The sequence below is a fragment of the Phycodurus eques genome, chromosome 12, assembly GCF_024500275.1.
Source record: "Phycodurus eques isolate BA_2022a chromosome 12, UOR_Pequ_1.1, whole genome shotgun sequence".
Taxonomy (NCBI): Eukaryota; Metazoa; Chordata; class Actinopteri; order Syngnathiformes; family Syngnathidae; genus Phycodurus; species Phycodurus eques.
The window spans coordinates 20,823,776-20,967,346 of record NC_084536.1 but is presented as its reverse complement, the minus strand read 5'-3'; the positions used below and the strand labels follow the sequence as shown (position 1 = coordinate 20,967,346).

The following is a 143,571-nucleotide window of genomic DNA, read 5'->3' as shown; positions in this document are numbered from 1 at the left end:
CAGAAGCTACTGCGCTTCTCAAAAACAACGAGGCACGTAACACAATGTCACAAGTGTGAGAGGGCAGCGTACGCTCTTCGACACCTCCTGTGTGTTTTGCACCGACAGCCGGCCACATTAAGCGCTGGACGAAGGTCGCAGCCCTGAAGAGCCTTTCATCATATTCTAAAATGCCAGCGCCTGAAAGCAACACAATCACAAGGGGGGGATGATGAAAGGCATTGTGGGGGATGTAGGAGATGTAAACGAGGCCGGTCGGCACATGAAAAACGGGGAAATTACGGCTCCTCATTACAAAAATCTAATCACGATGCAGGATGCATAAAAGGTAAGGAGGTGACTCGTTCCCGAGGTAATGAACCTTGTCAGTGGGGAGGAAAAAGCAAACAAAGATATGACAACAAAAAGACACAAGATAATTACGATATTTATGAGGCGGCTCAGATTCATCCATTATTTTGTGTATTTACAGGCGAGTATGGGACGAGGATTTGGCAAAAAATTAAAAATGTATGTCGAAAATGAGCAATCATTGACTGTTCTGAACTCTTCTCCCCTTTCCTCAATTGTTATATAACAATTATTTTTGCAATCAATTCCACACAACTGACTCAATTCTTAAAGAAGTCACAGCATCAAGGAGAACATTTTCCAGCATCGGCGTGTAGATGGGGGGGGGGGGAAATGTGTTTTTTATTTTTTTTATTTAGTTTTTGTCCTTTAAATAATGTCTCAGTAATCATCTTACCGTGTCAACATTAAACAGCAGAATTTCAGTGTAACTTCTTACATCATACTTCTCCCTGTACACAGAAATTAGTCGAAGCAAAAATGTCTGCCTCGCGGCAATAAAAAATGTTAATAAAAGCATTTTTGCAGCGCCCGGAACCATGTTGACCGCACGGACATTTGTTGCAGAAAGTTGCAGTGTTGGGCCAGTGAAAAACATTGGCAAAAATGACAGAAGAGCATCTGTAAGTGATTTTTACGACATTATTAGATCTGTAATGTACACACAACATGATGTATGAGTTAGATGAATGGTAGTTACCGTTTTTTTTGTTTGTTTTTGTTTTGTTTTTTTACCTAAAGTCTAGTGCGCCAATGCTAATCATGAATGCCAATTGTTTAGCAAAGGCTGATTTTGTTGTCTCAAATTCTGTACAGCGTTTATACGTGACTCAGTAACGACAGAGGTCCAGCCCTCACAAATGAGAATAAAATGCATGTTAGGAAAATTATTATTATTATTATTTTTTTTTTGTGGGGGTGCAGTGATTACACAACAAATTATCTATAGGGTAATCGAGTCTAAAACGATTTGATAGTGACAGCCCTAATTCTTAGTACGGATAATGAGGCTGATGGGAAGGTGAAAGAAGGCAACCCCTTCCTGAGCGTTGAAGACAGCTTCTTCCTCTCGCATGCTTTGCCTGCTCTCTCCTGAGCGCTGGCAGAGTATTAAATGGCGAAGCGCCTCTGTGAATAACACGTACACCCTCTTTCATCTCGCAGAGCTTCATGCCGCCCATGTTTGTGCTCGCCCGAAAAAAATGCAGCCGGACGGAGAACGTGCCTAGCTCGACGAGCTCAGATTGTCCTTTCAATGTTGGCTTGCTTTGAAGTAAAAAAAAAAAAAAAAAATCTTTAGCAAAGCAGACTGCGTGAGAAGAAACAAATATTTCACCGGATGATGTTATGTTTCACAGTAAAGTGCTGGTCTCTGCTCATTCTGTCTTGCAGCTGGGCAGAGAACACAGAGGTTCAGATTTCACAAAAAGGGGAAGGTCTGTGAAAGGACTTGTTTCCTGTCTCATGATTCCACGCAGCCCTGCAAGTTCACCACATGTCGACACAATAGGCGCATGGATTGAGTAAACGTTCCTTCTGACCGGGAAGACGTCACCCCCCCTACGCTGAACGAGAGCAACAACGGGCCTTTGTCACTTTGAACAAAAGGAGAACAAAAATATAGCTTGGGTGTTGATGGTCTGCTGATCTGCAAATCTTTTTTTTTTTTTTTTTGACTTGAAATAGCAGGAAAACCATTGGCAGGACAGAGTAATAACATGAGCGGTAGCTTTTGCCTTGTTCCAGCGTCTGGACCACTATGATAAATTAAGAAACGGCTAGAATTAGTGCCACATTAATGGAACTTTGCTTTTTCAAATTAGGGCAATAACAGATATTTCAACATAATTTTTGCGCACTTCACAAAGCAACATTAGTCAGAGTCCTACTGTACTGTATTGATCTTTTAATAGCGGCCGCAGCCCTGTGGTGCTTCTGGAAAGATCAATCAAAGAAGTCTCTCTTTGGATTTATTCACAACTATGAGGGTAACACGCCAGACTGCTGCTCACAACCACAGACGTGCATATCACATATCATCGCTGTCTGCTAAAAAGCCCGCATAATTACAGTAAACATATCGAGGAGAGAAAAAAAAAAAAAAAAGACTTCCAGGCCATAAATATAAACTAATCAAATGAAAAAGAGTATGTCAGTAACTGAACATGAAGATGTATTCTTACACCACTGCGGGCCGTCCTTAACCTCAGAAAGTCGTAAGCGGGTACCGTCGTAAACTGACTGACTGACGTCACTTTGACGACCACCGCACGTTTTTCCTCATTTTGTTCTCTCACCCCCATCCCCCACCGCCCCCACGATACATTGTGATACGTTTTCCGGTTCCTCCTCTCCAACAGTGTTTGATATGTGAGCGTAAAAGACGGGATGCGGTGGTATCGGAATACTTGTCGTGCAGTGTTGCCGCTGTCTGAGCGAGATACGGCAAGATTTTATGGCAGTAGTCTGACCTCCGTGGCTCTCGTCTTTTGCGGCTCGCGTGACGACATGGTTGAACAGGCGAGCCAGCTGCCCATTAGTGCATCAATGTGTGTGTGGAGATGAAACGCTATATAAGTGGAGTCCAAAAACATTGTGACTAAAACTAGAATAAAATTGAATTGAATTTTCGTCAACTAAACCTGGACTAAATATGTATTCTTTCTGCCACTGTGCAGACTAGATAAATGTAATGACTGAAATGTGACTAAACGTAATAAGCAATTCCGTCGACAAGACTCAAATTGACACTAAAATTAAAATGGCTGCCAAAAACAACTGTTACAGACACCCATTATTACATGAACGTGGTCATGAATCCACTTTAACTTCACAATATAAATGGCAATATTCCATTCACTCATATTACTATGCAGGCTTGTTCAGGGAAGCCTATCCCTATTTGCCACAATGGGATTTTGCCACTAAATGCTATGTTTTGCCATTATGTCAATCAGTTATAAAGTTAGAGTGGAATACGTTCCTAAATTCACAGACAAAAAACATTTTCAGGTGACGAGAGAATGATTTTTAAGTAATTACAGTGCTTTACTTTTCATATTAAAAAAAAAAATCAATTCTTGTTAGAAGACGCTGACGTGCACATTATGAGTTAGATCGAGCTTAATCGGAATACTTATTACTTTGTGGCAGTTGAGTATCAAGCAGCTTAATGATGCATTGACACAAGTTCATGCTAATCAAATGCACATCTGGGCATTTCAAATTATCTCTTCAGTTTCACAAAAGTACAAAAATTGGAGATGAAGGAGCTTACTGAGCAGACTCATTAGGACTTTGATTTTCGGCTTTATGAGTAATTACCTTGCCTGGTGATTGTAATCGGTTAGCAGAGGGGGGAAAAAGGCCTTCGGAGCCGCTGGTTTTATTGTGGCTGTGAGCAACATTTCTCATCAGACATGACATATTGACGGGGACACGAAGCACACCTAATTATGACTAACGAGAGGCTCGGACTGATGTTGTCAGCGGCTGCTGAACGGCCGCGTTCACCTCTGTCCGATTTGACTCTACCTCATTTTCTCAGTGTAATGCTACAGCATGGCGACAGCTGCGTGCAAATCGGCGAAAGGTACCACACACAATCCCCTGCTGTTTGCATGAAAAGTGTCTTTGCAGAATGCAAATCCTTGCAGTGCAGTGCCAGTTTACCATAAACTCTGTACTGCCCCCAAAAAGCGTGACAATTTCAATATTTGGCGTTTGATCAAGTGCTGAGTGAAGTCTATCCTATTTACACGCACTGTATATAAATTGACCTTTTCTGATTTGTTTGTCTGGAAATGTTTTTTTTTTTTTTTTTTTTTTTTTTATACAGAGATTGTCATATCCATGCAGGATTATCTACAGTTTAAGTAGATTCAGTCCAAAACACATAGTAGGGAAGATGAAGCCCTTTATCTCTTTTCAACTCTGTATTATTACACGACACAGGGAAGGTAGTGTATGCAGCTCTACTTTTCTCTCCGGGTGTCCTGGTTCTGCCTGATACAATCGTCTAAGCGGGTTTAGTCCGACTGTAGTGCATGATTTTGCTGAAAGACAGAAATCCATTAGGTACATTATGTTACGGCTGGCTGGTTCCTTTTATTTTGTTATACCGGAAACAAGCCCAAATTAAATGATGGCTACAAGGCACTTTTTGGGTTATCCAGCAGCACCAGGTTAGCAACCGATTAATATTTTAAAGCGAAAAGGAGGAGCAAGACGATGTTGAACAGACATGGGTGGGAATAATTCATTCCGGGCGTGGCTTGCGATTATCACAGGAAAATGATTCGTAACTCTTATGTCCTGATCAGATCATTTCAAATCACAAGGCAGGCACATCCTGTACCTCGCAATCCGGAAGATTACATTGTGCACACTTTAAACCCTGACTAGCGGCTGCCGATCGAATAGTGATTGTGCTCTGCGCTGATCTGTGCATTTCCGGAGCAGCCGCAGACGGGATAAACCGAGGAGACGGACAGCCTGTCAGGTTGAGGCTAAGCCGTGAAGATTCGGGCAGCGGTGTCAAAGTGTCAGGACGAGAGTGAAGAAAGAGTCTGAGGAATGAGGGGAGTGAAAATTCCCCTGGCATTTCTATGTGAGCGAGAGAAAAATGCTGACCTTTAAGCGGAGCACTGCACGCCGTCAATAAAAGATATCGCGTGACTCCGCTGCTTGTCAGGAAAAGTCAATGCATCTTACTGCCGTCTGAAAAACTCATGATAGATGGAAGCACAACCTAATACTAGTTTTCCTCAAATCGTGGCCTCCACTTTAATAGATGCCATGCCCCAGTTAATGGCTTGCTGTGTTGTCCATTTGAATCATCCATCCATCCATTTTCTGAGCCGCTTCTCCTCACTTGGGTCGCGGGCGTGCTGGAGCCTATCCCAGCTGTCATCGGGCAGGAGGCGGGGTACACCCTGAACTGGTTGCCAGCCAATCGCAGGGCGCATACAAACAAACAACCATGCGCACTCACATTCACACCTACGGGCAATTTAGAGTCTCCAATGAATGCATGTTTTTGGGATGTGGGAGGAAACCGGAGTGCCCGGAGAAACCCCACGCAGGCACGGGGAGAACATGCCAACTCCACACAGGCGGGGCCGGGGATTGAACCCCAGTCCTCAGAACTGTGAGGCTGACGCTCTAACCAGTCGGCCACCGAGCCGCCCCATTTGAATCAAATAACTTAAAATAGACGCCTGCAATTCTCCCCTCTGGAAAATAAATATAGGGTGACTACAGACCTTTACTATGACTAATGCTTCCGATGACCACAATGTAGGGTGTCCCAAAAGTCACTGCACACTTCCTATTTTTCTATTTCATTTCAGGTACTATATCATTTGGACAGACGTGAGGTCATCAGCATTTGACAGCTCAAGCTTTGCAGTTTTTGCAATCATAAGCCCATGGCTCGTCAATTGACATTGGAGCAGTGTTGCCAAATTGCCATTGGGCGAGACGTTTTTCTGTCCTCGACTGCAGTTTAAAGCCAGTTTGAGAAACTTTATGGCCACCACACTGCTCCAATACCTAGTACAATTTAAGCTATCTGTGGCAAGTTTCTCCAAACAGGATCTGTTCTTGACAAACCACGCAGTCGGCTACTACCACCACTGTTGAAAACATTGAACTCTAAGAGCAGGCGTTCACGCAAAGCCAGGGAAAGTCTATCGAGAAGGCTTCACAGGAGCGCAACATCAACAAAAGCTCGCGTTAGCTTTGGAGAGTCACGAAGCTTTACCTGTACCTACTTCAGTTTGTTCAAAGGCTTCAATCGGAACATTCTGATGCTCAACAATGTGAAGTCAGTCTGGGTGAAGCTTTAAATCGCTCTCCGAAAGATCTGCGGAATGGAGCTTTTGCTGATGCTGAGTTCCAGTGCAGTCATCCAGATAGCCTTCCTGGCTTTGCGGGAACGCCTGCTCTAGAGGTTTGCTGTTTTCATCATTAGTGGTAGTAGCAGGCCTACCGATGCTTGGTTTGTAAAGAACAGATCCGGTTTTGAGAGAAAAAAAAAAAGTGGCTTGCATAGTATTTTTCATGGAACAGCGCTGACATTAACATTATAGATGATTAGAGTAAGTCATTTACTTACATTTTTTTTTTTTTTTTTTAAATCACTGACGGTAGAGGTCCACTCAACTGACTTCTAAGCAGGCGAGTGTGGGTTCATTTTGCACTCAGTGTGAATGTGGGTGTGAATAGCTTGTCTATATGTGCCCTGTGATTGACTGCTGACCAGTCCAGGCTGTAGTCTGCTTGGTACTGTTTGAAGCTGAGTAGATAAACATCCCCCCAGCCACAATACAAGGAAATGAGGTACCGGTACTGACCCTAACCCTAGTTCTATTCAAGTGCAATAACTTGTCTGCGCACGCAGTGAGACTCATTCATCCCAAGCACTATAAAAACAAGTCAAATGGAGTTTAAGTAGGATGCAAAGCCTAAAATAGCTCGAGTAAACTCTACTCAAACAGAGGAACTAGCCGCCCTTGTCAAGGACTACTTTAGACTGCGTAATGATACACATTTTGCTTTGTTATTCTGCCGAGTGTCTGCAGGGGCAAAATGGTGTAGGTGGGACTGACTCAAGCTGCAGCGAAATGAGAGAATGAGTTGTGACTGAGAGGCTCAGGGAATCGCGCATTCACATTCATTTTTTAAAAAATATTTCCGTGATGAAAAATCTAATGATTTGTGGCGAAAATTTCTTCCAATTAACCTGCAGCAAATATTCGCAGGGAATTCATTTTCAATGTGTGCAGTTGTGTTACCAAGCACTTTTAGAGTATTGGTTATTCATTCATTCAGTCATTCATGCATGAAATATAAACCAATCAGTCCAAAGATCGCTCACAGGATTCACACCTATGGACGATTTCGAGTCTCCCATGGCCCTAACATGCATGATTTTGGAATGTAGGAGGTAGTCAGAGTATCAGGAGAAAACCCACACAAGCCCGGGGAGAACACGCCAGAGGCGGTATACACATCCAATCGCAACCTGTGTGCCCACAGAGGATTTGAAAAGTTACAGTTTCTTATTTGAAATAAAGCAATAAAGTAGTGATTAGATTTGGAATGTGGAACGAAGGCAGAATACCCGGAGAAAACCCACACGCACGGGGAGCCGCGATTTGAACCGCTCGACTGTGAGGCAATCTAATGAGATTAGATGTTTGACACTGTCAGAGCGTAATCAATAAGAATGTATGTAAAGGAATTATTTTAGATACAAACCATTTTACAATGGCACGTAGTTACAGTATATGAATAGCTCCGTGGCAGTATGAAAAGCCACACGAATGTCAGGGGTTGCCATGTTCTACGTGCACTATCGAAAGAGATTACATGCTTGACTACACCGTCATAGAGGTATTATTATAAAAATGGATTATTGTGCGTGTGCAAAAAAATCATAGAGAAGGGACGGAGCAGAGATTCGTACCGTGGACCTCTCGACTGTGAGGAGACGTGCCTGATCACTGTGCTACCTGATGATTGAAATATTAATGGTATTTTATGGGTCATCTCAGTTTACTTTGAGAAGTGCAACCTGATTGTTTTCTGGAACTTTTCCAGTACATACTGTCTGTCCAACAATACAATACAATACAAAATTGGAGGACAGCCTGTGGGACAGATATGGTCATAAACTACCAAGCATTTCTAGTTGCAAAGGCATCCTTTTTGTTACCTTTTCACTGACTCGCTTCCCAAAACACAGTGGTACCTCGACTTACAAGAAACCCGATTTACGAGCTTTTCTAGATATGAGCTGTCGCTCGGTCGATTTTCTTTTTTAGTCATGAGTTACAAGCGCTAGATTATGGCAGCGAACTTCATAACAAGCAGCAGTTTGGCAGCTAGTGAACGATTCTTAAAAAAAAAAAATAATGTTCAAGCTGTTTATTGCCACTCCCAGCTGACGTTTACTGTATAACTAAACTTGAAACAGAGAATGACATGTTTCATATTGAACCAAATTGCATAACTTTGCCTTATGAAAATATTGTAACTTAATGCTAATACACAATGCAAAATGCCATAGATGGGCTAATGAAACTAGCAATGATGTTGTAGTAGTCCTACAACCCACCAGCAACACATGTAGACAGATGATATAACAATACTCACAGGCATATTTACTTACTCTGCAAAAAAAAATGAAAATATTGACTGCAGTTTACTTGCGACAGTCTCTGTGTTACACCATCTAAGCTAAGTTTATTATATCTGTCTGTATTATAGTGCTCCCATTTTCTAGAGCTCTAACTACGCTCATAGGGTCGAGCGTGTGCTGGAGCCTATCCCAGCTGACTTTGGATAAGAATCGGGGTGCGCCCTGAACTGGTCGCCAGTCAACAGCAATCCAGAGAGACAAACATAAACAAACACACAATTCCACTCACCTCAGGACAATTTATAGTCTTCAATGAACCTAGCTTGCATGTTTTGGGAAACGTGGAAGGAAGCCATACTACGCAGAGAAAAGCCGCACAAGCATGGGGCCTCAACCTCAGAACTGCACGCCGCCCACCCATTGAACTAAAGCTTGAACTCATGATGGAAAAACTGCTTATTCAAGTTTTGTCATTACTGTATGTTTTATAACGTGCAATATGTAGAGTGCTACTATATTTGTGTAATCAAAAAACATGCTATATATATATAATTTTTTTTTTTAGCTGTTGTTTTAGGGGGCTAGCATTACTATTGGCATTTCCATTCATTTCATGGTTTGAGTTGCGAGCGTGGCCACTGAACGAATGGCACTCTTAAGTCGAGACACCACAGTAAATTCCCGGAGCTCCCTTGGCATCGCCAAATGAAACGCACAAGTATTATCGTTCGTAAAAGCCTCACGAATCTCAACGGTTGCCGTGTTCGTGAAACCGAATGAAGCGAAGAAGAACTCACAGTGGCACCATCCCAGGTGGCAGCACCAGTGCAGCTTGAAGCACTTTCCGTGGGTGTGCGTGGCGCAGATGGAGAGTCCGTCACACGGCAAGAAGTCGGGTCTCCCCGCGCAGCTTTTGGCCAAAGCCTGCGCCTCGTCCAACTTCTCACTCCTCGGACACTTTGGAGCTCCGGAGGCGGCCATAACAGCATCGCCCGAACTTCACTTCCCGCCCCCTCGCCCCCCCCCCCCCAAAAATATAAAGAACACAACACTTTTGGGGAGACAACAACTATAACATGACCGCGACGGAGCACCGCGGTGGGCGGTCGAGGTCCACTTGGGAAGCCTGCCCGGGGAGGAGGCTCCTCAGCCGGGGGTGGGGTGGGGTGGTGGTAGTGAAGCCGACGACGGCGACTCGCTAAGGAGGACCGGTCCGCCTTCACTTAAAGGCGGCGGGCGACATAAAAACACACAAAAAAACGGGCGAAGCTCGACGGGCGAAGGGTGTTGTGTTCCTCAAAGGCTCCCAGGGTGGCGTTCCCTCGCGGTGCTTGTGTGTGCGAGGAGCTCGTCGTCACTCGTACCGGCTCAACTTCGTCACGCGGCGGGGAAACAAACCACACACAAAAAGATAAAAAAAATAAAAACCACCGCCACGGCTAAAAAGGGAAAAGAATGGAGAGAGGCGCCCTCCCACTCGAGCGGCTGCTTACACAACGAACACGCTCGTGGGGCGTTTGGAGCCGTGGAATATGAAGTCGTAAGGCGGTCGCTTGCGGAGGATGTGGCCGGCCGCTCGGTGGCAGCACCCCACGGCTGCTCCTCCGCGGTGGGCGTGGGATTGGGAACGCTCAGGCATGTAAAAAAAAAAAAAAAAAAAAAAAAAAAGGGGGGAGTTCCTGTTCGGCTGAGTCAGCACAAGCAGAGGGTTTGTATTCCGAACACTGGGATTACTGCTCTAAACTGCATTCGTACGAATGAGTTCATAAATCCATCAGCAGTGGTTCAACATGTGTGCCTCACAGTCCTGAGAGTCGGGGTTCGAATCTCGTGGCATTTGCTTGTTCGCCCCATTCTTGCGGACTGAAGTGGTGCCTTTAAAGTGGTTGAAATGCACAGTCAAAAATTATTCCCCCCATAATGATGTATTATGTTCCATTAAAGTTTCACCTTTCTGGCTTGAAACAAGAAAACATTTTTTGTCCAATATTTGCAAACAGAAATATGCCGACATCAGTCTTATAAACCATGGCGAAAGCTAAGCGTGGTCAATCTGAAATCTCATTGGTTAAAAAAAACAAAAAACACCCCTTTGTAATAGTGGGAACATGTCATGGGCCAGCACGCCTGATACTGAAGGCCCTGGGCAGATGACACTGGAAGATGGACAGCCAAGAGAATGGCTATGAAATGAGGATAATAGACTGCTGAAAGTAAATTACTATAATGAATGATGAATGAGCTTTCATCACCATGGCAACCGGCCGCGCTAGGGCTCATGATAATGAGTAATAAGAATAAGTGATAATGTTCAATCGAATTTTCAGTAAAGCTCTTATGTTGCGCAAATGTGTGTACAGCTAGGAATATGGCATCGGATGTACATTCAATACAAAGTGATTTATCATGAAAAATGAAGTTGGCTATCTCAGCGCGGGGAATCTGGGAAATGGTTACAGATGTTGAGCGGTTCGTGCAATTCAAGATTAAACACCAGATTGTGTCCTGAGGGGTTATTACAGGCCACAGTTGCACTCCTTTTTTTTCCTTTTTACTTCAGTGCATGTGAGTTTTACATTTTTAATCAACTCAGACTCACGAGCTGAGACTCAACTTGACAGGATGTCCGCCTTTTTGTGCTGCTCTCTTTCATCCCTTACATTGCATGCCGCTCAAATCGGCATCCAACCCTGCGCCAGTCAGATGAGGCTTACGGTGCGCCAACTGCACAAGTTACATTGTAATCTTTGCGGTGTAATCGTCGGATTTAGATGCCCGCCTCCATCCCCAAAGAGATAAAAGTCAAAGAACCACCATTTACAATGATATAAAACATGCAAAGGCCCTAAATCCTCACGATTAGGAGAGAGAGAAAAAACGAGGATTCATTTCTGCAAGAAAAAAATGTGCCTAAAGTAATAAATGGGATGTAGCTACAAAATAGTCTTTTGGGGCAACCAATTTTGAACTGAAGCCATGTTCAAGGTGTATAGTGGATTAAGGAACACTAGACTAAAATTTCCCCCTTTCGGCCAATAAAAGCTAGCTCAGCGGCAGTTCTTCAATAAAATACGGTATTTCTTCAAATAGTGGCTTTCGGGCTAATGGATTCCGGTGTGTTGAATGAATAAGCACCGCACTTAAAATAATAGGTGGTGCCAATAGGTGGCTGTAATTACCTTTACTGTGATTGATTCCACCATACGGGTAATTTGCATCAGTTACCACAATACACCGCCTGCAGATGTGGCATCTGTAACGCTGACATTTGCAATGGAGTTTAAAGAGAAAGTGTTTATGTGTGTGTGCGAGAAATCCTGGTGAAAAAGCAGCTAAACGGTTTGCGAAGGACCTGAAAAGATTTTGGATAGGGGAAAAAAACAAAAACAAAAAACATGCATTGTAGGAGCCTAAATACAGAAAAGTAAGTGTATTTACTTTCCTTGGTTAAGTCTTTAGAGATTCAATAACATTAGTTTACAGTGAGAACAGTTCTCTGATCTACAATATAAGAGCTAAACGGAAAAGCTTACTTTGACCCACTAAATGACTTCTGAACTTCCATCTAAATGGTTGTTCAAATCCTACTCTGCCCCCCCCCCCCCAAACATTTTTTAATTACATGGAGTCATTGGTCTAACACCATTGAGATGGAACTTCAGAAGTCACGGTGTCAAATTAACCTTTTACCCACAGTAAAGTGGGTACCATTTACCACAGTATCATTATTTGTGGATTTAAATTTTTTATTTTTTTTCAAACTATACACAAATGAACCTACTCACATTTTTATTTCTTTGGAACCCATCCTTAGTTATTCGCTTAAAAACTATTTGGGTTTTCTGTGTTTTATTCTAATGCCTTAAGATGCCAGATGATGGAGTCAAAGCCCTGGCGAGTGGTAAAGCTTTAATTGGTGTCAAGGAAGTATGATGAATTGATTCCTCTCGATTGAGGGACTAACATCTTTGTATGTCGAGGAAGAGCATAGTTTAGCCGGGGTTGTTAGCGGAAGTTACGGAGAGTTTTTGCCACGTGTGTTTCTGCTCTGTTGAGTAGCTATTAAAATGGCCAAGCATATGTAAGTCATTTATTTTTAAGGTTAATTATAGTCTGTGGTATATTTACAGCAAAAGCTATTAATATAGGCACCTATAAAAAAAATAATAATAATTAAGTGAGGGATCAATTACCTGTGGTTTTTCACCATTCGCAGTAAGGCCTGATTCCCCCCCTCCCAAAAAAAATAGCAGGATTTACTGTCTGATTTATTCAATATTGGTATAAAAATAATTTGTACAAATAAATGCCTCCCCCGATAAATGCCTTATCCCTAATATGCTTATGTATAATATGTGAGGAAATACGATTATTGAAACACATCCCAACATTGCCCGTGATGAAGTCTATTTGGAACATGATAACCATATAAGAAATCAGTCCTCAATATGCCGAAAGGTGCCATTTTAGAGGGGATTATGAAATCTTGCAGATTTAAAGGTGGCTGTGAGTTTTCTTGATGATTTCCCTCCACTTGTGGACAGGCGGGCTGCCGCTGGCCACCAGCCTACGGAGCAGACCGCTGGGCTGCAGATAAAGCACATCTGGGTGGGCCTGCTGGTAGTGCTCCAGCCTCCCCAGGATTTTGGTCAGGCCCACCATGCCCGCGTAGAACATAGGACCTCCGCGGTGCTTGGGCCAGCCGTAGCCGAACACGTAGATGACGTCGATGTCTTCGGGTCCGGCCGCTATTCCTTCCTCTAGGATGCGGAAGCCTTCGTTGATTAGGGTGTAGAGGCAGCGCTCCAGCACCTCCTGGCGATCTATGCGGCGTGCCACAAGGCCGCGTCGGGCTCGGTACTCCTCCAGAAAGCGGTGCAACCATGGGTCAGGCCTAGCTTCCCGACTGTTGTCGTACCGATACCATCCACGGCCTGTTTTCTGTCCAAACCGCCCTTGCTCATAGAGAAGATCTCCGAGGGGACTGTATCGGTGGCCTTGTCGGACTCTACTTGCCGTGCCAGGCTGCGCCAGACCTTCTCCCTTCCTAACTCTCCAGCCTACGTCGATCCCGGAGAGGTCCGACATTCTGAAGAGCCCCATGGCGAAACCAAACTCCTCCAGCGCTTCATCGACCAACTTGGGTGTGGCTCCCTCTTCCAACAAGAACAAGCCTTGCTCCAAGTATGGCTTCAGCATGCGGTTCCCCACAAACCCGCGGCAGTTACCGACAGCCACGCCGACTTTGCCCATTTTCTTTCCCAGATTCATGGCGGTGGCCACAGCTTCAGGAGAGGAGCGCGACCCATACACCACCTCCAGTAGCTTCATGACGTGTGCTGGGGCGAAGAAATGCATCCCGACCACCAGCTCTGGGTGGCGGCTCTGCGAGGCCAGGAGGTCGATGTCTAACGCGGACGTGTTGGTGCACAAGAACGCATCTGGTTTACAAACGGCGGACAGCTGCTGGAAGAGTTGCTTTTTCAGGTCCACGTCTTCAAACACGGCCTCGATGACCAGGTCAACATCCGCTACCGCCCGAAGGTTTTGGCTGTAGGTAATCAGGTCAAGGGCAGGGGCCACGCCTCGTCTCTTGGCCCCGCGCCTTAACATGCCCGATATTGCCTGCTTTGCCTCCTTCAGTGGCTTCTCCTGGACCTCCACGGCAACCACAGACAACCCCGCCTGAGCAAGCGAGACCGTTATACCTCTTCCCATTGTACCAAGACCTAAAAAGACCAAACAAATACATTACGAGATGATTTAAGTGACTTCTACTGTAGAAAATTGGTTTTGTCTACATTAACAGAAGTGGTTGTCTACTTCAATCTAGTACATAATAATAATAATAATAATAATAATAATAATAAGAGCTTGGATTTATATAGCGCCTTTCAAGGAACCCAAAGCCGCTTTACACAATAAACAGATAAGAGCAGAGAACAAAGGACAATAAACATAAAAATAAAATAAAAAAACACATACAGACCTCTTTTTGTGTGACATTTACAACTCTAAAAAACATTTTTTTTGCCTCGAAGCGGACAGTGCGGTTGCTTCCAAGCCTGCAATTTTAATGCGCAAGCTGCTGGGCTTCACATATCCAGAATGCTCGACAAGCAACACTCTCTGCAGGGAGGAGACTTTGATTTGTACCAGGAGGACTGAAAAAGCTTCGTATCAACAATGATAATACTGCAATGTCCAGAGCTAAGGCACAGCAGCAGAGTAAGTTCATGTTAGCATGTGTGATTATCTTACGTCTTTTTAGCCATGTAGAACGGTCGTTGGTTGACAATTTTCTCGACCTACGAAGTTTCATGGTTACGAACGGTTTGCAATTAACTAGTTTGCATCCCTTCCACTTTGCAAGGAAATCTCAGGAGAAAGGATGAAGAATTTTTTTTGAGTGTGTTCCTGTTTTTCATTTGATTATTTTGTCCTGGAAGTGTTTTTCATGCAAATATTTTTACTGTAATTATGACAATTATAATTAGGACCAATTTACATACAAAAACTGGTTACTCCTGTGTCGTAGGAACGGAATTGTGAACCAAAGACCCACTGTACAGTATACTCAAAAGATACAAGGATGTGGCGAAATGCAGGGAAATATAATCGGGGCATGAGACAAAGTTTAATGAGGGGCCATTTTTTATAAATGAAAAACTTTCAGACATTTTAAGCCACAGGCTGTGCTGCTTTCTTTTTTTGTTTCAACAAGGCAGCTACTGTTAGTTTTGAAAAGGACTGCTTAAACATGGAAATACAAAACGTCATGATGGATAGTTGTATATCATTGCTAATTGTCATGGTTAGTCCATGTCAATATATTGGTGTTCCAGTCTTACCAATGACCGCCGTTTTACAGATGGGCTTGGGCCTGCTGCTGTCCCAGCGAGCTCCACCAGGCATGCTCCACCTGGCCACAGCTCTCTGAGCAAAGAAGTTGTACTGCAGAGCTCGAGCCTGGCCAGAGGTGAACAGCGTGGCCATCAGTTCCTTCTCCCGCTCCATGCCCTGGGCGTAGGGCAGGGTGGCGGCCGCCTGCAGCGCCTGGACGCAAGCCACCGGCGCTATGGCTCCACGGGCCTTTTGGCGCACCTTCTGCATCGCCGCCACAAACAGGGCATCCACATCGGGAGGGCAAGGGCACGGGCGAGTGCTGATACGGCAGGCATCCAGAGACTGTTCTGAAAGTGACGAAAGCTGACTCAGAGGAAAGGACTTTTGCTGGCAAACATGTGCATTACTCTGCAAAACTCCAAAAAGCTCGCCATTAGATTTGTTGTTTTAGCAATGCTATCATGACCATTTACAGGTCAGGGAAAAAAGCACAGCCCCCTACCCCGTAATTTGCGAGGGATAGCGAAAATCCGTAAATAATTGACGACATTAAAATTGCATTGAAACATTTTTTTTTAACCTCCAAAAATTCTTGACTAAGCGGGGATATACCGCCCACTATGCGTTTTTCACGAAAGAAAATAAGAATTTGCGGGTGTCAAACCACGAATATGCAGGGGTCCACTGTATGCATCTTATTGCACTCACAGTGATTTATAACAATTATATTTACTGAACATATTCTAATCTCCTTAATGCTCAAAATGTCCTCCTCCAACATTGCAACAATTCTCAAACCTTTCCAGAATACTGACTTACATAGCACGACAATTTCGATATGCATCCATTTCAAGAAAGGTTTCCGAGATGAACTCTTGTACACCACCATGTGAGTTTTGGGAATTATGAGACATCTCTTGGCCATTTTTTTTTCTTTGTGTTGAGAGCCAAAATTTGAGGGACAGCCAAGCTTCAGATACAGTTAGCGTTTCATCTTATTCAGCGGACACGCCCACAGCTTTTGCCAGCTGAAACAACGATTTGATTTGACACGATTTTGAAGCCTCGTTTTTGAATCATTCAAATTCAGCATGGTTGTTAACAACCCTCTTCTCTCTGGTGTGTTGGATTTACAAAATGTTTATTTTGAAGTTACGGCTTACAATTTTTTCTTTGTGTCTTTACTATCAGAACTACCTCACAATTCCCATTGTCTGCCTTCTCCACTGGGGATTCACCGTGTGTACTCGCCAGCGGTCTTTTAACTTGGAAGTCAATTTCCTGGTGAGACGCTGCAGGAGGACTCGATATTACAAAGAGATCGGGTGTCTGCGCTGATTTCAATTTGGGGCAAATGGGGGGAAAAAAAAATCAACTCAATTCCCCATTCCTGTCTCTTGTGACATGATTACACGAGACACCGCTGAATTACACCGGGCTCCAGAAAATGGGTCACCGTGGCAAAGATTAAACGGTGGCTCACAATCCACTGTCTACAATTTGATCCAATAAACAAATCGAATCAGTATCATGAATAAAGAATGAATGGAAGGAGGTCATTTTAGGCCTTAACACATACCTCCAGCCTAGAGTTAAACTCAACATTTAGGTGACGTGGCAGTGGATGACCACAAGGGATCTTTACTGCATTCAGCCATTAATCTCTAAATGGTCGCACAGTTTTCGACGGATTTATTGTGCGCAGAGAGGGTCGTCCCGACAGATGTGATGGGCAGATGTCGCAACCGCTGCGCTAAAACACTTAATCCCGTCAGCGTGCGCGTGTGCGGGCTGTGTCAGGAACACGTGCGACCATTCAAATGCACACGCTTGTACTTTGACGCATGCATGCTGGTTGGCTCACATGCTCACTCGCTCGATGGTGGCTTTGTGATGTGAACCCGTGTCCCCGTTCTTTTAGCAACCCTGGCAATTTAATCAAGACGGGAACATCCGTCCGAATAATCAAAGATTTCAGTTTGATCGACTCTCATCTTCGTTGTGCTTTGTCTCCTCCCTTTCTGCCTGACTTGCTCGCGTCCTCAAACAATCAAACAACCCTGCTCAAAGTCATGTCGGCTGGCGTAGCGGAGAAGAAAAGGGGAACGTCTAAGATCCACGATTCAAACAAGCATCCCTCTGTTCACTGCCAACCAGCCCAAACCCCTCTCTTAATCGCGTAAAACAAAAACAAGTATTACTTACTACCAAACACAACATTCTGAATTGAGTTATCTTAGCATGAAGTGGGCTAGCCTAGCTTGATTATCCAGCTCATCCCAATGTTTCTAACTGGACAATATTAGTCGTTCTTCGCAAAGGATGAAGAATATACGCCTGTGGGTACTGTTATATGGTCGGTCTACATGTGTTCTAGCAACGTTTGTGTTCAGATAGCCGTTCTTAAAGGGTAACAACACCGCCACATAGATGATAATTGTTAGCACGTGTGCCTACACTGTTTCTCACTCAATGTTAGCAGTCAGGTCGCTAAGGCGATATGGTTGTTTAAAGTACACAATATGAAATTATTTTTGCTTTACGTTTAGTTTGATAGTAACTTTCAACTGAGAGTCGCAACCAGCTTGAAGCCTCTATTTTAAATATTTATTAATGATACATCTACCAAATTGCCGTTTGTTGTGAAATGAGTTGAGTCACCTGCCACCATCCCGCGCTCTTATCTCAAGTTTAAGCTCGCAAGTCAAAGCAAAAAATAAATAAATCATCTGATCTACGACTCATATCTAAAAAAAAAACTCATAATTCGGGTCACTCGTATCTCAAGGCACCACTGTACTGTAATGCGTTTTAAAAAAAATGTCTTTCCAAAAATAATTCTCAGTTTTGATTGGAGGTATTCTTTTAACAATACTATGTTTATTCGTTTTCATTAATGACTCAAAATATACCCACCACTGAGTTAATTTGACGTTTTTATCTACGAGGTGGAGAAAGTGAAGTGTTTATTTGAGGTGAGGCATTTGCTTATTCAATAGGAGAAACAATGCATGATGGAGAAATATGGTATTATCATCGAATTTGAAGATGCACCAAAAGTCAATCTTAGTATTCCAAATGCCAGAGTTTTTTTATGTGCGTGGAGAACAGCACAAACACTTAGCCATTCATGAGTCTGATTGAAAAACTAATGTCAACATAAAACCAATTAAAACACACTGCCAAGGACTCATTATGAATGTTCTGAAAATGCTTGTCTCTTTTGCCCTTTCTGAATAATAGACCAAAGGCGGCGGAGACATCAGAGTACGGTCAACCATCAAACATTCATGGCCACAGCTGCGTATTCTCATCCCCTTCACGACAATTGTAGAAGTCAGCTTCCTCACAAATATACTGTCTTTTGTAGAAAATGCCACTTCCCACCAGAGAGCGGATATCATGTGTGCTGTCTGTGCTTTGCTTTTTGTCTCACCTGCAACACTCACGGCAAACTCGACAGCAGCGTCCACGGCGCTGTGATCTGTAAGCCGATCCACTATTGAGAGTTCCAGCGCTTCGGCGGCGGTGATGTGACGACCTGTGAGACAAACATGACAGCCGGTGCTTGAAAAAGATCACTGGCTGAGAAAAAGAAGCAGTGTTTCCAGATTTTCAGATGTTACCACCCCCCAATGTTTCCTCCACCCAAATGTATGCTTAATTGAAAAAATAAAAAACATGCATGTTATGTTTTTTGAAGACTTTAAATTTTCCATTGGTGTGAATGTGACTATGAATGCTTGTTTGTCTACATGTACTTGCGGCCAGTTCACTATGTAACACACCTCTCGCCCAAAGTGAGCTGGGATAGGCTCCAGCTCACCTGCAACGCTAATGTGGTCAAATGCTACAGAAAATGGATGGAACGATGAGTTTGAAATGAGTTTTTTTTTTTTTTTTTTTTTTAAACAAAAGATGCTTAAAATGGTTCCAAAAAAATCTTCAGCAATCGCACAAACAGAAAACCATGATACATACTGACCTCTGCTGGCCATTTATTTACACATGGAGACTGCATGCAAAAATGCGGTTGCAAAAGCATGTATTAGATTTTAAAAAAAAAAAACAACAACAAACGAAAACACTCCATTTCAAAGGATAAATTCAGGCATATCAAGTAAAAGGTGTGGTTGTTACCTGTGGTGATAAGCTCTAAAGCTGCCGGTAGTCCAGTGAGCCTCGGCAAACGTTGGGTTCCACCTGCAGCAGGTAGCAGACCCAGAGTCACCTCCGGAAGCCCCACTTTAGCCTGAAATTGAGCCCAGAGATGAAGATGAATGGAAAGAACTAGTAAGTGCGGGTTGCAGTAGTACACATTTCCTCAATGAGTTGCCGGGAAATTGTATTTACTCAACTGAGCACAAGGCATTTATTTGAAATAGGTGTCTATTTGAGAGGATGCTATTATTGGAACAAATGTTCTGTGCTTTGCAATGATTGGTCGACGGAGAATTGTTACGCTTTTTTCTTTTTCCCAAGCGGTAAGGCATTTATATAAGTAACAGACAATCCAGGCTTATATTGACACAATGAAGGAAAACTGATTTCCAAGAGGCAGCATAGTCTCATTCCAAAGAGACTTGCTCGTTTAGATTTTTCTGTATTGATTCTTTATTTTAAGCATTCTCTGTGACAAGTGCTTCATAAATGAAATGTTTTACTTATTTACAGCCTGAAAATTGAACAAACCTTGGAATGCGCTACTCGATAGTGACAGCCGAGCGCCAACTCCAGGCCTCCGCCCAGAGCGATCCCCTCTATGGCCGCCACCACCGGCTTGTTCGCAGCCTCTATGGCGTGGATCATCGGCACCAGCGGAGGCCCGGTCATCGGGCTCCCAAACTCTCTGATGTCTGCTCCTGTTAATCAAGACAAACAAATCGAGTGCCTTAAGTTTTGTAAGTAATGATGACTGTGTAGCTGCCTGAAAGCGGCTCTGGATCTTCAGCCAACCTACCTACTGATGTCATGGGCGGAGAAAGTCAGAGTGCCGCAGTTAGTATGTAAATTAGCCCTACTGTTAGATCACAGTGAGGGGGAAGTGTAGAACGGCTTGCTCACAGAAACATTTTCAAAAACAGAATTTAAAAAGATTTACTTGTGTTGTGTCATTTCTAACGTGATGGAAGTTAGGTGGGCAGGCACACAAGAGACTCAACAATTTTCCAACAAGCCATTTTCCATAACATGTCCCCTTTAATATGATTGACAGAAAAACGTTGTAGTGTACAGTAATTTACCTCCACAAAACACTCCATTCTGTCCACATATGACAACACACTTCACCTCAGGATCACCGAGGGCTCTCTTCACAGTGTCCACAATGCCCTGACGTACTGCTGCACTGGAGACAAAAAAAAAAAAAAAACATTTTACTGTTATGTCATTGTCAAATTATCTCAGTCTTCGGGAGAAAAGGATGAGTAAACCCGTACAGGGACGAATAAGTGGAACCGGTGAATGCACAATCTAATTCGATGTATATAACACATTTCATTGTGCAGCTTGAAGTCATGATGTGGAGGAAGAAAAAGTCAAACACAAATGCTGCATAACTCACCTTAGTGCATTTACAGGTGGGTTTTGGAGGGTAATCAAGCCGACAATTCCCGAAACACGTAAATATCGAGCCATTTTTCCACACGAGCGATAGCACACTATTTTTTTATTGCGTGCGGTGAACTTTGGCACTTCATTGTTTTTGTTGGTGGAACTACTTGAACTTTACCACACTCTCTTTGCGCCTTGTGGCCGTGACAGCGTCAACAGATTTGTTCGTTGATCACTTCAATGCCGCTCAACTCGTGGCGTTGAGGGACATTACCGCCTCCTATAGGCCTGGAGGACACGTGTAATATTGTTACTGTTGTTACTGTTATTACATTATTATTGTTATTAGTCATAGACGTCCATTATTAACCTTTAAGTTAATCTATATACAGATAAATATTCTTCACTCAAATATTCCAACTGTCAAAAAAGACCATTCCACGGGGAAGTGACGTCATTACACGGGCGGCTCTCTTGGCTTACACGTGATTCAGTTTATTTATTTTTTTCCCCGTTAAATTATACGTAACATATGCTCACAAACACACTGATCACTACTAATTTTTACACTCAATTATTGTTAATAAATAAATATGTTGGACATCGTTTCGTCATAGTGTTGGCGGTTCGCTCTTTTCTGTTTCTGTCTGTAACGTGGACCCAACTGCTTTAGAATATGCGTTCACGCGTCCTTTTTTATCGTAATAGTACAAAATTATTGGCCACCCTAAAAATTGTAATCCAATAATCAAACGCTAGTGTTTTTTTAATTTTATTTATATATTTTTAGTTTTTTAGTTAGGGTCAAATGACAACCAGAAAGTGTTGTTGGAAAAGACGTCACGAAGTAGATGGTTCGCGCTGTCAACTTTCAGCCTGTCACGTGACCTGGCTGTTTTGGAATGTACGTTTACCCGACCTTTTTTTTTGTCATAATAGTACACATTTATTGATCACCCTCAAATTTTCGTGACAATACTTAAAAGCAGGTATTAAAAAAATAAGGGTCAAATGGCAACTGTGAACGAGGCGTGATTAGGATTTCCACATAGTTTCCAGGAAGGACACGCCCCACTGCAACATGATTGGCCCCTGCAACGTGGGAAGGGAAGGCTGCGCTGCTGGAACGAGATGAACATTCCAAACATGTATCACCTTAGTACGAAATAAAAACAAAAACGTTTGTTATGGTTTGATTTAAGGGCTAAGGTTGGGTCTTACGGCGGTTTAGGATGGGTTAGGTGAGGATTTGGGTGGGTTAGGGTTAGTGGGAAAGATATTAACGCCGCCATACTTAAGCCACACCTTTGGAAACAACAGCCAATCATAGTACAGCGACGCATGTCCTGGAGCCAGTAATATTGGAGCAGGGCGTGTGCTGCCTAGAAACTGTGTGGGAATCATAATGACGCGAACGTTTTTTTCTTTTTTTTGGGGGGGGGGGATATTTTAGGGGGAAGTGACGTCATAGGCTGTGTCTGCCACATGACCCGGCTGTTTTTGTTGAGTCCCTGGCTAAAAACAAACCAACAAATCAAAGCACGCGAGTGAATGGGGAACATGCGCTCACTCGTCGGGCTTGTCGCCGTGGTCGTCGCCGCTACCGTGTACCTTTATTCGCTGTCTCTGTACTTGCCCCCCGGCCCGCCGAGACCCGCTCCCACCGCTACCGGGACCCAGCATGGCGCCGGCGGAGCAGAAGGGTCCTCCGGGGCGTCCGCTGCTGAGAGCGCCGAGGACACAAGCAGCAGGTCGGAACGGTTGTCCAATAGTCTCAGTTGGAGCATGCTAAGCTAACCACTGTTAGCACGGTTACTGTCACATGACTTAAAACGCTTTAGTTATCAGCTCGACCTTTAGTCGGCACGTTTGTGATAGAAAAAAAGTTATACTTTTATTGGAATATCTTTTTGTAAAAGCATTTTATGATAATTCATGTTTAACATTTAGCATTTTACATTAACTTGTTAAAATGCAAAAAAATACAACTTTTATTGAGGTGATGTTCCAATTGAATTAAATGAGCTAATTAAAAATATACATATTCATTTATTCAAACAAGATGACCATTTTTTTCCATTTTTGTAATGAAATGTCAATTTTCATAATATTCATACTATACTATCCTACTATAATGTATTTATTATGCTTTTTTTTCTCCTAAAATACATATACTGAAAATGTGTATTTTTTGTTTAATATATTTCCTCTTTTGTTAAGCACATTTTCTCTCAATTTAAGACTTTTTGATCATCACGGTGTTCCCCTAAAAAGTTGCAACATTATTCTTGCAACATTACAACTTTATTAATGTGAAAAAAATATTACCTTTTTCTTGTACTATTAAAAAATATCTTGAGTATTCTCTATTCCTTTTCCTCTTATACATTTACTTTTTTTCCTCATAAAATTAAATTTCTTAAAAACAACACTTTACTGCGACTTTATTGTTGCAATATTACAACTTTAATCTTAAAAGATTATTTATCTAAAAAAATACTAATAATGTAGCAATAGTACTGGTATAGTAGTATAGTAATATTATGCCTATGCCTAAAATGCCTTTTTCTCCTAATATTACATCTTTACTCTCATATTACAGCTTTATTGAAGTAATTTTCTAATTATTTTCTCAAAAAAGAAAACACAATTATTGCAATATTACTACTTTTTTTTTCTTGTAATCTTAACACTTGGTCATATCAAGCTATACCAAAACTGGAATAGCTTTTTGGTTTTTAAAATGTATTTTAAAGGGGAAAAAAATAAAATTACAATTTCGTGTTATCATATGTTAGTACTAATAAGTAACTGGGTATTTTTAATGAACATCTGTATTGGCCTGTACAGGCGATTTCTCTGCCCCAATTTAGAGCAAAATGATATTTGGTATATTGTGTATGCATTCTTCCCTGGCCTGTCTTCTACAGCAAGAACATGCTTTGACCACACACTTTTTTCTTTTCTTTTTTTTTTTGCATCAGGTTGAAGTTCCCGTCCGACTTGGAGGAACTGCGAGAGCTGTCCGAGCTTCTTCAATTCTACAAGACGGAGCACACGGCCTACGTGCTGCTGCTCTTCTGCAGCGCTTACCTCTACAAGCAGTCCTTCGCCATCCCCGGATCCTCTTTCCTGGTAAGATCAGAAGACAATCGGCTGTGTTTTCCCGACACTCGCGGACAATTCCGAGCCTTTTTTGGTTTGTGTTAGAACATCTTAGCGGGAGCCATATTTGGCCTGCACCAGGGTCTGCTGCTGGCCTGCGTGCTCACCACGGTGGGCTCCACCGCCTGCTACCTCCTGTCGCAGGCCTTTGGGAAACGCTACATTGTCAGCCTCTTCCCTGATAAGGTGGCCATGCTCCAGAGGAAGGTGAGTACACACACAGTATCCAGTATACACTGGCGCCTTGAGAAAGTGTGTCAAGATACGAGCCGTCAGTCGGATCATTTTTTTTGCTTTGACTTGCGAGCAAAAATGTGAGATACTGCGCTGTATGGTGCCCACGTCGGCAACCCACTCGGCAAATCATTTTTGGAGGCGGCCCAGAATCTGTTGCTACGTCTCTGTTCTTGACTGATTGCGCGTGACGCCGCTGCGTCCTTGCTGCCCAGGTGGAGGACAACAAGGACTGCCTGTTGTTCTTCCTTCTCTTCTTGAGGTTCTTCCCCATGACGCCCAACTGGTTCCTCAACATGTCGGCCCCCGTCGTCAACATCCCCGTCACCTTCTTCTTCTGCTCCGTCTTCATCGGTAAGCTGCTCGTGGAGGACTGGGACGACATCACGTACAATTGCGTCGTGCTTATGAGTCGCAGATGAGCTACGATCTACGCCATCAGTTTTTATTATTGAGCTCGTTGTAGTTTGATGTTTCTAATATTTATTAACTACACAGAACTACGCTATTAGAATATTAACATGACTTCTAAAACGCCTTAATGCCCTCAGGTTTTAAATCTATGTACTATTGTATTTTATTTGCTTATAACTATAGAAATATTTCAGACACCTCAATGTTATGCTTGTAAGTGTGAATTTCAACTTTTAAAATTAGCAGGCAGTTCTCATAGAATTACACCTTAATTGGAAAATATCAACTTATTCTCATAAAATTCCAATTTGAGGCTCATACATTTGCCAAAAATGTAAACTTTTGCTTGTAAAATATAAACTAAACTGTTCTCTCTTTATTTCAAATACATTCTCGTGAAGTTACAATGTTACTGCAATATTGAAAGTGTGTCATAGAATTTCCATTTATTCAAGTAAAATTTCAAAATTTTCTGACTTATTTCACATAAAATTTAAATTCTCTGAAAGTGTCGTTGTAAAATTGAAATTTGTTCTTTCTGTACTGACTTTTTTTGTGAAATATCCATTTATTTTCATAAGTTAGTGCTTGTTTTCTCATAAAGTTTTTTTTATTTTTTATAGTTACAGTACTCACAATAGTTCAACTTAGTGCTTTAATTTTCATAACTACAAATTTCTCAACTTTTTTCCCCCAGAATGACAAATTTTCCACATAAAATTGCAACTTCTCTTTATAATATGACACATTTTATATTCACAATATTTCAACTTACTTGTATAGAGACTTGTAGTAGTTATATATTTTTAGCCCTATTATTTCCGTTGTAGACTTGAATTTAATTACATTTCATTTTAAAATAATTTTTATTACATATTACCTTTGAATTTGTTTTAATATTTAATGAACATAAAAGTTGTGATATAGTTTTTACATAACTATCCTTTTTTAATAATAATAAAATATATATATATATATATAATTTCCTTCCAGTTAAAATCCTCCCAAAGGAAACTAAGAGCCAGAATGCCAGTTAAATGACAAATACCGTACCTGTGTTTGAGTGCAGCGTGTCCACTCGTCTCGCAGGTTTGCTGCCCTACAACTTTATCTGCGTACAGACGGGCGTCGTGCTGGCGGAGGTGTCGTCACTGGACCACTTGTTCTCCTGGCAGCGTCTGGCCCAGCTTCTCGCCATAGCGTGCACGGCGCTGCTGCCCGGCGCTCTCGTCCGCCGCTACGGCCAGCAGCGCCTCAAGGTGACGGCCGTGCACGAGCGCAACGGACTCCGCGAAAACAAGAAGGTCCAGTGACTGGCCGTGTGGATTGTTTATTTGGACTACTGGAGCCGCCTGATGACAGAACGCCTATCCAGGACATATTCAGAGAGGGGGAGGCACTTGTGCCTGTTAAACAATTTGAGATTGTTCTGAACGTGTACCTCACGGCAGTCTTCAAACTCTCCTGCTTTGACGACACAGACTTCAAAAGGAAGCGCTTTATTTGTAACCAAAATACAAAATAGCGTTTTATATATTATAAATAGAATTTTAAAAGTTGTATTGACTCGTCCAGGGTGTTAACCCGCCTCTCGCTAATTGTCAGCTGGGATAGGTCCAGCTCACCCGCTAGCCGATGGATGTTCTTCTTCATTTTTAGCGAACGTACGTATACTTCGCCCAGGCAGCAGAAAGCCTTTAAATTATTCATACTATGAAAATCAGTTCATGATGAAAGCTGGAAGAGATTGCCAAGACAGTGTTTTGATCAAGACTAGAAAGGCCACAATATTAGGCACAACTGCACAAGCCAAATACAAGAACTACATTACGCATTCGGATTTTATGAAGATAATAATGATGTGTTTTGATTGACACTGTCAGAGGTGTTCAGTTCAAAATGTGTTCATGTCATTTTATGACACCAAAAATCTGTATATAAGAATAAAGTATTTTTGTTCTTAATATTGCAGCTTTTTCTTTGTTAAAAAATGACGGTGCTAAGACTTTGTATGCCTTTATTATCATCATTGTGCAGTGGAAAACTGGGCATAATAATGTTATAATGCCCGATTTCGATTGTCACCGTCAAAGAAGTATTCATTTGAAAACCTGATTGCCTGTTTTGGCTTTCTTGTCAACAAAACATACCAACTCTCAGTGAAATGAAAAATTACTATGGATGGACATAATGAAACAAAAAAAAGTAAAATGACAAAAATGCAATAAATATTTTTTCAAAATACAAACAATTTAAGATGGCTGTGGACTGTTGAAGAAATATGTTTTGAATTTCTTAACGGTCAATTGATATTTGACAGAGTGGACATGCTAAGCTCGACAACATCCAACTAACTACACGCATGATGAAAAATACAAAGTGTAAGTGTAAATATTGAGTGCAACCAGCTGTTTTTTCTGCCTCCATTGAAAGACTAAATGCCGATAGTAATGTCACGGAAAACATCCGAGGGTTTCTTAAAGAGAACGATATCCCATAAAACAGGGTTGACAGCAATTTCGGTGACACATTCAAAATGTTCAGTATGGCCATGAACATAGAATATACATCGTCAAATGACTCGTTTTATCAACTAATTTGTTGTGGAGGGTAAGACCAGGTAAAAAAAATAAAACACATTTTTAGTATCAGTTAAGCACTTTTTATACACACTGTAGTTAGCAGAGCATTGTGCGGGATATAAGATTATCACTGTACTGGTATGTGTGCAAACGTTTGGGCTCTTATATCAAAACGTAAGCATTGAATTGTTCTGCTCCCTTTTTATTTGAGATATGTAAGACACCAAAGGCAACGTTCCAGCTAATGCTAGAAAATGTATTACCAAAAAAAAAGAGCAGAGCAAAGGATCATCTTTCAAATGGTGTTTATTGCTCAGATCCAGGTTTTGCTCAGCAATACAGTTCACTCACAAGTCAAACAACAGTACGCTCGGGGACCGGAAAGGCACGGATCCGGCCGGCGCAACAGCGTCGAAACGCGGATCCCACGTCAGTCCGGCGCACATCATCCGTGACCTTGTGACGTGTTTGAGACCCTTCGGCCCGTGGGACATTGGAGGGGTTTCGCTTATCGAACACACGCGTACACGCACTCACACACGAGGAATCTCCCAAATGGCGAGATGTGTAAAACCACTAGTAGAAGTTTAGTGCTATATGAGGCGTCTGGCATCCAAACGTCATTGAACAAAAATACTGCTGGAGTTGTACTCGTCCATTGCCCTTTGCGCTACCGTGTCCTAATGTTCTATTCTTACACACCTGGATCCTCTTGTCAATCTCCTTTTGTTTCTTCATTACCTCCGCCAAGGAAAATAATGCTGTCTTTGTCAGTCACCAGGTTTACACACAAAAATGACACCAACCACTATTAAGGCCACGCTGAAGAGAAAAAAAATTACAATTAGAAAAAGACTATGTATGACAAAAGAATCCTAATGGGTTGATGTCCTCACTTATGAGTTTAATTAATTTTGTGACTATGCTCGCATAAATGTTTATAACTACCGCGACATTGATGCTGGTTTTGTTAGCCCATCTGTGGCATTTTGTATTGTGTGTTTGCATTAGGCAAGCAGACTTTCCTAAGCCAAAGTTATGCGGATGTTTAAAATACACAAAGTGTCATTCTCTATTATTTTATGTTGAGTTCGACAGTAAACCAGACTTTAATCTCATAATTGTTTTTTTTCCGCATTTTATGACTTTTTCGTCTACAAGCACTACTATATTGTTGAACTATTTCAACTTAATTGCCATAATTGTATTCCTTTTTGATCTTCTGTCTGCTCCTAAGTACCTAAGACAATTCTTGTAGTTGTTTTTTTTCTGGTGTTGTTGAAACCTTTTTTTCTCTTGTAAGATTTCATTCTAATAATTTGTTTTCACTTTATTTTACGGTATTCTTGTTATACTATTTTAACAGGAGTAGTATGTTTTGGACACTGATGGTGTAGCGGTACACTCGCCTGACTTTGGTGCGGGCAGCGTGGGTTCAGTTCCCACTCAGTGACGGTGTGAATGGGAGTGCGAATGGTCGTCCGTGTCTATATGTGCCCTGCGACTGACTGGCGACCAGTTCAGGGGGTAGTCCGCCTTTCGCCCAAAGTCAGCTGGGATAGGCTCCAGCGTCCCGCGACCCTAACCAGGATAAGCGGTGTTGAAAATGGATGGATAGTATGTTTTGTCTTGCCCCTAATCGTCATGAAAAATCTTTATTTTTCATTGCATTTTAACTCATAAAATTGCAATATTACTCTCATAGTCACATAAAATAGCATTTTCTCATAATATTCTGACTTTTGTCACATAACATCAAATGTATCCTCGTAATTCAATAGCTTTTATCTCTTTCTTTTTAGTATGACCATAAATCTCCTTCGTAGAATGTATTTTTCGTAATACAGTATTACAACTTTTATACGTGTAATATTATGACTTGTAAAATTCCAACTTTATTCTGTGACTTACGAACGTAAGTCTCATAGTAGTCTTTTTTTCTTTTTAGTTTGGCCTTAATACTCCTTTGCAGAAGATATTTTTGTGTTTTGTACTTTATTCTTGTAATTAAAAAAATGTATTCTCATATTATTATTTTCTCTCGAGTGTGGCCCGAACACTCCTTCGTATTTAGGAAGGCGATAATTCTTTGCAGAAGTCTATAATGCTTTTTTTTTTTTTTTTTTTTGGCTTGATAATGCTGCGAATTATTGTTTGGGGCTTGGCGGAGGTCTGCCCTCAACGGAGTGCCGTTCGCCGTTTTTGACTTTAAACCCACGGTGGCGCAGCTAAGTATCGGCAGCAGTCTAAACCGAAATGAAACTTAAAGCTAAGAATCATCAAAACAGTGTCGGTGACGAGAAAACCGGATCAACAGAAGACAAAATAACCCTAGAAAAAAAAGAAACGACAACTACTCAACCACCATTGTGATATGACTAAACATCGCTAATAATACATCCTCAGTGACGTGTATTAAGTGTGGTTTTCAGGTACTGAATAGTAAATCTAGCAACACCCCCAAAAACTTTAGAAAACACCACAATCCTCGCTAAAGGAAGCGCGCCACCTCGCAGCAAGGTCGAAGTGCATCCAACCTTGGAGAGGGAACGCTGCACTTAAAAGAGTTCCAAAGAGTAGAGGGCAAGAAAACAGACAGTCCTCTGCAAAGTCAAAACAAAAAAGGTCAACTACCAGAGCACCCTCGGGTGGGGGTGCTGCGCTCAGCAGCTAAGATTGGGAGAAGGAGGCAGGGAGGCTGGCTAGGAGCAGCCTCAGGCTTATGTGTGAGGTGACTGTTACTGTGTGTGTTCAGCGGGACTCCAACATCATCGAAAAAAATAAAGGTCAGCCTTTGATTATGAGAGGTAATTCTCTAATATACACAGCACCAAAAAAAACGGATGAGGCCAAAACGGCGGTGACGCTCTGGTCACAACAGGAAACAGGATATGCGTTTGCGTGAGACGCTGTTGTACACGTTTTACACTTCTGTTGTCTCACATCCACTAGTGTCACCAGCTAAAAGTTCTACATTCTACACTTTTTTTTTTTTCCAAGAGTCAGTGTATTTTTGCAGCTCTGTGTTTCTTTTTGTCTTAAAAAAATAAAAATAAAATGAAAATCACCAACGGAGAATTACACAGTTGGTGTGTTACAAAATTCATTTTTTCACAGGTCAATTTATTTATTTTTTTTCCCTGGAGGTACAGTTAGGGAAAAAAAAGCTAAAAGAAAAAATTGGGGAAAATGGGTTGGGTAGATTATTTCTCGGTTGCAACAATGCTACTTGTACCATTGGAAAGCCTGCTTAATTCCCTTTTAAATGGGTTAAGGAAGTCACCAGAGTGGACGAGTTGTTAGCACATGTGCCTCACAGTTCTCAGGTTGTGGCCTTGACTCTCAGCTCTTGCGTCCTCCCACATTCCCAAAACATGCACGTTAGGTTCATTTAAGACTAAATTGTCCTTAGCGGGACACTTCAAATACTGCGCCGGCTTAAATCTTCTCCTTTTAGGAAAGTGCAACATCAATAGTTTGTCTTCAGACTAGGACATGAAGGATGCACTGCAACAGTAACAGTTTGAACCATGTGAGTTATGACGCTAAAGAAACACTAACGACTGCATTTGGTATTACTTTGGCTGCTACTTGGGATCTTAGTAAATCGGGGCCTTTGCGTCTGGCTAAAGCGCGAGACAGTTACACTTTTTTGTCCCTTACCTAATATGTTCTATGTGGTAATCCCTAATAATCACATCAGCATATTGCATAATTGCCCCTGCATTTGGTTATTTAACTAGTTTTGAACAGAAGTCAAGGTGGCAAGCTTAGCTCATCTACAACCTGAATGAGGACAAGCGCTATAGAAAATGAATGCATTGATATTCAGTTGTGCAGCACGTCCCACACATGCATATTCCTCACAAATGTGGCATTGTTTAAAGGGGAATTACACAGGTTTTTCAATGGTACAAGAAGGTGGATGGTATAATCAGCCCAACACAAATTTCCTTAACTTTTTGTTTTATTTTTAGGAGGTACAGTTGGTTAAGTTTCTATCGTCTGATTTGCATTTGTTTTCTTCCCCCCCATGTTTTTTGTTTCTTTTTCAGCAATGATGTAATCATTACACGACATTGCCAATCGGACCCCCATTCCATAATGCTCTTGCACAAACCATTTTGGAACTCACGTGTCAGCAAAGAAGTCGCACGACAAAGACTACGCGTTACAGGAGATCATCATCATGTTCTTCTTGTTTTTTTTGTTTGTTTTGTAAATTCATTAAAAAAGAAAAGGGATCAAAATGATCGCTTAACAAGGCATACAAAATGTGGGAAAAAAACGGGGGGGTTGAGGGGAAATGAAAGATTGGACTGAGGTACCCTGAAGCCTGAGGTAGATCACAATACTGACATGCGTGCTGTTTACATCCTGTGGTGGTTCATTTTTACTGTTCTCCCATATATATATATATATATTTTTTTTTCCAGCTTTTTCTCCTTATATTCATTTTCAAGAAAATAAACACTTCCCTTCAAAACAATATGGCAGTGTCCCACTAAGGGCAAAAAAAGAAAACGAACAGGACTTAATGTTTTCTTTTGTTTCATAACAATAGCTCTCATCACAAAATAGGAAAAAATAGATTCATAAATATTACTCTTTATATATATATATATATATATATATATATATATATATATATATATATATATATATATATATATATATATATATATATACTTACACACGCGTGCGCACACACACACAAACACATGGAGGAAGGTGTGGCAATAACCTTTGCGATGTAGAGTGATAAAATAAGGCTTTAGAGGGACCCGCATGGCCAGCATAGGAAACAAAACTCAAGGGTGAAAATCACTGTCTGGCCTGCTGGACAAGGCGAGGGCTGCTTTGTTATCTTTGTTTAGGATAAAAGTGAAAAAAGAATAAAAAGGCTGCGTTTGATACATTCACAGCTGTCACGGCCCTTTTTTAACAAAGCTTCCCGGACCCTGAGAGGGTTAACACCAGCCTGCTTACTTTGTGCCATTGAGGGGGGGCCTACGAGCACCACCCCTGCCTTCACATTTGCCTCCATGCAAAAACCACACAGCCATCCTCACACGACACGCCCCCTTAAGGCCGAGTGTGCGCACATTCAAAGACGCAGAAACTTTTCGCTGTGACGTCACACCGCTTCCCAGATTTAGCTTCGCTTTTACTCCCGTACTGTGCTAATAGATAATGACATAAAACCTTCACATTTCAAACAATGGAAAGTAAGCAATGCCCAGTGCTTGCTATTTGAAAAACTGTCGTCTGACAGCCAGCGTGTGGACCACCGGGGCTGCAGGGCTAGCGTGCTGCTTTAGAGCGCCTCGTTGTCACCTGTGAGTGCATGCACGTCACAGAGGAAAGGCAGAAGAGCAAAGTAAGAAAAAAAAATTTAAGTCCAATATGAACATTCAGAGATAAAAAAAGTTTTCCCTAAAGTCAATCACGGAAATGTAGTTTAAATGGCCATCCTATTTTTTGTGATGATTTTAGCTAATCATTTGTTCACGTTAAGATAATGGGTAGCGGAAGTGACATCACATGAAAATATTCTACTGACTAGTAGGACATAGAAGTAGTCCATTTTTTTTTGTTCTGCTTTAAATCTGAATATTTATCATTAGCACTGCGAAATTTGTCATTATTTAACCGTTGCGCATATAGATGCATCTCAATAAATTGGAATATCGTGGAAAGCTTCAATTCAGTAGTTTAATTCAAAAAGTGAAACTTTACTGTATATTATATAGATTCACTACACAAAGAGTAAACTATTTCCTGATTTTATTTTGTATAATTTTGAGGATTATAGCTTAAAGATAGCAAAAACTCAACATGTACCATCCCAAGAAATTAGAATCAAACAATCACAATTATCTCTAATATACAAATTAGTTAGGAATCTACCTTCTGAAAAGTATCTTCCTGTGTAATGAATTTGTCCAATGTATGAGTTTCACTTTTTCAATTCAACTACTGAAATAAATGAACTTTGCTACCATATTTAAATTTATTGAAATACATTTATGTATATAACAGGCGAGGTGAGGATTTCACACATTCAAATATTCTTTATCCTCCTCAAATAGCATACAGTATTTGACTGATGAGAGAGTGATGAAAAGGGGAAAAAAAGATTGATGAGAAGCATTGGCACGCACGCACGCACGCACGCACACACACACACACAAACGTTCACACACAGAGGCTTGTTTAAAAAAAAAAAAAAAACATTCACCATATTTCCAAATAGGGCTTGTACTTTTTGATTTTTTTTTTCCAAAGTAAGGGAACTGCTCAATGTGGTTGCTCTTGTAAATGTCAATAAAGTCGTCTACCCTGTGTTAATACTGCTAAGGATAGTTCATCTCCATCTTGTTTTAATTGTGTCGTTAATACAGTCGCTTTATCCGAGTTAGGCCTACAGTATGTTAATCCAACTAAAGAGAACAAATACGCAGAGTGACGTGCTAGTTCCTGTTTTACCGTGCGAAGACGACGCTTTTCCGCCTTTTGTTGTTGTTGTTTTGTTGTTCTTGCAATATCAGTATCCTGCTGCGTGTACTGTCGCAGGGCTGGCAGTGCACACGAACGACGCTCACCGCCTTTGGCTCTCGCTCGCTTCCCCTCCTCGATGAAGTTCTTTGGTTATTTTTTGATCCCGCCGCTGCTGGTCTGCCCTGCGCGTTCCCTCTCGGGGCGCGGTCGTTGTCTGACTAGAGGTCTCTGTCCGTTTTGGGGAGGGTTACATTCATTGGCCGCTGGTCACTTGGAGTGTTGTGGTGAACTGGCGGCACCTCGCTGGTGTTTGTGTTCCTGCTGTTTGACCTGCTGAATGATCTCCCGGATCTTCCTCTGTGCAGTCTGTTTAAAAGAGCATCGCATACAGGGTCAGGCCAATGCTATTATAGCCATACAGTACGCAGTGATTGCGTAGGATACAGTACAGACCCACGTAAAAGAGGTGAAAATCAGTGATATTGAGAGACAATAAAAAAGTAGTTTTAATTGTTTTATACCTCACACATGGTTTAAACCTATCAAAACACATTTAAAGACCCTAAACACATTTGGCACTTTTGAAAATAGTTGCTGAAAACATGCAAAGACTCAGAACGATGTACTGTAGTACTCAATTGTGGAAATATAATGTTAAACTGTTTTTCACCAATTCTAGTTTTCCCGACTTTTTGGGGCCTGGCTAAAACGGCGCAGTGTGACATGCTTTAAAGTTGCCCCTCCTCCACTAGATAAGAACTTGAGCGCCTTGTTTGCATGAGCGGTTACCTGGCGCAATTGCAATGTGCAGTTAGCTAGTGATGCCAACGCCCCAGAAAATGCATCTTCCCTTCAGGTCAGCTGCTGGTTTGGCCACTTTAGAGCGTCTTGTTGTCGCAGTGAGTGCGCACATGTCACGGAGAGAAGGCGGAAGAGCAATGGAGAGGAACAAAAGTGACTTGACAGATAGGGACAGGGGCTTCACGCTGGCGTAGGGACAGGGGCTTCACGCTGACTTTTCCAAGCGTCGCACGCTTGGAAAAGTGGGTTATATTCCAGCCACTGGAGACTGCTTGCTTTTACTAATCAACCTTGATTACAGGCAAACTAAATGTGGATTCAAAACGTATCTGTGAAAATAAACACCTCACGCGACAACAACTCAAAATGGGTCAAAGCTAAACAATTCTATGAAGGGTTACTGACCATCGGAAGAAATAAAGTTGACGGTGTGTTGGTGTACCTGACTGGCGAAGAAATGCCCACTGATCTTCACAAACACTTCGTCGTTCTCGTCTGGAGTTTGGTCCCGCGGTACAATGACCTCAGCGCTCGTAAGGTTCTGAAGCTCATTCACCTGGAATCAACCGCACATTCAGTACATCACTTTGCAAAAGGTCGCCTCTCACCACAAAGCCAGCTGGGATAGGCTGCAGCTCACCCGGTTACCCTAGTGAGGACATATGCCATAGAAAATAGGTGGACGAATGAAAAAATGCCAGTGAACTCACCGTCTTGCCACCTTTCCCGATGACCCTTCCGGCTGCAGTAGAAGGAACCTTTATGTGCGTCTCCAGTTTGACTTCCTCCTTCCCAGAGAAGAAGTTCTCCTCTTTCAGCTTCCCAAATATCCGACCCTGGGCCTGGAACACAGAGGTGGGTGTGAGGTAATGAGAGACAGTGGACAATTTCACACAGACTAGGTTGAACAACAGCCATGAACTGATTGATTTGATTAATTCATTAAATGCAGTAAATGGTATTTATATCAATCATGTTGTTTACTTCTCACCCCTCAGTCATCACGGATACCATTCAATTATATTCACGTTCATTCCTCCACTTCCATTACCTTTTAATACATAGGTATATTTTTGCGTTCCGTTCGCTTTGGCTTAGCTTTTAGACCATTACATATATTTGTTTTTAATTATAGTTGGACATACAGGGTTTTCCCCCCACAGCAACGATATGTAAACGAGGACCTGTTCACACAGTCTTGAAACCTTCAAAAAAATCTTATGAACAATAGGAAGCATTTATTTTTCTTGAGATATTCTCATTTGAATACATTTATGACAAATTATGAATATATTTGTGAGTGAGGCCCAATTCTTCTATTCATTGTGTGTTTTTACCTTAAATTGAGCCTCTGGCGTGCCGGTAATGATCACCATCCTCTCGGTGACGTCGGGGCTGTCAGCTGGGGCGATCTGTAGACAAATCGGAGAGGAGAAATTTGAGTGTACACTTAATTTACACATCTAAATGCCAAGGCCTCTTCTCTTCCGCACCTTGATGGAGGCTCCTGCAAAGTGGGCGAGCTGCTTGATGTGCTGGCCTTTTTTGCCGATGAGAGCTCCCACTGCCTGAGTTGGAATAAAGAGGTAGACAACCTCCTGTTCTGGAGCCTGTCAATGGAAACAAAGACGTTTTTACACACACAAGAACCAAAAAGATTTGTATTATTATTTTTTTTTTAAAATTGAAGTTGAGAAGCAGCTTCAAAAAAAGATGACAGAGCATGAACTTAACATCACATGGAGCGAGTCTGGAGGCAAGAGAGCCAAACACCACAAAGAGTTCCTGTCAAACTTTCCACGAGGAGACAAAAATCATGTAAAAAGAGCTTTCAGGGGAAGAAATGTGTATGATCAATATTGAAATAACTTTTGAGTTTTACTAATAATCGAAGTGTATTATTTCACTATAAGGCAAGAGAACTATGTGATTTCTTCCAGCCAATCAACCAACCAAGGTAGGTTATAATCTAAACAATAAAAAAAGTATATTGTACTTGTATACTTTGACATCATTATATATATATTATTGTACATTTAATATAAGGATTAATTATTTGTATTTAGTAATTAAAATATTTTATGAACTATATATATTGTATATATATATATATATATATAATAAAAAGCCTTACATGAAGCCGAGGTGTCCGTCAAGTGTAACACTCCTGTATGTTTTGACCCGATGCCCAGCAAACAAGACTTGGGTAAGAGTTGAGCGTTTTTGCAGCCTAGGCTCGCGTGTTTGTGTACTTGCGGTATATTGAGTGGATTTAATGAGCCCTAGCTCAACTCTGGGCTGGAACTCTCAATCCAGACATATTTGTGGTGTTCTGGTGGCGGTGGTGATGCTGCAATGGTGAAGGACTGTTTTGGATTTAGCTCTCGCTACGCTATTTTTCTCAACATGGAGTCAAGGAGCTAATGAGCGTTTCTCCTTGCAAATGTATTCCCAAAGTGACATTTTGCCACAGAGCAAAAGAGGAAATGCTCTCTTATGCCTCATTTCAAGTCATCTGAATAATTCCACTCGTGGGACACGATATTAGGTACACCTGCACGTCCGAGTGACATCCAATACAAAAACTCAATTGTCAGATTTTGATTGAATAGATATAGAATTTAGCTCAACAAAATTCTTATTGTTGTGGTGTAGAACTGCACTGCATCATACTAAGATCTGTTCCGAATATAAAAATACAAATGTAAGGTAATTATGAAAAACGTACTGTAATACATATTGTATTGCTAATAAACGGTTTTAAATTCTTGGAGGCATTATTTGTGGGAAAATATATAAAATATTGATAATTCAATTCAACAAATATTTTTGTCGTGTTTGAACATTGCTTGCAGGGCAGACATGGCATCGGCAAAGCTGGATAATATCATCATAATACACATTATATTGTAATACATATTATTCCAATTGGAATGTCCATATTCTTTTACAATAGAAATGCATTTATGTTGCGGTAGACAACACAACAACCTCAGAGCAGACAAGGCATCTGTAAAGCTGATGTTTACAGTGGAATTTAATTTGAATGCATAGCACATTGTATTATTGTAAATTTTCATTTATAATATTTTTCAATCAAACATTTGTCACTAAAATATATCAAATAATAGTTAAATAAAATGCACCTTTGCCATGGTATATTTCTTTATCATCTGTAAAGGTGAGGTTTATAGTGGAAGTTCATTACAAAGCATGTAATATTGCAATACATATTTTAATCAAGCCTCCATATTTATTTGTGAGAAAAATACATAAAATGATGTTATATTATTATAATAAAAAATAATTTGGCCTCGCTCTGTCCTCTAATAGATACCTGGTACCCTCCGCAATTGAATAGATAAATGTCCCCCGGCCACAATATGAGGAAATAGTCTTAGAAACACATCCCAGCCTGGTGCAGAACACTTGTGTTGTGGCTGGGTGTCGCCATGGCAACAGTCAGTGTGGTGCAGCTTTTTGGAGGACATACTGAGTGCTGGTGGGGGATGGCACTTGCTGGAGGAACCCCGTACAGGCCACTGAGATGTGAAGAGTGACTCTGCAAGTGAAGTGACAAGCAGGCGAATCAGGGTGGTGCACGTACGCACGCATTCCCAGACACACTCACACAGGCTCCGAACCCATGGGGAATTTTTCGAAGCATGAAGTCGCGGTGAATCACGCTCTGTGAAGCCTGCCGATACATTCTGGCCCGTTCAGTCTCACACTGCTCGCGTCAGAATGGCGGCAATGAGTGCAGACTTTGTTTTACACGCACACTGACTCATCTCTGGAGAGTATTGAGGTGGGGGCGATTCAAACTGTGTCCCACAACTTTGAGGACGGGCTCCCTTAACACAGCCTATCAGGGATGTCTGGTGTACTAGGTTGGCCAGCAAACTATTGCTTTAGGAGCCAGCAGCTACAATCAGCAGCCAGAAGTTATTCTAAGGCTTGCTGCACACCGAGCGACGCAGTCAAATGCGACTAAATTGGACGATCGAGACCAAACACAGAATACAGTTGGCGACTCACACCTGCACACTGGCTGGCTGACCCTTGCATACCAACTCGTTGGAACAGAAAAATGTTGAACCCTGGTGGTCTTACAGGGAAACAATGTTTTGAGCAGTCAGATATACAGTACTGTATCATTTTTTAAAAATTGAAACACAAACAACATGGCAATTGTCAAGGAAGAAATTTCCCTGGCTGCTTGAGCTATATTATAATATTACAAAGACACACAAGAAATAAAGGAGAGGCCCCAACCATGGGCTGCACTTGTGCATTTTGGTGACAGACTCTCCACGCTTCACTTTTTAGACAGGTACATTGGAAACTATAAATGTAGTTCAACTATAATATTAATGTCAACACAATACAGTAAACCCCCACATACTCCCGCTTCGGCATCCTCCTATTCAACTATTCGCTGATTTTTTTAATCACATTTTTTCCCCCAGATTTCTTCTTTTTGGGGGGATAACCAACCCCCAAAACGCTTATTGGTGGTTCCTCCCCACTTATTCAAGAATATTTGTGGTTTAAAAAAAAAAATCCCCAAACTTGCCATTTAAACAGGGGCGTGTAGACTTTCTATGTACACTGTATATACTGCATTTGTATGGCTCGGCAGGGGCTGGCCGGATCTCACTATGTATCTGGAAACCTATTTATTGCTGTGAGAACTTCAAATCACAGCAAACCTAATGGCCAAGGCTCGGCCACTCATGAAAACCGTGGAATTTTTCCATTTGCTTTGAAGCAGCCATTTTGGGGTTATGTCAGTGAATATTTGCTCATTTCCAGGGGTCTTACAAATACAAATTGTTTTCTACCAAATTTAAACCACATGTACTAGATAGATGACTACATGTTTTTATCACTGTGTGTTGGCAGAGCGTGACGGCAAAGTTTGCCGACTCGCCATAAAACAGAAAACTGTAATAAATTAGCTCCACATTGACTTAGAGTTTGATCAAAGGGCTTATGTGTGATGACGGCACCACCCTGAACAGATTCCAAACTGTATATCCTTCTGGCATACTTCCCACCTTTGTCCGCTTTGCGTATGGGGTTGTGAGGCCTTGTTCATTGCAGCTTTCATTTGTTATAGCATTGCAAGGTGGGTCAGATCAAATGCTCTTGCAGGCCCTCATATGGCCCCCACGTTGTAGGTTCCTCGCCTCTGATCTCAAGCAACCCTACCCCCCAAGCTTCTCAGCTTTTCTGGTTGTGTGGATCTGGAGAAAGAGAGAGACTCACTAAGAATGGGTTGTATCCTGCTTGTGCCACAGGGGGGACTGAACCGCGAGGTCCAGCAACTGGGGGCAGCACCGGCAGACCAGAGGAGAAGATGCCCAGAGCGTTGAGGTTCAAGCCTGGGATAAGGTTGGCCTGTTGCTGGGACGACACAACACAGCCACATTGATTAGAGTTCGTACAAAATGGAGTGCAATAAAGACAAATTAGGATGAAAGAGTATTTAAACAGTGGGAACTTTACCCAGGAACAAGGAACCTTTGAAGGACCATTGTGTTTTGGGACTACGGGAAATGTTGTCTAAATTGATGTCGTTCTGGGGTAGTTGATTGGGGTAAAAAGAAGACCCTGTTAGTGGGATATTACTTTGGAGAAGTTCATGAATCTTTGGATCGGGAACTGCAATTTTGAACATATAGTATAGTATCTGATTGAAACATTTCAGTTCCAGGAAGTTTAAGAAGAGGCTTAACGTGATGAATTACAGTTTCGGGTGTAAATATTGATGAATAATATTTGATCCCATCAAACATTTATGGCAGCATTAAGGAAGTAGACCCTCGGAACTCAAAAAATGTGATGTCTGAACAGCTCGGAAATGGACTCATTTGAAAATTTAGAGGAAAATTTGGTGAAACATCAATTGCAAACTCAAATAGTAATGTAATGAGAACAAACAACGTAATGTTTCCATCGGTGTGAATGTGAGTGTCAGTGGTTATTTGTATATATTTGCCATGCAATTGGCAGGCAATTAGTTCAGGATATACCCTGCCTCTCACACAAAGTTACAGTAGCTGGGACAGGCTCCAGCACAACTGCGACCCTTGTGAGGACAAGCGATAAAGAAGATGGATGGATGGATGGATGGATAAAAAGTGTGCTCAAGCAACCGCAGAGCTACTATTCATTGTAAGCAAGTGTCTCATCATTCTGCATGATGTTAAAGCTGTTTGTTTCGACTTTTTCTATTTGACAGACATACTAATCCCATCCTACATCATTAATGGGTGTGATTAGGCAGCTAATTTCCTCATTTTATTTGAGTGTGTGTCTCCTTGTATTCATGATCCGTTAACACCATGATTAACTTCTGAGTAGGGAAAGGCACGTTGGGGCGTCTCTTACAGCCTTGTGTAATATCATTAGACTCGCACTAGATGGCGCACAGAGTTTAATGGAGACACGTAGTCAGTCCACTAGCAGCAGGAAGGCCCAGACTGACCAGAACCATCTGATTACCACCACCAAGGAAGTTACCGTCTCATAGCTATGGGATTGTTTGCTCCAGTGCTCTCACGGGCCTTATATGACCCATGTTTCCCTAACCCTGGTTTAGTCCATCTACAATATTTTCTCCTGTGTAGCGCTTGTCCGAATTAGGGCTGCAGGTGATCTGATTTTGAGCATGAGGCGGTATACCACTAAACTGGGCGCCGGTCAATCACAGAGAACATATAGACAATCAAGCATTCATATTCACTAACTTTACGCATATTGACAATTTAGAGTCTTCAGATTTCAGATTCAGATTTCTGGAACATTTCAATATTACAAAAAATAGAATAAACTCCTGTTACAGGTATAACATCGTGATATTACAAGGGGAAAAAAATAATTTTACACAAACAAAGGAGTATTAGGGCCCCAAAAATATACTACCACACAAGTATACCAGTACTACCATTAGGCTAAAGTCTTAATTACACAAGTTTCAATATTGTGAGACTAATGGCATAATGTTATGAAGAAAAGTCGACATTTAATGAGAAAACAAGCATCACAAAAAATAAGATAACATCCTGATTACAGCAAAAAGAAAACATTTACAATAATAGTCATAATCACAAGTATTACAGTACAATGTTGAAGCATTGAAAGAAGGAATTTGTAATTTTTACATGAAATAACATAAAAACTCCACACAGGAAGGCGGGAGCACAAGATACGAAGCCCGAATTTCAGAACTGTGAAGCAGACAAACCACTCAACCACCGTGTTGCCTGGTTTCAATGACCTGATTGCTTATACAGGTGTAAAAATAATTTAAAATGAACGCATAAAAGGGACAGTGATTTGCAGCACTCATGTGGACAGGGGGTCTTGGGCTTACAACAGAGTTCCGTTCCTGAGCTGGCGGTTTGCACGCAAGTCCGAACGAAAGTCATTATTCCAATAAATATGTGCTTAAAAAAATATATATATTATTCTGGGCCATAAATATAAATCAACCATGTTTTACAAAACTGGTAATGGTAACTAAATGTGCTTTCTTGTGCTACGTGACAACGTATTGTTCCGCCGCTGTGCAAACTAGTTCCTTGCATGTTTGCAGAAACCCCCTGTATATTCTTCTTCTTCTGTTCTGGTAGTAGAAGGCTTTAGCGGACGTCTACACTCGCGGAATGCTCCTGTCACTTTTTATTTTGGTCATCGGTACTCGAGAGTAAAATTAGCATGTAGCAATGTGTGTCAAAGTGGTAAACAAACAACTGTTGTTGACCCCTCGGGCTGTAGCCAGCGCCGATTGATGATGTGATGGGGGGAACAGATGGATGCTGGGAAAAGCGCTGCGTTACAGGGACGACTCAAAAGTGCACAGCGGGGAGAAGGGGGGCGTGAGTCAGAGGCTCCGGGGAAGAGCCAGACGACTGTGAAGCGATCGCGTGACGCTCTCTGTTTACCAGTAGCTGCTAATAACTGAGTGTACACTGTCTGTCATGTAGTATGTAACATACGCACACACACACACTAACACACACACACGCACAGATGATGAGTCTACACACACTCACATTTATAGCAGCTACGTCGTTCTCGTAGGCCTCCCTCAGTTTCTTCATGATCTCCGCCTCCGCTTTACAAAGCGCTTCCAAGATGCCCTTCACCGTGATGGTCCTTTCTGGGTTGTAAATGGTTAAATCCTGTAACCTAGACCGTTGCACACACACAAGGACGTGTCAAAGCACTGCAGGCAAAGAAAATTAGCCATATTTTGCTTGTCACAAAGGGGGTTGGGGTGGATTTTAATTGGATTCTAGAGTATCTTGCTCAGGAGTTAATGAAGTATGGGCCTTTCAAAACGGGCATAAACATTTCTGCTGATAAAATAAACAACTTTTATTAGTACATGTTCATTAACTCTGAACCACCATGTGGAATTAGAACATACACTAAAAGTATTCATACCCTTGCTAAATATTGAGTTAAAGTAAGTTGTTATGGTTATCTTTTGGCTGGGAATTAAACAGAAAAGTGTAAGAAGATGTGTTAAGAGATATAGTTTTGATATATAATTTTTGAGTGTGGTGCACATTTCCCTCTTAGTGGAGAAGTTCTGCGTTGGACTTGCTATAGGGTTGCACGTGTTCAATTTTCTGTCATTTTTGGTACATTCATCTAAGTTGTTTGCTCTTTTAGGGTAAATATCCCCACAGAAACACTCCAACCTTTTGTAGATCCGATCAGATGAGGAGAGGAGAGGAGGCGACTTACGAGGAGATGGTTATTTTGGTCCCTGTTTCCTCCTCGATCTTCTTCAGGTTGCGGCCCTCCTTCCCAATGAGGCGGCCCACCAAGCTGTTGTGGGCCAGGAGTTTTAGGGGGATCTCCTCCGGCCTGCACAACGTAAACACACACACACACACACACACAGCGTACGTTAAGCAACAACAATTGGGTGGAACTGATGAAGTGTGAGGACTGTTTTGTTATGACGACAATGAAATAGTTGCGCTTTTTTGTTTATTCAGGATTTACGATGTGATTTTTCAGCTTGCTTTTACAGCTATTTTTCCACATACAATGACATTGTTGTTGTCCTTATTCTTTGTTTATTTGCATGATCTAAATGGGTAGGAAATTCACATTAATCACAACACTACATGCACTGGATGCTTCATCAGACAATTTAATGTGTTGTTTAATGTACATTATTGCTTGTTATTGTAGTTTGTAGTGGGGTAGAACTCCACTGCAACATGCATGACACAGCTTTCTAATATTTTGCCCACCACATTTATTTTAAAAAGGACATGAAAATATTAGAAACAATCTCGTCAGATTGTGTAGGTGTATCTAATATTGTGGCCAGTGAGTATAGGTTCTAAAAATGTATATAAATGATGTAAAAGGTCATAATATGTCAAATATTAGATGAGTAAGGCATACAATAAGTAGCACACTAACATTTTTAGCCACAGAGACTCAAACATTGGCTACCCTAGCATTAGCACACAAGTAACTAACCTCAGAAACTACTGCTAACGCTAGTCAACATTAGTATCGCCACCAGTGTAACCAGAGCCTGAACAATAGGCTAGTAGCCACATTACACTACATGCCACACGTATAAAAACCTTAGCCCCAAGTATTACTGTCTTCAGTAGCTTCAATCAATTAAGTAAACACTCTAGTTAGCATTAGCATGCATTTTACTAGCCACAGAGACAACAGTTTACCTGTACCTATGCTACTAGCCACACGTATCTAACACTAACATAGTCTTAAGTGTAACTAGCCTCAAAGAAAGTTGAAACTGACATGTGTATGATTATTTTGTTTATATTGTCTTTATTTTAATTTCAATTTTCTGTTTTGATTTTGTTATTTTAGATTTAGATTTTACTTGTATATTTATTATTGTATTCCCTAATTTAATATAAAATGTACTTGGTATTTGTTTTTTATTTAACTTTAATATTTAGCATTGTTTTTTTTCTTCAACTATGAAAATGCAAAGCAAGCATAAAATTCAGTCTTTATGACAACCAGCTACTAATTAAGCAACGTTTTGATGATCACATTTCTTACAGTGAGCTTCCTCAAAAACATCAGCTTTCAACCTCCGAACAAGCTAAACAAGCGTGTCAGAATCTTAAATGAATAATAAACTACATCATTATTCTCAGAAAAGAACAAAGCTTGACTGATGAAGAAGACTGGTGCGTTTACATTTTAATTGGAAAGCAGACAGTAGTAAACAAGCGGAGAGTGTACTCTCGATGCTGAGAGCACATATAGGCGCTGTTAAAAGTGTCAAAGCAAATTAGATATGTCGTTCATCTTTCTCTAACGCTAAGCCTCTGTCACGTGTCGGTCTATGTGAAGTGTGTTGTGTGTTTACTGTGTTAGGGGTCCAAAGAAGAGAGAATGCACACTGAGATTAAAAGGTGTGCTGGCAGGTTAAAGGATGAGATTATAGGCCGTAGAAATTCATGGCTAATCTCCCATGGGGACGTAATGTGAACGTGAACGTGAACTCACATCTTGGTCTCGTTGGCCTCCTTCTGCATTATGTCCAGGATCATGCGGCAGGCTGAGGAGCAGCCCTCCGGGGACGAGTGGATGGTGATCGGCTTCTCGGCCGCGCCCGCGTTTTCCTTCCGATGGATGTCCACTCTGAAAGCGAGACAAGAGTTGAGACAGTTCAGTAATATCCAGGTATTTCAATGACATAAGCAAATAGAGCCTAGTAGTGATAGGAAAACTACTACCGTAATTTCTCGTGTATATTGCACAATTTTCCCCCCAATAAATTGTCAAAAGTCAATAGTGCGCATTATACATGGGTATTGGGGCAAATGGGGAAAAAAAAACGTTCACATTTTATAAATGTATGCCACCATCTAGTGTTTATGAAAAAGATGTACACTTTCATTCCATAATCCCACCGCCGCCTAGAGGTTATGAGAAAGGTGTACACTTTCATTCTAATATGCCACTGCCACCTGGTGGTTATAAAAAAGGTGTAGCCTACACTTTCATTCCAATATGACAAGGGTACGTATGACTGCATATATGTACAGCTGTCCTCATAAATTTACATACCCTGGCAGAATTTGTGAAATATTATTATTATTATTATTTTTAAATATGACTGATGACTGCATCCATCCATCCATTTTCCTTACCGCTTTTCCTCACTAGGGTCGCGGGCTGCTGGAGCCTATCCCAGCTATCGTTTGGCGAGAGGCGGGGTACACCCTGAACTGGTCGCCAGCCAATCGCAGGGGACATAGAAACAAACAACCACTCGCGTGCACATTCACACCTACGGGCAATTTAGAGGCTTCAATCAACCTACCACGCATGTTTTTGGAATGTGGGAGGAAACCGGAGTGCCCGGAGAAAACGCAACCAGGCACGGGGAGAACATGGAAACTCCACACAGGCGGGGGCGGGATTTGAACATCCGTCCCCAGAACTGTGAGGCAAATGTGCTAACCAGTCGTCCACCGTGCCGGCGACTGAACAACAACCATCATTAATTTCTTTATGGTTAATTTTGGTTTAATGATAATGCTTTTCTGAAAGGCTTGGCGATTTAATTTGAATCCCATTAAAATAAAATTAAATCTGGTTCACCTGGTCCTTCATGTTTTCTTTAAAGAATTGTTCCCATCTTACAAATTCTGCCTGGGTCATCAAACATTTGAGCCCAACTGTGTGTTTTCTAATTTACTAAATAAAAGTAGGGCTGTAAATTTCAAAATAATAGCAAGTAAATTAAAAAACAGTATTACGTGTTCAAATAAAGTGCTTAACTTCAGAATTATTCCTTTAGAAAAATAGCAAAATACAGATAATATTCTATTATATATATATATATATATATATATATAAAATCAGCAAAATCATGTATTTATAAATGCATTATACATAGAAGGGTTTTCCAGAATTTTTAGGTCAACTTTGGGGGTGCGTATTATACATGGGTGCGCATTATACACAAGAAATTACAGTATATCGAAATCAGTAAACCGTAAACCTCCCATGCTGGTGATGAGATCATTGGTGTGTGCAATTTCCTCTCCACAGTGTCTTTTCATCATCCTGAACATTTGATTTGTTTCACTATTATTATTATGGTCTGGTAATCTAAAAGGAAATTTACACATCATTTCACACATTGATGACATAAAAATTATGAAAGAAAAAAAAATCCCATTTGTAGTATTTTATAATGGCCATCAAATCTAACGCAATCCTGATCCAGATTGAGATTTTTGGGGAAAACTCAAATTTCTAAATTTGCTGTGTACATACAAAGCACAATCTGGTATAAGCGCAACCTACTTCCACATTGGGCAAAACGGGTAAAAGCACTTCCTCTTCGCTTGGGTGAATGGCAAAGGAGACCGTGACAAAGCACCCGTGGGAACATTAAACGCCTACAATGTCTTTTTTTAACACAAGATGTCACCACAGAGCCACCACAGATGACAACAGCTGACGTTTAGGCTTCGTTCGTGTTTATACGTTTATACATATCACATGTGTGTAAGCAAATGATATACATCTGTTTAACTTTTGTCCAACGACACCAGCCATAAAGAAAGCAAAATTTTAGTTTGGCTTCAAACAACCATGTCGTCAACCCTAGTTATGCTTGCTAGTGCAGGATACACACACTATCCCGTTTTCTCTGTGTTAGTCATGTGATGTTCCGCATATAGCGGATTCTATGATTTGCAAATCCTTTTCAACCTATATTCAATTGAAAACACTACAAAATATGTCACTAAAAGTGGACACACATATTATGTACCTTGTGTTGTCCAGTGGAAGAGCAATGAATTCTTCAGCCTGTCAATATACGTCGCTGGTATAGATGGATGAACAAAGATACATGATGTTGAAGAATTTTCAGACCAGTTAAGTGAAATTGGAGAATATCCTGAAGCACACCCAATGATCTCTCACTGCACACGAATGAGCAACATCACACTGGTTGAGATGGAATCACTTTCCAAGATCAGAGGTGTTCACACATCGGTTTCAGTGAGCTTAGTTGCTTACTTGGACTGCGTCTGCTTGGTGACGTTCTTGATGGTGAGTCCCTCCTTGCCGATGATTGCGCCCACAAATTGAGTGGGCACGAGCATGCGCAAAGGAAAGTCCTGTTGCTGGCGGGGCCGCGGGGCGCCGAATCCTCCGGAGGGTCCGGGCTGAGGTGTCTCCTGGTCCCGCGACAACCGGCCGCCGCGTCGACCTCGGGCGGCCTGGATGGGCGGAGCGGCGTCCAAATCCATGATGTACGACACCCTGAAGGAGAAGTCGTCGCACTGCTGTCCTGTCAACTTCTCAATGGCTCTGAAAGGTAGACGAACAACAACAAATATTTAGCAACATGAAAATACATTTCAATTGAATCTCTGTGCATTTAACCAGGGTACACACATTTGGGTCTGACCAATATGGATTTTTTGGGGCCCGATGCCAATTCCTATATTTGTATATATTATATTTTATATTTTCTATATTTTAATTTAAAAAAAACATATAAATGAATAAAATAACTTCTTTTTCGGTCCCTTAATGCTTACAACAACAAAAATATGAATTGCAGGCAGAACATTTGACTGTTTTACAATACTTTGTTCTTTAGTATTTGTTTATGTAATTTCAAACCAATTTGGATCAGATCCAGATTGCTACCAGGAGCTTTTCAATATTTTTCGATTGCTAATTCTTATGCGTGTTGGGCCTGAGCCAGGGACACTGTAATGCGACAAGAAACAGAACAACAGCCAATCTGGAAGCGACCTGAAGCCCCCGCTACACTACAACAGACATCTGGTTCGGGAGGGGACTCCCGATTTCGGGTGGAGATATGGTACACCACACACGATAAGCATACACTCGTTTACGTTTAAAAGAAATCAGTTGAGATGTTAAAACTCAGTATGTGTGTACCCCGCTTTAGAAGATTCGATAAAAGCAAAGTATGCATCGCAACTCAATGTTTACTATACTCACTCTTTAGCTTCCTCCTTGGTTGCGTATGTAACATTCACCACTGCTGTTTCTGTGTCAGTGTTGACTGTCAAGAGAGGAGGCAGACATTAGATGTCATAAGATGTCATCATCACAAAGTACATAATGCCCTACTATGACATAACGATAACAATATCCTGTAACACTGCTCTCATTCTAACAGCTCAACTTCCCGACTAAGTGACAAATGTGTTGCACTGCTTTGTTGCCAGTTGTCGGTCAATTCACTGATAGTCTCATAAACAAACATGCAACACGTTGCCACCAGGATGAACTTTACCTATTGCATCACCTAGATTAGCAGTGCACCAATATGAACAATAGATGAAATAAGACAAAGAAGAAGAGTTGGTACCTTGTTCCACGTTTTCTACAGTACCATATCGAGCTAGCAGGCCGTCGAAATCCTGACGGAGAGATGATAGCGTCAGTAAATTGAGTAGGGATGTAGAAAACAATTACGATACACGAGCACATGGACATACTGTAAACTGCACACTAAAATGTTGAAGTGCAGTCACGAAACAAGTTAGTTTCAAGTCATCGGTCGGCATGTATTATTCCGCTTCGCTGTGGCTTGCGTTGCTGTTTACGTCCCGCCTTGCTGAATGGGTCTGACTGACTGTGCAGTCGTGGCATAACTGTATGGTTGTGATGTCACTTAAAGTGTGTACTTGTTAATCAGCCATTCAGCAATCTTTACTTTAGCCCACTGAGCATTTACATTATCAAGAGTCCTGTAATTTACATAATAATGAATTTAACCATTGTTTTCCATAACGTTTTATTTATTCATGTATTATTTGTTTTATTCATTTATGTCATGAAATCATTTGCTGATTGATTTATTGGAAATGATACATTTAAAAATACCGGTTAAAAAGTTTTTACATACACATTTTAATGTATTTGATCAAACAATTGATTCATTAATTAGAATTAAATTAATTACAAACAATCGAATTTAAAAAGGAGAATGAATTATCATTTTATTATTAAAATTAAGTATTTTACATGTTTAACATACACATTTTAACCTTTTCCCCCCCTTTTTACCTCATTTACAAATGATCTGGCCCATCTGTCCGTTTTAAAAATCAAATTAGATTTGACCACCCCTGATTTATATTTTTTACAGTAGCACGTAATTACGAAAAGAAAAAGTATACTTTTTAAGCCTCTGCAACTGACATTTTGGAAAAAACGGTCAATTATATTTCGTACTTACACATTTGGGGTTAGAGTATACAAGAACAGACTACAGAAGCTAAAGGACATCCAAACAAGTGAGTCAACAGCCTGAATGAGGCAAAACTCTGAACTTAATGGACTACTTCATGCTGTTTGGACACACACACATACGCACGCATATGCACACATAACTCACCTCCCACTGTAGATGAGGGGGAATGTTCCGGATCTGAATCTTCCGACTCCTGCAGAGATAGAGACACAGTGAATTTAACAAACCTTGATGCACACACAGAAAGATCCTCACGTCTCTTCGGATCCGTCGTTTCATTGCGTGTATCCGAAGTTAACTCCACGAGTCCCCCCCAACCCCAATTCTATAAATGGAAGTGTAAAATATTTTAAAGTCTCACATTTGACTGGCACAATATTTCTTTAAGATGAGGGAAGTGGTATTGTGACGCTGCATAACATCTCAGAGGTTGTTCTTTTTGCAGACGAGATTAAGTCTTTTCACGGATAGTTACTCCTGTCTTGATGCAACTTCTAAGTGCGCCCAAGTTGCCATGGTTACGCCTAACTCACATCATCACCGTCCAGCAGGCTCCTTGCTGGTGCTTAGTGAGCCTCTCTAAAATACAGTGGAACCAAGTCAAACACCCCTGAGTCATACAAATGCATCAGTTTTTTGTCTTATTTAATACATTTCGTTACATTTTAATTGTAGTTCACCTCTTGTATGACATACGTCCATTTTGTAAAGCGCGCACCTCCTGCTGAGGGCTGTGGGGAATTGGAGTCGATAAAAATCAGGCGAGGGAACCAGGTTTTCACCACCACAAGGTATTGATGTTAGCTAATTGAATACAGCTACGTCTCTATAAATTAGAATAGTGTCAAAAGCTTAATTTAGTTTGGTAGTTCAATTCAAAAAGTGAAACTCATATGATAGAGATGCCCTACACAGTACACACACTCAGAGTCAAATATGTCATGATTTAAATCTATATATAATTTTGACGACTATATCTTATGGCAAACGAAATACCCCAAATTCACCATCTCTAAAAACTAGAATATTACATAACAATCAAGAAACAGGGAAAAATTATTTTTAATGTAGAAATTAGGCTGGAATTTGCCCCGTGAGTCCAGTGAGGGTAGAAGTGCATTATGAAAAAAAAGTCAAGTTTGTTTCACGATCGGTGCATGTCCTCTTTTTACAGTTACTGGTATTAAATTTCCACATCGTGCTGTTTTATCACAAGAATTCCATGTTAATTGCTCAAGCACAAAAGTGTCCAGTGACCACAAAGTGTGAGAAACAACACAAGCAGCAGCAGCACAACAACATGAGCGCTGCCGATTTAGAAAAGAAGCAAACGTTTATGCGGAGAAAAACAGCACACACTTGCGCTAAACCCAAAAGTCCTTAAGAGCACTTCGGAGGACAATTAGCGGACATTCCAGGGGGTGAAGTGATGGATAGAGCTGGAGGAGAGGTGAAAGTGGGAGAAATTAGCGTCTGCGGTAGGCTGGTGCTCATTCCTCTGAAGAGGTTTTTGCATCTTTCCCTGGAAAAGACTGCAGGTCGAAGTTTCCAGGAAGACGCACATGCTGGCATTTGGGACATGAATGAATGACTCTTTCTGATTGTGCTCCTCCAGGGGGGAAAAAAAAAAAAAAAAGGAGGAAAGAGGCAGAGCAGAGGGGGTGAGCATCACAGAGATTTAGGACATTCCAGTCTTCACTTCATCCATCCACCAAAACTGCAAACAAATTAGTTGAATATGTTTGACATCTGCGCCAACCTGCCACTATTAAACTAGGCTTGAAATTGATTTTACATTGGAGCGAGTAGATGACTTATGCAGTGACACTCGTCGCTAGCCAAGCGAGGCAAAATTGGCCGTATCAGAGCGTCGTAACCATCTTGCCATGCAACAGCTCAAGCAAAATATTACAGTATGGAAATAATCGCTCAGTGGTGTCTGCTTGGATCCTACGAGGATTTCAAGTGAGGTCTTCCCTATTGATTTCGCTAATGGACATAGCCGATCTGCGCTCAAGTGCTGCACTTGATGCTGCTTCTTAGTGTTCACGGGGGTCAAATGTCAGTCGAGCCGAACTTCAGAAAGAGAGGGTCAGGGACCGGGCCGGACCGCGAATAGAATTTGATCGGCAGAATTGTTTTTTGTTTTCATGATGATTCGATATCAATTCACCAGTGCTAATAGCAAGTACTGTAAAAAAAAAAAAAAAAAATGGATGCCTGGATGGCATTTGGATGGAATCTGGATTGGCTCCACTCTCACTAGATAGCCATGCTCTGTTTTTAATTGACACTCGCAGGTATATTAATTCAACAATATGAATATTATAATAAGGCCCTTCTTGGATTATTCAAACATAGCTGAAGCTCTAAATTTGGCGTACAGACATACTGTTAATCAGGCTGCATTTAAGAAACAAACAAACAAAGTCAGAAAAGGCCCGATCATAGATTATGCTGTGGTGTGGGATGCGTTAAGAGGGATTTCCCCTTTTACATACGAGAGTGATCCTTCGCTATCCTTCTTCTTTCATGTGTCCCAGCACACATGCCACTTCTTGCCTCGTCGCTCCCAAATATGCAGCTTCCTGGATCTTTTTGGAAAAAATGACACTTCCCCCCCCCCGTTTCATTTTAAGCATGCCTGTGGCTACACGCTAAGCAGAACATCACCGCCTGTCTGTCTGTTCACAGAGATGGGTGAGACCCATGATGCTGTGGACTGTTTTGTTTACACACACACAAACACAAGGTGAACCCAGAGCCCTCCTGGGCTCCTCCTTTCCCAGACGAGAGGAGGATTCGTACTGAACGGTCACTTAATGTTTGCTGAATGCGACCAAGCCGCCTGCCGCTGGTTTACAGCCTCCAGCCAACAAGAGGGTGGGGAGAAGGAGGAGAGCGAGAGAGGAGGGTAGAAGAAATCCTCTCAATTCGGCCTTTAAATAGCCGAGTACGTCCACGCTTATTTGAAAAGCTAATATTTACCGCGCCCACCTGCAGCAGCTAAAACGCGGTGGTTGCGCACAAGCACACAGGGCGGTCCCGCGGATTTGGACCAGCGAGAGGGCGGGCGGGAAAGAGGCTGCTCGCCCGTCCACTCTTTCTGAAGACGATCGACTTCATTGACAGGAAATCACGAGATACGTCCACAGAGACAAATCGTATGACCGCTTCCAGTAGTTCTTATATGACTCACGCTTACTGTATGGCCAGCAATCATAAACGTACTCACTGGTACTATACATGCAGTCGCCTTATGTTGACATTTCCATATGGCCTTTCTCTTAATAATAATAACGCAAAGAAATAACACATCAAATTAAATAAAAGCAGTTTTAAAACAAATTGTACTATTAAGAAAAGAAAAGAAATCATTATATTACACAAAACATAATTGATGTTTCAAATGTGTGTTTCAAATGTTACAAAGATACAAAAACTAAACATGGAATAAACAATGGGCTGATGGATTTGCATATTTTCTATTATTCTCTTATTAACTGAGTAAACAATTGAATCCAATTACTTTCTATTCAATAAGCTGGCGTAGTTTAAGAGTGTTGAATTGTTGCTGTTGCTTTTCATCATGATGCTGTATATATATGTGTTGTTTTGAAGTATTTAACGCTTACTACTTGCATTTTGCGCCTTTTCTTTAAAGCATTCTGTGAAAAGTGCTTAACAGTGTAGCTGAAATGATTAAGTTACTGCTTACTTTTTGGTACAGAAAAGGATTTTGATTTGGTTATGCATTTGATGAATTTGTCTGCCCCTTTTTTCAACCTCATAAAACCGCCAGTGCAGAGAACTCGAGAAGGAAAGCAATGCAAATGTCATATTGTAATTTGACATTTATTGCAATAATATTGAATTGCATCTTCTCAATTGGATCTTCCTACCCGTTGCTAAAATTATACTGTGCTAAGAAATATTTTACACATTCAAAAAAACGCAATTGTAGTCATTGGAGGGGTTGTGTCTTTTTAAAACAATTTACTTTTGGATATGTCTTAATACAACGGTGTATATTTTAAAAAAGAATACAAATTAAAGCTCAGATTTTGCAGTTGTTGGTCACTTTATTTTAGGTGCTGGAGAGTCAAAATATTAGGAACGGCTCTCAGTATGACACAGGTCAGTGCTACAATCTCCTAACTACGACCGCAACAATAAACATGCTGTCACATTGACACCTCTCCGACAGTGTTAATTAAAAATGTGCATTATCATCTTGATAAAGGCAGAATTTTGTATTGCTGTCTTCCTAATGTTTGCGGCTAAATATGAATTGTTGTTTCCACTCCTTCAATGCAATCTAAATTGATGAGTAAATCAAAACTGTAACATCTAAGTTTGCTGGATTGAGGACAAAATGGTCCCGTTTCCACAGCAAAGGATAAAAACATTGGTCAAATAATTGTGTGTAATGAGGCCTCTGAAAGCCTTGTTTACCTCCTCGTTGTGTGCGGAAGCTCATCCTGTCGGTGACGGCTCGCAGGCCCAGCGGGAGGCTCACTTTGGATGAATAAAGAGACATCCCAAATAGCCTTTCAGTCCACTGGGCCTGTCCGCAGCATGTCGGTCTCACTAAACACCTCCACACAGCCTTCAACACACTCCCAATTGTTCTTTCTGCAAAGAAGAACTGCTTTTTTAACTCTTTTTTTTTTTTTTTAAGAACCCTTCCTTCTAAGCCAATTTAGCTGTCAAAATGGGAGTTAAAAGCCGCTAATATGTGTTGCTTTTTTAGTGCAAAAACTTTGTACAGGGGAGGATTGCTAACCTTCAAAATAAAGAGACGGGTACGCTTTTCTTTTTCTTCTACAGTCATTACCATGGAGAGAAGACAGGAAATGCTGTCTGTCTTGGGGATTCAGCCTCATTGCTAGTTGTGCTAAGCAAGTATTTGTGACAACATTTCCTTAATCAGCTATGTGAATTTTAGACAATTCATCAATCAACAAAGAAATCTAAATATTGTATGATTTTATTATTAGAGCCTGAGGAATATGGGGTTTTGAAGGCCCTGGAATTGTTAGATGTTCCTCTAACTAATGACAGGCCTTTTTGGGCCCCCTCAACATGCCTGAATGCGCAACAGTTTTTGCAAGCTTGTGTATCATGCTGCTTATGTATGTACTCTAGGGGTCCAAACACAACCCCCCCCACCCACCCCCCCCAAAAAAAATCGTGGAAAGTTTTGAAATAGAATCAACCTCCAACACCAATTTACATACATACAAATAAAATGTAAACTTCAGTAACATAGACGCCTAATGCAGACAAACCTGCTCATGGAAAATATAATGATGTTACTGTAGCAGCGTTGCTTTTACAGATCCATCCATGAATTCCTCCCCACCTGCAGCCTCAGCACACATAAAAGGCCTGCACCTTCTCTCCAGACTGCAGCAGTGAGGAAGCGGTCGCTCCATGGCGCTGCTAAGAATCTCATCTCAGCAGGAAGCGCCTAGGCGCTTGTGTTTCACTGATCAGCCCTCTGCGGGCGAGAGCTCATCAGGTTGCAGCAGTGAGCTGAACACAAGCCTTCTTCTTCTCTCGGCTGTGACAGCTAAAGAGAAGAAGAAGCGCACGCACGGTGGATGCACGCGACTATAATAGAGGCGCACACACACATGCACCGTCGCTTCAAGGGCATAAGTAGAGAGGGGTTTAAGTAATTCATACTTGAACAAATCTACTTTAACAGGCTACAGTTGAAAGTCATCCATCCGAGCAATGGGTTACAGTAGTTGTGGTGCAACTCATTCTATTGACTACAGTACATTTGCATACTCACATAATGTAAGCATTTGTCTGTCCTCTTATATACACATACAATAAATGGCGGCTCATTCACATACTGTATGTCCACAGGTCTGTCCATTCTCAAACACGCAATGTAAAAATCGTCACAAACACACTTACTGCAAACCAGGGGCGTCACTAGATTCTATGGGATGGGGGGGGGGGCCTTAGCCCCCAGGAGATGCACAGGATGTGAGCGACTGTAGCGCACGAGCACAAAATTTCACAAACAGCTAACGGAGACTGAGTAATTGCTTTTTAATAGTTTTGGACAGATTTTAAAAAAAAATACAATACTGGGTAAATGTTCTAAGTCACTGTTAGATTTGTATTGTTATTTCAGTATGTTTTTTCATACAGTACACAAACACAGGAAGTATGTTTACAGCGGTCACCACAAAAAAAGGAAATACACATTGCTACAGTGTATGAAAAACTGTGTGCAAAAAAGGTCACTGCGTTGTCACAAAGTAAGCCAAACCCATCATTTTCAATTAATTAAAAAAAATTATTAAATTAAATTAAATTATTTCCCTTTGAGGAGTTAACAATGTAATCCAAATCAAATTAACAGCTCCAATCGCCAGCTATTTGGTGGGTGGAAGCATGAAGGAATGCCATCTGAAGCCCCCTACAATAGGCCTAATGATGCCACTGATGTGAACATCTATCTGGCCATTGACAGACATCACTCTGTCCATTTATTTAACATGTCATGAAAACATCTGTCCTTTTACGCACACACCTCATGCTAACGTATGTGTGTCCTTTAATATGCACACAATGAAATCTTCTTTCTGTCAATGTATACACATAATGGAAACACCTAGCTTACATTTAGATATACAAGTAATGTAATTATGCATGTCCATTCACATAATGTAAACATCCGTTTGTCCTTCCATATACGCACCTAATGTGAACTTACTGTAAATTGAACATCACTTTGTCCATTCATTTAACACAGAGGCGTCCAAGCTACAGCCCGGGGGCCATTTGTGGCCCGCTGCCCATTTTATTTTTTGGCCCGTGGCATGAACAAAAAATAGCCTTTGACACGGCCCACTAGGCTATTCGGTTTGGGGTGTTGAAAAAGTATGTTTGTGGGTTGTAGGGGTGCGACGCCTACATCCGCCATGGTTGAGATACCCCTGAGAACCAGTACGTCTAAAATGGTTTTAACACAGCCCCATACCATCACAGATGCTGGCTTTTGAAGGTGGCAAAAAAGACTGAGAAACTTGAGGAATGCTCATCCAACACCTGTTCGGAACATCCCACAGGTGACCAGGCTAATTGGGAACAGATGGGTGCCATGATTGGGTAGAAAAGGAGCTTCCCTGAATTGCTCAGTCATTCACAAGCAAAGATGGGGCGAAGGCCAGCATCTGTGATGGTATGGGGCTGTGTTAGTGCCAATGGCATGGGTAACTTACGCATCTGTGAAGGCACCATTAATGCTGAAAGGTACATACAGGTTTTGGAGAAACATATGCTGCCATCCAAGCAACGTCTTTTTCATGGACGCCCCTGCTTATTTCAGCAAGATAATGCCAAACCACATTCTGCACGTGTTACAACAGCATGGCTTCGTAGTAAAAGAGTACCCGCAGTACTAGACTGGCCTGCCTGCAGTCCAGACCTGTCTCCCGTTGAAAATGTGTGGCGCATTATGAAGCGTAAAATACGACGGAGACCCCGGACTGTTGAACAGCTGAAGCTGTACATCAAGCAAGAATGGGAAATAATTCCACCTACAAAGCTTCAATAATTAGTGTCCTCAGTTCCCCAATGTTTATTGAATGTTGTTAAAAGAAAAGGTGATGTAACACAGTGGTAAACATGACCCTGTCCCAGCTTTTTTGGAACGTGTTGCAGCCATAAAATTCTAAGTTAATGATTATTTGCTAAAAAAAAATGAAGTTTATCAGTTTGAACATTAAATATCTTATCTTTGTAGTGTATTCAATTAAATATGAACATGATTTGCAAATCATTGTATTCTGTTTTTATTTACGTTGAACACAACTTCCCAACTTCATTGGAATTGGGGTTGTACTTACTCACAAATGTGAAGATCACTGTCCATACACTTAACAAACAATGTAAACGTCTGTCTGTCCAGACACATACAAACATAATGTAGAAGCAGTCTGTCCATTCACAAAAACACCTAACATGAACATCAGTGTCTAGTTTCACACATATGGCATGAAAGTCAGTGTGCGCAGGGCATATTACCCGCCCATGATGCTCTTTGCTGTAAAAGCTCACACAAAAAATGTCAACAAGTGAAACACGCCACGCTGCAATTACTCATGTCAAGTTGACTTCGTCATTATCAGTGTTTTGATTGCATAAACCCAAATAACAACGAATGGCTTTCATACAAAGCTACTTTTCAGAATAACTTTCACTTCTCTGATGCCATCACTACAAATAAGGTCCCAGAGCACACACAAAATAACTTGTCTGAATTTCATTATGGAAAGCAGTCCAAAGCTCCACTTTCTATTTAAATGAAAACAGTCCATTCCACCACAGACGCCACGACACTGTGCTGCAGACTCTGTAGACTGCTCCTTCTTGCAGCATGTCCCAAATACATGTCAAATGTATATTAGAGACATTCTTCACAAAACTATAGTCTGGTAATATTGACTAGTATCCTCGTACCTGTACAGGCAGAGGGATTCATTCAGTGAGCATTATAGAAATTCCAAACATAATATAGACTGTTGTTCATGTTATGGACAGCACGGACACTTTGTGGTGAGCACGGCCGCCTCGCAGTTCTGAGGTTCTGTGTTCGAATTCTTGCACATTCCCCTGTGTGCTTGTGTTGGTTTTCTCCAGGTACTGCAGCTTCCTCCCACATTCCAAAAACATGCGTGTTAAGTTCGTTGACGACTCGAGATTGTCCTTAGTTGTGAATGTGAGTGTGAATGGTTATTTGCCTTTATGTGCCTTTGATTGGCTGGTGAGATTTGAACCACAAACCTCAGAAGTGTGAGGCAAACACTTGTCCACCATGCTGCATAAAAATATGTCTTCCGAAGTGTAAAAAGCACCTTTTGGCCACCAACTTGTATTCTGCACATGCATGACCCTTCTTTTTAGAAGCTTTTGTATATTGTATAGCTGTCATGTTGATACAAAGTCTGTCTCCTCCCCCTCTTCCTGCAGTCACTAAAGCGACAACCTCGTGTCATGACCACAGGATGACTGCCTCTTTAGTTTGTAACTTCTACTTTGCCACAAACTTGCCCATCCTTACGGCTCCAGGGCGTAGCGTTCCGTACTGTAAGAGAGACTGACATGCCGCATGGGAAAGTGCCTTACGCCACTTTTTTGAAGCCAAATCACGGTGCACAAGCAGGTGGCAGTCGGTCAACATGACAACAACAACAACGCGCTTAAAAGAAGCGCACCACTTTGTTTTTCTCAGCATGTGCGTTTGATCAATTGAGAATGCCTGTGGTCCGCAGGGCAACACGAAACATTTGCGTCTCTTTTCCGCCAAAATGAGTGACAGTCGGAGGCCTCCCTCGCAATACGCACGGGACAAAATGCGACACGCTGCGCGCGCTCCTTCTAGAAAACGGTGTTAATAACGAAGCTGTCCACGGTGTACACGTGTCACTTAAGTGAGAAAACGGTACAAAAAGCTGGGTGCTTATGCACAAACCCCCGCAGATACCCTATGGTGAGTCTTGTCGCAACAGCTTCAACAAACATGGCCATAAAAATACTATCACTTATTTTGCCATCATTTTGACCCCATTAAGACATCCATCCATCATTAAAGTAAACAGAGCTGTCTCCAGCAGCTCTCCAGATTTTTCGCCAATTGCATTGCATTTTGTGTAATACAAAACCCGACCCCACCTAATTCTTTACAGAGCCAGTAGCACATTTTTTTTTTTTTATTACTAGAGCTCTCCATGCCATGAGGCAAATAAGGCCACAATCGCAGTTTCCGTAATCTGTAGTGTTTAACAGGAGCAGGTGATTGGCCTACTGCCCAACCCCAGCACCTGGTATTCCTCTCTTCTGAGATCGGACGAGATCGGGCATTCTCAGGGCAGTACGGGGGCAGTAGCACATACTGTACAGTATATTAGGGTGGACCTAAAACATGAAGTCACTGATAGTGTAATGTAATGGTTTTACATGCTTGACTTCAATTCCCACTCAGTGACAGAGAATGAGAGTCTGAATGGTTGTTGGTGTATATATGCCCTGTGAGTGACTGCTGAATAGGCTTCAGTTCACCCATGACCCTGAGAAAATGGAGGGCTGGATTGAATCTGTGTGTGTATGTATTGCCGATAGCCGATAGCACTTACTTCTCAAAGACCCCTTATGATGACGACAAAAAATGGACTCAGGTTTCCCTTGCCCGGACACGGGTCACCGGGGCCCCCCTCTGGAGCCAAGCCTCGAGGTGGGGCTCGAAGGTGAGCGCCTGGTGGCCGGGTCCCCCTTCCCGTGGGCTCACCGCCTGTGGGAGGAGCCATAGGGGTCGGGTGAAGTGCTAGCTGGGCGGTGGCCGAAGGCGGGGCCCTTGGCGATGCGATCCCCGGCTACAGAAGCTGGCTCTAGGGACGTGGAATGTCACCTCTCTGGCAGGGAAGGAGCCCGAGCTGGTGTGTGAGATCGCGAAGTTCCGCTTAGATATAGTCGGACTCGCCTCCACGCACAGCTTGGGCTCTGGTACCAGTCCTCTCGAGAGGGGTTGGACTCTCTTCCACTTTGGAGTTGCCCACGGTGAGAGGCGCCGACCAGGTGTGGGTATACTTATTGGTCCCCGGTTCGGTGCCTGTACGTTGGGGTTCACCCCGGTGGACGAGAGGGTAGCCTCCCTCCGCCTTCGGGTGGGGAGACGGGTCCTGACTGTTGTTTGTGCCTATGCACCAAAGAGCAGTTCAGAGTACCCACCCTTTTTGGAGTCCTTGGAGGGGGTGCTGGAGAGCGCTCCCGCTGGGGACTCCATCGTTCTGCTGGGGGACTTCAATGCTCACGTGGGCAATGAGTGAGACCTGGAAGGGCGTGATTTTTGGCCTGTGGGACTCCTGAGGCAGCTGATGGGTACTGGCTGGCCAAGCCGAATGCAGCGTTGGTGGTCGCTGAAGCAAAAACTCTGGCATGGGAGGAGTTCGGTGAGGCCATGGAGAAAGACTTCCGGACGGCTTCGAGGAAATTTTGGTCCACCATCCGGCATCTCAGGAGGGGGCGCTGCTGACCTCGACTCGGGACGTTGTGAGCCGGTGGGGAGAATACTTCGGAGACCTCCTCAATTCCACCGACATGCCTTCCCATGAGGGAGCAGAGTCTGGCTTCTCTGAGGCGGGCTCTCCTATCTCAGGGGTTGAGGTCACCGAGGTGGTTAAAAAGCTCCTCGGTGGCAAGACCCCGGGGGTGGATGAGATTCGCCCGGAGTTCCTCAAGGCTCTGGATGTTGTAGGGCTGTCCTTGTTAACACACCTCTGCAACATCGCGTGGACATCGGGGACAGTGCCTCTGGATTGGCAGACTGGGGTGGTGGTCCCCCTTTTTAAGAAGGGGGACCGGAGGGTGTGTTCCAACTACAGGGGGATAGCACTCCTCAGCCTCCCTGGTAAGGTCTAGTCAGGGATGCTGGAGAGGAGGATCCGTCGGGAGGTTGAATCTCAGATTCAAGAGGAGCAGTGTGGTTTTCGTCCTGGCCGTGGAACAGTGGACCAGCTCTACACCCTTGGCAGGGTCCTCGAGCCAAGGCTGCCCTTTGTCACCGATTCTGTTCATAACTTATATGGACAGAATTTCTAGGTGCAGCCGAGGCGTAGAGGGGTTCCGGTTTGGTGGCCTCAGTATTGCATCTCTGCTTTTTGTAGATGATGTGGTTTTGTTGGCTTCATCAAGCCGTGACCTCCAACTCTCACTGGAGCAGTTCGCAGCTGAGTGTGAAGCGGCTGGGATGAGAATCAGCACCTCCGAATCTGAGACCATGGTCCTCAGTCGGAAAACGGTGGTGTGCCCTCTCCAGGTCGGGGATGAGATCCTGCTCCAAGTGGAGGAGTTCAAGTATCTTGGGGTCTTGTTCACGAGTGAGGGAAGAATGGAACGGGAGATCGACAGCCGGATCGGTGCAGCGTCTGCAGTGATGCGGACTTTATATCGGTTCGTTGTGGTAAAGAAGGAGCTAAGCCGAACGGCGAAGCTTTCGATTTACCGGTCGATCTATGGTCACGAGCTGTGGGTCGTGCCCGAAAGAACAAGATCCCGGATACAAGCGGCCGAAATGAGTTTCCTCCGCAGGGTGTCCGGGCTCTCCCTTAGAGATAGGATGAGAAGCTCGGTCATCCGGGGGGATCTCAGAGTAGAGCCGTTGCTTCTCCACATCGAGAGGAGCCAGATGAGGTCACTGGGGCATCTGATTCAGATGCCTCCCGGACGCCTCCCCGGTGAGGTGTTCCGGGCACGTCCCACCGGGAGGAGACCCTGGGGACGACCCAGGACACGCCGGAGCGACTACATCCTTCGGCTGGCCTGGGAACATCTCGGGATCCCCCCGGAAGAGCTGGATGAAGTGGCTGGGGCGAGGGAAGTCTGGGCGTCCCTGCTAAAGCTACTGCCCCCGCGACCCGACCTCGGATAAGCGGTGAAAAATGGATGGAAAGAAAAAAGTATGATTTTTCTTTGGCTTTTTGTGGCAACTATGACCCCTTCCACCATACAATGTCCTTTTTTTTCTCATGCATTCCAGTAAACAAATGGATGAAAACAATTGCAGTGTCGCTGTTCTACGTACTGGTGAAGTTGGTGAATTATACTTTACCATGCCAACACAAAAAATGAGAAGGTAACAATTAGAATTAGAACCAACTCTGACAAAGGAAACTAGTACATTCCTCTTTTTCCTGGTTTATCAGTAGAATATGGATAAAGCTTCAGGTCATGAAATGTAAATGTACCGCTTCGCTACGAAATGTGTTTTGCAGTACAGTAGTTTTAACAACAGAGGGTGCCGTTACTTGCAAAGGAATTTCTCTGCTTGAACGTTTTGGCTCAAATTGTCTGTGTGTGGGGTGACTGGGCGAGAGTTGTAGCCGATAGCACTCACTTCTCAAATAAAGATCACGTACCCATTCAATAATGTGTTTGAAGACACATTTTGCCTCGATTTACACTTAACAGCGGTTAACTTTCTTTTACACTTGGACGACAGTGATCGAAAGCGACATGCAACTTTCTCACGGCCTGTAACATCATTCCGCAAACTCACTTGAGTGTCCGTGACAAAGCACGGCATCAGCAGTGCGGCTGAGAGGCGAAGCGGCCGACCTCGCACGCAAGAGACCTGACACTGACATGCAATTGCCGCACGCCAACACCTCAGCACGGTGCGCTTACCCCACATGCGCTAGCAAAGAGCACCCATCTGGCTCTGCGGGACTCTCCCGACAGGTGGGCAGAGGCCGGCGCCGCCCGCTCGCCGCTCCTCACGGCCCGTCGCTGCTTTCCGCCTACGTGTGCGGCTTGTTCCTCAGGTCTCATCCTTTAATCTGCCCACCGTAAGCTATTATAGTGGCGGTGGAGGACTGAGGGTTGAGCCTGGCCGAACGCCTGCCTGTCATAGGCGCAAGGTCCCGGCGGGGATAACCTGGATCAATACCACACACACGCACACTCAACATGACGCAAACCCTCAGACTTCTGTGTGTGGCTATCCGCACGGAAGTATTTTTCCTATGCGGCAGCAGAATGGGTTTGAAAAAAAACAAAAACAATGCCAATGTGATTGAAGTGTAGACTTTCAGCTTTAATTTGAGAGGGTTCACAAAAATATGCCATTTACCATTTAGAAAATGATTTTGTGCAGAGGACTCTTCCATTTTCAAAGGCTCCAAATTATTTGGAGAGTGAGAGTCTCCATTCGAACGTTGCATTCATACACTGCCACAATAGGTTTGAAATAAATATCATGTCAATTAAAGCTGTAGAACTACTCTTGAATCAAGAGGTTTCACTAATATATAGCAATTACAGTTAAGGAATTATAGCCATTTAAAGCAGAATACCTCTATTGTAATAATTTGGTCACTTGTTCTTGTTAAACTACAATGTATGGTGCATGTATGGTGCTTGTGCAAAATGTGCGCACGTTGTTTAAGAAAATACTAAAAATACATAGACTGACTATTTCAGGGACTACACCTTAGGAACTCAAGCCACTGGAGATTTAACCTCAAATTTCCAGGAAAGTACATTTCTTCGAAATTTGAAAATGAATAAAAGCCAGGCAAATCAACTAATCATCTTGCAGCATTGCAGGTATTTAAGTACTTTCATTTTGTTCCCAAATACATTTTAAATGGTATTAGCTGTTGTGTTGTTTGATTTCATTTTTTTTTTTTTTTAAATCCAACACAGTAATTGTGGTTGCAAACTGCTGCCTTGATCTGAGACTCGCACTACTCATATCATCTGGTAGTGGTATTCTAAACGTCTGCTATTACAAATATGATAATGCTGTGATTTTTACTGGCGGCACGGTGGACGACTGGGGTTCAAATCCCGGCCCCGCCTGTGTGGAGTTTGCATGTTCTCCCCGTGCCTGCGTGGGTTTACTCCGGGCACTCCCGTTTCCTCCCACATCCCAAAAACATGCATGGTAGGTTAATTGAAGACTCTAAATTGCCCGTAGGTGTGAATGTGAGTGCGAATGGTTGTTTGCTTATGTGTGCCGTGCGATTGGTTGGCAACCAGTTCAGGGTGTGCCCCGCCTCCTGCCTGAAGATAGCTGGGATCCTTGTGAGGATGAGCGGCTCAGAAAGTGGATGGATGGATGTATTTTTACTGATGCTGAGGTATAAATCTAACAACTTGGTTACAATTGTGGTTGCAGTTTGCAGTGGTGAATTGCATCACACTGAGGTGTTGTACAGCACTCAATACATTTCTATGTGTACCTAATGAAGTGTCTTGCGAGGATAGAATACATACATGGAAAGAAAAGTGTCAAGTTGCGCAAGTCTCGCGTGGGTGTGTTTTACATCTGATTTTGGCGGCATGTCGAACGCGGCACCAGATACTGGGAATTGGCCCTGAGCTCGGTCTGGCAGGCTGACGGTGCAGTAGATGTAGTTTGATGGATCTTCCCATAAGAAAGTGATACTGGATCACATTACACACCGCAAGCCTGTGAGTGCATTGGGGGCTTACAATACGCAGCACTTGTGCAGGCTGTAACTGGTTGGATTGAAAGATTGTTTGACAAGTAGTGAACAAAGAAAGAAAGTGCCTCATTCCGTAAGCAGCCCTTAATTGTCCAATTGTACTTGTCACTTCAAGGACTGTATATGATGAATGAATGTGGATGAACTTGTTAATGAACTAGCACGCAGTCGAAAACACAACAATTGTCCTTTTTATGAATTTATTTTCGTGACTCCACAATCGTGTTTCATCAAACACAGACAAATATGAGCCCAATTTCTACCTTATTTCATCCACCCATTGGTAACGTTCTATCCCGCTTTTTAAGGATGAGCTGGAGCCTATCCCAGCTGACCTTGGGCGAGAGGCGGGGTACACCCTGGACTGGTCACCTACCAATCACAGGGCACTCATACACAAACAATTCACATTCACTCCTACGGACAATTTAGAGTCTTCAATTAACCCAAGCATTTTAGAATGTGGCAGGAGGCGGACTTATTTTTACACTTTTACATGCGTGACAGTTATGAATGTAATAGATGACTTAAAACATTGCCTATACAGTTAGTTTTATGGTGGCAACAGTTTGACCCCATGTAATCCTGTTGACAAAAAGTCAACTAATCAAATAGCGACGCGCCTGCAGGGTGCGACTTATCCCAAAAATACATCTTATGGTTTCACACTGTTTTACAAATAACGGATGACGATAAAGGCTGGCACGCTTTAAGGCACGGCCACCTTGACAATGACAGATGGCCGTGAATCAGCAGAAAAACGTACAAGCTTGTTGCATTTACGGATCAATACACAGCGTGTTTGCTCGGTGTGGGCGCGCACCAACATCTTTTGTCATCACGTTTGGCGGGGGTGTTCGCGTTCAACGTGTTACAAATGAGAGAACTCACGGGAAAACAAACTGGATTGACGAGTGTCGGGCTGAAAGGAACAATTTGGAAACCTGAAATGTCCGACTGGAGGAAGGAGTGCTTAATTCCACCCTAATAGAAAGAAAGTACAATTTAGTGCTTTTAGTACAATGCGATTGACTCGCCCGAGACTAAATCAATCTTTGATTTCACCTTTCGCGTTGGTGTAGTGCACACGTTTGTCGCCGTGCTTGAACGCCAGAATTCTATCACGTATTTATGGTGTTGTCAGTTGTTAATTTAATCTGGATTTGCACACGCATTTGTATTGGCTCGTTGAATTTGAATGGTTTTTCCGTTTTGGGTGAGAGACTGCGCAGGAATGTGAGGCCACTGAGGAATGTGGACGACAGGGACGGCGCAATAATTGATTGCTCCAAAGTGATGACAGGGATTACAAGCGGATTTAAGGAGCATTTGCAGCGGACCGCCCCCTCTTGTTCGACTTCTCAGTGGGCCTCGTGCGACGATTACGTTTCATTTCATAATGCGAGGTGACAGGGAATATAGTGTAGAGCTAAAACACATTTTAAAAAGTCTTTTTGGAGGGTCGGGGGGGGGTAACGATAACCAAGTCACGGTGACTCTGAGACTGTTTACTGGCAATAAAGTAATCAGAGGAAACAGGAAGCAAGCCATTTTGGTGTTATAGAGATTAGACTTCATACTTTCCATTTCTTTTTATATCGCGTTTTACTATGGAAACACTTGAAATGATTTTGAATTAAGATGTTTCTTATCTAATGAAGACTCACATTCGCTTATTGGCCTTCATACGTTTCATAAACGTCATACAGTAAGTTTAATTGCACATAACTGCCTTTTGGGTACACACGCTGGACTGGTCGGTCAATTGCAGGTACCCACAATAAAATGCACTGAATTTATTAAACGGTCATGCAGCTATATCCAATCAATATGTTGTTCCCAAGTTCCCTATTACATACTACAATCATGAGAAGGTTGTCGTCAGCCTTTTGTCCAGTCAGCTGGGAGAGGATCAAACCTCTGCTGTGACTCAGAACAGGATAAGTCAGTGGTTGTAAAACCTTGTAAACCAAGTACCACCTATAAAAAAAAGAATAATACTTTGCTCTCCAAGTACCACCATTCATGACCAACATTAAAGTACAGTAGCAGGCCAACGTGTTCAACAAAAAAGGAGACATCCCTAACAAGTAGATTTACCATCATTTTTTTGCGACTGTATCATTAAACAGTTTGAACATTAGCACAATGCGCATAAAATATTTATCAAGCCATTTTCTGCACTGCCTATCCTCAGTACATGCAAGTTAAATAGAATTGTTACCTAAATACATGTTTTGTTTTTTTTTAATTCTCAAAGATGAAAGGCAAATGTTTTGAAATGAAAAGGTAAATACAACTGAAGTGTACTGAGGCTGTGCTCCTTTCGTCTACCACTAGAGGGAGCCAATGTACCACTCGTAGTACTCGTACCACACTGAGAATCTCATGCATAAATGATATAGAAAATGGATGATAGCTATTACACACGACAATCAAAATTGAAGTTAATACAACAATGGTTTTGGCATGTGAAGAAACCGCATGTGAGCTAAAGGTGCGGGAAAACTTTCTATTTGTTCAGTCTTTTTTGTGTTACACATTGAGACCTTTCATACATGAATTCATACCCATGCCAGCATTTCCACAACTATTCCTGCTTTTCCACATTTTTCAATCCCCTTGTCAACATACCTGCTGTAATTCACTTGAGAGAAACTAAAGTATGCTTTTGTTCCCTACATTGCAGGAGCTTATTTATCTCAATAATACAACAATGTGTTCGCATTTTTTCAGTAAGTGATGGAGATTCACTTTTTACACAGCCAAACACTCACCTCATTATGTGCAACAAAACCAGCACATAATCGGGTTTAAAAAAAAAAAAAAAAAAAGAATCTTTGTAATAATCTTTGCTGCCTCTTTTTCCCCTTTTACCAACTTGAAAATGAATTTATCCTAGCGAATGAAATATTTTTTAGGGTTGCACACTCACACATTCTTCGGTGTCCAAGACAAATAACCACCAGGACAATAAAGCACCAATTTATCTCTTGTTTTAAAGGCAACAGAAGATGAGCAAAGAGCTGGGATTAGCCACATAGTAAGGACTTGTGACAACATGTGAAAGCCACATCCAAATTTATAGTTAAAATCACTTTAGGAGTGTCTGTAAATAATACAAACTACATGTGAATAGTTGCGGAAAGATAACACAAGGCTACTTCTATTTGTAAAAGACAAAACAATAAAAAAAAATTTTTTTTTTAAAAATACATAATTAAATGTTGGTATCGTAAAATGTATTGTACCAATTAAGAACCTTCAATACATGAAGGACAGCATCTTGCTCCTCCCCAAAACGCCGGGCCGCCGTGTTGTGTCACGTGACTCAAAAGTGGCTCAAGTGGCATTATCTCTGCCAGACTTTAATCCGCTGGCTAAAATGGCTCCAAATCCTTCTCTTTAAAATGAGGCAGGGGGCTTAAGTTGGAAGCGGACTGGACATTGCATGAGAGTGTGTAGAAATGTGTGTCGGTGTCAAGTGGGCGCCAGCAGGTGTTCGAGTGTGATGGTCCTTGGGCGAGGGGGATGCCCGACATACACTGGCCACAATATCAGGCACACCTATATAATAAAATCCAATAGAAGAATGCTTAATTTCCAATATTTACACGCTTGCGTTGCTTGTGTGAATACTTTTACAGAGTCAATATAAAGTGAGCATTATCATCTTTGTGAAGGCAGCTTTTTTTTTTTTTTTTTTTTTATATTGGATCTCAATAGATTGTGCAGGTGTACCTAATGTTGTTGCAGGTGTACGTACCTATGTTGTTCCATGCAGGTACTGTACAGTCAAAGAGATGGTTAAAAAAAGTGCTGAGGTGTTTCAGCACATTTGCACGCACCTGCACACTTGCGTCACAACAAATAAGCGCGCTTGCATCACAGTAACACGAATAATTGTTATATTTGTAGCCCCTGCCTGGGCTTTAAAAACTCCCAGTCCCCACAACAAACAAAGCTGCAAGCATTTACAGGCCCGTTTGCTCTCAACATCATTCTCCGGTCAACCTTTTTAAACAAGCAGGCTCAGTCTAAATAAAGGGTCTGACCTGAAAACTCACTCATTCTAGATGAAGGCGACAACAAGTTACTTTGTATGACACTGAAAATGCTTTGTGGGCACCGCTTGAAGAGTCAAGGTCTGCACACTATACAGGGTGTTCCCAAAAATGGATATCATTTCGTGGTCGAATAAAATAGCCCCCTCTTGCGTGAATTACCCAAAATTTCAGAGATGTGGAAAAAAGTTCAGTTTGTTCGTTTTGAATTTCTTTCCAGGGTGAATAATATCATTCACCAGCAGTGAAAAAGGCATTTTGTGAGTGAGAATATGCGTGAAGACAGTCAAGTGTGCCGCCTGCATTTGAGGAAATTCACAAAAAAACATTACAAAATGAATAAACATCAACTGGAAAGTATAGTTGCACATGCCATAATAAAATTCTACTTTTCAACAAAGCTTCGATTGTCGGCATTTTTATAATAATGTACAGTAACAGTATGTTTACATAATGTGCAGCCATCTTTTTTTTTTTACCCACCGCAATATTTGTTGTGCGACAGCTGTGACATCATTAACTGAGTGCCGTGTAAGTGCAGCCCTACATGGGGAGTAGGGAGCGAGTGAACGATTTCAGACACGGCCATAAATTGTTTAAAATTATTTTGAATTCTAATCAATTGTGGTGTTACTGTGTGTTTTTATCAAGTACAACATTGCGCAGTGCCAGTTTTCCTCATTGAAATACACCGATTTGTCTCGGGATTTCCCGATCGGATCACGTGAAAATCAGGCTCGATCACGCGATTTTCAGCTGACGAAGATCGGGTGAAAAAGATCGTTTTTATTCATTATCTGAGTTTTTACATGTCACAAAGTGACAAAATAATAGGAAGGTTCAAAGATCCTGCCATATGGAACAGTCATAGCTTCGTTTTATATTCAAAAATGTAAAATTTCACTATATTTTTAGCACCGGTATCAGTGTCTGAAAGTGACACGCATACTTTGTGTGTTTGTGTGTGCCTGTGTGCGTTCGTGACACTCACATACACAAACACAGTCTCTACCCTGCCTGAGTGTGCTTTAAACTATTTCATGACAACCCAGGCGAAGTTTGTTGTTGAACTAAACACGGTACAAAAAAGAATCACACACATCGTATATATACATAAATACAAGACACAAATGATCGTTTTTAGAAATGCCACTAAAGATGTGTTTAGTCTGCTGGCAATTTTGTTTGTGCTGACATTCTGTACGGCAGGTATTCCCCATGACGTAAGTGGTGACTTTCTAGGGTGAGAGTTGGAGGGGGGGAAACAAGAGACAGGTTAGGAAATCCCTCGCTTGACTCACGCATCAGTGGCTATTGGAAAGCAACAAGCAGGGCTGCGCGTTAAAACAAGATTCTCTTGTCGTGCGTCGCCTTCGCGACCATCTCTCTGACACGAGGAGGGTCATTTGAAGCTTATTCGTACTATATGCTCCAACATCGAGTGAACCGTGCCGCCTGGAGTCACATCTCAGACTTCTTGGCCAAAACAAAAAAACCAAAACCTCCAAAATCCTCCTAGCAATTACCCTTCTGAGATGAACTGCTCGCCTCCCGCTCAAGGAACGTCATCACAGAGATGTTAACAGCAACGACACGTACACACGCACGCCCACACGTGTGCATACAGGATGTGTGCTGCTGTTGAGGAACGCCAATAAAGAGTAAGCTGCTAAGAATACACCGCCTGTCTCTGTTACGCTATACGATAGGGGAGGCTCACATTCATCTTACAGTACATAGGATACAGTCGTACACTATTTACACCCACTCGTGCACAGCTGGCCTCATTCAGCTCTGCCACACTGTGCCAGGAAGCGGCAACTTTGTTGGAAGGCAGCTGGAGGAAGGGTGTTGGGGGTGTGCACAGCGTTGTATGCTGACACAAAACGTGCTCATGTGAGGAAGAAGAGGAGGAGGAGGAGGAGGAGGCGAATGCTGCAGTGGAAAGAGGGTGTGACGCTCCCCGGAGAAGGCAGGGAGGTGAATGGTATCATCAATGAAAATAAATCCGCCCGGTTAAAATCGTGGCAACGCTAGAACATATGCATGATTGATTCGCCACCAAATATTTACTGACACACTGGACGTGCATGTTCTGGTGCAAGAGCTTTCACCTACATTTCAGTGAGAGGAGTGTGTCTCTCTGGAAATATAGGGAACTCCATGCAAAGCACGCCATACACACGCGCTGTGAAGCGAGTGACCCGTTACCTAGCAACATCCCTTTTGGCACTGCGCTGGGCATCCCAGGGTTAAAAAAAAACAAAAACAAAAACAAAAAACCTGGCCATGATAGCGATTCACCTGTGATGCTAGAACAGCAGCTCAAGCACCCGCGGGAACCTGCCGGCGCAGGTGATTTGGCGAAATGAAAAAGAATGTATTCTGCGCCCTCGGGGTTATGACAGTAAAGTGCCACAATACAAGAGGTTTAACAAATGTTTGTGTTCACCCTCTGCTTGCGACCTTGACAGTCAAAGTCTCCTGTATTCTTCTATTTAAAGTCATCCTGGATACAGTCGGGTTTATTTGCCCTTCAAGGTACAGTACTGACATGCTAGGATGGGCATAATGTCAATTAATCCATTGAACGTACTGTTGAGTAAGACGCATGGTGGGCTAGTGGTTAGCATGTTTGCCTCACAGTTCTGAGGGTCAGGGTTTTGAATCTCTGTGGAGTTTGCATGTTAGGTTCACTGAACGCTCTGTATTGTCCAGATATCTGAATGTGAGCGTGAATGGTTGTTAGTATTGTATATACGTGCCCTGCCATTGGCTGGAAACCAAATGAATGGTGTCTTGAAGCAATTTAGGAAAAACGAGTGCACTACTGTAATCCGGTACTGTTGATTGTCTCAACTAAGATTGCTCTCTCAAGAAGTAGTAGTAGTACTATGGGAAGTAATAGGAATTGAATAAAGATAAATTGCAGTCCACTATGATATGATGGAAGTCGAGTAGAGCTCAATTAATCAAAGGTGACTTTGATATTTTTTTTTCAGCACAGTACAGTCGCCCCCAACCTTTTTTCCACCACTGACCAGTTTCACGTAAAGAGATATTTCGATATTTACTGACTTTCGGAGATCGGAATTGTTGAAATTAGTGAGGCTTACCGCTATTCTCATCCACCCCCAACTTATTTTTGCACTCTTGAACCCTCACGGATGTACGACGACCATGTCGCTTTTTTTGGCCGGACATTTCGATGGTCCACAGAGTGTTAATATCGTCAATGGTGTCTGTCGATCCGATGCTCCCCTTTTTGCCGACACGGGACTGATACCCGATCTCAAAGATCAGATGGGGACACCCCTACTTTAAAGTTCAGTGCGGAGTCGTAAAGTCAACTCGTCAGTTCAAACACTAATGGGAAGTTGAGATACATCCACGCAGACCTCCGCAACAGTACATTACATTTAGTGTTATTCTGTTCAGTACAACAGAGATTCAGAACATCGCAATACAAATGTGAAGTGATCAGGGAAGAAAAAAGAAAAAAATCAACCTCAAGCTAGCTTTGCTGTGCTCGCCAACTATAGACAAAAAAGTACAGCACCGTGGATAGGTTTGTTATTTTTGCAACGCTACAATGACCTTATCTAAAGAGCATGTCAACGTAGTCCTCTGTCAATGCCAATCTGCTAAAAAAAAAAAGTATTGCGGCTTGTTGCATGCAATAAACAAATAAAGCACGTCTACTATTTGTACTCTCTGGCAACTGGCTTCATAAGCAATCACATACAGCAGATTGAAAGAACAGGCCTCATATAAGGTCATTATTGCCACATATCGAATGACACTTCAGCAGGAAGCGCAGAACAGACAGCGGCCTAGGCCGAGTCTTGAATAACCTGTTCACTTTGGTGTAGGGATACATTGATATTTGATATTTTTTTATGGCCAAACACACAATCACAAAGGGAATTGAGAGATCGTTTTACCATGTCTGAAACAGGTTCCCGTGCAAAACTACAGTACTCACGGTTTCTGAAGGTGAGGATGGCTATTATTGATGTACAACTCAGCTTCTGTTGAACCCGTTACGCTGTACGGTCAGGTATGAGCTATTGAAGTAGAATTAAGACTAAAAGTACAAGAAATTGCATGGATACATACAAGGCCTCTGTCTATTCTTGGTTCTGCTTTTGTCACTTTCATACCTACTGATACAATATAGCATGCACAATAGAGTACATTATTCTGTTTATTAGTACGTGTGTAGTTGTCAATACACCGCTGATAGCATTGCTGTTTATTACATTGCCAACGGCTTAAATAGACCCTTTATACGTGTATGGATTTTCTTTTCTACCTACAATGTTGCTGACTGCCTCTTGAGGCTGTTCACCTTCATGTATGTACATGTATATGTATATGTACACACACACACATATATATATAGGGCTGTCACGATTAAAATGTACAGTTGCCACATACACTGCTACTACTCATTCTGCGGTGTCTCATTGCCTGATGTTATAAATACTGTACATACACGCACCACTACTCGAGGTCTACAGGCTGCATTCTAACTATATCGACAAAGCAAATCTGTCAGGTCTGCGCAAAAAGCGAGCTACAGGTTCCATACAGTGAATCGAACTGCTTTAGATGACGCACACTCGAGTCATAACAGCTGCTTTTGATACCCGTTTAATATGACGTATTACAGTTGAACAGTAGACAAAAGAATCCCGTTCTAAAGCTCACGAGGGATCTATCTAGCCAACCCTCTATCTATCTATCTATCTATCTATCTAGCCATCAATCTGTGTCTAATTAGAGGCTGGTTTAGCCATCTTGCCGCGGCCCACACAAGCCTTCCCAACAAGGGGAGGCAATGCTGCCCTCTATCAGCAGTGCTCAGGTCACCTCACGTAGGAGCAGACAGGGAAACGGACACGCAGCCGCACAAATATTCCCGACTCTGGCTCTGACACTGCCTCTTTCGGAAGTCCCTCCGTGTGTCCTCGTCTTCTCGCTCAGATAACAGAGGAGGCACAATGGCGGCCTTGTGGGGGTTAGTTTCAGCTTCGAGCCGGGCGAAACTGCGGCGGTCTTGTTCCCGCGCTGGGAGCGCATACATATGGAAAAGGACGAAAATGACGGCTCCGAGCAGGCGTTATGAATAAGAAAGGTCACAAAAGGGTTCGCTCGAGCTGTGACACACAATCGGACTCAGCACTTTTTTCCCTTGCTGCACTTGGAGAAACGAAATGAGCGCTGGTATTTTTACTTTGGCCGCTTGCTGGGATATGTATTCACTGTCAAATAAAATCAGCACTCTGACCGCTCCACAGCCAGCGGTCCCAACACGAGCCGGACCTGCATCTACAACCAGTCAGCACTCTCTGCTCCGCTGAGAAATGACAAAAGTCTTAATATGAAATCCATCCATGCTTTTTTCTACACCGCTTATTATGTTCTCAGTCTTGGTGGAAGCTGGAGTTGATCCCAGATGACTTGGGGACCATACACTGACAATGTTTTTATCTGAAGATGGGAAAAGCTACAATTTCGGCTTTTCATTTCCTATTGGAAACTGAAAAGGCAAATATTGAGAAACGGGTCTCAGAGTAAACATTTCCGAGTGAATTCCGTCTGTGAATATATTACTATTATTTTTTCCACGTAAATAATGAAAGCGATTGACTGTAAAAACGGAGAACATGCACGCGCCTGTTATGTGCTCACAACCCCACAACCAAAACAACAATCGAGGACCGCAGAACTTTTATGGTTTTTGTGCCTTCAACACTATCCTGCAAAGCGTACATTTTAAACAGAGCTGCTGTGTCCAGCAAGTTCTTTCCAAGGTCATATTGTCTACGGGGAGAGATTTGTCTCAAAATTAGTCACACGAATATATGTTATTTACACGTGTTTTTCAGATCCACAAATATATCAGCAATTTCCACCTTTTTCAGATACACAAATATATTTCGACGTTTTTTGATGTTGTGTTCGCATTTATCACGAATTACCATTTGTAAATAGTCAACTCTGCTTGTGAATTGTCGTTGTTGTTTTTTTTAGACAAACGTGAGGCAGTTTTGAAGCTATTCGCACACACAAAATGAGAATATTCACACGTGTGGAATTGAATATTTGCAAATGATAAGTCATGATAAATGCACACGCAACATTAAAAAACACGTGTAAATCGCAAACATATTTGTGGATCTGAAAAACGTGTAAGCCGCTGATACATTTGTGTAAATAATTTTGAGACAAATCTCTCCCCATAGTTGTCAACTACTGGACTATTCCAGTTTGTTAAGGGTTTTTTTTTTTACAACATTATGAATGGGAGTTGGGTAGTTGTTGTTTTTTCAGCTGTAAAACAAAACCAACAGGAAAACGTCGCTGTTCTTACTAGAATGACATCAGCAAGTCACTCCTACGGTGAGAGACGGTGTACACCACGGCTAGATCACTAGTCAAGCATGGGACTGACACAGGGAGACGGACAATGAGTCCTAAGTTCACCAAACAAACATGCTTTTGGATATAGGGAGGAACCCACGCACATGCACACTTCACACGTAAAGGTCTGAGCCGCCACCAGATTAGAGGTGATAACCGATGTTCCACTGCGCAGTCCTTGTCCAAACATTTCCCAATCGCTATTTGATGCCTGAATCTCACACCGTTTTGCAAGCATGCGTGGTTGTCTCACCATTAGATGTCGAACGTGCTCAAAGCCATTTATCAGTCAGTGCTGGTACCCATGAAAGTGATACAATCAAAATCGAGTACAGTTGAGGACTGCGGATTTCACCAAGCAATGTGGCCGATTGCGTCGCCCAGTGTGATGCAACACGTTTTCACGAGTGGACGTTGTTGGCCACTAACTAGTATTGCAGTGATTCTAAATTCGAAATGCAGGTGGACGGGGTCGCAACATCGCGGATGTAGCAGCCAATCATGACGTCGTGTCATATCACATGAGTTTTCACAATTTTGTGGGATTATTATTCATTAAAAGGTATGACGTGAGATCCAGTCAGCGGCCGCCAAGCTGTACCTATGCACTATATGCACTTTGTACGAGTTGTCTTTTACAACAAAACATGACTGTATTTATAATTTCATATGTACAAGTGGCTAAAAAGCAAAACGTGGAGAGTCTCTGCCATGAAAATAAAGAGTGCAGTCAATGAATATGGAGATCATTGCCAAGAGCCTCTCAAATCTCCACACATTCTACTTTATTTCTCGCCCTTGCCTTGCTTTGTATTATGATGATGTCTGCGGTTCAATAAAAAAAAAACAATACAGCATATGTTTCCCGATAAGAACACCAGGGGCCGCAGTTTTTCCATTACAGTGAGTTGGATAAGTGTGCAAGGGTACATCACCTGGGTTGGGGGTGTGAGTCGCTGACTGTATTTTTCTTTCTTTCTGCGATTGTCCAGTTCAGTCGCATTGAGCTGCATCGCTCCGTTGTACGGCAAGCTGAACGCAGCCTGGATACAGGCTACTTCCAGCCGTCTGGTTTCACCTGTTCAGCAGTCGTCAGTGCACAGTTACACGATGAGGTGTTGATACAGGGCGATGGCAGGGAGTATCACCACCTGCTGCGTGTCCCGGCTGCCCACCCTCCCGCGGAGACCACACCCTTGGGTGCCCTCTGCGAGCACTGGCACATGAGAAACGTTACAATCCATTGTACGTGTTCAAATGGGATAAACCTGTCGGCTTTAAGCCGAGTGGGACTATATCAAATGCGCACATTTGGAGGCACATAAACAGAAGCGAGAGCAGCTTTGATATCGATAATAAATCATCCCCACAAAATGCTGCTGAGCCGAACATTTACTATATTCTTATTTAGTTTCAAGGCAGCTGCTTCCAATGCTACTGTACATGCCGATCTTTACTGCTATATGCAGGTCCTTTTCTTTTCGGCGCTGTTTTATGCCTTTGGTCTCTGCTGCATTCACTGAAGTGAACAGAACCACACCAGAGTTCACTTGCAAGATGGCCGAGGACACCTTTTCAAGTAGCCTTGGTCCGCCAGTTTGGTGCGCAGCAGTGGTTAAGATGATAGCGTTCACACTTGACCAATTCCATCGCGCTATAAAGCAATCGCACCAGAGTTCTTTAAGAGTGCATTCACATCTACAGTAAGCCTTCGCTTCTCCAAAAACGGGGTGCGTTATTCCTCTTTTTGGTTCCTTTCTATGTGGGGAAAAAAAATGCAAGCATACCAAGAGGCATCACGACAAACCATGCGAGCTCGTTCTCTACTCTTGTTGGCCAATGGCAGGCGCGTGTACACGGGAAGTAGTGTTTCTGTACGGAGTAGAGAGTGAAAGCGGGGAAAAAAGCGACATGAAGGAATATTGGCCCATTGTTAAGGTTAATAATTGTCTGCATGATTTACTAGGCTACAGCACACCAGCAAATAAATACCCGAGTCAACAATTTGAGCAAATAATACTGTGAAAATAAGACACTGCCAATGTATGACGATACACTAACCACAAACATGAATAAGTCATCGCTTTCATCTGTTTACTACATCACCATTATGCCTTAAGCCTGACCTGGTTCATTTGTTATTGGATTGGCTCAAGGCCTGGTTGTTTTCTCGCCACAATCAAAACATGCCATATTCCGTTGTGAACTGAACCGAGACTGCTTCGTCCAGATCATTCGGGACCAGTTTATTTGGTCCGCACCCGACTTTGCTTACCGTCTGAACACCTGAACAAATGAACCACAACAAGGAAGGTAAACGTACAACAGTTTCATTGAAACGGGCCAAAGGGTGCAGGTGTAAAAGGCTCAAATAAGCTTGTACCATATTGAATCAATGATTGCACTCATCACTGAAACAGAGTTAAAAATCAGTCACATATTAAAGCAAGGACAAGAATATTTGAAAAGGTGAAAGGAGCGTACGCTCAAGCACCGCGGCTCTGATTCTGTCACTTCACAGCAGGTGAACTCAGACGATACTCTTTATGCACTTCTCGCTTCTCCTTAAAATGGTGCTAATTAATATTCAGGGGTGGTTAAAAAAAAAAAAAAAAAAAAAGGGTGCGACAACCCCTTTCCCCTGCACAACTGGCCAGTTTGGCGATCGTTGCACCGTGGCCGAAAGGCAACAGGTTGGAGTCGAACGAGAAGCCGCTGAGGCAGCCACGGGTGTGGAAGCGCCGAGCTGGTAAGCGGCAATTCCAGGAGTTTAAACGGCGATTCCCACCAGTCTCGGAGCGGCACAATTTGCAATTCTCTCACATCTAATCTGGGCTCTCCCCTGAGCTACGTGCTCGACCGCACGACGACGAGTCGGCTAAGAGGCAAAATAAACACTAAAGCGCTTTTGTGAATAAATGATCGCTGTGCAAATGAGGAGGTAAGGGTGAGTTCACACATTACAGTTAATTAATATAGCCCCATCCAAAATCATTTTGTAAATGAGCCTGTTGTGGACCTCTTGGATTTGAGGCGAGAGGAGACATTACAAGTCAGGAGGGGAGATGGAGGGAGTCAGCGTGGCACCTCCCGCTTATCAGCAGAGCCTGGCCGAGAGCTTCGTCTGCACCTGGGATCAACTGGGGACTTTTAATGGATTCGGAGCGGATCAACTAATGGCTATCTATCGCCTTTTGCCGTTTTTGACTCACAAGCTGACCCAACGTGGTGCGATGCAGATGTTTACACCTTCCTTTGGGTTATCTGCAAAACATCAAACTGGTTTTATAATTGATTTGGCTTTATTTGAGTCAATTTACGGCGCGACTTAATTTTAATTTGTTTTTCTTTTTTTATTTGAGCACCGTTTCACTGAAACGTGAAGCGGGACTAACAAACTAATGTGTTGGATAGTCACAAGTCATGCTCACGCCAAAAGAATGATGCATAATAATGTCTCACACGAACACTTCAAGTGCCGTTTGTAGGCTACTCACTGGCTAAATTTAATAGTCAGGCGATGCTGCATATCATTGAATTAAAAAAAATAGCATAATAATGGATCCACACCAGGTCAACCAGTAGAGGATTAGCTGCTGCCATTAAATAAAACAAACTAACATGTTTACAGTTATAAATAGGTGGAGATTAATTCACTCCATTTCCTGCTCAAATTTGATCACAGTTATCTAATTACGTTTCGACCATATAGCTTGGTAAATATCTGGAGGAGAAAAAAAAGCCTGATAAATGAAATTACTTTCCCTCATGTTCTATGGCAGTGCTACAATTACATCAACTGACTTTTAATGTAAAATTTAACAAAAAGTACATGAATAAAGGAAATGGAGTATTTTCTAAAAATAAAATAATAACAATAATAATAATAATAATAATCTTTACCCATACAATTTAATCGTGCCTTACACAAATAATTAAATCCGTGGAATTATAACATCAATAGTTAACGAAATACAATGTCCCTGTTTATGGACATTATTCTGCTTTAATGATGACAGAAATGCAACCGGTTTTAATTGCTGCAAACCAACTCAAGTTCCATTCAGCTAACACTACTCATAGTCTCTCAAGTAAATTATGCTAATAAAAAAAAAAATCTTTACCCATACAATTTAATCGTGCATGACACAAATAACTAAATCCATGGAATTATAACATCAATAGTTAACGAAATACAATGTTCCTGTTTATGGACATTATTCTGCTTTAATGATGACAAAAATGCAACCGGTTTTAATTGCTGCAAACCAACTCAAGTTCCATTCAGCTAACACTACTCATAGTCTCTCAAGTAAATTACGCTTAAACATCCACCCATCCATTTTCTGTTCCGATTATCCTCACTAACAACAAACAATATAACACTTATAGGGGGGGAAAACACATCGGAACCACAACTTTCTTTTACAAATGCCCATAGTCTTTCACAGGAAGAAAAAAGCAAAAAAGCAAAATACAATTACAGATAGAAAAATATAGATTTTTTTAACCTTCAAAAAAATGTTTTAAATGCTAATCCAATTATTCAAATCAGAAGAATTGAGCCACCACATGCTCAAGCTACAATCCCCCAACCCCCCCCTCCCCCCCCCCCCAAAAAAACTCACAAGGCCTGAGGACAACGCACACACGCAAAAAAGATTATTTTTTTTTGCGTGTGAAATTTGAATTAGTATTAAAGAAATAAATAAATACACATCTCCTGTTGCTTATAAATAAATAGTTATTTTTTTTTGCATTATTGAAACTAGTAATTATTCATGCAACTATTTGAACAGAACAATTGCAAAATTACATAAGCAACAGGAGTTGTGTATTTTTTTATTTATTTAATACTAATTCAAATGTCAGTCAATGTTAGTCAGAATTCTATTGCATTAGTATTGTAAGATTTGGTTTTCTCAAGTAATGTTGTCTTTTGTTAAATGAGCATAAATAAATACAAATACAATTAAGTTCAATTTAGATGAATTTAAATGTAATTTAGTGGCAAATGCGAGGTCGTATTTGCGCGTCGTGTGACTATTTCGTCACTTGGGCGGGGAAACCCTTTCAAAAGTAACGTTTTGAACGTCGTTGCATTTGAAGCGAGTCCGGGGGGGCTGAAAAAAGAAAAAAAAAAATCACGCCATGTGGAAAAAAACGTATGCTGCAACTCATGTGATTTCGCCCATACATGTTGCACCTCCCCTGCAATGGCGACGTTGAAGATTGCCTGACGCGGAGTGTAGAGGGGGGGGGGGGTGTATATGTACATGGAGCTCCCACTTACACGCACACACAATCTTTTTTTCCTTGCAGCTAGCACACATGTATGCACTTTTTTTTTTTTTCTTGCCCCGTGTAATCCCGCCCCACGCAGGAAAAGGGCCATCGCGGCAGCCATTATGAGGCTCAGCCATGATGGCCTACGTGCACGTTGGCTGCGTGGGGAGTGGCGCAGCCATTGAGCGCCATGTTGGTGAGCTTCACGAACGCGCCGTTGCACACCAAAATGGCGTCCCCCCCCCCCCCCCCCAAAAAAAAAGAAAAAAATAAGAAATCCAACTTTAACAGGTTTACGACGTTTGATTTACTGACGTAGGCTGCACGTAACCCCTCCCAAAAAAAAAAAAAAACGCGTGGGTTGTGAGTGCAGGAAAGCGTGCACGGAAGAAGAGTGGGGGTTGGGGGCACATAGTGTGGGGTCACGTGTTCCTCCACAAGGGGGTTGAATATTTACCTTTTTGTCACGCAATGTGGCTTCTCCCTTACAGGCGAGTGAACGGTTGCGCAATCTATAGGACCCGTGGAAGCGTATAGCATGCGCCCAAAAAAAAAAAAAAAGCGAAAATGTGAGACTGTTATGGCGAGTAATTGATCAAATGGTGTGGTGGTGCAAGCACAAAAATAAAAAATAAAAAGAAAGAAAAGGCGTCTCGGGGTTTGCCTTTCGTTTTCCACGTACACGCGTGCACATAAAAGGCTGATTGGTATGCAACTCATTGTGCATTGCGGTGGTGGAGCCGACACGGTGGGGGGTTAATGTGGGGGTCTCGATGTAGTCGTGATCCAATAATTAGGCAACACTTATGTATTATGGACAATGTCGTTTTTTTTTTTTTTTGGTAAGGAAAAAACAAACATGTATGTGCACCCCCATCAAAATGTGTGCATTTGTGTGTGTGTGTGTTGAAGGGTGGGGGTGAAACGTGTTTTACAACATTACACAGTTTAAACCTCCAGGTTACAAGTCAGTCATGAAACACACACACACACACGCGCACACACACACACAAAGTATAAAGCAAAGGTCCTCCATAGGGGGTTCAGATCTGGACCTAGACATCTTTCTATAGGGACCCATCCTTATAATATTAGTTTAGACTGTTCATAGCATAAATATTTGTTCTTTTTTTGCAAATGCTCAACCTCCAACCTATTTCTTGAACATTTGCTGCATTTAGTGTCAGCACTTCATAACACGTTGGTCAAACGCAACCCTTAAAACCTACAGTCGGTAGCGCAGAACTGCATTCTATTTGACAGTAACATGAAATGGGACAGATGATGACTTGTCAAACATTTTCCAGAAGACCTCTTTAACTTCTCATTGAGAACTACTGGCATATAGATGTGTGTGTGTGTGTGTGTGTGTGTGTGTGTGTGTGTGTGTGTGTCACATCGCAAAGGCCTACCTCAGCTTCTTGGGAACAGAGTAGTCCACCTCTATCACCTTTCCGTGCAATTCCACTTTGCCTGTGGGAGCAGAGGCGGTGCGACGTTAGAAAACAATGCAAAGAACAGTAAATGTGCAAAAACACTCAAAAGGGATCCGTAAACAGCACAAGCGAAGCATGCAACATTATGGATATAGTGTGTTTGTGTGCGTGTGCATTGTGGGGAACGGGCACCCATGCTTTGCACTCTCAGCTCAGCGCTTTTCTTTTTTTCCACGCACCCTACCAACCGATCCACACTCAACAGGGGGTTCGATTCTCAAGGTAAAGGTGTGGGAGCAGGAGGGGGGGGTACATCTTTTTTTTGGGGGGGGGGGGCGGTTCCGAGTGGCCTGGCGCAGCAGCCTCGGAATGATCGTCTCACCTCGCCCCCCACCCCCCCCCCCCGCCCCCCTCCAACCCTCCCCACCACCCACCGCCTCCCCTTTTCCAGCTACCTGTTTATGGGCTCTTTCCTCCGGACCCCCGCGACCCACCGCCAAGACACCTCGTAAAAACACGGCCAGACGTCCGAGGAACACGGACGTGACAAGTTTTCCGCGCGGGCGTCGCTCGGCTTCCTTCAATAAAATCACGAGAAAAAATAAGTGAAAAATAATTACCCGGAGCATCAAGAGCACCCCGTGCGCATGCATTCCAGCGGGGGTGAGCACCAAAACGCGGCGCACTCTAGATCGGAATCTGCACGCATATTGCGCGTCTTGTGGCGCTCGTGTTGTCTTCAAAAGGGCATTAATGCGCTTCTTACGAAAACAAACACAATAAGAAAAAGAAAAAAAAGTGTGCGGCCATCGATCATCGATTCCATCGGTCTTGACGCGCGCACCAAACTCACCAAACGTGGAAGCACAATCGCACACTGAACACACGCAAATAATTGCTGCATGTGCTCTCGTGACTGACTCAGTGTGTTATTTTTAAAACGTGTCATCTCATCAAGCATCACTTCTCACTCACCCGAGAGAGTCTCGATAGCCTTCACGGCCGCGTTCTGGTCGGGGAAGTCCACAAAGGCATAGCCGGATTTGACGAGGACCTGCTCGGCCGCGGGCAGCTTCCTCTCCCCGAAGAGCTGCTGCAAGTCCTCCACAGTGACCGAAGGACTTAGATTCCCAACATATAGTTTGTTCATGATCTGACACGAGCAAGGGTGGAGTGGGGGGGGGGGTGGGGGTTTGGGGGGGGGGGGGGTAACAGAGAAATAAATCCCAAAGATCCTTAAGCGAGGCTGCAAAAAAAAAAAAAAAAAAAAAAAAAAAAAACGAAAAAAGAAAAAGAAAAAGGGAAAATAAAAAAGGTGGTGAAGGAAGGGGGGGAAAGGCAGTAGTTATGCCCCCCTTGGAAAAGACTAAGCTATAAGCTAAGCAAGCCCCCCCTTGCAGCAACTCCGGCCCTGGCCAAACTCTTTTTTTTCACGGGGACTCTGGGAGTTACGACACTACTCTGGAGCCAACAAGCACCGCCTCTAAAATAAAAGCGCCCCTCAAAAAAAAAAAAAAAAAAAAAAAAAAAAGACAAGAAAAAAAAAAAGTCTGCTTGCTGCATACGAGGGGTTCCCTGCTGGTTTGGACCCGCGTGGAAAACAGCAGAAAGTGCCGCGAAGGGTTTCCCGAATTCCCATTTTCTTGATTGTCCCAGCAAAATGATGGAAGTTACATGACACAAGTTCTTGCCTTTTGATACGTATTTTGAAGAACATGCTTTTATCATGACTTAATGTACATTATATGCCGCTTCAATCCTTCAATCCATCGCAATGATCTTATTTGCTTTTTAAATCAAATAGTTAGAATTTGAAAAGTACTATTTGTACCTAGTTTTCAATTGAATCCAAAACATTATTATTTCATTAATTATAATCTAAAGGAAATCTAAAATTTATAAATTTACATTCATTAAACTTTATTACTCGAATATAGAGTGTCTTTAATCAAACATGACCTATTTCATGTGTTATTTATCATTATAATAAACATGTTAGTTTACATTTAGTTGATTACATTTTTGGTCGGCCATATTCTTAATTGTGTTAAAATGAAAAACATTAACCATAATTAATCCACAAATCCATCCAAAAATATATTGAGGGATTCAAAATTATTGGTTGTAAATTACCCTTCTATAGTCACAGAATTAAGTACTAATACATAAATGTATATATATTTTTAAAGAGACCCCCATGTTTTTTTTTTTTTTTTTCAGATCAATTGGTGGCCAATTGCCATGCTAGTCACAGAATGTGGTAAATAACGAATCCATAAATGCATGGCAAAAAATAATAATGGATACAAAAAATGCATTGTTTTGAAGGGAGTATTTTGAAAAATCAGTCAGTTGTTAAGCACCATTCTAGACACTTTATACATTATAGAATGAATCCAGAAATGCATGCAAAAGAATTCTTTAAAAGTGGAAAAAGACACGTGAACTGCAACTAAATAAAACAGGACACCATTATTTCAAGGGACGCATTGTGTTCCAAAACAAAAACCTATTAGTGGGTTTCTGGATTCTTCTCTTCTTTACAATAAAGTCTCCTTTTGCCCTGACCTGTGTCGGCTGGTGTTGTGTGTCAACTCGCGCAACCACGTGAGTGGCCCTGATTGAAAGGCTGGCAGTGCAAGAGTAGCTTCCCGGTGGGTGGGTGCATGTTCACAAGGTGGAGCCTCACTGTAATGGCGGGTGGGGGTCGGGGGCAAGGGGGACACACAAGAGGGAAGGCCTTTGACTGAGAAAGCAGTGAGCACTTTCTGTACCGCACGCTGAAAAGGGGGCTGGGCGGCCTCTCCACGCCCACTTCGGGGTCCTCTTCACATGACTTTGCAGCTCATCTCTCCCCCACCCCATGTGGAGCAGTGCTGCCATCCTACAGCTGCAGATTGACTGTGGGGAGCGGTGGGGGTGGGGTTGGGGGGGGGATCACAGTCATACACAGGCCTCAATGAAACGCACTTGCGTGGATTCAAAATGGTTGCAGTCAGATGAAGATATTATTGGGTGATTTAAAAACAAAAAAAACAACAACAAAAAATCTAATCAATGCCACAAAAGTCTCGTGTGCGTTGTCGACATCTTACCCTGTATGGTTCACGTTTTGGCCAAGTAGGTCAGCGTGTTAGTCTTCCTAAGTGTAGTCAGCAGTGTGGACGCCATCTTCTCAGAATCTCATTGGTTGGGGGGGGGAATGTAAGGAATTCACACGAAAGCACACACACACAGATACAACCTGCTGTATTGTCTTCAAAAAACAAATAAAAAAAACTTTTGTGTTTTGGATTAAAGGGGAAAAACTATGATTTTGAGATTTATTTCCCTTGGACCGAGACAGTATCATGGCACACCCACAAAAATGTTTAAATAAATAAAATGCATTTTTATTCTTATCTTAGATGGTTGCATGCAACTGAATTTTCTGTTTATATCTAACACATTCTTACCTTCATTTCATTGGTTTTAGATTAACAAAATACTTGCATGGAAAAACAAAAGTTTAATATATCAGATTTGAGTAGTTTGTGAGAAGTTGAACATTAATTTCATGAGAAATTATTTACATTGTTATTTACGATAGAAGTCTACTTAACATAAGCAGACTTCTATCTTCTGTTGTTTGTACAATTAACTACAAGCAATTTTATCACATGGATGAACACAAACAATTTCTTAAATGTACATTTTATTGGTGGTTATGGTACTTTCCGTACAAGTTGCATGGTCATAGATTGTTATTGTACATTTAAAAAATATACAGTCAAAATAATAGGCAACCAGGGGGCACTGATAATTCTGTTTTAGCCAGTGTGCTGGCTTAAGAAGTCTGCAATCAGAACTATTTTTCAAGGAGCATTAACACCTTTCAAGATGACTGATGAAGAAACGAAAATATGTGATTGTAGGAAAGTGTTAAGGCATTGGTGCTTCAACTGTATTACATAATATTCTTGAATATTCGCATCGCTAATAACATTAAGATAGTCAACGGAACATCAGTTTGATTGAACTTACTTTAACTTCCTCATTTTTGGAGTAAATGATCATGCGATATAATCTGGCATTTGGTTTGGCGCAAAAAGTCTCGGCTGTTGCGATGCCATTCGTTTGAGATCTGACATTTAAAATTGATGCCAGACTAATTGAGGATGGTGTTCGGTAAAAAAAAAAAATAATAATAATAATAATAGTGATCTGAAGTCCAAAAATCTTATTTCCAATGAATAAGTTTCAACATGGAAGGCATGGACATAAAAAGTCATACACAACTCTTGTTAATGCAATTTTATCTTATCTTCTGGTACAACTCAAGTGAAATGAAAGTGATGAAATTAACTGTAGTCACGAACGTTAGCAAACAGTGTGCGCTGAGAGATTTATTCAATGAACTAAAGCTGCAAAAGGTGCAGGGGCTGGATTGAAGAGACGGTTATTATTGAAAGCAAGACAGATATAAATTCATTCATTCATCTTCCGTTCCACTTATACTCAATAGGTTTGCGGGCATGCTGGAGCCTATCCCAGCGTACTTCGGGCGAGAGGTGGGGTACACTCTGAACTGGTCGCCAGCCAATCACAGGGCACATATAAAGAACAAACAACCATTCGCACCAAGAGGGTTTTTCGAGTCTTCTATTAACCTACCACGCATGTTTTGGGGATGTGTGTGGAGTGCCCGGAGAAAACCCACCCAGGCACGGGGAGAACATGCCGACTTCACACAAGCGGGGCCGGGATTTGAACCCCCGTCCTCCGAACTGTGAGGCGGATGTGCTAACCAGTCGCCCACCGCGCCGCCTGACAGAAATAAGTATCACACTAAAATCATGTCAACTTAGCACTTTTAGCACTAGCGTTGATTGGTATTTTCGGTACAGGACCAAAGTCCCCAAAAAGTTTCAAGCTACCATTATATATATAGAAAGAAAGACACATGTGACATGGTTTAGCAACAGCAGTTGTGCAAGTGAGAGATCAGGTGTGCTGCGGGAATTTTTGCAGGAGTGCATGAAGGTGTGGCAGAGAAGCTGAGGAAAGTGGATTAGACTCGAGGGGGATTAGTTTGAAGGGGAAAACTTGGAGTTTGGATTGAAAATATACTGTATCTTTTGTGACACCAGTCCTGGAACTTGTCGGACACGTCGTGCATAATGAACAATGGGCCCCAGTGGTCATGCGCACAATAAGAGATGCGACATCTGTACAGTCCGTAAGTCGACTATACACAAGTTGAGCAGTGTCAACTGTCATGTGGAGGCTAAGTCATCTTATGAGTTCTGCATAAGAGAATGTGCTACGACTTGTTGCTTCATAATGTGTAAAAAGTAAACTGAGGGCGAGGAGGCTCGTGTGACAAATGACTCTAATTTGTATTCAGTCGGTTTGGCCTTCCAAAACGACGATTTACTCATTAGGAGCCATTTAAAAAGGAGCTATTTAAGACATGCACTACTGTTTCAGTTTACCTACCACGGCTATAGAAAACATGTATCTCGTGAATACCAAGAGCACTGGATCCGTCTCGTTGCACAATTGGGATGTAGATCCTTGCACCCCAGTTTGGTTTGGGGATTACTGTTGGTCCACCAGCTTCAGAGTAGGCATATCTATGTCAGTAAGAGAATAAAAATACACAGGGTTCACATTAAAATGTAAAAGCTATTTTATGGATACCAAGCAGGGCTGCTCACCTTCCATAACGCAGGACAGCTATAATCATATGTGCTGTTGAGGTTGTTTGTCTCATGTTTGTGGAAGGTGCGGACATGTTCTGCCAAAACACACAAAAATAAAAGACAAGTTGAGAGATGAACAGGCTTTAACAAGAATCAAGAAACATAAATAAAAGTGTAACCACTGATGTCGAACCCAATCTGTTTCAGGGCATCGGTCGACTGATTTGTTCAGTTCCAAGAAAAAAAACAATTCTCAGAGGAAATAATGGAAACTAAAGTGTCACCGTCATGAAACCTATATTAATGGCACAGGCAGTGTAATATTTTAACATTCTTATTACATACCTACGTAAAAAGAAGTTACCTACTGTATAATAAAGCGTCAACAAAACTCTCGCAAGATATGAGGAAGTCTCACTTGACTTTATCCGTACATGATGGTGTTCAAATTCTAAATTGTGCAACCTTAGGGGCATTTGACTTTCATAATCAGAATACTTTTTTTTTATCCCCGCGGGTCAACGGATGTTCCACCGTAAACTGTATCCCAACCTTGCGTGACGTTATCCCAAACAACGGTGACATAGCGGTCTCTGTCTCAGTGAGACTGTACGTGCACAAAGGAACTCGTGCGCAGCCGCTCCTGACCACGTGCACTCGGGGATCTGCATGGAAAACGGTCTGGCGTCCTCCGATCCGCCCCAGGAACGACCAGCGGCTTTGTGCAAAGAAATAATCCTCACCATTCTGTGATTCATTAGAGATCCACGGAAGACAGAGGAGGAGTCCCGTGTACCCGTTCCTCAACTGCACTTTTAGGAAGTTGGCGTCACGAGAGCGTGGAACAAATTGAATGTATGTTCCCGAGGATATGTCCTCCACATCCTCCATGTGCAGAAAGAAGCCTGAACTCTACTGAGTGCTTTTCTAGTTTTCTTGCTGCTGTTGACTTCCAGAATGTGTCCCGTTGCGTTCGTGTCATCACGAGCTGCCAATTCATCTGCATAAAAGTAGCGATAATTCTTACTGAATAGAAGAGATTTTTTTTTTAAGGTTCAATGAATACATAATCAAATAACCTGAGTATTTCCCTTTGAATCCCACTGTCACTTTGTGTACACAAGTGGAGTTCTGTAATAGTCAACAATTACAAGCTATAACTAAGCTTTTCAAGCTGAAGTGTTACTGACCTTAAGAGGCAGAACAAACACGTGGGTCAACAAGGCCCACCAGACAGCCATGAGGATCATCGTGGTGTAACACATGCACCAAACTGGAATTAGTCCTCCAAAGCCAGGCTCTATATACTCGAGGTCCAATACTGTTAGTAGCTTTGATGAATTCTCTCGTCGTTAACTGTATATTTAACCCCACGTTGTCTCGATATTAACTTCGATTAACTGATTAGATTCGGCACCTTCACCGATAAGTTATTTAAAGGTGTCAGCAAGTGTTCCCAGGAGTAGAGAGCCCATCATTTTGTGTTTGGCCGACGTGGAAGCCAGTCATTTTGTGAAATGTTGGTAACCACACAATGCTTGGTGGTCAATACATGACAGAACTCTGTAATTAGGTACACATGTACATCTAATGTAATGCAGGAATTGTATCAAAAATGTATACCTTTACAGGGATACTAATAATACATGTTGGGAAAGTATTTATTTACCTGTTAGCTTATTCATATTTATACGCACTCTATAATGCCATGCGCCATCTGTAATATTTTGCTCCTCTCATATAGTTGAAGTTTCTTAAATATTAGCAACAACTCTCAGTGTGATGCACTTTAATTGTACATTGCTGTAAACTATAATACCACAATAATTGACATAATGTTGATAATGATGAAATGAATACATCTCAAAACTGAGCATTAATATATTTGTCACGGTAGACTTTTTGATAACCACTAGTCACGTGATCTTGGATTGTGTGGGTGTACTTAATATTTTAACAATGAGTGCTAAGGAAAAAAAGTCTATTCTCCAATCACATTTAGCATACAAGTGGGCGATTTGAAGGGTGTTGGCTGACTGAGGAAAGAATCACACAAGTAAACAATCTTGAATATGGTCACCATGCTAGCAAGAACAACTTTCTTACTAATAATCTCAAACCTGACGTATGGGTGTACAAGTTGGCCTGACAGCAATGCCCAAAGAGGAAGTACCAAAAACTTGGACTCAAACTTTATTTCAAATCGTATTCAGGATTTGATGTTGCTTTTTATCACTTCAACTGTCACTTTGCAGTTTCTACTCAGCTCATTTATCTTCATTGCCAACTGAGGGAGCGATCAAATGCAAAATTTACCATAAATGCTTGCCGTGCTCCTTTCGTAGCCCTAACGATTTAAAAAGAGTCCATAAATAAGGTCTGAATACTGCTGTCGGTTGTTTGTTTGCACTCACATTGATAAAACCCGTTGATTTTCAGCTTGTCAATGTGACTCAGCATTGATGCTTGGCCCAGCTTGACATGCCTGCAATGTTCTTAGGAGTGATGGATGGCTCCCCATCCCGAGAGTAGGCATACCTGAAAATTTCGAATATCATAATATAGCTCATACAAAATACAACATTAGCCGGCACGGTGTGTACTGGTTAGCACATCTGCCTCGCAGTTCTGGGGACCGGGGTAGCTTGAAACTTTTTGGGGAAATACCAATCAACGCTAGTGCTAAAAGTGCTAAGTTGACATGATTTTAGTGTGATACTTATTTCTGTCAGGCGGCACGGTGAACGACTGGTTAGCACATCAGCCTCACAGTTCTGAGGACGGGGGCTCAAATCCCGGACCCGCTTGTGTGGAGTCGGCATGTTCTCCCCGCGCCTGGGTGGGTTTTCTCACTCCGGTTTCATCCCACATCCCAAAAACATGCGTGGTAGGTTGATTGAGGACTCTAAATTGCCCGTAGGTGTGAATGTGAGTGCGAATGGTTGTTTGTTTCTATGTGCCCTGCGATTGGCTGGCGACCAGTTCAGGGTGTACCCCGCCTCCCGCCCAAAGATAACTGGGATTGACTCCAGGTGAGGATAAACGGTAATGAAAATGGATGGATGGAAATACAACATTAAATCTGTATTTTATTGTTACTTACGGTATTTTCACGACCATAAGGCGCACGTAAAAAATGTCTTAAATTTTCTCCAAAGTGGATGGGGCGGCCTATAATGCGGCGTGCCTTATGTGTGCACGAGTTCCAACATCTATTAATGTTGTCGTGTGCTGAGCGCTCCGCTTGACTTTTTTTTTAAAAACATTTTTTTGACCACTTGACTGACTGGGAGCATTTCCTGCCGACAACCTGCTTATACAGAGGAAAAGCGGACGTGGCTGAGGACAGCATGCGGATGTAACGGGGGAAGGGTGCGTGAAGGAGGACGCTAAAGCCACGCCCCCAGTAGGTATATAGCGCCGGGGTGCGGAAAATGGCACCTAGAAAAGACATGCTTACGAATCACAGTTTAAACTGAAAGCTATCAGTTACGCGGAGGAACATGGGAATCGAGCAGCCGCGAGAGAATTCAAGATCAATGAATCCATGGTTTACAAGTGAAGGAAGGAGGAAAACGAGCTTCGCCAAGTCAAGGAGACAAAGCTGAGTTTACGCGGGAATTTTTTTAAACAAAACGCGGAAACAAGGCGAGGTGGCCCGAGCCGGAAGACCAACTCGAGCAATGGAGTAATGAGCAAATGAACAGCCGGGAGAAGCGTCTCCACAGTCACCATTCGACTGAGTGCAATAACTCGGAGCTTGCCATCATTCCGGGAGGCTTGACGAAACCGCTGGACATCCGTGTAAACAGGGCGTTCAAAGTGAAGTGAGCGGCGTGGGAGCCATGGATGACAGACGGCGAACACAACTTTACTAAGACGGGGAGGCGGCGCCGGGCGAGTTACGGCACAATTTGTGAATGGCTTGTGGATGCTCGGGCTAACGTGTCCGCTCGCACTGTTGTTCGAGCTTTCGTAAAAGCCGGCATCATTTCTGAGGAGCCGTCCGGGAACGAGACTGACTCCGACGAGTACGAGAGGGAACCTGGCGTCTTTGATTGACAACTTGCCCAGCTGTTCATTTCGGATACAGAAGATGAGGATTTTGATGGATTTGTGGATGAGGGTTGATCAAAAAATAACGTGACAATAACATTGTTAAATACTTCAATACTAAAGTACAACCGAACTCAGTTTTGCTCCCGCTGCCTTTTTAAAAACATTGTTTGAGCGTGCATGCATGCTACCGTATGTTTTAAGTTTGCGTATGTTTTACCATGCCTGGGCCCAATAATATGGTGCGCCTTATGTATGTGTTAAATACATAAATAGAGACTGCGCCTTTTAATACGGTACATCCCAAAGTGCAAGATGGAGTTGTAGTCATACGGCGGGTGTCACTTTTGAGTCACTTTTGAATTTTTCAATGTTGAAACGATCTATTTGAACATTTGAGAAACGATCATAGATAAATTTGGTATCGTAGTTACAGTTGGGGAGCATGTCGAAGAAGTGTTTAGCACGGCTCGTTCTGGGTTTTAATCTTGGCTCAGATCTCCCTGTGTGGGTTTTCTCCGGGTACTGCGCCCTTCTCTGGCATGACAAACGCATCCATGGTTGGTTCATTGAAGAATCTAAATCTAAACAGTACAGTGTCAAAGTCAGCTGGGATCGGCTGCAGGCTCACAACCCTAATGGGACAAGTGGTATAGAAAATGGATGGATTCGTGGTTAGAATGAAATTACAGTTGAGGCAGGTTGTGCAAAGCCCCACGAGGTGGTGCTGGTTTGCTTTGTATCCATCAGTCCATCATTTTTTGTGTCGCTTATTCTGTGCTGAAGCCTATTGCGGCTGACTTTGTTTCGATTTGTTTCCCTCTTTCAGTCTGTTCTGTTCCCCCAACTCTGGGCCATTTTTAATTACCTCTCCAAATGTTAGGCCACACGATAGTGAAATAATTGTCCCGGTCGTAGGGCGACTGCTCATGCACAAAGCCCAAGGTGTGCAGAAATCCATAGGAAAGGACTCCCACCTTTAAGCAGTCCAGGTTCTGCAGAGACACGGCCTGTCTTCTACCACGTGCACCGAGGTCGGACCAACACCTAAACAATGAGCCGTACACATGATGTTGGAATGGCTTCTAAATCTATAGTAGTTACACTAAGATGGAAAGAAACATACGTACACGTACAGTATTCAGGAGAAAGGCTGTAATCCATGTAGACGTGTCCGTCCACAGACTGGGACCAGGTGCAGCTTCGAGCAAAGCAAACTTCGGAACGCTTTCCAGAGGACACAGCGATGTCTTCCTCTCTGAGACTGGAAGTGCCAACTACGATATGTGAAACTGAGACAAAAAGAAGACATAATCAACCTACAGTCTCAAGTTGAACACCCCTGAGGAATGTACATTTTTTGGTTTTTACAAAAGCAGACACAGTGTTGCCAAATGAGATTTGATTGCTACTGTATGTGAAAGCCTTGCTTCACTATGTTCTGTGTAAACGGCGTACTTGGATAAATGCTGCGTCTTCTGTTCCAGCAATTTTTGTGTATGCTCTGTGTGTAAAAGAGGCTACTAACACAACTCACTTGCATCATTAAATTTAAGACTGATGGTTTATAATTTCATTGTAACAGTGGTTATTTTTACACTTTTGCTTTGAAATTGCCATCCCAAAGTGGATTGTGGTTAACATCAGAGGTTGGACTTTTAAAGTCAACAGGACATCATTTACCAATTTACCTTGGACATCATTAGCCTTGATTATGACATCCATTACTGCCCCATGTCCATGCCCCTCGCCTACTTTAAAAAAAACAAAATGGCTCTCGTTAGTCTGTGTGAGCAGTGAAGTTATTAATGTCGAGAAATTACCTTGGAAGCCTCGCTGTCTCCATTTTGGGGTGACCACAAATCTGTAAAACAAACGACAGAGAAATTGTGTTTTCTGTTCAACTGATGTGAAAATTCAATCTATTCATCCATCCAGTTTTGATACCATTTTTCCTCATTAGGATTGCAGGGTAGCTGGAGCCAATCCCAGCTGACTTTGGCAATCAACAATATAAAGTCTTTATTCAATTGTTAAAATTACAGTCTCATTGACTTGAGCATGTATGACCGAGAGAGAAAAGGGAAATCTATAAAGACAATCTGCTTAAAATTACAGTCTCATTTACTTGAGCATGTAAAACCGAGAGAAAAAGGGGAAATATAGAAAGACAATCTGCTCCATCTTTGCCGATCCAGATGTTCCCCGCTGCTGCAGTACAGCAGCTATACAGGGTAACAATCACTGTCCTTTGACAGTACCAATGATTACGTGTGGTAAATTATAGGCGCGCTGTTATTTGTTAGTCGTTTTCCCCCAAATTTGCAACATTATTTTGTTAACATAAACTCTTACAGGAGGATAATGTAAGGGTATCAGCATGTGTAACAGTTTAAGTTTACAGACTCTCTTTAGATGTAATTACACGGTGTTCGGTAAATATTTAAGTGCTTAAGGTCCACGAATACGTTGTACTGGGTGTCTCTTTCCTTGAGATTTAAAAAACATGTACAAAAATGGAGCCGCCCGAACAGGGACTTGAACCCTGGACCCTCAGATTAAAAGTCTGATGCTCTACCTACTGAGCTATCCGGGCCCTGTAGACAATCACGATCAGATCGGTACTTGTCGTTGGTACTTGTAGTATTACACCGATAGGCCTTTGCTTCTTGTCGTTAAAAGATTCCGTCGCAGCGATACGCTAAGAATCTTCGAGGTACCGGGAGCTCATTTGTGATCAAAAAGACAGAAAATTCTACGGGATTAATTCTCAGTACACAGCGACATCTGGTGGTGCGTTTGAGTCAAGTCAGTTATTCATTCAAGAGGTGGTTTGAAGCAGCGCCAACAATTAAAAGTTGATATAAACGCTGCAAGTACATTTTAATCATCATTTCACATGATCATTTCACATATTACTATTTTATCGTGCTACGACAAAAACAAGGTACAAGTATTGTTTAATTGCCTCATACATCACTTGGACAATGGTACGTCATTGAAGTTAACTCTAAAATTAGCTAAAGAATTTCGTGCGCTATTTGTGACAGACACATTTGACTAACGCATGTTTAAAAAAACAAACAAACAAACAAACAAACAAAAAACATAATTTAGTGCCACTGAAACGAATATACCTCTCAAGCCTGCTTGGTTAAACGAAATAAATCAACACTAATGACATGTCTGTGCAGGCAGGTTACGGCTCGTTCCAGTTGTCGTAGTGCATTATGGGACTCGTAGTTCGCAACTGTGACGTCATTTTACGTCCATACAATCGAAACTGTGCACCTGGTCACGTGGACGGACTCGGCGTGCTAATTAAGTTCGTATGTGATGGGACAAATGGTCGGTGGATGTCTTCAGACGTAAGATTAGTATTTATTTTCACCAACAAATATTCCAAACGTAAATAAATGTTTTGACCGAGAAGTTATTTTTCCTTCATATATAGTGTTAAACAGTATATTTATACTTTCACTCGACAAAGCTTGTCGAAAGGTTACTCTTAAAGTCAAGTAAATGTAACGCGATGCGTTTTGGGGGGGGGAAACTGGCTAAATCCTGTTTGTGTCTTCACGTGTCTCGTTGCTTTGTAGGATCAAATCAAATGGCTGCGACAAGCCATCGAAGAAAATACTCGAAAACTGGATGAGATTCGACAGAAAAGACTCCGGACTGAGAAGGAAATACTCCTCATGTATGTGTAGTTGTTTGCTGACGTTGCTTATTGCAGCGGTTCTCAAACTTTGTACACCAAGTACACCTAAAACGAAAATACTCCAAGTACTACCATCATGATCAACATTAAAATGCAGAAGGCCTAAGTGTTTATTACAAAAAAAACAAAAAAAAGTGCGCTTAATATTCATGTAAATCATTGTAACATTATGAACATTTTGAAAAGTAGCACTGTGCTTAAATATAGGAAAATAGAAAAACTATTCTTAACTATTCAATTTAAACGCATTGCATATAAATTAATATAATTTCCTAAATGTTTTAAAACAAAAGTTATTAGATTACAAATTATTAGATTGAATTTAATAGTTAAAAACTAGTAAATTGTACTTAGGCAGTGATTATTTTGCGTACCTCAATACACACTGGCTTAATGAATTAATTTAGCGTCGGTCCATTTTGGCCTTAATTTCGGCCCTTAGTCCTCGACCGAAACAAGGTGAAGATGCTAACATGAATTCAAGTGCATCACACATGAAACTAGGACTGGATGAAATAATAAAATAGCGCATCCCCCCCCCCCCCACCCACAAAAATCCAATTTCAGATGTTAAACCCCCCCCCCCCCCCCCCTTTCGCCTATAAAAAGGAAAATGTAAATGAAATTACAGTGAATTCAAATTAGCAACCAAACCCCGATTATGAATAGCAAATTCCACAAATAGTAGATGCACCCCCACAAGAGAAATGTTGACGGGCACAGTCGTCACAGTGCATTTGGAATTTCCTTTTCTTGTCAAACAGGAAACAATGAACAGACTGCTCATGTTGTGCGTTTCTTCGCAGCACTATAACTAGCTAGTCTCTCTTTGAAAAATAGTTGCGAAAGTGGTCGAAAAGTTGGCTAAATGTAGTGTAACCAAATCGCTAAATTGGCAGCACTGACTACGTTTTGTAAATTAGCGCCTCTCTGTTCACATCCACGTTGTTAGTGTAAGCAATGCACGTTAGCAGGGACGCCATGACAAATGCATTCAAATTAATTTTATTTTATTTTTCATGTTAAGAATGAAGAATTATTGCAAATATGGATATTCTACATATAATTAATGTTCTCACTTGGAAGAGATGGATAGTGGTATGTCACCCATGATAAGCTGAGGCTTCCTTTTAGAGCAATGATTTGTATATTTTTCATTGTCTATTTATTTATTTTAAAATTGTGTTCAACTAGATGGGATGGTGGGGGGGCGGGGGGGGGATACTAATGATGGGATAATTGACAAAAATGGCCTCTTTTGCAGGAACAAAGAAATAAGTGAGAGGAATGATTTAATAGCTCTTTTCCAGTCAAGTGGAGTTTTGGATGGGTTACAACAGTTTGGTACACTCCTTCAAGAGGAAAAGCAGCTTACTGAAGGACTAAATGATGTTGCAGCAGACGGGTATATATATATATATATTTTTTTGTGCACAGATAACAAAAACTTCGATATTTAATAATCTTAATCAGACTTAGATATTTTAATAATCTGCTGTATCTTTCAGGAAAGAATTGAGTGATTTACATGACAGAAAAGAGCATGTTAGAATTAAGAAACAAAGCCTCATAGCTGAGATAGCGGATTTGAAACGTCGTGGAGAAGAGGCCAAGGATCCCGATGTGGCCGGTAAGGGAAAAATCTGCATCCTGTTGCATTTGTATTTAAAGTTGGTTTTAATATCAGAGTGGTCTTTTCTCTACCAACAGCACAAGATTTGAACCATGCACCAATCACTCGCTCGAAGAAAAACAAAAGCTAATCAAAATAATTTTACTTTTATTTGGAAGATGTTGTTTTTAACTTATTTTGCCTATATTGTTTTATAATTTGTATGCAAATATTTCTGAGATATATTTCACCTTGACTTCAGTCACATCAGCTGTTTTTAAATGATACCTGAGTATTTTTTACTACTGACACATTTATGCATTTTCCAACATCGAGCATAAGATGTAAATGTTTTTTTTAATTTTGTAATAAAAAATTTGATTTCAATGTGGAAATTAAATTCCAGGCTAGGGACACTACACAGCACACCATGCATGTCTGAAAAACAAACCAGAATAAAAAAAAATAAAAAAAAATCATTTAAAAAGAAAAAGGCCCCCCAAATTGTACCTACAAGTGCTCACAATGTATGATAATAAACAGTCCTTGCACCAGATTTAAAGATTTATTGTTAAGACTATGCAGCAGATACACAGGCTTAATGCCGAGCATTGTACATGTGTGAAAATAAGACATTTTAAAATGTGGAAAATATTCTGATTAGGCATCCGGAAGCCTGTAAGGGCAGTAGTTGTTTACAAAAGTAGTACTAATTTTTTTTAATTTTTTTTTTTATATATATACACAAAGTGTCCACCTAAAAAAAATAGCACTCCAAATACCAACATAACGTCCAACATTTAAAATAAAATACAGTGGGCCAAAGTGTTCATTAAAAACAAGGTAGTGGTTTTATTCCTAAGAAGTATATTTAGCATTGTAAGCGAGTGTGTTATTATGCAAATAAGTTAATACTGCTCTTAAAAAAGGAAAAACCTATATAGCAATTGTAACAAAAAGTTAAATATAACTGAAATATACAGGATTTTAAAAACATTTAAACTACAGTAACATTATGCACAGTGTAAACATTTAACTCAGTGATTTTTCACATACCACTAAAGGAAGCCCGTGTACGACTAGCAGCGTTTGTACCACACTTTGATAATCAATTTGTTTGCAAACAAATGCATGCAATGCATTTTCTGTATAGCTTGTCCTTATTAGGGTCATGGGGAAAATGGAGTTTATCCCAGATGACTTTGGACATTAGGTAGGGTACACCTTGACCTGATCGCCAGACAATTGCAGGGCACATAGAGACAAACCATCATTCACACTCACACCTAAGGACAATTTAGGGTCATCAATGAACCTAACATGCATGCATGAAGGCCGGTTCCAGCTATTAAGCTGTTTTTCCTAAAACTGGTTAGTTAAAATGTATCCATTTTTAAAAATGTATTTTTCTAATAAAATTGGTGGAGTAGTCAACCAAAAGTATTGGTAAAATATTTTAAATTTTTGTATTTCTTTAAATAGTTGCATAATTGTAATTGAATGGATTATAAAGAAAACAATAAAATGAACTTTTACATGACCTCATCAAGGAATCACCTGTGCCAATCTGTTTTATTTTAAAAATCAAATGTGGGCCTAAAGTTTGTCCAACCACCACGAAGTTAATACAAAGAAAAATTGTTTCAAGTTGGGTTTGTTTCGCATGCCGGCCGATGGTGGCGCTGTTGGATATTCTGCTTTGCGCATGACCACCGAACTCAAACGAGGAAGTGATTCCCTGTGTGGACAACTTTACGTCAACGTCGTGTAACTAGTAACCACTACCTTCGTAGAAATATATGGTAAGTCGGTTGGTTTTAAGTGTTTAACTGTATACTATTCTATTTTAAATATGAATTCATCCGTCAGAAGGAAGCTATTTTTTAATGTCGAACGTCAGCCAGTTAGATATAGTATTCCACGTAGTCATGTAATCGTATTTAATTTGAGCATCGGCTCGCCTCCACTCATTGTTCATTGAATGACTCCAGCTAAAATCTATCAAAACATATTTTTATGACGAAGTGTCTCAAACAGCCCCGCACACTAATTCAGGTCAGGGGTGTCAAACTCATTTTTGCCGCGGGCCACATTGGAGTTACGGCTTCCATCGGAGGGCCGTTCTGACTGTGAACCCAGAGCCAAGGACTGAAGCAGCATTCTGTTTCTGTTCCTAAACCGTGTGAAGAGGTTCCTGAAAATCGGCGTCCCAGGCGCATTTAAATCTGGCCTGGAAAAGAAAACAACGTTATTATTAACAGCTGCTTTTTTTTTTTTTTTTTTTTTAATACAAATACATAGTATTTTTTTTATTTTCACCATCTTGCTTTCATTTAGTGATGTTTAACTTATCTGTTTTGTCATTTTACCATTTGATCTTTTCATTACAACACTAAACTGTTTCATGGTGGGATTTGTTTTTAATCATCTCTTTGCCTCTGTGTCGTTCCAGGTGTTTGACATGAAGCCAGCAAGTCCAGACCACTGCTCCATATTTGACATTTGTTCCCAAGATGAGACCTTAATAAGACTGACAGAAGTAAACGCTGTTCTAAAACAGAGTGTTAACGGAGAGCCAGCCACAGAAAGTATAAAGAGTGCTTTATTTGCATATTACGTGTCATGTTAATCATGAACGGTTGTTATGGTTAACCTTCATTGCTTTCAGAGTTTGAGGACAAAGGCTCAGAAAATGTCAGAGAGGTCTTGGACAAAATGGTCTGCTCAGCCTGCAGATGCTCCTTCATTAACCGTGAAGAACAGGTAAACCATTTTACAGTGGAACCTTGGTTTACTAACTATATTGTTGAAGAAAAATATTTTTCAAACTATTTATGGCTGACTAACAGTCTGAGCATGGCCTTGGAAAGCTCAGTTGGGCTTTTTCTCACGTCGCATAAACATCATTGAGTCCTTGTGTCACAGCTTATTGGTATTTGTTTCTTCTTTAAATCAGCCCTCAGTAGGGCTCCAAAGATAGTGTTAGGAATAAGAAACCTAAATGTATTACTGTTGGGGGGGGGAAAAAAGGAAATAATAAAATATGAGTGGTATTTATGATCTCGCTGCGTTGTTTGGTTTGGCGAAACCTACCCTATATACGATTGCAATAATAATACAACACTACATCTTTTACAGCGCTTTTATCAATATCTAAAAATGTTTAAAATAGGGGCACACAAACAGAAAAAGAGACAGGTGAACAAAACCTTAAGCCTCGGTGAATGCGGCCGTGTCAGCGGAGTCTTCCCTCCGTGCAAGGCGAGAAGCCTGCTAGCTCGCGACGGCTCGAGGTCCCAACCAGCGAGTGTTAACCGCACAGCGAGAGGTAAAAGCCTGTCGGGTTCCACCTTTGGCCAAGATACGAGAACATGCTGGTGACTGTGTTAGCTGGACTTTGTGGTCTAATATTTGCCTGTAACCACCTTCCCTTTTCTTGCATGTTAACATGCAGTCTGTCACTGTGTGACCACACAGTATTTACATTCACCATGGAAACTGCAAGCCCAAAATGGCCACCAAATCCCACAGTGCAACGCATTGGATTTATTTCTTCATAAGTGTGTTTTCACCTAAGTTTTTATTTTTAGGCGCACACTGATAAGGAAAATAGAACTTTGTTCTGTGATTGGAGTGGATTAAGTGATTTTCCTTTAATTTCGATAGGAAACAATTATTTCGTTTGCAAACATTTGGGTTAGTGTCACTAAACCAAGGTTACATTTTACTTTCATACCGTCTTAAGCTTTGTTGACATGAGTTCACGTAAAAGGTGTTTTGCCAAAATTTTAGATGGAACACTACAAGCTCGACTGGCATCGGTTTAACTTGAGGCTAAAGATTTCAGTAAAGCCGCCAGTTACCGCCGAGGAGTTTGAGAGGAAGACTGGGGCTGGTAAGGAAAATCCTTCAATGTACCTTACAGTTGGTCGCCCCCCCCCCCCCCCCCCACTACTCCTGCCTACTGTTTTGTCTATGTCACTGAACAGGGGATTTGTCAAGTATCTCAGGTTCAGAGTCTGACTCAGGGGAGGAAAAATCTGATGGGGATGAGGGAGAATCGAGCTGGAACGCCGCCGCTGGTGGGGATAATGACAACTTGGATGACATCGGCTTAATGACAGGAAGGCTCTCCAGCAAAGTAGTGTTCCAGGATTCAGTGGGACAGTACTTGTCAGTCTACCGCTGCATTCTACACAGAAAGGTAAGGCTTCAGACCCTTCTGTATCAGAGGCAATTTCAGTTTCTCCAAGAGAAATACGGAATTTCCTGAAAAGATTTACGAGGCATCATGGTTCACTAGTGGTTAGCACGACCGCCTCACGCTTTTTGGTCTTAATTTTTAAACTCGTATTTTTTATAATTTGGTCAGACAGATGAAGAGCAAGATTTGGAATCCTGTTTAAAGTCCATCACTAAGAGGACATTGTGGATCATCCTCATGACAGGCGGTGGCCATTTTGCTGGCGCTGTATTCCAAGGGTATGCTTGATTTTTCACCTTAGTAGGGATGGGCTTATTCATTGATCAATTGATCATTACAAAATATTTCAATTGCTCGGAATTGGCTTGTGATTAATGGTGACTTGAAGCAATTGAGGATGGAAATGGAGTGCACTAAACCATCAGCGGAGCTGTTGATTCAACAATAGTACAACATGACATCAACTATGGGACGTTTTGCTATATCCATGCCTTGACTCCTCTAGGCACCATCATTCTGCTTAACAACAACGCTGGCATGGAAGGAGGAGTTCACAATGTTCAGATTACTATATTAATTGATCATTAAAATTTCCCCATAGTTGATTTACCAGGCTGCATGGTATGCATACTGTCCAATGTTTCCTAACATTGTGGTTTTACCTCCTCAGGAAAGAAGTCCTTCAGCACAAGACCTTCCACCGATACACTGTGCGCGCAAAGAGGGGCACTGCCCAAGGACTCAGGGATTCTCAAAACCGAAGTCACGTGGCAAAATCTGCGGGAGCGGCTCTGAGGCGCCACAACGAAGCAGCGCTAGTCAAGGCAAGAATACACTACAGCCACGAGAACCTCTGGAGTTGCACTGTTTTACCAAACTTTTGGGAAAGGTCACACAAAAATCTAAAGTTGGCACAGCCTTCAGCATACTTTGCCAGAGTTCCGCTTAGTGAGCGTCTTAAGGATTCATTGTTTTTTTGCCGTAGTGACTTTTTTCCCCCTGACTTTTTCTCAACTCATTGCACATTTTAATACATTCTTACAGGACATTCAGGATCTCTTGGAGGGCTGGGGAGAACACTTGAAAGAAGCATCTGCCATATTCATACGAGCCCCAAGCTACAACAAGACGATCTTCTATGGTGGACGCACGAGTCCGCTGGACAAAAAGGACACCAGGGTTCGCAGCATTCCCTTCGCCACGCGCAGGGCAACCTTTCGAGAAGTGCAGCGGGTACACAATGTGCTTTCCACAGTTCAGGTTTATGGTAAATGGAATTATTACTAACTTGTATGTGTATCACATGGTTTGGTCACACAGATGTGATATGATTTTATAATGATTGACGCGATGTCTTGACCCAGGGAAGGACACTGACATGTCCACTTTCACCAGTGTATCAAAGAAGGCATGGAAAAAGACAGCCCAACCTGGAGTACCACTGAGGACCGAACAAGACGAAGGTCAGTTTCAAGATCAGAAACCGCTGTCATGACGGCGCCATGCACATCTACAATCTACAACCACAATCATGAATATATTGTTAAATTAATATTTTCCGACACTGTCAGCCAGAGCTGAGCTCAGTTTTTCATTAGGAAAACAACTACGCAAAGGCTCAATGTGAGTAAATATACTGAATACAGGACAAGTATGAACTTAAAATAAATATTGCAGTCCTATGTATGAATACGTATATAATTAGCAGTGTTCATAAATGGCATTACACCCGGATGAAGATTGAAAATAATTAGGTGTATATACATATGGAACGTTATTGAAAAGGAAAATAACTGCAAGCTTCCTCACAAGGTTGAGAACATACTCCTTTAAAGACTTCAATTATCATAACCCCAAAAAAAAAAATTATTTGGAATTCCTGACTGTATCTGGTGGAAATCATTATGGTTGTCTACAACAATGCATTGCTGTTTCTTTAGTAAAGGTAGAATTTTATATACAGCTCTTGTATTGCATCTCATGAGATTGTATGGGTGATTGTACACCATCAGTGCTCTTTTAATTACAGCCCGAATGTTCCGAAAAGAAGGGTCCTGTAGTGTATTGTTAATCAGAATCAGAATCAGAATCATCTTTATTTGCCAAGTATGTCCAAAACACACAAGGAATTTGTCTCCGGTAGTTGGAGCCGCTCTAGTACAACAAACAGTCAATTTACAGAACACTTTGGGGACATAAAGACATTGACAAAAAACAATTGTGCAAAAAGATGCAGAGTCCTCTAGCACTTAGAGCAGTTCGAACGACTAATATTGCAATAGTCCGGTGCAATGACCATTGTGCAAAGGGCGCTGAGACTTCAAGGAGTGTATGCGGTTTAAAGTGACGAGTAGTGCGATCATCTGGGACAATGTCGGTATTATGAGTGTCTCGTTTGTACTTCAACAGAAGCTATCCAGAGCAGCTCAGATGAGGAGCAAGGAGATGAGATTCAGCTTGAGATGGTGGAGATGACCATTGGAACACGGGACCTCAAGGAGTTTGACATCCAACCCTCTAGACATAATAGGAGGAGGAGAAGAAAGAAGGAGGAAAACAAACATGAAGAAGAGGGTTCGTCTCATCGTGGAAAGTCAAGCAAATTGGTATTAATGAATAGTAATCAAAAACCCATATTCAGATGTGGGAGAGCTTATTAACCCAGATGTAGACGACATAGGCGAAGAAGATGACACCCCTCAGCAGACTCAACCGAAGAACAAGAATAGGAGGAAGAAACAAGCTGAGGGTGAGTGGACCTGTCAGTGACATTGCTGCACATTTATCAGTTAATATTGGACATAAAAGTGAAAACCTCTCAAGTTGAATGGAAATTTGGAATTAGAAAATGGATGGCTCTTTCATATGGTAGAAATGGTTTTGTTTAGTAGTTCCACTGCATTGGCACACATTGTCCTCCCATAGACGCAGTGGATGACTCATGGGAGTACAGTCTGAGGGACGCCCTCTTCACAGCCTGCAAGGTTGGGGATGTGGATGCCTTGTGTTGTCTCCTCAATCTTTCCGGAGGACAGCCTCGGGAGCCGTCAGAGGGCAAGGCTGTGGACGGTGCCAGTCCGTTGGCTCTTCTTAATAAGCACATTGACTCTTCGGGGTTCACTTTGCTGCACGTTGCATCAGCGGCTGCTCAGAAAGCTGTAGTCAGGCTGCTGCTGGACGCTGGAGCAGACCCAGCATGCAGGTAGAAATATAATTTGTTGTACATTCTCAAATGAGTGTGGGGGGGGGTTAAACATTATAGAATAAGGCTGTAACATGACCTTCTCCCACAGTAATAACAAAGGGAAGACCCCATATAACGTCAGCCCCGACAAGGACACGAGGAACGTGTTTCGTAAATACATGGGTGACAATCCTGACAAATATGACTACAACAAGGCTCGGGTAAGAGGCTCAGCATGTTCGCTTTGACACGGGCACGCAAATGAGATAGACCTTTAGCATCTGTGCTCCCCAAAGATACCTGGGCCATTAACAGCAGAGATTGAATTGATGAAGACAGAGAAGAAGAAGGCTCAAAAGGCGCTGAAAAAACAACGTGAAAAGACACAGGAGGAGGAGAAGAGGAAACAAGAAATGGAACTGGAGGAAAAGAAAAAGTTTGTGTCTTTATCGGATCGAGAAAAGGTGACTTCTTATGCATGTTTATTTAATACTTGTTTTTATTCCAGCACATAGTAAATATTTATTTTTTAACACCAGAGAGCTTTGGCAGCTGAGAAGAGGTTAGCAGAGCAAGTAGCTGCAACTGGAGCCAGCCTCTCCAATGTCAAGTAAGACATTTGTGACTCCATCCACAAGGTGCCGCAAAATGTCCATTTAATGTCAGTTTTGTCCCTTTGTGTTTGTCACCAGGAGGTGCTGGGAGTGTGGAGAGTCTCTGCTGGGCAAAATCCCATTCCAGTACCTGGATTTTTCTTTCTGCACACCTCGCTGCGTACAAGCACATCGCAAAGCTAATGCTCTAGCAGGAAAAAGCTAACAGACTTTAAAAAGGAGGTACCTCTCATATGGTTACGTCCTTTTGAGGTCTGTAAAATATCTAAAGTTTGATCACATTACAAAATTAAAAATCATCTGTATTGTAAAAATACTTAAATACTCTTTATAAAATATTACATTTTGCCCTCATGGGGTAAAACAAAATTTTCATTCCGTCATTGTTGGACTGTCAAGAGCTAAACCGTGACGCAGCATTAGAGCCTCACTGAGGGGAGGGGGGAAAAAAAAAAAAAAAGTTCAATTATGAGGTGAAGTCATACTCTAAGAAAAAATGCAGTTCTACAAGAAAAATACTTAATGTTAACAGCGTTAAGTCCCCCCCCCCCCACCCAAAAAAAGACATACCTTTAACAAGTGACCTCGGTGACTGAGAATATAGACACAGAAAGAAAAAACAAGAATTTTTAACAGGCAAATTGCTATTTTTTGACAGTAAGTGAAATATGAGTTAGACAATCATGCGATTAGGGTAACAAAATCCTTTATTCTTGTAAGATTACATTTTTTTTCCTCATATACAACTGTTTTCCATTTCACCTCATAATGTTGCAACGGTTATCGTAATCTTTTGAGTTGATTCTTGGATAGATTTCTTTTTCACTATGACCCTAGTCTACAAAACAACAGGGTTAAAGGTAACAAAATCTTTCAAGCTGGATATAAAAAGCATGGTGTGCGTATTATTGTTACAAACTCAAGTGCCACTACTTATCAGCTGCGGCTTTGAGGAGCGGTCGATCCATGAAGAGCACCCTTAAATGTGCCGGCGCCCCCTCCAGCTCCAGTACTGTGATGTTGTTGGGCAGGGTGGTGCTAAGCAGGGGTCCGGGAACATAAAGGGTCTGCTGCGGCCCCCTGGCTGGCCAGTATCGCCCCAGATTTACACTATTGATCCAAATCTGACCCTAAAAATGTGGAACAAATAAAGTGGATCAAGATGGGAAAACTTTGATTGTATATATATTTTTAACTGTGTCACACTACCTTTGTCCAATCATTTAGCTTGAGAAAGGTGTCCCACGCTACACCACTGGGCTGCAATGTTCCCATGTAGAAGGTCGGTCCAAGAGAAGGTCTGCTCGTTTGGTTGGGGAGGTCAACAATGTGAGGCCATCCAGCAGCAACGGCTCCATCAATGTCCAATGGGTACATCTTCCAGTCGGTTAATACATCTTGGCCCAGGATCAGGTTGCCAAGGAGACCCTGGAATTGATGGAATTGGTCCTTAAAGTCATCTTTACTGTACTCTTGCATTTTTGGCTTTGAAAAGTTAGAGCTATAGTTCCTCAAATAGTGGTCTCCACTGTAACCATGTTTGAATTAGACGTGGAGGACAGTGATTTCTCATGTATAATGTGCAATTTCCCCACCCAAAAATTGTCAAAAGTCAATAGTGCGCATTATACATAGGTATAGGGGCAAAGGGAAAAACCTCACATTTTAGAAATGTATACCGCTATCTAGTGGTTATGAAAAAGCTGTACACTTTCATTCCAAAATCCCACCGTCACCTAGAGGTTATGAGAAAGGTGTCCACTTTCATTCCAATATGCCGCCACCACATAATGGTTATAAAAAAGGTGTAGCATACGCTTTTATTCCAATATGACGGCATATATGTAGTTGTGGTCATAAGTTTACGTACCCTGGCAGAATTTGTGAAATCGTTTAAATATGACTGAACAACAACCATTATTAATTTATTTATGGTTATGTTTTGTTTAATGATAATGACCGTTTAATTTGAATCCCATTAAAATAAAATTAAATGTTCACCTGGTCCTTCACGTTTTCTCTTAAATAATTTTTCCCCATCTCACAAATTCTGCTTGAGTCATCAAACGTGTGTTTTCTAATTTACAAAATAAAAGCAGGGCTGTGAATTTCAAAATAAGAGCAAGTAAATTAAAAAAAGTATTACGTGTTCAAATAAAGTGCTTAACTTCAGAATTATTCCTTAAAAAAAAAAGAAAAGCAAAATACAGATTTCATATTCTGATCATATGGATAGAAGCAAAATCACGCATTGTAAAAATGCATTATACATAGGTAGGCGGGTTTTCCAGAATTTTGAGGTCAACTTTGGGGTTGCGCATTATACATGAGAAATTACGGTACATCGTCCACTTGTACACATAGCTCTCCTCACTTTTTCCCCCTCTGTAAAAACGATCAAGAGTTTACCGCAGAGCCCATTTGAACTACTTTGCTAACCAAAACAGCAGGACCTAAACATAAGCAGTCGCTCCAATTAGAACACACAAATGGCTTTCCTCAAGTAAACATCTCCCTTTTCCCCAAAGGGGAAAAAAAAATTACTAAATGCTATTTGAACTTTGTTAACCAAAACAGCAGTCCCTAAATGCAAACTCTTGCAGAAACAGGTCTTCCCCTATCTGCAGTTGAGTGAGTAAACACGGCAGGGCACTATATGAGGAAATACTGTACAATATGTGGCAAGTTTACAGTTTTCTGCATGACATGAAGACGCAATGACTGTAAATCAGTGTATTGACAGGCTTTCGTGTTCTTAGAACAAACACAATATTATTGTATCGTCTTGCCTTGTAGTCATTGATATGGCTCCCAAAGTTAACTCTGCCCATATTCTCCACAAGGATGTCCACGATGTCCCCCTGCCGTCCAGTGACGTTAATCACCAGTACGGTGTCTCTCTCCAAGAGACCCTGGAAAACCTGTTCACAAATATTTTGACTACAATAACAACATTCAGACTTGATTTGACTTGGTATTGCAACTAAAGTTTATGGCGAGGGCTTACCCCGTTGACGGAAACGTACGCCCGGTCATGAACTCCATTGGTGGGAGAGATGAGCGGCGTGGGCTCGGCGAGGTCCCGGGGTAACGCGGTCTGATACAGAATGTATCCATACAACTGAACACAATAGACGTGTTAGCTCGGAAACACACCAGCATTCTAGGGACTTTTATGGTTGAAGAGGGTCTCCTTTGTGAGTGACACTACCTGTTTGAGGTCCTCAAAAGTCAAAGGGTACTTGGAATGAACAGGCCCCGCAGAAAGTCTGTCCAATAGGCTGCTAATGTTGCCCACCTGGGGGAAGAAAATGTTTTCATGGAAGGCAGAGCAACAAAAACTTTGCAATTGTTATCAACAAAATCCATTTTTGAACAACTGTAAACTAGGCTCTTAAAGAGTTTTACCGATCTGACCTAAGAAAGTACATTTCTTTTAAATGTGTGGGGTGTTTATTAACTGCAGGGAGTTGTATTCGTCAGTTGGGTGTAAGGTGTTTTAAGTCGGAGCAATTCATTTTTCAAGCCGCAACTCTTGTGTCAATAAAATGTAGTTAAAATCTTTCTGTCCAAATCTTAGGAAACATTCTTTAGGCCACTCAACTGTCAGTGGACATTTTTTTTTTCAATTTACTAATTACTGTCAGTGTTGTAATGTTTATCACCGTTTCATTCAGAATGCTTGAAATGTATTTAAGGGCAAACATCGGCTTTACAGATGCCATGTCTGCTCTGAAGGCGCTGCGTGTGCTAAGTGAGAGAAAAAGAAGGAAAACCAGTCAAATATTTGAGGCGTGGCATGCATTTATTATATGGACGACGCACCTGGAAATTGTGCGACATCTACTAGAATGGAGAGCGAATATGGTATTCATTTAAAAATATTTCCTAATGAATGAAAATTGGTGATTGTTTTTTCAAACTCGAATGGAAACATTCTTGTAAAAACACCTATCCATCATATCATTGTACAAGTGCATCTCAATAAATCTTTACCCAATTTCTATCTAATATCAAATTTTTTTTATAGCTGGAAAACAAACATCAAAAATGATAGAACAAACATCTAATTAATTATGAAATATTTCATTCTGTGTAGTAGTAACATTTTGAATTGAACGTGATTGAGATGCACCTGTATATCAAAAATGGCTTCCCGGACATACACAATACATCTTGTGCTTTGGCAAATGACGAATTAAAAATGTTACCTTTCTTAGCATCACAAAGCCATAGGCAAATTTGGGAGTAGCAGGTGGCATGGGTCCAAGGGGAATGGCTTTAAACTGCGGTGAAAGGAAAAAGGGACGCACGTTATGCTTCACTGTGTGCATTGATAAACATTTCAATCCGCCGTACCATTTTAATGACGTCTCGGATGGCCAACAGCTTCTCTGTGGGGTCCCCTGCCTCCGATAGCGGGGCGTCATAGTCGTAACTGGTCACCACGGGACGGAATCTGGTGTCGTGGTCAGCACCTTTGGGATGAAGCGTGACAAGACATGAGTGACAAAAAAAAACACGGACGTGATTTTTGAATACTGTAATTAAGGGCAGTGAATTTCAAACGCACCATTCCAGTAGCCAAAGTTGGTCCCACCTTCAAACATGTACCTGGGGGGAAAGGAATTAATTGGAATGCGATTGTTGTCTGTAAATAAACCCTATTCCATAATATATCTTAAATGTCTTAAAGCATTACCTGTACTAGGCTTGGCCGATTAATTGATTCTATCAATGAATTCAAGTTTGTCAGGATGTTTTTTTTGTGTGTGGCTACCATACTTCATAGCATTTACCTGCTGTCATGCACAGCTTCCACTAACATCATGGCTGCAAACACAGTGGAGCCAAATTGACATTGTAGCTATAGTTACAAACCTTTCTGACAATCTAGTGATGATTTTTTTTTTTAAAAGTGACTGCCAAGTTTAATTTCCACTGAGAAACAGAAAACATAAATGGAATCACATTATTTTCGGAATAAGAAAGGAACCCAGTGAATGGCAATCGCTAATTATCGACTTTTGACCTGACGTATGTGCGTCCGTGCTGCAAATATTTGGTCGAGGTCGCCTTGCCTCGTGAGAGACCGGAGAGGGTATGACGCTACTCTTCGCCAAGACGTACAGTCTAGCCGAGCCATGCTGTTGGATGCCTAGTTCATGATGTTAAATACTTAAACGCTTACATTTTTTATTTATCAAGGATGCCGTACATGCATGTTTTGACAAAAGGCAACATTTTCCAAGAGGAAACACTTCTTTTCAGATTATCTGTATGGGGGGAAAAAAAATATTTCTGTGGAAGTTCATCCAAGTTAATGCTAAGAAAAAAACAGGGAAAAAAACAAAACACTTGTTTGGTATCAGGTGAAATAAGGCAAATCCCAGTAGGGGGGGAACAGAGAAAAACATTTAAATATTGTCATTTTTTTAATGAAGTGACAAAAATGCATTAAAATTGGAAACTACAAAAAAAAAAAAAAAAAAGATTTTAATTTAACGCCACTGCCCAGCCCAGCCCGAGCCTGTATGATTTCTTATGGGACACGTGTCCAAAATCAAACAAAATGGAGGTCAACCACCTGGAATAGATTTTCATTTTCCAATGACAACGTATTAAGTGTTTGTGTGGACGTACATGTTGACGTTAGCACCCATGCTTAGCATCTCTGCTAGCTCTTTGCTGACCTTCTGAGTATCAACCGTGGCATGCTCATCTCCCCAGTGGTCCAACCAGCCAGTGTAATACTCTGAATTGACCTGCAACATCATCGAAAACGCATTTCACTTCTGTGCTTTTGAACACGTCACTAAAAACTGCAAATATAATTTTGTATTATAACTAACCAAAGGCCCCACAGGTTCAAACTGCCTTTGCCTGTTGAAGGCTTCAGTTATGTTGTCGCCTGCGGAAAGTCAAACAGTGGGAATTGTGAATTTCTATCAGATACGCTCTAGTAATAGTCAATTCTCTGCAAATGTCAACCTGTGCCAAAGTCCACAGTGGCGTATAATCCCTGCAGGGTCCCGCATGTCATTTCCTTATCCGTGTTGCCATCAGTGGTGAACAGGACGGGGTCTTTGCCCAGATAATATCGCAGCAGAGTCCGGAGGTGACGCATGTAGTTGTAGTCGCAAGCGTAGTAGCTTCCATACTCGTTCTCAACCTGACGGTGACAGTGGAAGCCACCAGCAGAACGGAGATCCAGGTTCCACTCTATTTGAAAATAAACCTTCAGGGAAACTATTGCAGTTATTCCTTTACCTGGATGCTAATGATGTTTCCGCCATTAATATACAACCAGGGCTTCATTTTGGGGAGGAGGACAGCAAACCAGTTAGTGACTGCCTGTAAAAAATCTGGAGATGAAAAGTAATTTGACACAAGCAAAACAAAAAACAGAAAAGTATTCCCTCACATTCGTATGTTGTACCTTTATCAGCTGAGCGTAGTACAATGTTGTTTCTTTGGAGTAACCATGCCGGCAACCCACCCTGTAAGAGACAAATGCGGGTTGAGTCGCTGCCGTAGCAACGGACTTCAGTTGTAACCGATGACGGTGGTTGAAAGCTTTCAATGTATACCATGGGATGTTTCAAAATTCAATCAAATCAGACGTTGACCGCAATTGGATTGTGTTGTCTTCTGTACTTTACACTTTTACGGTATGGTAAGAATGCAAACAGCGGTTTCTCACCATCTCCCACTCGGCACAGATGTACGGGCCTGGGCGCAGGAGCACCAAAAGGCCCGTCTGATTGGCCAGATCCAAGAAATGCTCCAAATCCCTGTCTCCTGTGAAGTTGTGGATCCCCTCGACTGTTTCGTGGAAGTTCCAAGGGACGTATCTGCATGTGGAGCAGAATTAAAAAAAAAAACAACAACAACAACAAAAACAAACATTTTGATAGTCAGACATTATTGACCTCTTCTTCAGGCTCACATTTGGATGGCGTTGAGTCCCGTCATGTACATCTTGAGCAGCCGATCCTTCCAGTAGAAACGTGGGATTCGGGAGTAGTGAATACTCCCTGAGATGTACTGAAAGGGTTGTCCATCTTTGAGGAAACAATTGTTTTTATAGTCTATAGTGAAGGATCGCTCAGCCGACACCTGCGAGACAAAAACATGTAATGAGAGTTCCATTCACTGCATTTTAGGGCTGGGCGATTCATCGATTTTTAGCAAAATCTTTTTCCGTTTGTCAGCGGCTCGCGATTGCAATTGCGGAATCGATCACACTGAACGTTGCCGAAGACACGGTGCCCACAAAGCAGCAAATTTATCGACGTTAGAAACTTTTGACCCAAGGTACGTGCTTCCAAATATTTGACCGAGGCACGCCTCAACAACTCTAAGCAAGAAAATAGCGTGAGAGAGTTATATGGGGTGCGGTGTTAAGTCTTGGACAACAGACACGCGCCAGCCAGATCAGGCAGTTTGACGGCTCATTTTATGATGTTCAAATGTTGAACGTTCATGAAGGATTGTCTTCACATACAGTGCTGCGACTTGTCACTCGGAGTACAAACCCGCACAACCTATTTTGACCAAGTAAGGAATTATTGTAGTTGTTTTGACAAAAGGCAAAAAAAAAAAATAATTCCAAGCGGTAGCACTTACTTTCCTGCTACATGTGGAGAAGAAGAGGGTTAAAATATAAAATAAAAAAGGCACTGGTATTTCTATTTATTTGGGTTAACGATTGGGGGAGCTTGTCATCCCAGAAGAGGGAGGGAAACAATGGTCAACTTGTATTTAATAACGTCATTATCATTTGCTTTTTATATATGCAACGGTACTAAAAATAGGTTTTCAAGAGCATATCGCCCGTTTCTCTTTCCCCCCCCCTTCAATATTTTTCAGCAACACCTGCACAATATGAGAGCGCAGAGTGGCAGTGTCAACCAAAAATGAGCGAGATTAGTTTGGTAGTGGCACATTTTTCATACAACCAGATAAGACCAAATAATGTACAGTGTAGAAATGACTAAATTCCAACATTGTTATAAACACAGAGGTGGGACAAAGTAATGAATATTATTGACCTAATTGATGGGTTCTTTTGAGTATTTAATAAAGAAGTCTACACGTCGTGTTTTCGATCTTACCCCGTGGGGAGAAGAACTTGCACAGCTCGCTGCCACGAAGAACAAGACACTCGCCGCGTACATTTCGCCGTCTCCCACTACACAAGCTAAAACATGTACTTTGCTAGTGTGTTAAACATTATCGTGTGTTTAGCGTACTGTAGACTCGGCCATTTAAAAAGTATGAGCGTTCCCGTTTGCTGTTATCGAACCGGACCATGCGCCATCATGTGACGTACTGTACGTACGAAGAAGGGCGTCAACGCCGGCGCCATATTGGATGTGGCAAATCGCGTTTGATGTTTCTATAGCTATTGGAGTCATAAAGCAGAAAACCTAATATGTACTATATTTTTGCAACCTGGTGATGATCAATGCGTACCTTTTGTATGTTCGGGATACACAGTAAATAAAACACCAAACCAACGTATGTATTGTAATGTTTGCTTGAGAGCGCTACAGAATGTAACATGTTACTGTACGAGGGTAAACATTTGTATTTATTAGATTGAAAAGTACACATTTGTTTCCCAAATATATTACCTTGTATGTGAATGGGCCGCAGTAACATTGTGCACTTTGTAGTTTGTCGCTCCACGAAGTTCTGTCAATTGACTTGCATTAGTTTACGGGGCAGATCTGCCACAATGAAGATGGCGGACAGGCTTACGTATCCCAGCAACGGGCCTGCACCGTTTTTATTATCCCACCCCGTGTTAAAATATTTCATGCTCTACAACTTTCTACCTTACCGACTATACTTATAATGGAATTGTCATCAGATAATTCCACACTTGTAAAATTACCAAAACCTTGTGATGAGAGTGGCTTACCCTTCAGGGGCACAAGATGGCGCTGCAGTGAAGCTGGTACATGAAATGCCAAGAGACAAGCATGAATAGAAACGTGTAAAATGACTCATCAGCCGGGGATCCACGACATATTTTTCGGATGGTGACTCATCAATGTAGTAGACGTCATCAATTTCTTATGCATGGTGTGATGTGTGGGGCGGAACCTGTGACGAAGGGTAATCACGTAAAAGTAATATAGAAAGTATAGTATGCATTACCTTCCAACTTACTAGTTTACCGTCTTTCACTGAATCCCCTCAATTTGTTTTCCGAGAAAAGCGCCTGGCACTGATTAATAATTCTATTTATACGTGTCCGTGTTTCACCTTTATTACAGCTGCATTTCATCATACATTTTACTACCAATGATTGGACTTGGAAACAAATGGTTGCAGCTCCTGTCATTAGAGGAAGATCTGTTGCTGGGTGTGATTCCCAGTTCTCAAACTTGCCAGCAAGGCCCATTTATATTTTGTCGTTGTTCGTTAAAAAACAAAAACAGACAAAAATCAGGATGAACTATTAAGACCCTGCCCTTCATTCATTTAAATGGACTTTTAATATAATGTCTCCTTTACCCAAAGGCCCTCTCATTCTGCAAGAACTTTATCCCAGATCAACCTTGAATGTTTGGCTTTAGCACAAAATATTCCCATAGATATGAATGGACATAGTCAATAATCTCCATCATAAAAAGTTTATTAAAAAGGTACAATGCTTAAAGTAACATTTGAACTCATCATCGTAAAAAATAATAAAATAAAACGCGTTCTCATAACATTAAGGGGACTTTTTTGTTTTTATACAAAAAGTGTATTTTTCATGAAATCGAGATTTATGTCCAAATTCGTACTTGTATGACCTTAGGGCATAGTTTTTGGGACTCCTTTAAGTCATCTCGGCAATTAAAACGTGTTATGAATTTTGCTGTTCAGCCCTCGTTAGAGAATAGCAAGTTGTGCAAAACGTACTGAAACACAGAACAGTTAGACGTGCATTCAAAAGTTTAGAGAAGGTCAAATAAATTAAGTTCACTTGTAAAGGTTAGTGTATCTTATGTCTATTCTGAAGTCAGTTCAAATGACCAATCAATGTTTTCTTACTTTAGAATAAAAAGACATAAAACCTCAGTGAATCCATCCAAATAAAAATGAGTGATGATACAGTAGGTTTAACACTCTTCATGATTATTGTGGTTGTTTTCCGTGTTGGTGACAGTTTGATTGGGCTGACTTGCCATCATGCCACGAAAACATGCCTGCTCGATTTCATTCTGGACTACAACTAATGTCCACGGATCTTGTATTTTCCTCAGTTTGAATACAATGTTTTTACCGAAGATTTCAAGTTCATCATCTTTTTTGTCCATCTCCAGAGTTTTCTTCACCGACTTGAGAAAATCCATGGAAATTTCTGCTCGAGTTTCTGTTTGTTGTGAGTCGAGTTGCCCTATTGGTGCTTCGATTTCGGCCGCCTCTGAAAGAATCCCCGCTGACGCGTCCAAGCCCGCCTTCACCGATTCCGTCTCTACCGTCACCGATTCCATCTCCACCTTTACCGATTCCATCTCCACCTTTACCGATTCACTCTCAATTAGTTCGAGATGGTCGTCACAGTTTTCTTCAATTTCAACCTGAAATAGAAACATATATTCAATAGGGGTGCAACCGTGCAGGTAACCCACAGTACGGTCCGTACCTCAGTTTTTGGGCTATGGTTTCGGTTCAACTGTGTGGAAAAAGAAACACTTTCTCCTGAAATTATCTCTTTATTAAATTAGCTTGTTAAACAAATTACAGTATCGCGAGGGTACTAATTTATATTATCCAACACTTTAATTCACGTTAAGTTATTAAACAACTTTTATACACTATACAGTAGTACATGTATAAAAACAGACTTTTTTTTTTTTTTTTTTTTACATTTGCAAGTGCCTCTTAGCCTTCGACTACTGGCATACACTATACAGTAGTATAGAAAAATTGTACATAACTCAAAAATAGCTTGTGCTTTGCCAATTTTAAATGAACCCAAGAATACTTCAGCATATGCTACTGTACAGGGTTCCTCTACACATTTGTGAATTCACAAATTTGGCAGATTTTCAGAGGAAATGATTCGCTGTTTTTGTGCTCACGTTAGCGTCCCATCTGTCTAAAAATATCACTTTGGCGCATTCTTGTTGCCAAGCAACGATATTGACGTGAGAAGTTTACCATCATTTAGTCAGTACTGTCTAATATAAAAGTAGTACTTTGCTGACATCTGCAGCCAATTGAGAACCGTTTTTAGCGGGGCTCAATTACTCACGGTTTCCCACTATTCGTAGCAGGGTTCGCATAATGGGAAACTGCCAATATCGTTTCAATAGACGTCATTATTTTTTTAGTGTGCCAGTATAACATTTCAATGTGTATGCAATGTACTGAGAAGGCGGCACAAAAATGCCCAGCTTTTGTGGATGGTACTTATTCATTCCATAGATTTCAGATAATTCCACGCTTAACCTAGTCCACCACCATTTCCCCCCCCAACCCATTAAGTGGCCCTATTGAATAGCACAGAGAAGCTCAGAATCACGGCGTGACTATAATTTCTCCAATATTGTCCGTCAACTGTGTAAAATAAAAGCTAGCTTTTAAGGTACATTTCTTATGCACAGCTATCATGGAGGATTTACTGCATAAAACGAGGCTCAATGCATTCATAAACTACACAAACTGATATACCATGATTCAGTCAAAGCGATTTCCCAGTTCCAATTTAAGAGGCAATCCAACATTTTCATGTATGCTGCAGCTCGATTAATGTCTTGTTCTTGAATGTGAGATTTATTGCATTATATTGTCAATTTAAAAAAATATGTAACTTGGTCCTCAAAAGGTTTTTTTTTTTTTTAATGCATGAAGAACGTTGAGACAATCCTTGTATGCTGTACTATATTCATTATAGGTGCAATCCAATGAAATCCAACGCAATAACCTTTGAGTTGAGTTCACTGCCACCATAGAGCGCTCGTATCGTATCGCCATATTTTGCTCGCGAGTCAAAGCACATAATTGTGCGAACCGCGGCTTCTATCTTGAAAAACTTCTAAGTTGGACCACTCCTACCTCAAGGCACCACTGTACATAGAAAACAAAATCATCAAGTGACTCTGCGTGTAGTCAATCAATTTAATTAGTTACACTTTTTGAACTCGTGAAATAAGGTTTTCCACGGTATTCAACTTTATTGAGATGCATCATTATAAGCAAATGACTGCACGTCACTGCTATGCATCCAAGTTTGATTTAACCTTCCAAGGTTCTAGAGGCGGCAATAATACATCACTAGATGTACAAAATACACACACTTGGCCATGAATCCCCGGCACTCACGCACTCCCTCCCTCCCTCCATCATCCTGGCACGCGATAATGTGGTAAATATTACAGTCGGTGCAGCCTCGCATTGCACGTATACGGGGGACTGCAGAGGGTGGCTGTGCGCAGCAGTATAGTGAGCCTTCATGCATACATACGACCTGTTTAACGTGATCATTGCATTGCCGCTGGCTCATATGCAACATGAGATTCCTTTTTATTTATTTATTTTTGGGGGGTGGAACCAACCCCCGAAAACGTTTATCCACGCTTACTCAATTATTTTTTGGGTAAACCCCCCCCCCCCAGTGACCCGGTCTCTAGCCCCCCCCCACACACTGTACTGCTGGACCAATGGCCTTCATAGCTTTCATTTCACTGTGCCAGAAGTTTGTGACTCGAGTGCTTTCTACTAGAGAGCAGAAAGTGAGGAACGACAACTTCCCAGAGCAATCTGCGAATCCAACAAAACCCAATGCTTTTACAAGTGCTGCCACCATGACCAGATTAACTTAATAGCGGTACATGTACCACATGGAGGGTCACTGGACTAATCAAAGAGCAGGAACGGCGCTTCTTGTAACAGGAAGGCTGTGGAATAAACCGTGAGCGTGAGAACGCACAGATTGACGTGTGTCGCATGCGTGTTCGCATCCAAGAAGAAAATTAATAAACTGAAGGAATAATTCACACAGATGAATGCAGGACAGGGTGTGGCGAAATAGAGCTATGCCGGGGTGATAAAGAGTAATGAAAAAGTGCACGAGTGGGAGAGATCTGACTAGATGGATGGCTCGTGTGAGTAATAATATGTCGTCGAGAGGGAGGGCGAAACAGAGCGAAAGCGTGGCCGATGCAGGGTGATGTACGATGGCAGCTGTGGGTAGAGGGATGGTGCAGAAAGCTAGATGAGAGCAAGGAAAAGAAAGTCATGGCAACAAAATGGCGAAAGGACTACAGATGCAGGATTACCCTCCCGCTCCAAACAATGACATTATCAAAACTTGTTAGAATCGATAATCCTATAGATATTTCATCGCGTAATTGTCAGCAAGCCTTCAGGGAAAAAAGTGGTAATGCGCCACTTTAACCTGCTTCCTTGAAATACGGTGGTGCCTTACGACTGAAAGATACAAGCCATTGTTTGGCTGATTATTTGCCTTGACTTGCGTGCCGTATGGCGGCAGTCAGCTCAACTAATTCCACAACAAGTAGCAGTTTGGCAGGCACAATTAGTCAACAATTCTTCAAAAGGGCTTCAAGCTGTTTACTGCCACTCCCAACTGAAGTTTACTGTCAAAATAAACAAAATAAGAATTATACATCTTTAAAAGAACCAAATAGCTATAACCTTTATAAAATCTGTTTGGCTTAATGCTAACAAATTCAAAACACCATAGAGGAGCTAATAAATAGCACTGGTGTTGCAGTGTTATAAGCAATGACTATTTGAACACAAACGGTGGCGAAACACACCCTTCTTCCAACTAAGGATTAGTTGCTAGAACCAGCGTAAACAAATAACGTGCAAAGAATAAGGAGCAACAAGCAACGCCAAGAGAAATACTACAACCACACAGCAAAAAACTTGGATACCCTGAAAAGTGGAAACAGGGTGAGGGTGCAGCCCTTTGAGCCTCATGGAGTCTGGAAAACAGCACAGGTGGTGACACCTGCAGACCACAGATCTTATGAGATGAAGCTGGATTCGAAAGGTGTTTTGAGGAGGAATCGACGCCACCTCAGACACGCCCATGGCACAACATCCACACATGCTCGGAGAGCGGGACTAATTGGACCACACCAAGAGCGGTGCAAACCTTGGGTATCGAGAATCAATTGGAACCGGGACTCGCGTTCCGGTTCTCCCGGAACCGTTCAAATGTAAACATTTCGGTTCCGAGTTTCGATGCCTAGCCCTCCAGCCGTGAAGAAGTGGCGAAAAGCAACGAAGAATAACACGCACAATGACGTGCTTGTGCCCAACAGCGGTGGCGGCGAACAAGAGTGTCTATTAACTTTGTTAAAATAAAAATCGCCTCAGTGCAACACTTGGAATAAGATTATATTGTGCAAAGGACTTTTTCCCGATGTGTAGCGTCTGAAGCGCTCAGAGCTTCAACATACACCCCGCGAAGCTTCAGTGAAGTCAACTCTCAGTCATTTGGGTAGGTGAAAATAAAATACGTCTATGGCAACATCGAGACAGCTAACAAGGTAAACGGTTGCTTGCACTTTTGCACTAATGGTTTTTAACATCTATTTTAGTCTTCAAACCAACGTAAGCGGCGATGACAACAACAACAACAAAAAAATTAAAAAAAAAAAAAAAAAAAAAAAAGCTTAACATGGGGCCAAAACTTCACCGTAGCAACTTTACATCACAATGAATCGGGACAAAATTCACATAAACAGTATCACAAACACCAACCTTCTGTCACAATCGGTGGGTAGGGAAAGGAATCAGCGTTTAATAGCAGTTTGTTCCAACCATTAAAATTATTACTATATATTTTTTTAAATATCACCAGCGCTGTGTGATGTTACTTTTCGTGCCAAAATGCTGAGTTCCTTCCTTCAAAATAAAAGGCTACAAGCTTAAAACAAAAAGTCAAGTTGAAACTTGCACATACAAACCATTTGACGTGATGAAACAGAATACAGTGGCGGCTGTATAGCATTGTTAAAATAACTATTTTAACAATGCTATCAGTGAAGTCAACTCTCAGTCACCTGGGTGAGTGAAACAATAAAACAGTTAAACCATTTAAAATAATTTGAACAGTGGTATATTTAACTTTTAGCTGAAACATTAATTCATGGATAAAGTTCGACACACGTCGCCTTTTCGTTCACAGGTTTGATATTAATATTGGTTATAAAGATGCTGCTGACCTTGTTTGCACTTAAAACAAAAGATAAGTGAAATAGTAACATTTCAGTTAAATTGAAATTTTGAAAACCCAATTTACTGTAGAATTATTTAAGGATCTATTTATTTGTTAACATTTATTTGACTTTATAAGACAAGCTGCTGAGCCTGAGAAACCCCTGCACTTTTTTATTAGAATTTTAAACCAAAGGTGTCTATTGTCTAAGATTGAACAAACTAACCTTTTAAAAATCTGAAAAGCTGTTTAATATACATGTTTCAAAGCATTTAAATTAAGTGTTGGAGTTTTTTGACGTTAATATTTTGCAAATGAATATTGGCTCCAAATATTAGTTATTGGCCTCCGTGACTACGAATAATCGGTATCGGCCCTGACAAACCCATATCAGTCTTTTATTTATTTAAAATGGAATGTTGAAAAGCCTTACAAAAAAACATTATATTTGAATGGGAACAAAAATGGGTTTTAAATTTGATCCAGATTTGTTGAAAAGCAATGACTATATTTAACGCAATATTTGGGCTTGCACGGATACTGATAATGGGCGGCAGCAGCTCAGTCTGTAAGGCCTTGGGCTTTGGAGTCAGAAAATATGGATTTGAGCCCCACTATGGACAGAAGAGATTCTAGTCTGCCTGCTGGCTATGGCAAAGATGCCCTTGAGCAGGACATCATCCCCACTAGCCCAGCTTAAGTGGTGCAGCACTCTTTGCACACCTCTTTCACTCAGTATCTCTCCTTGCATACCTGCGTTTGTGAGATCTGGTTCTGTGTGTGGTCTGCAACACAAATGTACACATCAGAGTGGGAGTTGACGTTCCCCTTGAGAGACATGTTTCTGTATAATAAATTCTAAAAATAAGTGACACTGTATTATGGAGAAGTTTTGTTTTCAGGAAAATGCTTTAAACATTTTTTTCTTAAGAAAAGACAGGATTGCTAGCGTTAATGTTGGCCCGGGGACCTGTTAGAGCGGCGACACCACTCTCTACAGGAAGTGACGTATCAGTATATATTACGAGTTGTAACATACCTGTTGGCCATGTGACACAAACACAATTTAATCAAGTAACTGCTTTAACCGTCCATTCCGTATGGTTAGGTACAACAGAATGAAAAATGGTAAGGGGGCGGCGGTTTTTCGCTATCCACACATAACAAAGGAATCGGTTACCTTGTCACTCACACGTTTTGTAGTCCGCCCACGAACACCAAACACCGGCAGGGTCGACTGGCTAGTACCCGTGGAGGTAACTTCAGCAGGGTGTTTGGCTCTCAGATGATACGCCAAGGACGTACTACTTCTATGATATTTGAATTCGACTCTGCAAAATGCGCAAATTACTTTAGATTTATCCAACGAGCCGTCGGGAAAGTTTTTAAAGTAAAACTTTCCGCCTAAAAGCCCCCTGCCCATCTTCGTGCCCGTGATAACGTAATTGTTGTCGTAGTCTTCTCTTTCGTAGGCTTCTTCTTCTTCTTTGGTGTTTAACGGCAGTTTGCAAACCATGATAGAGCATTACCGCCACCTAACGATCCCTAATTATTACTGCTTTGGATAACAATCTGAATTGTTCGTTGTCGTTAATTTTGTTTGGGATACAGCATTTAGACGTTGACAACTGCGACTTGTAACAATAGCAAGGCCAACTGTAGTTGCCGCTCTTAATCATTTTGTGTTAGCGGCATATTATTTCCCCAAAATATCTGCACGGCTGTCAAGCTGATAAAAAAATAATAATAACGAAATGAGAATATCATAAATGTATCTTTGAAATTATGAAAGCAGTACCCTGAGACTTATTACTTTTCAGCGATTTCCCTCTTTATCAACAGGAATTCTGATATCAGATTGACTAAGGCAATAATCCACACACTTTCCATCACAGCCTCCTGGCAATAAGCAATCTTTATTATCAGAGCAGTCATCCTGAACACAGAGCTGAACCTGATATCTGCCTATTTGGAAAATATACTGTACGTACATTGTTGGGAAATGGTCCAGTATCCACCTAATAAAGGTTGGGTTGTAATTTCACACAACTCCATTTTAGTAACAAACTATTATTAAGGTCTGAGCACAAGGAAACGCAAAGGTCCTGCTGAAATCGCTTTGTTCACTCTTTTGACTAATTAATCACCTTTTGGGACCCTCGACGTGACCAAAAACTCATCAAGCGCATGTATCCTGTTGAAATTTACCCTATACAGTATATTTTCGGAGTCCGCAAGATGATGACCTTTCAAAACTCACTCTTTACCCAGTCAACAAACAAACAAACAAAATTCACCCCTCACATCAGTTTCGCTGATGTACACAGGATTTGTCAGACATGTCTATCATAGCAAGACACATGAAAAAGTCTAAAAATGAACAGCATGTTGGCCATTTTTGTTTGAAGTCCACTATAATATTTTAGGCTAATTACGGGGCCTGCACTTTGACAAACCTCTGAGGGAATCTGCCCAAATATGCCCCAATCGGAAGTACATTTCCCTGACGGGTGTTTCCCAACCTTTTTTGAGCCAAGCCACCCTTTTTACATCAGAAAAATATCACGGCACACCACTGTAGAAAAATGTCACAAAAAGTATGGTTACTGGAAAAAAACAAAAAGAAACGATGATCCGATCTGGATTTACTCACAAATGTGCTTGCTCGGTGTGAAATGTGGGCCTGTTTTATTGAACACAAAGCTGATAGAGTCGCAGGAAGTCACCATGACTTATTCTGTTGGATGTATGGCAACAGATGGACACAGGTCTATTGTACCTTCTGCCAATGAACATTAAATTGTTATGCCTGTCGGATGGAGAAAACAAAATGGTGCCAATGCACAATGATCATTTCGAGCCAAGAAACACCAGCAGTGACCGTGTGGCCCAACGGATAAGGCGCCTGACTTCGGATCAGAAGATTGAGGGTCCCTCAATCTACCCTTCCGAGTATACGGTCTGTGATAATCACATTAATCACTATTTAATCATGAGTGGACCCATTTCGATGCCACTAGTTGCACTGGCGTTTCAAATATACTCACCCCCTGACCTTATTCGGCATCGGTTTCAAATCACACGGAGGCTGCGCTAATATTATGGTTAATTTTATGAGAGCCAGCATATTGGATACATTTTATTAGAGGTAGCATTTGATGGCATCCAGTCATCCTAAATGATGACTAACAGCTCTTGCATCCTGTTGGTGGTTGGCAGGGAGTGAGAACGTGCGAGGGGGAGGATTCCCACGACGGGGCGGCTCGTGCCAACCGCCTGAGAGCAAGCAGCTGCCTCACGCGCCGTACGTGGTTTACCTGTCACCTGCCAGGTCGTCGTAGCCATTGCGAACCAGAACCTTGCTGTGAGACAACAGTGATAACCCCTCATCCATTAGTATTATGCCCAACACTCAGCTATAGGCCCGTCATTTCCTTGGTATTGTCACACTATAAATGAAGCAAACCAAAATGGGTGAAGGATCCATTCACACCTGCAGTTTTGATTGAGCTCAAATAATATTGGTGCAACTAGCTAAAAAAAAGAAGTGTTGTCGGTTTTGGGTTAACTACATTCTCTTACTTAAATTTTATGTTGAAACTTAAAACACCACTATCTGCTGCTCGTGAAGTTCGTCACCATTTCGTGCCGGTAACACATTTTTTTTGCTTTTGTTAAGACAAAAAGAATTGGCCAAGCGATGGCTCGCATCTCAAGAAACTTGTATGTCAGCTTTATGTCTCCTTGAAAATAGTCCATTATCTTGTCACTTTATCGTATCATAACATGACAAGCGAGAAGAGCAGCAAAACATTTTTTTTTTATCATAATCACAGCAAGATTAGGGTAAAAATCATCAAACGCCATCGTGTACGTCAGCAAGTGGTGAGTTTAAATGAAAGCCTAATTAAGCAAGAGGATGTGGCGATGAGGGCGCCGAAGCTGCTCACAAGTTTGAGGAGAACCGAGTTCGACTGAGACAGGCTAGCAGAAACAAGTTGGGGGACGGGGGAGTGCAGGAAGTAGATTTCACACACACACAGCACCGCGCACCAGTGCGACGTCCATGTCATGTGGCTGTCTAAGCGCCAACTTCAAAGACTCGCTCAGTTTGCTGTGGCTTCTCTAAAACGCATCACTACGTGAGCTAACGTTGCGGTTTCACGGTACAGACGTCAAGACGATCGCTGACTGAAATAGATTCAACGCTGTGAGTGCCTTGCTGAACAGGAAGCAGCGCCACGTCTACGTAGTAGTACATTTAAAGTTTATACAAGAATGCTACGACTTTAAAACACATAGGCATTGACATAATGTAGAGTTGCCTCCAGAAAAAGTAGATAAGGGATGAGTCAAATAACATTCGACACTTATAGCAGTGAAAGAGTCATTAGATGTAGACAATGCTTTCAAGCATTTTCTATTATTGCTGTGAAATCCAAATCATTCTCTATAGGGTTTAGGTCAGCAAAGCAGTCATCAATTTCTACATAAAGCTTGTCAACAGACAGAAGCATGAAGTGCTCTAAAATCTCCTGGTACATGACTAAATTGACTTACTTTGGATTTGCCTCAGTAAAATCCTGGTCCAGCTAACCCAAGTTTTGAATTGTGTGAGTGACTGGGCGTGATCCGTGGTCGACAGCAGCTCCTGCGTGAGTGTTCTCATCGTGTTTATGAGTTTTACTGTCCTTCCGGCATCCAGTAACAGAGGTGAGAGTAAGTCACATATGGGCAAGTCAAAAGTAAGTCTCAAGTATTAACCTTCAAGTTTCAAGCAAGTCCCGGGGATACTGTGGCAAAAGTCAAGCAAGTCAAGTCCCTATTACGTTTTGCAGCTTTAAATCGTGGTGCACAAACTGTTGAATTCTGTACATTCCATTTAATTATGTCATTACTCTGTTTTTATAACATTAATAGTGCATTATAGAGTGCCCCCCCCCCCCCCCCCCCCCCCACCGTATAATCCACAAAAACGTCCGCTTAAAAAGTCCCAATCTAGCAGGGACGTGAAAGACGAATGACGATATTGCTCGGCAACACAATAAATAAAAGTAAATTGCTATAGCAATGAGCTTCTGTGACTTTATCTGTGTATCTTCAGCACAAGTCAGCCGTTTCCGTTATTTACTGAATCTCAGATCTGCGAGATTTGTGGCATTTACTGTATAGGGCAAACATAATGAATTCCCGTATTTTCGCGACCATAAGGCGCACCGTATTATTGGGCGCTAGCTTAAAACATACGGCAGCATGCACGCACGCTAAAAAAAACATACGCCCCGTTGTGCGTATCGCTACCATGCTGGTCCCCTTCTTCTCTACAGTGTGGTACACCGGGATGTCGAAAGTGAGCGGTACCTCGTCCACGTTGGTGACGTGGTTGGGCTGGATGAGTTTGTCGGCAATTTTTTTCCTGCGGGAGGAGCGGCAGATGGCCAGCTTGTCCTTGTAACCCGCCGGAAGTTGCTGCGCCACGGTGGTCCTTGCCCGGACGAATAGATGGCGCCGTTTCATAAAACGAAAGCACCAAGACGGACCTCCTTGAAAATGTTCGATTTTCATTTCTTCTGCAAGCGTTATTGCCCTCCGTCGAATGGTGACTGGAGAGACGTTTCTCCCGGCCGTTCGTTGCTCATTAATCCATCGCTCGAGTCGGTCTTCCAACTCAGGCCACCTCGCCTTGTTTCCGCGGAAACTCAGCTTCGTCTTCTTGACTTGGCGCAGCTCGTTTTCCTGCTTCCTCCACTTGCGAACCATGGATTCGTTGATCTTGAATTCTCGCGCGGCTGCTCGATTCCCATGTTCCTCCGCGTAACTGATAGCTCGCAGTTTAAGCTGTGCTTCGTAAGCGTGTCTCTTCGTAGGTGCCATTTTCGGGAGCCGAACCTTAGCCAAACCGATGTTGTTTTGCACAATGTACATACGCGCGCTATATAGCTACTGGGGGCGTGGCTTTAACGTCCTCGTCACGAGCACCCTTCCCCCTTTAACGTCCGCATGCTGTCCTCAGTCACGTCCGCCTTTCCTCTATATAAGCAGCGTGTCGCCAGGAGATGCTCTCAGTGGAGCGCTCATCGCAGTCACACAACAACACAACGACGCATTATAAGGCACCCCGTCCATTTTGGAGAAAATTTAAGACTTTGAGTGTGCTCTATGGTGAAAATACAGTAGTCCAGTCCTAACACTACTCCTACCTAGTACCGCTTGATGTTAAATAAAAAACAATGATGTTAAAAATGTTAAATGATGTGAAATTCTAAAATGCTGGATTTTCAAAATAAAAAAAGATGATGCTTTTGGTCGTGGATTCCTCGACTCACCCTGTAGGCCTCTGATTCTTCTGTCTCAGCATGTTGAGCCCCCCCCCCCCCCCCCCCCCCACAAATGCAGCAGCAACGTAAACAGGTGGCTCATCAGATTCCTATCAATGCAGGGGAGGGAGGCGACTAAACACTAAAACCACAGCTGAAGATGTTTTGCGATGGTGTGCTGCGATACAAACCTCAGGCGTGTGGTTTGGCGGGGGCGAGTTTCTGGAGTCTGTTTACTTTGCAGTAAACTGCATTCCTTCAGATGTCAATTTTCACAAAACAAGCAAAATATGTGTGCACTCTATTTGGACTTTTTCTCAGATTTTAATCGTTTGTCTGCTTTAGCTGTTTCAGCTCCTCTTTGGTGTCCTTTTGATTTGATGTCCTTGTCACAATCATCGGGTGGCTAACGTGAGATTTTACAACTTATCGATCAGTTAACACAATCTTGGTCACCCAAACATTTAACATAAGAAAACAAGCAAAAAGTGCTGGTGGTAACCGAGGTAACCAAAGCCTTCTCTGCACCTCCTCATAAGTTGAAAGTTTACAGGTAGAAGATGACAACAGGGGCACAGGCAATCTGAAAACAATCATCATCATTTTTCCACACAGACTAATGTTACTGGAGACTCGCGCCACCACTCTGTGTAGAACAAGTTCTACACAGAACAAGTTCTGGTGGCGAGGCAGGCGGAGTGTGTCAAAGTTCAATAAGATAAAGTGTGATGTATCTACTGCAAAGCAAAAATAAACAGCATACTACAACAGCACGTCTACGATCGCCAACTCAAGGTATCGACGTTAGCTAATTTAATGTAGCCTACCACCATGGCTTGACATAAACTTTTTTGCTCCCCAGCTACTGTGGCTACTGGTTTCCCAGAGTTACTAGCCACTCAGCATTTTAACCGGCCACCATATTATGTTGTACTGTATGTAAGTTTTGTCCTGATAGAACAAAACATATTGGATAGCTGCAGTTCTAGTATTCGTGGTTTAGGACAGTGATTCCCAACCAGGGTGATAAATCGGCAAAGTTGCTGTGGGAAATTATCCAATTTCACCTCATTTGTCGGAAAATGATAATTTATGACTTCAAAATATACCTTTGTTCATGTATCTACGCCAGTGACGTGTAGTGCCGGGCCGAACAATAAATGGTCTTCTATTAGATGTCAGAAGGTACAGTAAACCTGTGTGCGAATTAAACTCGCTAGTCAAGGTACCAGTACGGTATCTCAGTTTACAACTCAAAGAAGATGCTGCCGCTCTCAGATACCCGCCGTCTGATGTTGTGAACATCCTGTGTGCAGTCGGAAGCCCTCCTCCCTCCTCCCGCCGCTCAACTCCTCCTCTTCCTCCGTGACGAGAAGAGCTGTCAGTTGCAGTGAAATCATGCGAGAAGACGAAAGAGACATCAGACGAGATGCTCCTTGGTCGCTGGATGGTCGAGGCGGCGCCGCCGCCGCCGCTGCCGTTGTTGTTGTTGCCGATGCTGCCGATGCTGTTGCTGCTGCTGCTGCCAGCGGCTTGTCTGGCCCAGAGTGGAGAGGGCGACCCCGACCTGGGTGAGACTGAGCTTGGTTTGATCAATACAACAAGACAGTTGCATCTTATCGCTCACGCTGTCCAACTTCACACCTTGGCAAAATGAAACTTATCAAGATGAAGTCCTTAGAAAGATGATCAAAATGTGTGTCTTATGGATAGTGCCTTGTTTTGTAGATAGTTTGGGTTAGTGTTTCATGATAATCGTAAAAGTCATGTCATATGATAATTTGTTCGGTCTTCATATTTCATAATTATCATTATCCACATCGAGACAACCTTGCACAATTTGTCACGTAGAATGCAGTTGAAACATTCTCTCACATTGTTCAGTGTGTTTATATTCAATAACTGGAATGTATCCCGGATCTGGAACACATGCAAAACATCAGAAATAAGAAATGTAACAGTAAGACAATGTGTCATAACCACCCATCTCCAAAAAGTTTTTGAATTTGTCAATAATATGTTCGTAATATAATAGTAGTAAGAACACTAAAAACACAAAAATCCAGGAAACATTTTTCACAAGACTGAATCAGTGGTTCTCAAACTGGGATCCGGGGACCCACAGGAGGGCCACTTGCCATAGCTTGGGGGTTCACAAAATAATGTGAAATAAATTATCATGTCCTGTAATCTAAAAAAGTGCATACAGTACCTGCAGTACATATGGGGACCGATGCATTAATAAATCAAACCGATTCCTCCTCTCTGCCTTACCTTTTGGCTAATTAAAGGCTCCGAAAGAATTTTGCAACATTTGGCATCTATCTGACATCCCTGCATGAATGAAATCATTTATTTTGACTAAAAGGCATATTATTAAAGGAATAGTCATTTTTTTTAAATGAAAAAAACTGTTGTTTTTTTTCAAGAATACTCCAAAAGGCGCAATTTCCAGAACAAAAGGCATAATACTGCAAAAATATAGTTGTAGTTTTTTAAATTCCCTGAAGAAAATATGTCTTTCCCCCTTGTAAAACGTGGAATTTAAAAATCATATTATTACAGCTTTTATCTTGAAATACAACTTGATTTTCACAAGATTATGATTTCACTTTGGCAAAATGCATTACATCTTCTTTCTTATAGAGATGACAAGTTTTATTTTCTCAAATTTGTTATCTATTTTTTTCTTCTTGAAAATAAGTTGCATTTTTATGGTATTTAGAGGAACACGTGGTAGTTTAATTGGTGTTAGGATTACGCTCCTTGGAAAAATTCCAAATGTTCTTTCTGTCTGTGTTCCAGAGGCCAGAATCAGCTGCTTCTCTCACATCACCACAGCAGAATGCAGTTTCACCTGCAAACTGACCGGCAGCAGGAGCGAGGATGACGAAGACGAGGATGACGGCGTGGAGTCGATGACTGTCTGGTAAAATGTTTTGGATGAACAAGCAAGCGAGTTTGTGTTGACATTTTCGCGATGGTTGCCGTACAGTAAACGAGGTAGGTTTTTATTCATGTACAATGATGGGTGATCAGCTACGTTTTTATTTCTTTTTACTTCCAGTTTCACCAAGGCGTTAGAGAAAAAATTACGATGCCTGAGAGTGTCGGGAGATTCGGTCACCTCTGCCGACCTGCGGCCCCTGGCTCGTCTCAACCTGACCATCCGCATGAAGAGGGGGGCCACCGTCAGAAAAACACTCCAACTGAAGAAAATCGGTAACCCTTCATAAGACCACACTGGATCTGTAAACAACTTTTGACTTTGAAGATGTTCATAGATCATTAGATTTAATTTGAAAATGTACTTGTACAATTCAATGGAAGACTAGCCTGAAATCCTGTACTGGGGGGGGGAAATTGGACAGCAATTACAAAAATATGTTAGTGCTCTGATTGGAAGCTAAAATTGAGAAGGAATTTTTAAAAAATCAATAAAGAAAATTGGTTCACCAAAAGAAGGCAACTGTTAAGGAAAGTCCCAGACAGAGCCCAGACCTAAACTCTTTTGAATTTGAGAATTGAAAAAAAAACTTGTGACCAAAAGGCGTTGTGCACTGGAGATTTGAGCATCGATTTTTTTTTTTAAAACATCCGTCATGTTGAGAGACTCTGTACAAAAAGACTGTCTGTGTGAATACGGAAAGGTAATTCAAGAAGCACTACTAACTGTTAATGCTTTTTTAAAAAGGATTTTTTTTTTTGCCAGTCAACACTTTTTCCAAGTTTTTGTTTGTTTGGGTTGTTGTTGTTGTAGGTTCTGAATTTGTGGGGATTTTGTTGGATGTCTTCTGTCTTATTGGCCAATTATCATTTTATTTGATCTGTGTTTGTGATTCTCCTGACTGATGACTGTTCTACTTTTGCAGTTTTGATTTAACGTCCGTGTCGTTTCTCCGTAACTTGAATGTAGAACTGATCATTTATGACCTATGCGAAAGCGATTTTTAAAATTTAAATTCTCCACACAAGACTTTCAGGTCTATAACGTTCCATTGATAGTGTGGCTGTCCCCCCCCCCCCTACACACACACACACACACACACACACAATTTCCAACTGAACTGAGATTGCGTTTCTTAAATACAACAAAACCTGGACATTGTTTACATTGAACTCTGGGCTTGACATTGTATTACGTCAAAGAACCTGACAAGATACGTCAACTCCTACTTAAAAATACCATGTAAAACTCTCAAAAGGACTCATAAATCTGGTCTAGTGTGACATGTTGGATTTCTAAAAGCAATGCGTCTCTTCATCTTTACTTCTAAACTAAGTTGAGTTTCAGATCCTGACTTGGGTGTTTACTGTGTCCCTGCAGTTAAACCTCGAAGTCCTGAAGTGTGGAATGTGACCGTGAAGCATGAGTCAAATCAGGCTGTGTTCCACATTCGGACTCCTTACCAGAACGACTATCTGAAAGTTGAAAATCAGCTTTTTCAGCTGCTTATTTGGAACTCTCGCAAGAAGATGGTAAGACGGGGTCTCGGTTAACGTGGCCGCATTCATCAACGTAATCCACGTCATTCACTTTTACCGCAGGTTCTAAATGTGTCGGCATCAGATAGGATGGCCATCGACAAGGATCACCTCCAGAAAAACTTGAAATATCAGGTCAAAGTGAGAGCAATACCGCTCATTTCTCAGGGAGGGAGCTGGAGCGAATGGAGCAAGGCCTTGACTTTCTCCATTTCGGATGGTGAGACAAGCGCCTCGACTTTTTGCTTTGAAATAAAACACAAGACAATAACTGCCTTCCATCGATCCTCAGTCCAGGCACAAAATCGAGAGAGAGAGAACGTGACAAGGAAGCTGGTTGCATGTCTCGTCTCTTTGGTGGTGCTGACTTCCATCTTGGGGGTTTTCTGGAAAAGAAAGTAGGCATCTCTGAACGGATCTGCTCCTACGATTAGTTCCACAAATATTTTTGTTTATTTATTTATTTTAAAATTTTCCCACAGAATATTTCCTTACATGTGGCCCAACATTCCGCATCCTAAACCCCCACTGGTGCACAACTGCAAACCCAATAAAGTGAGTTCTACTTGGAGAAACAGAAAAACTGACAGATCTCTCCTGGTTTCATGTCCTTTGGTCTGATCAATCTAGTTTCAATATGGTTGTTTCTGGAATGGTGGATCTCACAGTCAAAGTTTCCGGGTTTGAATGCTGGTGCAGATCTTTCAAGATTCCAAAAACATGCAACTTAGGTTCATTGAAGACTCGTAAATTGGCCATAGGTGCGAATGTGTGTGGGAATGGTTCTTTGTCTTTCTGTGCCCTGTGAATGACAAGTCAGCGGAGCGCGGGCAACTCTCGCCAAAGTCAGCCGGGGTAGTTTCCACCTCACCCCTAACGCTGAACAGGATAAGGCTTGGTTTACTCTACGCTCACGGCAGCCCCGTTTCAGGTCACGATGAACAAAACGAGATGGTCATGAGATAATGCGGGGGGGACGGGACGCCCTAGGAGATTTTTAGAGTGTCATTTTCCATGGCAGTCATGGTGCGGATGAGAAACCTAATCGGCCGTAGTAAAACTGGGTGCACGCAACTAAACCTGATGGTACGTAATTGAGCTCATCAAAACTTCGAGGTGGTCCATAGTGGGAGGTACTGCATTTCTCGGAATCTCACACTTGTCACCTACAACTCTTCTAAAGTTAAGCCATGTGTTTAGTTCAGAAAAATAATAATATCAAACATTTATTGAATGGAAGTATGTGTCCCCCCGCGCTGACGCCGACTCTGGAGCTTCATTGGACTCTGCTGGGGCCACAAACATGTTCCAAAGTTGCCTGACGTCCACCTTTCATCCGTAGAAAGTCTTTACAGAACGCGAGAAAAGTGAAGGACCCCATTAGAACGGGATGGGACGGGAGGGAACATTCTGGCTTTTGTGGTAGACCACAGCCTAACTTTAGTGCACCTTCGAGCCTTGGAGACTCAGCATCCCCGTCGCCACCATCATGGATACCGTGATAGACTGTGAGAAAACCTAGCAAGACTTCAATACGGAGAAAAACATGGCCCAAATCCCACGGCGCGCTACTTTTTTGGTAAACAGGGCTGCCGGGAAGATAATATAAACATACAGTATGTTTCTGGCACTGTAGTACTAAAGTCCTCGTTTATGTGACATGCAACCTGAATCACAGTCCTTGTGAACAATTCTTGTCATTTTTTTGTTTTCAGGTTGCCCTTCTACTCAACTTAAAACCAGAGGAGTTCAGTGCTCTCAAAATCTACCCGGTGATAGAAACAGTGGACCAGGAAAGAGTTCGGGCCATCCAACGTGCAAGCAGTGATCTCACGCTGGCCAGTGGACCCCGTTCCACCCAAAACTCAGATTGCAGCATCACCACGGAAGAACTGGAGCTTTCCATCTCGCCCAACACCAGCTGCTCGGGTGGAGACGACAGCCTTCGGAGCTCTAGTTCGCCGCTTGTGGCCAATGGCGCACCGAGTCCCGGAGACTCGACACCGCCCGTGTTAGGAGCCTGTCAAAAGGAGGAGGATTACGTCACCATGTCTAGTTTCTACCAGATCAAGTAGGACAAAGATGGCGAAGCTAGGATCTGTCAAACCTCCAAATGGTAACCAAGTAAGAGGCTGGTAAGAGGAATTGATGCATCAAGACCTCCACAGATTTTTTTTTTTTTTTGGCATCCCCATCAGATATACTTTTGTTGCATACACAACTATGTAATCAATTTCTAGTTATGCTAGTTGAACTGCAATGCGGTCTGCAGTTTTGTGAGACAAGAAATACCAGATGGTGCCATCGTTAAATCAATGGAAATGGCTTTTTTTTTGGCTTTGTTTTGGCTAGATATACAGTGCAGGTCTTGGTGCCTAATTCAAATATGGTGTTGCTTTATATTTACACATCACCTGACACAACGTTGCTTGCGTAGAGTTCCAAAAAGCATCTAAACGACTACTTGCAACTCTGTCAACAACCTTCTCAAAAAAGACTAGACCTAGACTAGTCAACAATAACACATAGACAATGATTGACTTGGCCTCGACTGACTCCGCCCCAATCTGTTTAAAAAAATCTGACATGAAATATTGACATTTACTGAAGAATAAGAGCAATAACGTCTTCTATTATCCTGAAATTTGACTTCACACACACCGTAGCGATCACGGTGGGCGAGGTTGCAGGTGAGTTGCCTTGCCCTCATCTGGTGGTCGACCGCACGTCTTATCCCGACTACATTTCTCATCAGTCAGATTGTCAGGGGGTGGGGGGGGGGGTGGAACACAGGAATATGCTCTTTTCTACACCTTGACCATGGCTGGCCAAGATCAGAAACTGCCCGCGTGTGCCCTAAACTACACACCAGTACAGAAACCGAAGCAAAAGTGTCTGAGAGTATGTGATTCCAATGCGTTATGTTCGGCTCACATTGTCACGATGCGACATATCTGAACTCGGCCACATCGCCATTTTGCGTAGATGCGGCCTGGCAAATTTGCTCAGTCTTGGACATAAACCAGTAGTGACGATTACAACTTGTAGAGATGTCATTTGTCAATGTGTTCCTGTTTTTTTGGGGGGGATTTGTATTTTTTTTTAACTATGCATTTCACTGATGTGTATAAGTGTAACTGTAGCAAGGAGAAATGGCTTGAGGCAATCATAAGGGGAGGCCCTTTTGGATTTTTGCAAAGCTGCTATTTTCTGAAGGTATTTCAGCACGTTTCTTCATCCTTCATTATTTCTGACAGATTGTTGTTATTATTCTTATTCATGGGACAGGATGTGGACATATGGAACAGGATGTGTTGCTGCAGAAATCACATTTGTTCAAAGCTGCAACTTATACCTCATCTTTATGCAGCTTTAAACATGCTTTTTGTTGTTCAATTTGGTGATCGCTGCTGTTGAAATATCCTTTGTCCAGCTGGTGTTTATTGTGATGAATATTTTCTGAGAGCTCCATTGAATACATGAAAACATGAATATTTTATATCTTTAGTTTCTTGTGTAAATCTGCCTCTCTGTGGTTTGGAAAAGTTTTTTTTTTTTTTTTTTACTTGCTTTTCTTGAGGGAATTAAACATATCAAGTTAGAACAATAGATAACATCAGTGGGTGGTTAAAATGGACGGTGTGCTTTACGAATGGGAAGGTGTTATTTATGCTCGCCATTCAGCAACTAAAAATAATGAAAGCATTAAAATGAAACAAGGAATTCTCAGTTTTTGTTGTTGTTGAAATATAGATATGAAATATATAAAAATGAATCCACTCTAAAAGCTCATCAGGGTTCTGTTGGTCCTTTGTGACTTTGTTTTTTGACTTGACATGATAGAGTTTATCTCCACAGCATTATGAGCAGAGACACGATATAATTAGAAGATATAATAAGATCTAGTACAAAAGTCGTATCAAGTATTGGGCCTTTACGAAGATAATAATGTTCAATTTTGTTTGTGCCAGTCAGAAAAATACGATTTTTAAAAATCTTGTTGTTGTTGTAGTCGAACTCCACTGCAGCACAATGAGAGCTGTGCACGAATGGTGTGGTTACTTCAATTAAATACATGAGTGTTACAAATATTAAGAACAGCTCTCAGTATGACGCCTTGTCCTAAAATAATAATAACAATAATGATCATGTTAATATGTTAACAGTCTACGTGTGTACCAGGCTCAAGTTTGTCACTTTTGGGAATACCTACAATTTGCATTGCGGCAGATAGGAAATGCACAAGTTAGTCTGTGGAAACATTAAGTATGACCTCTGACGTCCGTGACCAAGAAATATTGTGAATCATCTCAGAAATTACTGGAATTTCCACGATGATTAATTGTATTTTTAGTTTCATCCATCGCGGTGTGTCATCATTTTTTCTTTGTGTGCGTGTTGTTACCCAAAACACCCTAACTACTGCAGATCCATTGGCAAAAATGACACACTGGTGGTTTAATGTAAAATGTTGCAATGTTATTGCGTTCAGTGAAGAAACGCCAACGCGTCGCTTCATCAGTATCACTTAAACACACCTCACGATGAAGTATAGTCATCTCATCAATAAATGAAAAAGGTCTATGCCTTTGTATAATTTTCATCCATCCATTTTCTAGAGTGCTTGTCCTCATTAGGGTCACAGGAGAGCTGAAGCCTCTCCCCGCTGACGAGAGGCAGGGTACACCCTGGACGGGTTGCCACCCATCGCAAGAGAAACGCAGACCGAGACAGCCTCTTGTACAGTATGTTCCTCGAGTTCCAAGTCAAGTTCTTGTAGACGAAAATGCTGACATTTTAAGGCAGACGCGCAAAAAAAATACATGACATAGATGTCCTTTTTCGTAGTCCATTCATCATTAATCGCGGGTAGACTGGAGCCTATCTGTACCTAAGGTACATTTAGATTTATGCCATGTTTTCACTTTGAAATCACTTGGAAATTTGCTTCTGTGTGGGGCTGCGCGGAGATGTGTGCGGTCATGGGACTGCCCCCCCCCCCCCCCGAATGGAGTCAAATGTCGCTGGTTCCATTCAATTGGTGGTGCATGTTTTTTGGAATGTGGGAGGAAACCGGATCACCTGGAGAAAACCCACTCAGGCACGGGGGACAACATGCAAACTCCACACAGGAAGCAAGCGTCACGTAGCTCAGAGCAACAAAGGTTCTTCGCAAAAATCCATCCACCCATTTTTTTATTTTATTTTATTTTTTTATGTTTGCGCTGGAGCTAACCATTCACACTCACACCTAAGCACAATCTAGTCTTCAATTAACCTAAAACATGCATTTTTTTGGAATGTGGGAGAAAGCAGGAGTACCCAGAGAAAACCCACACAAGAACAAGGAGAATATGAAACCCCCACCGGAAGGCCAGAGCCCGGTTACAACACCATGACCTCTGAACTGTAAACAGTTGTCCACCGTTCTGCCCCTTAACAAAAAAGTGAAAGCAAAAAGCATTCGAACTACATTTATCCAAAAGGCTGCTTGAGTAAACTTCATCATGCAAATGTTATAACCGTGCCGTCGACTGTAAAAAATACAAAAAACAATTTGAAATTTAAAAAAATAAATAAATAAATTGTCTGTGACAAATTAGAGTAATTATTTGTTGCTCCTTGGAGTCTAACTGGCAGGGAGGATGAACAGAGGCCCCGCTAACCCTGCACGGTGATATTTTTATATTGCGCTCACAAATCATCTGGCTCAAAAACAAACAACAGTAATAACTTGTTTCTTACAAGTAAATAAGATTCATTTGAACAAAGCAAGGCCATGTCAGACAATTTAGTTGACTTGCGACAAGGGGGGAAATAATAAGCACTTGTGACACCTTCCAGTTCTTTGACAGTCGTGCTTAGCCACAGATTAGCATTGTCACCATCTCGTTTGTAACTTCGCCATCCGCTCCTTCACGCCGTCCATCCTTGAGCCGCTTTTCTCTGCTGATGGTGGCTATTATTATAAAGCTATGTCACCCATGGCTGTTATTGATGCCCTTTCATGACTCATCATGCTTGCCCCCGCGTTCGTGCTGACTGGCCGAAAACCGGTTGACACGACACACGAGAATCACTTTTAGCAGCGCGCACGTGTCACGCATTCAAATGCAAATCACGCTGAGGATTCATTGAGCGACAATCCTCATACTCGTTTGACTCCTGTCTGCCGAGTCGTAATACTGCTCGATTGGTTGCTGGTTTTTAAATTTCACTACAGGCTTGATATCCAATTAAATCGTACCATACACAAGAATACATGTTTGAATGTGTCGTTACACATTTCATTTGACTGAACTTAAATAGTGTCCCACGGTGTTTACTTACTAAACTGCAGAGAGTACTGAGCGTTATTACGCACACCCACACAATTTGCAAGCTAAGATGACACTTGTAAGTTACGGTCCTCATAGGACTAACAAGCATAGTGTACCTCAACATACAGCAGTTTTATAGTCAGAGTAACCTCTTTATCATCTCCGCCAAGAATAAGGACGTTCTCACCGTGGCTTTTGTTTTTGTTCGCAACTTCCTGGCTACAGTTTTTATGATATTACTTTCATGATGAATAGGTCTCCTTGCAAGGATGTTCCCATGAAACATTTATCATGTTGTTAAAAAAAAAAAAAAAAAAGATAAAAATCCCACTCCTACACGAAACTATTATTGGTGTACAAATGTCAAAGTTCATCATATTAGGTTTCTTTGTGTTGTGTAGGAGCTTATTGAACTTGAACCCGTCCAACCTTCCAGTGTGAAATTAAACAACCACGTAAATCTCTTAATTGTGTATTTCTGAAAATGAGCCGTTCACCACCTCTTTATGTATATGACCAATTTCAAAATCTTCAAAGTTAATTTCGGAAAATATGACTTTGTCTATGGAGCTTCATTCCATGTGTTATTTCTGTTATATGCCATTGACAGCGTACATTTGGTAAATGATCTTCCTCATTTGAAGTCATTATTGGATGAAGCCACTTAACACTTGATTATGCATCTGTTACGTTATGAATGGTTAAAACAAAAATAAGAATTCACACCACATTTTCACTCAGCCACTGCTGCGCCGTTGATTTGTAGGTTACATGATACTGTGTCAATTGTTTATACGACCGACACGCCGTTCTCGCGCTCCCTTATGAGAAAACCATGCAAAAGTGGAGAAAGTTATGTGACAGATGCCTTATATGAGCCTGGGACTTGTATCAAACCACACACACACATGACCACTATGAGGCATATGGAAGTACTTTCTGTTGTTTGTCCATGTGCCTGCCTCTGTTGTTCTAGGTTCTGGTTGCGCGCCATAGGAAACTGTGTTGGACGTCCTGTCAACACGTAACTCTTTAAGGTTCACCGAGTGGACGTGTCAAGGACGGGGAATGTTGAAAAGGACTTCATATACATTGAGGGAATGTGTCTTTTAATAATGTCAGTTAAGGGAGAAAAAGTCATGCTTGCTTTTGTTCATTATGAGCAATTGTTTGCATTTGTGGCCCCCAGTATTTGGCACATATTAGTACAACTTAATAGAAAAGCCATAAAGCTCAGTTTTGGAGGACATATTGCTGTATTATTCATAATACTATATGCATATTAATGTGGTTGTAATTTACAACTGTGTAAAATTACTCTGCATCATATTAAGAGGTGTTAAGAATATTTGGACCCTCTTATGCCATTAATTACTTGCACCACTTGCACACTGACTGAGGAGTATCTGCAACATTTGCACAATCAACATTGTCCCAGATGATCGCATTACTAGTCACTTTAAACTGCATACATTCCTTGAAGTTCAGTGACTGTTTTTTTGTCAATGTCTTTATGTCTCCAAAGTGTTTTCTGTCAATTGACTGTCTGTTGTCGAACTAGAGCGGCTCCAACTACCGGAGACCAATTCCTTGTGTGTTTTTTTTTTGGACATACTTGGCAAATAAAGATGATTCTGATTATACAGGGTTACCGAGTCAATAAATTGTGTGAGTGAGGTTAACCATCAAATCACACTGCGGGTCAAATTGACACATTACAAACACAAGAGAATATCTTTGTTTAAAAAAAAAAAAAAAAAAAAAATGTACTAATTTGTATCTCCATAAGAAAAATATGTCAAGATTTATTCAATAATTTTTAAATTTAACATTCATTTTTTTATTCTTTTGATTAGTTTTTTTTTTGTTTTTTTAATGGTTAAATGTGCAGTGGGTCCAAAAGAATCAAAGAAGCAAACATAACAGGAGAGTTAATGTTGTGTAAAGTGCTGGCCCAAGCCTTGATCGGGCCCTAAGCATGTTTATGTGTTTCGTGCTATGCTATGCTATGCTATGCTATGCTATGCCATGCCATGGAACACAAGATAAGATCGTCTTATTGAAGAGAAACCAGCGCAGGTCTCTCACTAATTACAACAACTACATGTAGTGTAATGTTGGGTTGTATCGCAAACCTTTGTTTTGATCTGTTTCTGTGCCAGTTCATTAAAATGCGTCTTTACGTAAAACCGGTCTGCGGTGCAAAAACTAGTCGACTTCAATTTGGCTTTCATCAAATTAGCGTCGACTCCCCCCAAAAAAGAAATCTTCCCTAGTGTTCGTGCATCAGCATTACCATCCCAGTGACGTTGACAGGTACAATGATGCACACACACACACACTATGGATCTTTACTGATTAGTGCGGGTCTGAAATGTCAATGATCATTTCTCACAAGTGGCAGGACAACCACAAAGCATCCGGCCCAACGTTGGTTTAATGGGCCGAAGGCTTGGGAACAGCACAAGCTGAATGTTAAAGTAATAAAGAGACCGCGGGGTTGTTGTGTTGCAGACTAATTGCGGCGCGATGAATTTGTCCCAGAACAAACGGCGTCATCGCAACGCTACCTCGTCTCCTTGACTGATTGTGCTGAACAAGCTAGGCCTTCCATCCATCACGGGTCTTTTACGGCCTCTTTGGGGAGGACGTGGACGTGCGCGGCCTCGCTCTGTTTGTTTGCGGCCGTAATACGACGCACAAGTGTAGAACGCCGAGTCAAAGAAAGTATGCGAGCGTCAGAATAGGCTCGGTCAGGCAATTAAGCAGCTGTGCTAAGGATTTGGGTGCTTTACAGCGCCATATACGCTTTTACGGCCTTTGTTGTCACTGTAATTTAGCGCTCTCGGCTATAATGTGCTGAGCGGTTTGTTTGGCCCATTGAGTTTGCCTTTCCACATAAACACCCACCTTCACGCACAAAATGCAAATATGCTCTCTCGCATTTACATACACGCACACACACACACACACACATTAGTGCTCTTTTATGGCGTGTGTTTTTTTTGTTTGTTTTTTTATGACGGGTGTCTAGCGATTCACCCCGGGAGCAATCACAAGCCGTAGATCTGGATGATCACCAAGTGTGGTGTGCGATAAGACTGTGGCGGCCACGGTGGAAACTCTCCATTGTGCATAGAGATATCAGAGAGGCAATGCTCCATCTTTTAACCTTCCATCCATTTTCTATAGAGTTTGTCCTCATCTGGGTCGCGGTTAAGCTGGAGCCTTTTCCAGTTGACTTTGATGAGAGGCGAGGCCCACCCTGGTTTGGTCACTTACTAGTTGCAGGGCACAAACAAACAACCATTCACACTCACATTCACACCTACGGACAATTTAAGGCAGGGGTGTCAAACTCAATATCCACATTCTCGCCTTCCTTTTTGCCTGTTTCCGCTTCTTCTTTCTTGACAATCGCACCATGTTTTTGTCGTTCGATAAAAAATAATACAGTACAGAATACATTATGTGAAGCCTCAAAATGCGATACAGAGCTGCAGTTTTTACGTTGCAGTTCATCGGTCGATGTGATGAAGCGAAGAGTCGCCAAATCAAATTTTTCCAGATGGTCCACTTGTGTACCGCTCCGCCACGTCGCTCAGTGTGCGGCGGGTCGAGTGATGATCAACGCTATGGAAAATATTGTATTTTGTGGGGAAGTCACGCTGCATAATTAGAAAATGAATCAAGAATACAATCCTGGATATATTGGATAATATAAACTGCTGGAGAGTATTAAAAAAATGATTCACGTCACCCACACATTCATACAAAATACACAGCAGTACTTTGCACCTCACTGCACCAGATGCTACCCCAAACACGCCATTACAGGAGCATTAGCACCTCAGTAAACAAACCCCTGAGTTAGCAGACAAGCTCCTCGGCGCATGGCGTTGAACCCTGCTCGATGGCTTCCGCTGTTGTTGTCATGGACGTCAAATCAACTTAAACCTGATGTCAAATCACGTGTGTGTGTGTGTGTGTTTGAAATGATCGCCAAAGATAAACATGTTTTTTCTTTGGGTCTTAGACTGCCTGCAACTCTCTGATGTGTGTGTGTGTGTGTGTGTGTGTGTTGTACGGCGTCTTAATTAATCTTTGTCATTAATAATTTAATCATGGCTTTTTGTTTAATAAACAGTGTGGCAGTGATGTATTGCGGCTGGGTCAAGTAATTTGATTGGTGGCGGAAAGGAGCTGGCTATGCATATCTCTCTCCCTCTCTTAAACGTTCACTCTCGCTCACTTACTTGCCCCGGCATAGAAATGATGGCATTCAGGGGCCCCGCCAAGTGTGTGCACGCAACAGGGAAAGCGCAATTACGCTAAAATGCAATAATGATTAGTGATGGATGTGGAGAGAGTGGAGGTTCTTTCACAGCACATTTCAACTAATGGAATAAATAGTTCGGGTGGAGGGGCAAGAAAATCCCAAATATTTTATTAAGTACATTTCCATCACGGTCTCAACATTTTACAGTTATGCAGGGACCCAAAATGGAGTCGGATGTGAGTGCATTTATTAATGAACCTGGGCCCTGGGCCAATACTTCAGCCAATCATTTATCTTGTCAACACTAGGTGGCACTCTTGAACAGTCAGCATCAAACAACATCCTGTTGGCATCCTCGCAATCTTTCCCCAGCCTGTCAAATTCTAAGAGAATCCTCCTTTAGCATGTCAAAGGCAACACGGCATTGGGATGCAGGCTGCAGGATGTATTGTAATATAGAAAATCTTCATCTTTCTCCACTTCAAAATGTGATTTTTCATATAATACAGAGCATAAGCCGACCCGCAGTCTGTTTCCAGTCACTGCCTGGTCTTATTGAAGCCCAAGGCGAGGTGGTAATTAATAATGCGGCAAGTATACGCCTGACTGGCCAAGGTTGCCCGGCAGTGGTTACACAACATTGTGACTGTTTAAATTACCTTTTTTTTTCGTAGGTGTTTTTGTTTGTTGTTACTGAGATTCTAATGAAAGAACTTGGTTTCTTGGGATTAAATAGGCGTGAGACGACAATGGGAATTCTAAGGTCAAAAGCAGTGGTTTCTGGATTCCAGGAAGTCGATTTCCCATAATGTGTCCCTTTTAAAGACTAAGAAGGTCTGACTCTCTCGTTGTCATTTTTGTCTTTTACGGTATTGTAGACTGGGCTGGCTGGACAAACTGCAATTTGTAATGATGGGCTGTGGTTGACCTGGTGGTTTTATTCCTCAGAGCAGTAAGTTTTGCAAACGCGATCAACATTGATAAAACTACCGTTCCTTAAAAGTATCTTTTCTTCTTAACAAAAACACTCAAGTTAAAGTAACACATATGTTGCATTAAAACTACTCTGACAAGTGCTATGTATCCCAAAAGTCACTTGAGTAAATATAAGGCCGTAAATGTAGATAAATAACTTCTGCTTACTGTACATTGTACTGAGCAGCCAGGAAAGAGATGTTCGTATCCTGCGTCACAATAGGTTCCATTGACACTTGAATTCGATCTTTTTTTTTGGAATCACTTGTACTGCATTTATGGACTTAATCTGTTAGATGCCCACTGAGCAGATTTTGCATTGGCTCTATAAACGGGCGGTACCGCAGCCTTTGAATGGACAAGACCTGCAACATAAACATGCCCTATATTTGTCCAACCACACCCTAGTTTTATGATAACATTTACAATAAAACAGTCCATTGCTTCCTTTTGGGGGGAATTGCATCCCAACATAGGCAAGTTTATTTTTTTATGTTATACATTCCAAATGCTCTCCTGTGTCTTTCTTAAGAAAGCAAATGGAGTCGAGTTAATACTTTGCCCGACAATGTGAAGATTTTGTCAAAAGTCCCAAGACTGCGTTTCAGCCAAGGTCACAAACCCAGTCGGTTTTTAATAAAATAGTAAAGCAGATGTCCTTTTGAGTACTGCTCTGCCCTATCGTTGGGGGCAATTCTAATGTTGACTTGATGTATTGTTTCTATAACAGTTCACTTGAAAGATTAGAGAAGCCCTTTTTAGTAATCATCTCATTCATCATCCATAACA

General features: G+C 41.8%; 9 protein-coding genes and 1 non-coding gene across 17 annotated transcripts in view; 3 read left to right on the top strand and 7 right to left on the bottom strand.

Annotated features, from left to right (window-relative positions):
- Positions 1-10,097, bottom strand: part of zgc:162707 (UPF0524 protein C3orf70 homolog B) — a 13,308-nt gene extending 3,211 nt beyond the window's left edge. The window contains exon 1 of the mRNA XM_061692608.1: positions 9,295-10,097. Coding sequence (XP_061548592.1) covers positions 9,295-9,478 — 184 coding nt within the window. The 5' untranslated portion in view covers positions 9,479-10,097. The remainder of the gene's footprint in view (positions 1-9,294) is intronic.
- Positions 10,098-12,752: 2,655 nt separating this feature from the next.
- ehhadh (enoyl-CoA, hydratase/3-hydroxyacyl CoA dehydrogenase) lies at positions 12,753-21,100 on the bottom strand. 2 transcript variants are annotated; one of them, XM_061692605.1, is made up of 7 exons: positions 20,907-21,100; positions 20,587-20,690; positions 20,036-20,205; positions 19,484-19,595; positions 18,780-18,884; positions 15,349-15,690; positions 12,753-14,226 (listed from the first exon to the last, which is right to left on the bottom strand). In XM_061692605.1, exons 1-7 carry the CDS (start codon positions 20,978-20,980, stop codon positions 12,992-12,994), a joined length of 2,142 nt encoding a protein of 713 aa, XP_061548589.1. In that variant the 5' UTR covers positions 20,981-21,100; the 3' UTR covers positions 12,753-12,991. The 2 variants fall into 2 exon arrangements, with proteins under 2 accessions (XP_061548589.1, XP_061548590.1); XM_061692606.1 differs by having other exon boundaries at positions 20,587-20,685; positions 20,907-20,986.
- A 1,261-nt stretch (positions 21,101-22,361) lies between these two features.
- tmem41aa (transmembrane protein 41aa) lies at positions 22,362-26,673 on the top strand. Its single transcript, XM_061692009.1, has 5 exons — positions 22,362-22,647; positions 23,881-24,031; positions 24,107-24,268; positions 24,511-24,649; positions 25,799-26,673. Exons 1-5 carry the CDS (start codon positions 22,448-22,450, stop codon positions 26,020-26,022), a joined length of 876 nt encoding a protein of 291 aa, XP_061547993.1. The 5' UTR covers positions 22,362-22,447; the 3' UTR covers positions 26,023-26,673.
- Positions 26,674-33,500: 6,827 nt separating this feature from the next.
- Positions 33,501-83,284, bottom strand: igf2bp2a (insulin-like growth factor 2 mRNA binding protein 2a). 4 transcript variants are annotated; one of them, XM_061692231.1, is made up of 16 exons: positions 83,105-83,284; positions 82,106-82,166; positions 50,027-50,075; positions 48,995-49,046; positions 48,622-48,685; positions 47,662-47,955; positions 45,127-45,261; positions 43,357-43,479; positions 42,657-42,792; positions 39,865-40,002; positions 38,087-38,155; positions 36,087-36,203; positions 35,931-36,005; positions 35,304-35,435; positions 35,036-35,149; positions 33,501-34,158 (listed from the first exon to the last, which is right to left on the bottom strand). In XM_061692231.1, the coding sequence occupies exons 1-16, from the start codon at positions 83,277-83,279 to the stop codon at positions 34,060-34,062; spliced, it is 1,833 nt and encodes a 610-aa protein (XP_061548215.1). In that variant the 5' UTR covers positions 83,280-83,284; the 3' UTR covers positions 33,501-34,059. The 4 variants fall into 4 exon arrangements, with proteins under 4 accessions (XP_061548215.1, XP_061548217.1, XP_061548218.1 ...); XM_061692233.1 differs by having other exon boundaries at positions 39,865-39,996; XM_061692234.1 differs by lacking the exon at positions 38,087-38,155 and having other exon boundaries at positions 33,502-34,158.
- A 4,315-nt stretch (positions 83,285-87,599) lies between these two features.
- On the bottom strand, positions 87,600-93,594 carry hce2l2 (high choriolytic enzyme 2-like 2). Its single transcript, XM_061692036.1, is given in 15 exon segments — positions 87,600-87,744; positions 87,829-87,846; positions 87,848-87,908; positions 88,366-88,436; positions 88,438-88,487; positions 88,489-88,531; positions 88,610-88,698; positions 89,894-89,958; positions 90,228-90,303; positions 90,306-90,351; positions 92,170-92,225; positions 92,227-92,252; positions 92,738-92,922; positions 92,924-93,161; positions 93,561-93,594. Coding segments are annotated over 15 exon segments (1,203 nt in total).
- Positions 93,595-94,392: 798 nt separating this feature from the next.
- On the bottom strand, positions 94,393-94,465 carry trnak-uuu (transfer RNA lysine (anticodon UUU)). Its single transcript has one exon. It is a non-coding gene; the product is annotated as a tRNA-Lys (tRNA).
- Positions 94,466-98,930: 4,465 nt separating this feature from the next.
- ankzf1 (ankyrin repeat and zinc finger peptidyl tRNA hydrolase 1) lies at positions 98,931-106,081 on the top strand. The gene is made up of 16 exons (XM_061691791.1): positions 98,931-99,004; positions 99,655-99,790; positions 99,871-99,965; positions 100,995-101,097; positions 101,192-101,406; positions 101,575-101,684; positions 102,077-102,230; positions 102,451-102,673; positions 102,771-102,869; positions 103,816-103,980; positions 104,048-104,155; positions 104,332-104,608; positions 104,700-104,811; positions 104,887-105,054; positions 105,130-105,200; positions 105,283-106,081. The coding sequence occupies exons 1-16, from the start codon at positions 99,002-99,004 to the stop codon at positions 105,407-105,409; spliced, it is 2,166 nt and encodes a 721-aa protein (XP_061547775.1). The 5' UTR covers positions 98,931-99,001; the 3' UTR covers positions 105,410-106,081.
- Positions 105,096-113,525, bottom strand: glb1l (galactosidase, beta 1-like). Its single transcript, XM_061691792.1, has 16 exons — positions 113,322-113,525; positions 112,154-112,323; positions 111,908-112,058; positions 111,644-111,704; positions 111,475-111,569; positions 111,196-111,376; positions 111,057-111,115; positions 110,848-110,969; positions 109,778-109,818; positions 109,564-109,682; positions 109,416-109,490; positions 108,416-108,502; positions 108,212-108,325; positions 107,994-108,125; positions 106,414-106,632; positions 105,096-106,334 (listed from the first exon to the last, which is right to left on the bottom strand). The coding sequence occupies exons 1-16, from the start codon at positions 113,382-113,384 to the stop codon at positions 106,134-106,136; spliced, it is 1,890 nt and encodes a 629-aa protein (XP_061547776.1). The 5' UTR covers positions 113,385-113,525; the 3' UTR covers positions 105,096-106,133.
- Positions 113,526-114,842: 1,317 nt separating this feature from the next.
- On the bottom strand, positions 114,843-121,870 carry LOC133410995 (uncharacterized). 4 transcript variants are annotated; one of them, XM_061692768.1, is made up of 3 exons: positions 121,587-121,870; positions 121,160-121,191; positions 119,810-120,251 (listed from the first exon to the last, which is right to left on the bottom strand). In XM_061692768.1, exons 1-3 carry the CDS (start codon positions 121,827-121,829, stop codon positions 120,248-120,250), a joined length of 279 nt encoding a protein of 92 aa, XP_061548752.1. In that variant the 5' UTR covers positions 121,830-121,870; the 3' UTR covers positions 119,810-120,247. The 4 variants fall into 4 exon arrangements, with proteins under 4 accessions (XP_061548751.1, XP_061548748.1, XP_061548749.1 ...); XM_061692767.1 differs by lacking the exon at positions 119,810-120,251 and adding an exon at positions 114,843-115,787 and having other exon boundaries at positions 121,160-121,870; XM_061692764.1 differs by lacking the exons at positions 119,810-120,251; positions 121,160-121,191 and adding an exon at positions 114,843-115,787.
- Positions 121,871-128,136: 6,266 nt separating this feature from the next.
- Positions 128,137-134,934, top strand: il7r (interleukin 7 receptor). Its single transcript, XM_061692074.1, has 8 exons — positions 128,137-128,294; positions 129,529-129,652; positions 129,791-129,945; positions 131,051-131,202; positions 131,272-131,428; positions 131,501-131,606; positions 131,691-131,763; positions 132,924-134,934. Exons 1-8 carry the CDS (start codon positions 128,153-128,155, stop codon positions 133,281-133,283), a joined length of 1,269 nt encoding a protein of 422 aa, XP_061548058.1. The 5' UTR covers positions 128,137-128,152; the 3' UTR covers positions 133,284-134,934.
- The last annotated feature ends 8,637 nt before the right edge of the window (positions 134,935-143,571 follow it).

Excerpts from the sequence above, each read along its gene's own strand:
- ehhadh (XM_061692605.1), bottom strand. The coding sequence starts at position 20,980 with ATGGCTCGATATTTACGTGTTTCGGGAATTGTCGGCTTGATTACCCTC. Across the intron at positions 20,206-20,586 it reads GAATGGAGTGTTTTGTGGAG|GAGCAGACATCAGAGAGTTT; the intron begins GTAAATTACTGT and ends CTTGATTAACAG. Across the intron at positions 18,885-19,483 it reads TTTAGAGCTTATCACCACAG|GTCGTCACATCACCGCCGCC; the intron begins GTAACAACCACA and ends TTTGTCTCACAG.
- igf2bp2a (XM_061692231.1), bottom strand. The coding sequence starts at position 83,279 with ATGAACAAACTATATGTTGGGAATCTAAGTCCTTCGGTCACTGTGGAG. Across the intron at positions 43,480-45,126 it reads GAGGCCAACGAGACCAAGAT|GCCGGAGGAGATCCCCCTAA; the intron begins GTGAGTTCACGT and ends TACGTTGTGCAG. Across the intron at positions 35,150-35,303 it reads TCGGGAAAGGTGGCAAGACG|GTGAATGAGCTTCAGAACCT; the intron begins GTGAGTTCACTG and ends GGTTGATTCCAG.
- tmem41aa (XM_061692009.1), top strand. The coding sequence starts at position 22,448 with ATGGGGAACATGCGCTCACTCGTCGGGCTTGTCGCCGTGGTCGTCGCC. Across the intron at positions 22,648-23,880 it reads GCCGAGGACACAAGCAGCAG|GTTGAAGTTCCCGTCCGACT; the intron begins GTCGGAACGGTT and ends TTTTTGCATCAG. Across the intron at positions 24,032-24,106 it reads TCCCCGGATCCTCTTTCCTG|AACATCTTAGCGGGAGCCAT; the intron begins GTAAGATCAGAA and ends GGTTTGTGTTAG.
- glb1l (XM_061691792.1), bottom strand. The coding sequence starts at position 113,384 with ATGTACGCGGCGAGTGTCTTGTTCTTCGTGGCAGCGAGCTGTGCAAGT. Across the intron at positions 112,059-112,153 it reads GGACTCAACGCCATCCAAAT|ATACGTCCCTTGGAACTTCC; the intron begins GTGAGCCTGAAG and ends CTCCACATGCAG. Across the intron at positions 111,570-111,643 it reads ACTACGCTCAGCTGATAAAG|ATTTTTTACAGGCAGTCACT; the intron begins GTACAACATACG and ends TTTCATCTCCAG.
- il7r (XM_061692074.1), top strand. The coding sequence starts at position 128,153 with ATGCTCCTTGGTCGCTGGATGGTCGAGGCGGCGCCGCCGCCGCCGCTG. Across the intron at positions 129,653-129,790 it reads GTGGAGTCGATGACTGTCTG|TTTCACCAAGGCGTTAGAGA; the intron begins GTAAAATGTTTT and ends TTTTACTTCCAG. Across the intron at positions 131,764-132,923 it reads ACAACTGCAAACCCAATAAA|GTTGCCCTTCTACTCAACTT; the intron begins GTGAGTTCTACT and ends TTTTGTTTTCAG.
- ankzf1 (XM_061691791.1), top strand. Across the intron at positions 101,685-102,076 it reads GCTGGCGCTGTATTCCAAGG|GAAAGAAGTCCTTCAGCACA; the intron begins GTATGCTTGATT and ends TTACCTCCTCAG. Across the intron at positions 103,981-104,047 it reads AAACAAACATGAAGAAGAGG|ATGTGGGAGAGCTTATTAAC; the intron begins GTTCGTCTCATC and ends ACCCATATTCAG.
- LOC133410995 (XM_061692764.1), bottom strand. The coding sequence starts at position 121,829 with ATGGGCAGGGGGCTTTTAGGCGGAAAGTTTTACTTTAAAAACTTTCCC. Across the intron at positions 115,788-121,586 it reads CAAAACGTGTGAGTGACAAG|GTTGAAATTGAAGAAAACTG; the intron begins GTAACCGATTCC and ends TTTCTATTTCAG.